The sequence below is a fragment of the Amborella trichopoda genome, chromosome 10, assembly GCF_054954075.1.
Source record: "Amborella trichopoda isolate Santa Cruz 75 chromosome 10, AtrichopodaSantaCruz75HAP2 v2.0, whole genome shotgun sequence".
Lineage (NCBI taxonomy): Eukaryota > Viridiplantae > Streptophyta > Magnoliopsida > Amborellales > Amborellaceae > Amborella > Amborella trichopoda.
Window position 1 is genome coordinate 1,643,432 of NC_142345.1, and position 144,179 is coordinate 1,787,610.

Sequence of the window (144,179 nt, forward strand, 5' to 3'; positions counted from 1 at the left end):
GATCCAGAAATATTCATGTAAAAATGGATTTGGTTTGCATAAGGTTTCAACCTTAAAAAATCAAGCTAAGGTGTGCCTCCAAATTTTATCATAAATGTAATTTTAGTGTAAAAAATTCTTAGGATGGCTTGAGAATCTATTTTTATGTCTAATTATAAAATTTCAAACTTCAAATATAGTTCAAATCAAGTCGATCTATGAACGCATAAAATTCTTGAAAATGGATGGTTCAGATAATATGTCACAAGACATACTATTTTTGGGACTTGATATCGGTTTTTCTTTTTATATTCATACATCTCGATGTTGAGATGACCAATTAGAAGGTTTTTCAACATCAAAACAATATGATAGATTTTTAAAGAACACCTTAATTCTACATTTTAAGATTGCAACCTTATATATTTCCTATAAAAATATACTCATAGCAATGTGTGGCCAGCTATTGGAAATTCTCCTAAGTGGAAATATTCGAAAATTCACCTCTACATATTCACTCACTAACAACATTAACAACCAATGGGGATCGTTTAATAAAGGGAAAAACTCACTATTTGATATTATACCCATATGTTTTGATTCAATTTTACCCATCAAAATACATGGGATCTTGGGATGGAGTAGTATAAGAGATAAAATGTTAAGGGAAATTTACGTATGTATAATTATTTTTTACCATTATTACGGTCTGGTCCCAAAGTATGCAGTATTTATGCAAAGGTCCTCGCTCCCCCATTTTTTTATTTTTTATTTTTTGATATTCATAAGTCAGTTTGATGTTAAAACGGTCGAACCATGACCGCCCTACACGTTTTAGTCGGTTCGATGTTAGTACACGGTTGAATTGCGACCGCTCTATACTTTTTAGTCAATTTGATGTTTGAAACATCAGACCATTATTCACCTTAAAATTCCATGACCAGGTACAAAAAAGATTTGCAACCCATCATATGACTTTCTGTTGCCGAAAGTGTACATTTTAGCTCTGTTTTAAGGTACGGCTTTACCAAATGCCGCAACATTGCGGTCATACCAAAACCACACTCGTAAAGAATAAGTTGAAATTGAAACATATGCACTTCTGGTTTAAAACAAAAGATGTATAGAATAGGCTTCAAATAAAAATGGCTTAATGCAACAAAATTACTATGGAAAAAGTTCAAATAAGGTTGCAATCTTAAATTGTAGAATTAAGGTGCACCTAAAAAATCTATTGAAAAAGATTGTTTTTGGTGTTGAAAAACCATCTAATTGATCATCTCGATATCAAGATGTACAAAAAATATAAAATTCAAGTCCCAAAAGTAGTGGATCTTGTAAAATATTATCTAGACTGTCTATTTTCAAGATTTTCATGTGTTTATAGATCTACTTGTTTTGAATCATTTTTGAAGTTTAAACTTTTATGATTAAGGATGAAAATAGATTCTCAATCTATCCTAAGAATTTTTTACACTAAAATTTCATCTTACGATAAAATTTTGATGTACGCCTTATAATTGTTTAAAATTACAACCTTATACAAACCACACCCAAAAATTGGAATCCATGTGGCCAAGGTTCCTTCACATATTTTCATAGGGCGCCAGCAAGTTAGAATTAGGGATGGGCATCTACCAAAGCATTAATTCATCCAATAGAGCACATTGCAAGTGGTTGCAACTAATGACTATATAAGTCCTTGCGTGCTTTATGGAGCTCTTTTGCATAATATGAGTAACTCCTTATAAAACCTAATTGTCATCATCCAATACTTTTCTCAATTTTTTGGGGTCGATTGCTTGAGGTTAAAAATGTTTATGTATTTATATTTATTTTTGTAAGTCTCATACTCACCAAAATATCCTTGTAGTGTAGTAAGAGTATTATGATTAGGACCCGATTTCTATGCGGCCAAACCCGCATATGTAGAAATGCAGGCCTCTTAAGAAATCTATTTTTAAGATGGATCTTGAGACTTAATTTTTAAGGATATGTAATCTCTGACATAGAGATCATGAATACGAATAAATAAATAAATGTATAAATAATAATTGTAGTAAGAAAATATTTGGACAGTTAGTTTCCAATGTTTTTAGATAGAACACCTAACTTTAAGATGGATGCTTTACACTTTTTAGACCGCATATGTAGAAATACGGTCCAGCCCGCACAATTTTCCTTATGATTATTATATTCTGAATTTTTTTTTTTATAATAGATGCATTGAGATGAGTCACACAATACCTTCAAAATTTCAGCCCAAACTGATTAATAAAAAAAAAAAGTTAGAAGTTCTTGACTAACATGCAGTCTCGATAGTCGGATGAAGATATGGTTGGGAAGTAGAGCCAAAATATTATAGAACATAACTCCATACTATTTTGGCAGTTTTCCCCTACACACACATAAAGGGCATAACATCATCATTATCATTATCATTATCATCATCATAGTATTTTCTCAATTATTTGGGGTTGGCTAGGCTTATAGATATAAAAGGTATATAAGTTATGAAAAGTTTTTGGCGTCTGATTTATACATCCATCTTGTTTTCCAAGGTTATAGAATGCAAAATATCTTAGTAATCACTATAAATCTATTCCTGCTTCATGTTCATGATTTGGAGCTCGAAAAATGTGTAAATGTGCCGATCTTTGAAGTATTAAAATCATCATCATCATCATAGTTTTTTTCCAACTACTTGGGTCGGCTCTTTGAAGTATTCAAATGAATATCCAAAAAACAAAAGAAAAATGAATATAAGAAACAATTTGAAACATTCAAAGTTTATGCTTTTTGGACTTATGACCATAGTGGCCGAGATGATAGACCCTTGGAAGTTTTGGATAAGGATAAAAACAATCTCCAAGAAGGATTTTGGAAGGTAGCCGCATTGTTGCAGGAGGAACCGGGGTGTACCAAAACCATGTAAGTTATGGTCAGGTATGTTGGATATGGTGATTATCCAAAATCATTTACTTAAGGAAATCTCATATTATGTGGGATTGAGATTGATATTGATAAGTTTCCTAAAGGAAATAGAAATATAAAAAGATTAGATTTTAGGATATATTTCTTGGTTCTTGAGATCTATGTAACACCTATAAGAAGTTTTCTATTTGGTATGGACTCCTAACCTTATATATATGGGATGAAAGTGTAGAGAGTTTGTATGAGTCACCATATGGGTGACTTCCTCTAGAGAGAGAGAGAAGCATGGCCTCATTTGCATTGGTAAAGCCTCCCCTTAGAGAGAAGAGAGCTGCATGCGGAGAGAAACACCATAGATATGCCTATTGTGATTGAGATGAGGGTTTTTTGTAGAAAAACGGTTCTTATAGAGATTTTGGGTGATTTTTTTTTTTAGAGAAAAAAAGTCTTGGTTGCTCTCAAGGTTCTCTTCCTAGACAGTAGCTTAGTTGTGCAATGGAAATGGTCTCTTTCTGGATAATGGTTTAGCTGTGGAACAGAGATGAGAGGTCGACAATCGTGTCGATTGGGTGACTGGATCTAAAATGGTTTACTCGATTGGGTTTTGTCGAGGGTTAGAGAGATAACAATTATCTCAAAATCTGTGATGTAACTTTCATTGATATAGTGTATTTCAGTTTGTTGTGCCCGTAGATGTAGTCCTCTTAGGGTGAACCATGTAAATCTTTGTGTTCTTGTGGTGTGTGTTTCATGCTTTATTTCTCATATTATAGGTCGTGCTCTCTCTTATTTTATTTCGAGCTGGATAAATACATGATGTTGGTGTGATTCTATTAGATTTAGAGAAGATGAAAAGCTGAGGAACATTCTAGAGAGAGAAACAATCTCGATCAATTTTCATTAACAAGGAATGAAATCCTAAAAATGTTTATATACAAATACATATTTTGTGTAGACCACAAATTATTCCTACATAAATATACAATGACAATAAAAGACTACTAAAAATTATACATTTATTTTTTTATACACATTATTACCCCCTTCAAGCTAATGCGGACATGAGGAAAGTATTAGCTTGTCCACTAGAAAATCATGACGGCTTCGAGTAACAGATTTGATAAAAATATCAGCTGTTTACGCAGTAGAAGAAACATAAGGGAGAGATAATGTACCATCAAGATAGCGATCACAAAGATAATGACAATCTACATTAATATGCTTTGTTCCCTCATGAAAAACTGGATTAGCTGCAATCTTAATCGCACTTTGGTTATCTGCAAATAAAGGTGTGGGATTTGCAATAGAGATACCAAACTCATTAAGAAGAGCACGAACTCAAACAATCTTATTAGCAACAGAGGACATAGCACGATACTCAGGTTCAGTGCTTGACTTGGAAATATTGTTATGTTTCTTGTTCTTCCATGATATTAATGATGACCCAAGAAATACACAATATCCCGCAGTAGAACGACAAGTATTTGAATCACCTGCTCAATCTGCATATGCATTGAGATCTAAAGATGATGTGGAGTCAAAGAATAATCCACGAATGGAAGTACCTCGAACATAACGTAAAGTTCGATGGACTGTTGATAAATATGGTCGTCGAGGATCTGAAATAAATTGACTCACAATATGAACAACATATACAATATCTATGCAAGTCATAGTAAGATAGATGAGAGAGCCGACGAGTTTGTGATACATCGTAGGCTTAAGAAGAGGATCTCCAACATATGCAGAAAGTTTAACATTGAGTTCCATAGGTGTATCAACAACCTTCGCATCATTCAAACGGGCACTAGAAACAAGATCAAGTGCATACTTCTGTTGATGGATGTAAATACCATGTTTAGAGTGAGAGATCTCAAGGCCACGAAAATAAGATATTTCCCCAAGATCTTTCATTTGAAATTCTTCTTACAATTGTAGCTTTACATCCTTGATGGAAGTGAAATCATTGTCAGACATAAGAATATCATCAACATATAATAAAATAATATAAATTTCATGCTTTGTGGTACGAATAAATATGGAGTGGTCATGTTTGCTTTGAGTGAAGCCAGTTGCAAGAATGACCGCTCGAAAATGCTCAAACTACGCACGGGGAGCTTGTTTGAGACCATAAATTGCTTGACGAAGTAGACAGACCAATGACTTATCTTGAGAAACAGACCCAGGTGGTTGACGTATGTAAACTTCCTCTTGAAGTTCGTCATTAAAGAATGCATTTTTGACATCCATCTGTCATATGGGCCACTCACGAATAGATGCGAGTGCAATAAAAGTATGAATAGTTGTCATCTTTGCAACTGGAGCAAAAGTTTCATCATAATCGATGATATACTCTTGGGCATAACCTTGAGCAACTAATTGGGTCTTGTGCCGATCAAGAGTGCCATCAGCTTGTAAGTTGACTTTATAAACCCATTTACTACCAATGACATGCTTTTCTGAGGGCAATGTAACCAAATCCCAAGTGTGATTTGCCTCTAAAGTTACAATTTCCTCATTCATAGCTATACGTCAACATTGGAGGTTAGATGCATGAGAATAAGAAGATGACTCATGAAACAAGGGATTAGTAATGGTTGTAGGAGAACAAGTATAGTATAGGCTAACCATTAATAAGTTAAGACGATCAGGTGAAATGGGCTTTTAAAGTGACCACCGAAGGTGAGCAGGATCGGTAGAAGGATCAATGACTGGAGGTGATGCATGATCAACACTTAACAAAGACGACTCATCAGAGTTAGTTACTGACTGTGGTAATCCCTAATTTTCATGATAATGAGGAGGAGGAATATTAAAACTAGGAAAAAAATGAAATTTAGGTCCATGTGTGTTTGAATTAGGGTATGGGCAGTGTTGGTGGAAGGGTATGTGCTCGAAAAATATATTTGACAGAAGGATCAAAACAACGATATCCTTTTTGATTTGTTGGATAACCTACAAACATGTATTTGACAGACTTAGGTGAGAGTTTATCACGGGTAGAAGATGGTAAAAGCACAAAGCATCCCGAACACATGTAAATGTGAGTAATCAGGGGTTTTTTAAAAAGCTTTTGAAATAGTGACATATTTTGCAAAATCGGTGTAGGAAGAAGATAAACAAGATAGACAGCAGTAGACATCGCTTCAGCTCAAATGTTCTTTGGGGAATGAAAGGTAATAAGAAGAGAATGAATGGTTTCAAGAATATGAAGATATTTTTTTTCAGCAACTCCATTCTGTTTTGGGGTATGAGGACATGAACGTTGATGAATAATGTCATTTGTACAAAGATATGCTTGAAATTCATTAGATAGATACTCCCCCTCAGAATCAGACTTAAAAACTTTAATGTTTTTTTCAAATTGATTTTTTATCATATTATGAAAGTCTTTAAAAATACTAAACACACTTAACTTGTGTTTGAAAAAATAAATCCAAGTATATTTAAAAAATCATCAATAAATATCACATAATAAGAAAATCCATTAATTGAATGAACATAAGCAGGACCCCATACATCAGAGTTCACTTAAGAGAAATGATGGATACTTTTATTATTGTTATGAAGAAAATGTTGAGCCAAGTGTTTTGCCAACTTGCATTTCTTACAAACAACAGGTAAAACCTAGAGTTTAAAAGAGAACATTTTTTGAGAATGTGGGTGTCCTAACCTACAATCCCAAACATACCAAAGAGAATTTGATTGACTTATTTCATGAGAAAAAGGAGAAAGATGACAAATTGGAAGAGCTTGTGAAAGATGGAAATGAGCTTCACTAAAACTAACTATGAAAAACCGACCTGCCTAATGTCTCTCCTCATCACTTTCCCTGTTGCTAGATCTTGCACCACACAACTTTTATTAGAAAAAGAAACAAGGCACTTATTATCAACTAACTGGCCAACCGATATTAAATTCAAATGAAAGTTGGGAATATGATAAACATCTTTCAATGCTAAAAAATTACCAGATGGACCAAGGACACTGGTATTACCAGAATGGATAACATGAAGTCTATGATTCTAATAATTGCATAACCTTTATTAGATAAAGTTGCTCTATAGAAAAATTAGCAAAGGACAAGCGATCAATTGGAGGAAGCAATGGGAATTAATTTGAGATACTACAAGAAAAAAAAAAAAATTTAACAAGATCTTTTCTAGAGAGAGAAATTGATAGTAAGAAACGAGACGAGAGAGAGAGAGAGAGAGAGAGAGATATTTTTTTTTGTAAGAGTAGGTACCAGTGTCCAATAGATCTTGGTGCGTGCTGCGGAAGATCAGAAGGTTAATGCAAAGGATGGGTTATTAATGCTTGGAAGTAACAGAAGTTTGCATTATCTCAAGTCAATGTTTGCATTATCTCAAGTCAATGTAAGGGAAACAACAGAAGGTTGCATTGCTTGCAAGAGACGACGGGATATTGATGCAATAGAAGTTTGCAAAAGAGGTTCGACGGTGCAACAAAAAATTTGAAAGGAAGGAAAACAACGATCATGATGCAAGTTATCAAAAATTTGCAACAAAACTTTGCAGATGCAACGAAAGTTACAAATTTGCAAGGAAAAATTTATAATGAAAATTTAAGAGATCGATGAATGCTCCAATCGTGGATGAAAATAAAATTTATCTTATTACTGACCTTCACAAGAAAGTGATATATAAGTAGCAAAAAAGAAGAGATCAAATCTTTGTAGCTCTGATACCATATTAGACTTAGAGAAGATGAAAAACTGACAAACGGTCTAGAGAGAGAAACAATTTCGATCAATTCTCATTAACAAGGAATGAAACCTTAAAAAGGTTTATATATAAATATATATTTTATATAGACCACAAATTATCCCTACACAAATATATAAAGATAATAAAAAGACTACTGAAAATTATACATTTATTTTTTTATACACATTATTAAATCCAAGTTATTAAATCCTAACAAGATCTATAGTAGGTCTTGCAGTCGAAACTTGACGTTAGGGCCAATTTGCTCACTCCAAAAGTCTCCAATCAACTTTATATATTCGTTTATAAGGTCACTGTAAAAAAATATCTAATATCACTTGAGAAAAAAAAAGAAAACGGATTTAGACCTCAAATAATTTGGTCGAATCATTATCCTCTCCCAATACTAATTTTGGGCTCACCTTGATGGACTATCGTATCTATATTTCAAGTGCTCAAATGTTTGTTTTTTTTTTTTTTTTTAATGATCACAATAGTGTTTTAAAATCTAGATGGGCCCGGTCATCCCAGAGACAGGTCTGGATTGCCAAATTGCCAATTCGGATTGGCGATCCAACCTATTCTCTAGGTTGAAAATCGGCCCATTAAAAAAACAATTAGAAAAATGGTAGACACATTTTTTAAAATCTGGCAAAATCTATTATTTTTTTAACTTTAGACAACCCTTAAGACCATACTATTTCATAAAATCCCTTAACCATATAACACTGTAGTCTATGTTCCCCATTTTAGTCTGTAAAAACACATTTTCATGCTTCTTTTAGGGTTATACCATCTTGAGCTAAGAGAGAGCTGGAAACCCTAAACCTGTAGAAACCTGAGCCTTAGAGAGACCAGAGAGAAAATCGTGAAAGATCTTAGATCTAGACAAGTTCTAGCCAAACCTTAGCCATTAAACCTGCAACCTTAAGCTTAGACCATATCCAAGATAACCATTCAACCAAGCCAAGGCTTGGTCAACATTGAAGAGAGACAAAGAGGATCCTCGGTATAAACATAGTTGTCGCGGTCCTGATACGAGCGAGGTCTCGAAGCCTTGGATTTATTGGGCCAATTGGCCCGGCTATATATTTTTCTCATCATCTTTTCTTTTATTTTTCAGTTATTTTGTTAGATCTATGATTTTATTCTTATTTCATACAACATTTCGTGCTTTTGGATTTCTCATCCTCTTTTCTTTTATTTTTCAGTTATTTTGTTAGATCTAGGATTTTATTATTATTTCATTCAATATTTCGTGCTTTTGGATTTCTCATCATCTTTTTCTTTATTTTTTCAGTTATTTTGTTAGATTTAGGATTTATTCGTATTTCATTCAATATTTCGTTTTTTTTTTTTTATATACGTTGACTTTGTCATTGATCTGAGAGCAAATCTACTCATTTTTAGTAGATCTGGCTTCAGATCAGAAATCAAAGTTTCCCAATAAAAAAATCAGTTTGTGGTACAAAATTTTCCCACTTTTTGATTTGTATCGTAAACAAAGACAAATAAAGAATAAAGAATAAAAAAACTATAAAGTGTGGGAATGGGGAGATCTAGGCAGTCTGGATCATCCGGTTGATTGATAGGATCATTGATTCTCTAACAAGAACCAGCGATCCAACATAGACTCGGACCTGTTCTTGATACTTGCTGGAACCGGTTCATCTTGATTCCCAATCTGGATAGGTGGGTTTTCAAACCTAGATCACAAGGGCAATCAAAGAGAGATTTATAAAATGGGAAGAAAGTGCCTGCCAGATCAGATATACAATTTGGTCCCCTATGTCCCACTTTTACTAGCGTGCCAATTACGGTATGAAGGTCACAATTTTCCATCAATCTATTGCATCCCATGTGCTAAAAAAATTGACATTTAGAGCCGGCTTAGGACCACACAAGTGCTTAGTGAGTCATTCATTACAGCCCTATTCTAATGCATATAGCATAAATGCATATCTCCTTAGAGTGAGAAATATGTATGTCTTTTTTTTTAAAAAAACAGTAACTTGAATATTTTCCATTATCTCTTTTGAAGATGTACATGAATACAAACAAAGCAACGACCAGTGGAAGAGTCACAGTCAAAAAAAAAAAGATGCCTCCCAATCATTTTATATGTGGAACCACTAACCTTTTCTTCACAAGATAAAATTAGGAAGTAAACAATTTAACTATCATAATTGTTCAGGCATGTGCCTCCCTCGGTGTTTTTTCTTGGGTAGTTCAGTGGTAGGAATTGAACTTGAGATGTAACGTTGTTAGACATCAATTACTAATCATTCAAGCTCAAACCCAATTCTTAAAGTATGGGCTTTTCCATTAGCTTCTCTATAGTAGTGAGTGAGCAAATATTGTCTCGGACTACAATGTCCTTGATTTCCGTAATTAGAAGAGGTCAATCGGCATGGTGCCTACTATCTTATTGCACCATCTAATTACATTCTCGGAATCCCTATGAACTAACTTAATTCGAAAGATTGCATCAGCTTGAGGCCTTGTAGGAAACTTTGGCCTCAGCTTCGCGGCAGCCATTCCATAAAAGCCCTGGAAATAAGCATAGGGTTTCACTTATATAACTTTTATTCACTCCACTAGTATCAATTAATCTATGATTTTCTAAAGAGCTACCATCAAAGTTCAGTTTAAAACATTCTTGTGGGGGTACAACCCATTTTGCCCCCTTCTGCACACGAGAGGTCGCAATTTTACTATAGTTATAAATCATGCTTTGCTGCAACACAATCCGTAGATGTAAATTCAGCTGCTATGACAAGAATAGCCTATTATATTTTCCTGTAATCTTACCCTCAAAGGCTCTTCTACATATTGGCTAAAGCTTACATGGTGACATGGATGTGTTGGTAGATGGGGCAGGTAATTGGGTCAGGTCAACCTATCCTGATTGTTGTATGGACCTTTAGAGTGGATCCAGTGGGTCAAGTCTAGGTCTAATAGATCTGAACACAATTAGGTTCAGGTTTACCTTAGATTTATCTAGATCGGGGTTGATCCGACCTTGATGTATATAAATATATATTAGCCTTCCCCTAAGTTCGCCACCCTTACTACCACCCCACGTTTTTTAATTTGGGGGCAATGCCAAAAATACTAGATAAACAACGTCATCATCAAAAATGTTTTTCTAACTATTTAGGGTCGGCTATCCAAAAGTACTAAATACATAAACTCAAAAAAGTAAAAAAAAGACAAAAATAAGTTAATCTTGAATGCATCTTACCGTAGATCTACTGATTCCCTATACGCAACTAACGGTGCCCTATTGTCTCTCTCCTCAAAAAACCATCCTTTAGACTTTTTTTTTCTCTTTTCAATTTTCTTTTCGTGGCGACATCTGCTAAGGCCAAGAGAATGTGTACACAAAAACCCTAAAATATAGACCTAGTATAGAAAAAAAAAAAGGGATTGCACAAAATGAGACCATTTTACCTTTGATACATGGATGTCACAATTGTTTATAACCATCTGATGTGAAAATATGATAGCTTGGTTGTGCCACAAAGTTCGAGAAAATTGGTTTGAAACTTTGAGTTTGGTCAATGAAATAAATATAGCCACTAAATTTTACATCCAATGGTCGAGATCAATTGTGACCACCTTGTACCAAAGATAAATTGTCTCACTATATGCTTTCTCAAAAAGAAAATGGGGACGACAAAGCTCTATGTTTTTTTTTCCAATCAATCAACATATGTGTGTGTGCGCGCAAGCACAAGGCACCGGGTCAGGGTCGGACTAAACCAGACCTTTGCAAATGAATCTAGTAAAGAGGAGGGTTCCTTATTCCCCTCCATCTTTCCCTTCTTGATACCCCCATTGTGGGAACTTTCATATAAAGAAGGCATCCAAAGATGTAAGTGGGCCCCCTCTTTTGTGCATGGGAGAAGAATCAGGGCTTATTTTGGACTACTTCCTTTTTAGGAAACCATATAAATGGAGTCTTTCACTTAAATAGTATTTCCTAAATGAATTGTCTTAGCATATCCATGATGCCAAGAACCATGGTCATAAATTTCAGTGAATTTGGGCAAAACATATAATCAATTTTCATTGGATTTATGTATCATATTTCATCATTGGGAAAAAGAAAAAGTAAAAATCAACTGAAATATGTAAAAAATTATTTAGGCTAAAATTATTTAGGGCCATAATATTTGACCACATTTGGATGACATTTCAAAGGTAACTTAAAGTATAATGTGAAAATATTTGTATTCCATAGACAAAGTTTATGTATCTAAAGCAGTGATTTAAAAAACGGATTGGTGACTTGGATCAGGTACCTCAAAAATCGGTCCAAATTAGTGAATCGGCAGTCTGAATTACAGTTTTACTGTGTGGAAAAAATGATGAATTGGTGAAAAACATGGGAAAAACAATCAACTCGCCAAAAACCAGTTTGGACCGGTGAATCGACGATCCAAATCATTGTTTTACTATAGAGAATTGCCATTTTACTGTGCGAAACCACCAGTTCCCTTCTAAACTCAACTGTTTTTATATATTTACACAGAACAACAGTTGGGTAACCGATTCCTTAGTCGGACCGGGAGGTTTTGTGCAAACCGAGTTTTTTAAAATCACTGATCTAGAGGCTAACAACTATTTGATCTTGAACAAACGACTAAGAGTAAACTGAGAATAATGTCACAGGTCGAAGCTTGTTATGTTTATTATGCTACAATTAATTTGTGACATTGTTGTCAACTCACTTCTAACCATTCAAAGTCAAACAATAAGACACCTCTAAAAAAAGTAAAAACAGGGTATACATTTGATTCAATTTTCTTATTGAACAACATATGACTCACTAGAAAGGAAAATGAAAAGAGTAAGCTTGAAGCATGTTTGATTGAATGCTTTGTGCATGATCCAACATAGTGATAGATCGATTGAACCAACGGTTTGAATTCATTTTAGGGTGAAATAACCATTTTTATTTGGAGAAATCTGAGCCCTCCATTTGATATTTGGGCAGCTAGAGTGAGAGAGAGAGTTGAAGAGGGAGATGGTAGGAAAGAAATCCTTTAAGCAACAATGATGCTGCAAGGGTTTGTAGTTCTTTCAAGTCAAGACACATGATTCAGGGTCTCATTGTCCTTGTGTGAGGACTTTTCTGGTTTTCTTTAGACCTTTCCCAATGTTACCTAAATAACCGTACCTTTTTATCATTTCCAAAATATAAGTCATTTCCGAACCTTTTTCGTCTCCCCCCTCTCTTTCTCACCTCAAATTTTAAAGGAATATGGTTTGATAGGGCGGCAGCCCTATAAAAAAACGAGTAAATCCTTACCTCAAAATTTATAAAAAATTGCATCTCAAGTATTACAAAACTTTTACATCGATCGTCTCGACTTCGACATGACGGTTGTAAAAATCAATTAGAATTTCAAGCTCTAAAATTAGTTTATATTGCATCAAGTTATTTAGACTGTTTATTTTACCTTAAAAAAATGAGTGTCCACATGTTCACAATTTTTGTACCACTTTTTGAGTTTCAAATTTTATTGTTGGTATTGGAAATTGATTTTAGAGCCATTATAGAGATATCAATCGTCAAAAATAGTCTTGTTGAGGATTTGAGGTAAGACTTTATTTTATTTTCATAAAGCCTAGACCTTATATAAAACTCATCCTTTTAATAATTTGCAACCCTCTTTCTCTGTTGTAAAATTTAAAAAACCTTGCCATCTATCTTCACATATACGTGCATGCACACACACATTTTGTCTCTGATTGACTTGTTGGGGTTTTTTTCTGTCTAATATGAAGAAAAAGGCCCAACTTGGGTCATGTTTTATCTTCACAGGGCCCAACTTGGGTCATGTTTTATTTTTTATTTTTTTATGTTTTATGTTGTTTTTTCTATATTTGATTTTGACCCAGTAATGAAGATATCTAAGTTAAAAATGTCCTGATTCTTGTTTGCGGTGAAGGTACCAGTTCCAACAAAGGAAGTGCTAACTCTTCATAGAATTATTTTTATTTTATTTTATGTTTTGTATGGAGGAAGTGTGATTATTCGGAGGGAAATTAAATTTATCAAAGCACACCTAAGATAGCCAATTCCAATTAGTTGGAAAAAGCTTTGACGATGACGATGACGATGATGAAAGTGCACCTAAGAGATGAAATACTTAACAGTTTACCTACAGCTTTTAATTTAATTTTAAAAATCCCATCAAAATATACATAATCATGATTGGAATAGTTAAAAATAGGTAAAGTGTTAAAATAGATGATAGTTGTATTTTGTTAAATTCCCTTACCATAATTTTACAAACTAATGTCAATAGTGAAAGAACAAAGAATATGAAGGCCTCATGGACCCAACATTTCTCATGGCGACAACACTGATACAAGAAGAAGAAGACGACGGCAATGATAATGGGTATGCAGGCATGGTGCAACATAGAAACAAAACCATTCACAGAGGAGGAGAAGAATACGAAAAATAAGATGATGTTGACGACAACAATAATGATGATGGATGGATGGATAAACATGTTGAAAAAAAAAAGCGATGACGAAGACAAATTGGCATATTAACATTCAGAAAAAAGAAAAAGAAAAAATAACCATTTTAACATGGCATAACAAGGGTTACCTTAAAAGAAAAAGAACAACAAAAGAGGAAGATTTTTTTGGGTAAATACAAAAGAGGAAGATGATGTTAGATATTGTGAATTCGTGGTTACCAAACATGGTATTTCGTTAAAATCGGTTTTGAAAAACTCAGGGAGTCTGATTCGGAACCAAATTATGGGAGCCAGCCGAGTTTGGCTGGTTCCTGGTATTTTATTATTATTATGTTTTAGTTTGGAACTTTGGACTAGGCTGAGTCTCTAACAGACTCAATCTGTCTGAGACAAGTCGGGCCCGGGGCATTAGCAGAGTCCTACACAGGTTAAAATCCAAAAATGTATAAAAATTTGGGCACCCAATTTGGTGATTAGTGTGATAAATTAGGGGAGAAGCTAAGAGTTTGTATGCTTGCATTTAAAGCAAAGCACAGTGAGCTCAAGCAACGGAAGTTAAAGAAGCAAAAACAAAAGAGAAAAGTGAGTGTTCACATAAGAGAGATGGGCTGTCATGTTATAAAAGGTGCTTTGGTTGGTACATGAACAGCACATCTTGGGGATATCACATGCTCCCATGTATATAAAAATACATTCCACCATGATCCTTGTTTGCTCTATACACAACCCAATTATTGCAATCCAATCCAAAACTCTCTGCTTTGTTACTGCAACTGCAACCTCTACAAAAGCCAAATGCTTCTATCACATAAAAAATTCACCCCAAAACCAAAATACTGACTATAGGTCACCTTTGTTCAATTAAAAAGTATATAAAAACAACAGAAGAGTTCATAAAAGAAGACAAAGCTGAGCCTCCTATGCCTTTAGGGAACAACTGAAATAGCTTTTGCTCATTGAAATGATCAAGGAGCTCCTGGTTTTTCACCACTTTGGATGTTTGAAGATATTGTAGCCATTAAGTTTCCCATTATTTTTTGTAGCAAGATATTTCGGTCAAGATAATTTTCTTTTCTAATCAATGGAAAATATTTTCAGATCATGACTGTGATGAATTATGCCTTGAAAAACATTATCAAATATTAAAAATAAAAGAATAAGGTCAGTAAATGTAAATTATATTTTCCATAGTTTCCCCAAAATAAGAATATTGAGCTTTTTCTTTCCAATTAATTAAAATGGCTACATCTTCGTAGGACAACAGAGTAACTCCTGGTAATTGAGGGTTGAAACCAGAGTGGCAAAACTCAAGTTCATTTAAACTCAAAAGTAAATTATCTATACATAAGTTAATACATACAAATATTAAAAAATAACACTAATTTTACCAAAAAAATTATCTTCCCCAAAAGAAATCATTCTAAAAAAAGAAAATTAACTCGATAACCAGTGTCAATAATCGGGCTCGAACTCCCTATAACTACAGCCATCAGTGGGGTCATGGTTGACTTGCCATAATATTAAATCTTGAACATGCAAATATGGTCCCACTACAGCTCATTTCATGTGAAAGCTACCATTCCTAAACACAATTAAAGGACCGGATTCAACTGCTTTAGGCTTCTAAGATGACAATATCCATATGTGGCTCAAGACTGGCCCTAAGTAAAAACTTCTGCTCTTAAAAAAATGGTTTGTTAAGGATTGAATAAGGATATATTTTACCATGCACAAGCCTAGTATATGACTAAATTCAACTGTTTCAATCTTATCCAGAGAAACTAAGCAAAAGGGCCATCCGATTTCTGGGAGTTTAGAAAGAAACAGAAGTCTTCAACATCAACCCTCTCTCTCTCTCTCTTTTGTGTGGGTAAGCTGCAGTTAGGCAGGACCTTATTGGCATATCAATTTGTCCAAAAGAGAACAGGGCAAGTAGGTAGAACGAACAACCATCCCACACCAAAAAACCAATCTATTGCGAAAGAATTATACACCTCATCAATGATAAGAGGTAAAAGGAAAAGAAAGATACGACTTAAAAAGAATAAGCCTAGTTAAAATTCACTGTAAAAATTCCACCATTAGGTGGGTCAAAGGTTTACTACGAAGAAGAATAGTAGTCACAAGTGAAAATGGAAACATGTGTTGCTTCAATTACAGCTCATGAGCTTCATTAACAGTTCATGAAACAGAGCTTGTCAATGTGGTCATCGAGGAAATTTATTCTCAGAAAGAAAAAGCAAAAAAAAGGAAAAAATAAAAGAAAAAACCAAAGAGAAAAACCGATAGAGTTGCTATGACAAGCTTAAGCAACAGAGAGAAACAAACACAGTTACCTGGTAGCCAGCCTGAATCCACAAAAGAATGAATGAAAAATAATCCATCAACTTCCTGTACACTCTTTTTCGCTTCCTTTCTGATGTAAACCCAAGTCCCAAACCAGCATCACGAAGCCACACCTCACGAAGCTCGTGCACAACATAATTTTTGCCCCTTTTTTTTAACTTTTTTAGTTTGAATCTTATTTCATAGCTGACCTAATAGTATCACCGCTTGCTTAAATGGCCCAAATCAAAGAAACCCAATCAATGGAAAACATTCAAAACCCCAAGAGCCTTACCATAAATGGTAATGAATCAGAAACCTTTGGAGCTCAAGTAATGGTGTCCTTGCTTTATTGGCCCAAATCAAAGAAACCCGTCGAATGAAATCGATACAGACCCACCCCAAAAAATCTTTCCATACTTGGCAAGGAAACACAAACCTTTGGAGCTCTAGACTTGCAGGCATGGCCTAGGAGGCCTGCTAAGGCTATGAAACTTAGCATGCTTAGCACTTACAACATTGCTCTGATCAGTTAGTATTTGAGCCTCACGCGGTTCTTCAATCTTATTATTGCCATTAGTCCACCAAGACTTGGACCCAACGTGGACATTGGTATTACTATTAGTATCTTCCTCCATTGGAGCAGGCAAGTTGAGATCGAGAAGCTCCGAAACCACAGGCATTTGCTGTTGAATAATTGCTGCCTTACTAGCTTCAGAGGCCATGTGAGACCTCTTGTGGCCCCCTAAAGCTTGGCCCGATGTGAAAACCCTGAAACAAATTGGGCATTCATGAATCTTACTTTTACTAGGCCCACAATTAGTCTCACCACTCCCTTCTCCTTCCATTAGGTTCACAAGTCTGTAAGGCTTGAGCTTCTCATCAGGCATTGATGGTCTCTGATCAGGAGAGACCTCAGTCTCCGTGCTATTATCACTGCCATCAATTCTAGCGAAGCACCCCTTGACCTTCTTATGGCTTGCTCTATGGCCGCCTAGAGCCTGATAAGAGTGGAAACTCTTGTTACAAGTCGTACACTCATATTTCCCCTTCTTGTGAGTCTGATGAACTTTCACTGAACTCGAATCTTCTTGTCGATTGTACATGTTTCTCTCACTAGATTCCTGAACTAAATCATCGACAAACTGATCATCCCTGTTTCTCTCACTAGAAGCCTTCCCGAGCTCTGTTTCAAACTGATGGCATCCATTTCTTTCACTAGAATTCTTGCCCAACTCTATACCGGATCGACCATGCCTGTTTCTCTTACTAGAACCCACCCCCAACTCAGTGTCGATTCGACTGTGCCTTCTCCTTTCCCTAGAATGCTTTCCCAGCTCCCCGTTTAGTTCACCATATCGGTTTTTCTCTCTAGAATCCTTCTCAATTAACCTCGAAACTCCATTCCTTGTTCTCGTACTAGAATCAGCCCCCAATTCAGTGTCACCTTTCACAAACAGAGTTTCTGATTCATCTGATTTTTGCTTCTCCGCCTCAATTTTCAAGAACCTATTATTGAAACCATTGAATTCAGTCTTCTTCTTCCACTCTTCTTTGACAAACCCACTATCAGTGCTAGAGAATTCAGGCTTCTTACTCTCTGAACCATCAAATTCAGCTTTTTTCGATGCATGATCAGAGCCCAAACCACCATTAACGAGCTTCTGGTCAGTGATAGATTCGATACCAGGCCTAATTCCCCTTATGTTCTTGTTCTCTAACCCTGATCTAGCACTTCTAGAGAGAGAATTCACCTCAGAGAAGTCTAAAACTCCATCTCTAGCTGAACCCACATCCCTAGAGAGCATCATGAGACACATGGCTATGGCTTCTTGCTCATGCTCAGTTTCAGATGCACAGGAAGAAGCATTCAGAGTAGAGAGGGGTGCATAAGAAGAAGAAGAAGAGTACCTGGTTCTTCTCGATCGCCGCTTCTTCGGAGCTCCTTCGTTGTCGGATTGGCTATCAAGAACTTGTTGGTTCTCTCTCTCTAGAGGAACCAAGCTCCATGAATTGTTCTCAATGGACTCTGACCATTTCTCTCTGTGACACCTCATGTGACCAAAGAGAGCTTTCCATGAATGAAAACCCTTTCCGCAGTTCTTGCAAAACCTCGTGTCTCCGCATAAGAACTCATCGGAATCAGAGATTCGCCATGTCTTCTTTGGGTTCTCTCTCAAGCCATAACCAGGGTGGTCAAGGGCCATGCACTCAGATGAAGAGTTCGCGGTCTTCTTCTTTTGTGGAGAGAGAGTCTTTTGTAGAGAGAGAGTGGGCTTTTCCTCTGTTTCAGAGGAAGCAGCCACGGCCATATGGGACCTCATGTGACCACCGAGAGCCCTTCCACAGGAGAATTTCTTCTTGCAAAACTTGCAGGAATGCCTGTATTCTTGCTCTTCCTCCATGGCCCAAGAATCAGAAAGTCCTTTTCTCTCTATAGAAGCAAGATTTTCTCTCTCTGCAAGGAAGAGGAGGAGGACCCAAGATGCGAATAGGAGGATTTGAAGTGAAGTAAGAAGCTTTGGAGCTCTCTCTGAGAGCAAGCAATCCGAGCTAAAGCAACAGATGCTCTTGCCTTGCTTCTCTCTCTCCCTCTACAACCTCTCCACCTTTCTCTCTATACAAAACAATGGCGGAATTGAGGATTTCGAGAGGTTCAGAGAAGTACCCAAATCCGATACCGGGCTTCTGAACAAACAGATCTGGTTTTCTTCTTCTGTGGTGGGACGCAAATTAAGAATGGGTGATTTTCGGGTGGTTGATGATGATGATGAGAGAGAATAAGTAAATGGGTAGAGAGAGAAAGTAAGAGAGAGAAGATTAAGAGAGAGTAGGAAGAAGAGGAGAATGGGCAACTCACCAATTTGGGTTGTTGTTGATATGATGACAGAGAAGAAGAGAAGCAAAGCAAAGAGAGAGAAGAGAGAGGAGAGATAAAGATTAAGAGAGAGGAGAGAGAAAGATTAAGAGAGAGGAAGATTAAGAGAGAGGAGAGAGGGAGTGATTCGTTAATTCGGGTTGTTGCCGATCCTGGGAAGAGAGAGAGAGAGGAGAAGATACGCGAAAGAATAGGAGTTAAGAGAGAGAAAGAGGAGAGAGAAAGAGTAATTTAAAAATAGATCAAGACAATGATGATATCGAAGAAGCAATTCGCAAGCGAGGGAAGCCAAGAGAGAAAATGTTTATATTTGGTTTATGACGATGATGTGAGAGAGGGGCTAGAGAGAGAAAATAGAGTCTAGAGAGAGAAAGAGACTATTGGGAAGAGAGAAAAAGAGGACTTGGGGTAAGTTGGTTCGATGATGATCATGGAGAATTTAATTGGCAAATATAGAGAGAAGAGCAAATTAAGAAAGATGAGAGAGAGAGAGCGAGAGTTCTAGAGAGAGAAAGGATAGAGAAATCCATGCATGGAAGCAAAGGTAAAAGGGGAAAGCAAACAGCGAAGCACGTGTAAGGAAGTGAGACTTGGTAGGGCCCCAAGATCGGACGGTGGAGAATAGTTTCATCAGAGGGTTCGGACATCACGAGGTCGTGCTCTAGAGAGAGAAAATGGCTAAAACCAAACCATCTCTCTCTTTCTCTCTCTAACTAAGTCTTCTTCTAACTATTCTTTGCTTTGTCCCATCTCTCTCTAACTAAGTCTTCTTCTAACTATTCCTTGCTTTGTCCTGCTTTCCATTACAGGTTCAGGGTTTGAATCTTTTACCGTTATTCTTTTGGAGGTTTTTGAGAGAACCATATCACTCATATTTTTTAATATTTTAATTTTATCTCTCTTTCTCTTTCTATCCCCTCTATTTCTCTCTCTAGCCCTTCTCAAGATTGATCTTTGATTTCTAATTACTCATTGCTATTTCCTACTAAAAATTTTATTTTTCTTGCTTCTCACTCTTTTTGATGTGTCTCTCTATCATGTAAAATTTCTCTCTCATCACCTTATTGATGTTTTTATTGATTTCACTCTCTCTAGTGTTATTGATGTATAATTTCTCTCTAATCATTATTCTTCAATGGAAAAAATTTATATGCGTTTGAGGCTCTAAATAATCAAACTACGACGCACCTCAAAAATTCACTAGAAAAAGAAGTTTCGATGCCAAAATCCCTCAAATCCAATCATCTTGACATTGAGCTACATAGACAGAAAAAAAAAAAAAAAAATGGACTTTGAATCTTGAAGATAGTGTATCTTGTACTGTATTATCGAGACCGCCAATGTTTATGATTTTCAAGAGTTCATAGATCTATTTGATGTACACTATTTTTGAAGCTTTAAATTTTATAATTAGATATGAAAATAAATTTTCAGGCTATCATAACAAATTTTGGCACTGAAATGACATCTTTTGATACTATTTATAGTCGCCCCTTACTTTGATTGTTTAAGGCCTCAACCCTATAAAAACCTCACCCCTAATTATGTTTTCTATTTGTATCTTTTGGTTCTCACAATATGTGATGTCTATTTCTCTCTTGTTATTTGATGTTTAAATCACCTTTTTTGTGTTAGTTGATCCCTCACTCTCTCTTGCATTCTCTCTCTTGTTCTTTGACGTCTAAGCTCTCTTTCATCACTCTTTTTTGACATTTTTTTTGTTTCCATGTTTATCTAATGGTGTGGTTTGTATAGTGTTGAAGCCCTAAACAGTCAAAGTAAAATGCACCTTCAAATAGTATTGAAATATGTAGGTTTTGCATCAGACATAAGCCGCACCTTCAAATAGTATTGAAATATGTAGGTTTTGCATCAGACATAAGCCGCACCTTCAAATAGCATTGAAATATGTAGGTTCAGTATCACACATCTTTGTGATGACTTGAAAACTTATTTTCATATCTAATTATAAAATTTAAAAATTTAAAAATATTGTAAATCAAACAGATCCATGACCACTTGAAAATCTTAGACTTGATAGTCTGGATAAAACATTACAAGATCCAATGTTTTCAATATTTGAAATCTATTTTTATCATATTCATGCATCTTGAGGTCAAGATGATCGAATTAAAGTTTTTCAACATCAAAACATCTTTTTTTATTAGATTTTTGAGGTGCGTCTTAATTTGATTGTTTAAGGCCCCACCGTTATGTAAACGTTTCCCTCTATCTAATTTCTCTTTTGTTATTTATTTGATTTCAAGTTTCTCTCTCATCACCCATTCATGCTTTTAGTTGATCTTACACTCTCTTGTTATTTGATGTCTAATCTCTCTCATCATTATTTCATAGTTACATTTTTATTTGCTTCCTTCTTTCTCACTCTTATATGCTGTCTGATCTATCTCCCTCTCCTTGCAATTTGATGTCCATTTTCTCTCTCCTCAACATTTATTTTTTAGTTGATTTCTCTCGCTTGTTTTGCACTGCCTAATCTCTGTCTCTTTTCTTTTTTTTGTTATTCAATACGATTTGTACTCTCTCTCTCTATCTATTATGTAGATCTATTTCTCTCTCCTCTCTCTAAAAATGTTACCTCTATCTCTCTCTTAAAATAATTAATAAATTAGGGTGGCGTTCTAAGTACAGGCGACCTAATGCTGGTTGAGCTAAGCATGTTAGCATGTTGGAGTAGTGTGCCTTCTTTATTTATTTAAATCACGCAATGACAAGAATAGGCCTCAACATTTATTAAATTGCCAAAAACATCATTTGCAATCCATTACTGCATGACTCACGTTTACTTAGGGTCTTATTAATCTTCCATAATTCGTAATAATAAAATGCATTTGATTCTTTCCAAGAATCTTAGGCTTTGACATTACATAAAAATTAATGCAATGCTCCATTGACAACCCAAATCATTCATCTCAGTTTTACTCCTTTTATCCTACTCTCTCTCTCTCTTCTCTCTCTCTCTCTCTCTCTCTCTCACAGACTTTAAGCATGATCTTTCACACACACAAATACTTTAAATAGTCTCTCTCTCTCTCTCTCAGACTTTAAGCATGATCTTTCACACACACAAATACTTTAAATAGTCTCTCTCTCATACATACACTCTTTAGCATTGTCTCTCTCTCTTGTACACCATCTCTCTTTAGCACACACTCTTTGGTATTTGGGTTTAGCACTTGGGTTCAGCATAGTCACACCTTTATCTCACCGTGTTTAAAAAAGTGGCGGCTCGACTCAAGATTGCCCTTGTCGAATTGGTACTAATCGGTACTGGATTCGATGGTCCCTTCAAATCAAGTCTTAGCCTAATACACCCATTAATAATACTGAAAGAAGTTTTTACTATGAAATTGTTGTTTAGAGGATGATTTCGAAGTTTTCTAAACATTTTGAACTTTTAAGTTTTGTTTATATTGGATCAAGATTCATGACATAGATGCGGAAAAAGTGTTGGAAATTGTTTCATGTGTGCTGGACCGTATTTCTACAATATGCGGTCCCAAGGTATAAAGCATCCATCTTAAAGATGGATGCAAATAGGCGTTCCATCTAAAAAACATTTGAAACTAATGGTCCAAATGTTTTATTCATAAAATCATTATTTTTATTTTTAAAAGTTTATTTATTTATTTAATATTCATGATCTCCATATTAGAGATTACGTTGACTTAAAAATTGGGTCTGACAATCCATCTCAAAAATAGATTTTTTAAGAGTCGGCTCATTTCTACATGGACTCATATAAATTGTGTCCTAAAGTGTTATATACTAGCTGCCAACCTAACATGCCGTTGCTCATTTCTCCAGAATGGGGACCAATAAAACAAGATTCATATAACCGATCCCAAATAATTGGGATAAGAATTGGATAGTGGTAACGATGATTCGTGTACCCTCTCTCTATAAAAGAAGATAGGTCTTGACCTGGAAGGGTCCTCTCAGCATCTGGCATGACTTTTCATTTAGGTTTTGGCATCCCAACTTGTGAGTTCTACTCTCATTTGACCATTTCAGCATTATCCATCATATTCCATTCTTCTTTCATGAAAAAATATGGAATTTTTCCACACGTTTTAGTCTCTAATAATTAGGAGAGAGATGTTGTGAAAGACCAAGCATGACTATTTGAAAAATGAGAGAGTAGGACGAATAGGATCAATACAAGCAGAACAAATCGAAACGAAGATCAGAAAAGAAATCAAGATTAAGTGCTTCACCAATGATGTGATGGATCAATGATTTTAATATTACTCAAAAAATTGAGAACAAATGTTTAGTGTTTGCAACCTCACCGGTTCACCGGTCCAACTTGGGAACCAGCAGGTCAAACCAGAACCGAGCACTGGCCGATCTTGTTTTGGCTGGCTTGGTGGTTCAGCTAGATATTTTAAAAAAAATATGTATAAAATCCCAAAAAATAAGGGATTTGTTTGTAATGTTTTTTTATCATTGTAGCCAACATTGAGAAGTATTTTGGCCAAGAATACTTAATCATACATTTTTTCATTTTTTTTTTTATAGAATTTTAGAAATATCTCTGGGGACAAATTGTTTTTTTAAAATCCATTTTTTTCACTATTTTTCAACTTCATTTGGATGTGCTTTGTTTAATCATTTGCTTTGTATTTTTAATTTTTTAACACTTTTTGAACCGACCAAGACCTAACTGGTTAGGCCAGTTCATCGATTACTCAGACCCAGGCCCTAGCCGATTTTTGAGGACAGTTCAATTTTTCGAACACTGATTAGGTTACATGATAAAATTCAGACATAGGTGGGCATAGAGCCAAAAGAGAGAGAGAGAGTCAGGATGCATAGAGAGGGTTAGATGAGGTGTTAGCATGCATTGGAAATGACATGGGCAGTTTTATCTCTCCAAAAATACTGTGAACAATTCAAATTCCAATATGGTTTCCATGTTATTTTAAGCTTCAAGTGACCAATAACACTTGAGCAATGTTTTCCAAAATGGGGGCACTTTAGCTGTGATGCCCAAAAATAAGAATATAGTTTGTCCTAATCTTCAAATGTTTTAGCTGGTATCCCAATAGAGCCATCAATTTGTCCTCCCAGTGTTTAACATCTACCCTAAATACCTGCCAAAGAATCCTTATCCCTAAGGGCTTTATCTCTACTTTTGTTTGCATAACATCACAGGAATAAGGAAAAAGTTTATATAAGGTTGGAACCTTACAATATAGAATTCGAGATGCACCTCAAAAATCTATTAGAAAGAGAAAGAGGTTGTTTTAATGTTTAAAAACCCTAGAATTGATCATCTCAATATTAATATTGAGATGTATGAATATGAAAAAAAAAAAAATATTTTGAGTCCTAGAAATAGTGAATCTCGCAACACATTATCTAGACCGTCTATTTTCAAGATTTTCATTTGTTTATAAATCTACTTGATTTAAACTATTTTTTGAGTTAAAATTTTATAATTAAATATGAAAATAGATTTTCAGATAATCCTAAGAATTTTTTACACCAAAATTACATGTTATGATAAAATTTGGATGGAGGAGCACCTTAATTGGATTGTTTAAGGTTGCAATCTTATAGAAACCACACTCTTAAAAGAATAATGACAATACAAGTACTAAGTACATATACTAGGGGAGAGAGAAACTGGTTTCGACTCGAGTAGGAGGTCCAAGTAAGGGATCTTAAAAAATTTCTAAAAAAATATAAAAATTTTCAAAAAAAATAAGAAATATGTTTGTAACATGTTCATTTATGTTTTCTATCACCATAGCAAAGATTGAAAAGTGTTTTATCTGTGAATACTTCTTTTTAAATTTCCCCATCTTCTTTTTAAATTTTAAAAAATACCCCCGATCACAAACTTATTATTTAAAGGGTGCGGTTTGTATAGAGCCTAGGCTCTAAACAATCAAATTAGATATTACCTTTAAATAGTGTCGAGAAATGTGATTTCAATACTGAAAATCATCATGATAGCCTTAAAATATATTTTTACCTTTATTTATAAAGCTTAAAGTTTAAAAAAAAGTGTAGATCGACAAATCTATGAAAACTTAAAAATCTTAAAAATTGACGGTCCCAAATTCATTACAAAATTCACTATTTCCAAAACTTGAAATCTATTTTTTTTTCATATCCATGCATCTTGATGTCGAGATGATCAATTGAGGATATTTGGGCATCAAAACAACCTTTTCTAGTGAAATTTTTTAGATAAGTTCTAATTTGATTGTTTAGAGCCTCAACTCTATATAAACATTTCCCTTATTTAAAATCTATTTTTTCCCTATTTTTTTAATCACAATTCATTATGTCTTGTTAAATTTTACTTTGAATATACTTTTTTTATTTTTAAATATTTTTATATTTTAAATTTTTTTTAATAATTTCCAGCTGCTACAATACTCGGGCGCCAAATTACTCAGGCTCAAGCGATTACTAAGCTGGGGCGAGTAGTAGGCCCGAGTCAACTTTTTGAACATTGCTTGTAACTAATATTTATCTTTTGTAAAATAATGTTATGGAAAGTGACACTTGAATGGGCCTGTTGTAATGACCACTTTGTATAGTTTTAGAGAGAGAGAGAGAGAACTACTTTGTATATATGTTAAGGGAGGGAGACTACTTTCTATTTGTTTTGTGTGTGTTAGAGAGAGAGAGAGAGAGAGAGAGAGTAAAAGTTGAAAGCGGCAATGGCCGGCCTTCCTCGAGCCAAACGGCCAACTCAAGGGCGTTAGCTTTTATTCCCAAATGTTGAGAGAGATGTAGAGAGAGAGAAATGTAGAGAGAGAGAGAGAAAAGTAGAGAGAGAGAAATGTAGAGAGAGAGGTATAGAGAGAGAGAAATGTAGAGAGAGATGTAGAGAGAGAGAAATGTAGAGAGAGAGAAAAGTATAGAGAGAGAAATGTAGAGAGAGAGATGGAGAGAGAGAGAGAAATGTAGAGAGAGAGTGATGTTACATACAAAGGCACTACCAAGAATAGTTCCTCCAAAAGAAATCATAATAACTTCCACTAATTTTACAAGCCAAAAGATTTAATGTTCCCGCAGGTGCATATTGTAGGATAACTCTTTCAGATACTGCCCTTGGGAGTATTTTTAGAACCCAAAATTGGAGATGTAATATTCTCAGCCTAGCAAACCAATCCTTAAAAACCATAAAAAAACAAAAAATAAAAGAGGAGAAAATATAATTGTTGTTATCATAACTTCTTATAAATTCATTAAAGGGGTTACAACATTTCAATTAACATTATACGTTTTAAATTTTTATTTTTATTTCACTTAGATTCATCCTACCCGAAATATGTCTTTGAAAATGCTTAAATTACTCGATTGGGAACCCAGAAAAAAACACAGCTATGTTTAGTTATTTGGCCTAACTCAGACACCCGAACCAAATGACTGAGTTACTAATTTATCAAGGATTCCTTGTTGGCTTGGGTTGGTTAATTTATAGAAAAATTCTCAACCTTAAATAAAGCCAATTTGGAAATTATTAATTTATTTTATTTGAGAAAGTAAATGTTTAAACAAAAATTTAAAAGTAGACTCTTCAATGTCAACTGAGATCTTTTATTTCTTGAAAAATTAAAGCTAAAATGCGTTGAACTTTAAGAAAAAATTGTGCTAATATTCTCCAAATTAGCATGGGGAATAATTTTGTGGTGTTATGTATGTGCTCTTTTTTTTTTCTTTTTTTAATTACGAAAATGCAGCCACTTCTAATCTTTAAGATTTAAAATAAGAGCCATTTTAAGCCCTCAGATTTTGAAGAACTGAAGTTGACGCCCTACATATAAAGTAAAATGTGACTCAGGATCTTCATATTTTGAATATTTGAAGTCAAGTCCTTATATATAAAGTCAAATATGATTTTGAATCTTCAAAACCCAAAGTTAAATATGAGTTTAGGTTGTAAAGATCTAAAGCAGATTTGACTTTGTACATGGGGAACTCACTTATTGATACATTTTTCTATTGAAAGCGCTTATTATTGAGTGGTTCCAAAAATCTCAAATCAAGAAATCTCATCAAAATAGTTATTTAATAAATGTATACAGAGTGTATGTGTAATTACATGAGAGAATAGAAACCAAGTAGAGAGAAAAGACTACTATATACATATAAAGAGAGAGATAAAGGGTGTATAATTACATTAGAGTAAATAGAAATTAAATAGAGAGAAAAAATAGAAACTATATATCCCTTTTCTTACAAATTTAAGTTCCGGGTCATATGCTAAATTTAAGGGCTGTCCATTAAATTCTAGACAAATAAAAAGCTCTCTCTCTCTATCAAAAAAAAAAAGCACTTTCTTTTTCTCTTGATCTATCATGCTCTCTAAGATCTCACCAAATTCCCCCTCAACCTATATTAGAAACAAATCTCTAAGATCTCACCAAATTCCCCCTCAACCTATATTAGAAACAAATCTCTCTGACATACACACTAAGATGATAACTGGTGAGAGGCTAGGGCGAGGTCATTCCAATGATTTCTGGATTAGGACAAGTCTTACAAACTCGGGTAACGGGTTGGGTCGGGTCTGGGTCGACCAAAAATTCAAATATATATTTATTTAAATATATTTAACTATTTTCATAAATTAGAACCTGAAAATACATGTGGAAAAAGGCTAAAATGATGATAATGAAGACCTGAAAATATATGTAGGACTTGGATCCAGATCTGGACCCGGACCCAAACAGACCCAACCAAATCCATACCCGACCAGACCCGATTGGACCTGGACCCGATCCATTGGGTCCAATTTTTGGACGCATACCTGGACTTGGGTTGGGTCTACCCTACGGCTTCCGGTCGGGTTTGGGTCCATTACCACCCCTACTCTCAGTTCTTTAATGAATTTACAATTAATGTTATAAGAAAAAAAAAAAAAGTGAGGCCCGAGTTCAGTCTACATCAACGAAATTTTCCTCAGAGAATTTTTCTAGGAAGTGAACACAAGACAAACCTTTATCAACCTCAACCACCAGGAATGAAATCAGGCAATTGTGGTGTATAATTGACACTTAGCCTCATTGTGAAATCGGGCAGCTAAGTTTTACCATTGACTGCAGTAAAAATCCAAAAAAAACGATTCATAAAACTTTGGATGGGAAATAAGGCACCCCAACTGTCTTATTTTATATACCGTTCAAAAAAAGCTCTGATGGCTTGGGTTGTTTATGACTTCTATGCATAAAACGTACTATTTTACAGTATAAGATACCAATCCTAAACTTTAGATAGGAGTGGCAATGGACCTAGACCCGACGGCTAGACCCGACCTAGGTCTGGGTTTGGGTCCAAAAATTGGACCCGACGGATCGGGTTCGGCCCAAATCTTTGACCCTAACACTATTTGGGTCTAGGTCTGGGTCTCACATTTCTCAATTTTATATAAATATATTTAAGTACATAGATATTTTACTTTTTTGGTCAAGTCCAGGAACCACATTATATTTTCGAATCTGAGTCGGGGTTTGGGTCCGGTGACTTCGGGTCCGAGTCCCATAATATATTTTTTTGGTCCGGGCCAAACTCGACCCATTGCCAGCCCTAGCTTTAGATGGTTCCAATCCAAGGTCTCTCTACCTATAGTGCATTACCAACCCTAGTCACATGCTGGATCCAAGCCAATCGCCAACCCTAGTTACATGCTAACTTGCTAAAACCGCAGGTGTGGTTATTTTATCTCAAAAACTACCCATAAGTGTATGGATTTTGAGTTATGCCAAAATATTATATACTAAAGTAGGGCCACAATTCACTTCCTTTTTCTTTCTTTTTTTGAGTGTTAGCATAAAACATTTTGTAAAGACAACGCTTTACAGGTGACCCACCTACGTATAAAGTATGTGCGATCCTTGCTCTCAGCTGTTAGATCTGAGTTGATGGATGTGATGGCTTGAGTCGCAATGTCACAAAACTCTCAAGTGTCACCGCTTGATCCTATTAACTATGGGTATTTTATTTCTAATACGTATTCTATTACACCATTTTGTAACAAAATTTAAGTTTGGTCATTTATTTATGTACAATATATATTTGTATAATGGAAGCTACTACAAAACGTCTATAGGCGAAAATGAACAGTGATTTTGTCTATTTTTGTCACCGTCCAAAGTTCAACTCACGGTCATGAATGTCCAGTAGTTTTCATTTTTAAGTTTTTTTTAAAAAATCGAAATGACCTGAAATTTAAAACGTATGTTCATAAAAAATAGGCGAATCTACTAAAAATATCAAAAAAATATTTTACATGAAAAATATTAACCAAAATACCTCTAAAATGTTTTGGGGTATTTTGGTCAATTTTTTATAAAAATTGTTTTGTTTTTTTATTTTTATTAAATGCGACTCACTAATATGTACACACGCTCCAAATTTCAGGTTATTTCGATTTGTAAAAAAAAATGAAAAATAAAATACTACCTGACAATCGTAACGGTACGATGAACTTTGGACGGTGATGAAGGTAGAAAAAATCACTGTTTATTTTCACCGCGTCGGGAAAACTTTTTCTATATATATATATATATATTATGTTTTTTCTTTGCCCCAACAAGCAGATGAGACGCCCCAAATGCCCACTCAAAAATATTTTTTTAAAAAAGATAAAAATAAAACACCATTTGACGTGACATGAACAATCCTAACCATCCATTCAAATCGGCTTGAAAAAAAGTGACACCGACCGCTGATAGTTTTTTCCTAGTTTCAATTTAATGACTTCTCTAAAACAGTAACTGATGTCATTCCTAGGAATTCCTCTGCATTCTTTTGAGATACTAGTCCACTTAACAAGAAAAGCCATTATCTTGGACTCAATCCCCAAGATTACCCCCATTAAAATTCATATATTCTTCTCTCCAAAGATGTCTTCAAAGCAGCGTTTTAAAAAACGTCGAGTCGAACCGGACTCGCCCGGTTCGACTCGGAAATAGTGAAAAAGGAACCGGATCGCTCAAAAATCGGAAATCGTCCGGTTTTAAAGAGAACCGGACGATTTTGTACAGTGAATCGCCGATTCACTGTACGGAATCGGCGAGTCCGAACAGTGAATCGGCGTTTCCGTACGGAATTTTTTTTTTTTTTTTTTTTTTTTTTTTTTTTTTTTTTTTTTTTTTTTTTTTTGGTAATCCATGATAGATTTTTTTTGTAATCCATGATCGAATTTTTTGGTTTTTTGTAACCCATAATAGAATTTTTTGTAATCCATGATCGAAATGTTTGTTTTCTTTTCTTGTAATCCATGATCGATTTTTTTGTTTTTTTTTTTTTTTTTGTAACCCATGATAGAATTTTTTGTAATCCATGATCGAATGTTTTGTAATATATGATCGAAATGTTTGTTTTTTTTTTGTAATCCATGATTGAAATGTTTGTTTGTTTTTTTTTAATCCATGATTGAATTTTTTGTTTTTTGCTTTTTTTGTAACCCATGATAGGGTTTTTTGTAATCCATGATTGAATTTTTTGTAATCCATGATCGAACTATTTTTTTCTTTTTTTGTAATCCACGATTGAATTTTTTGTTTTTTTTGTTTGTTTTTTTTTGTAATCCATGATCGAATTTTATGTAATCCATGATCGAATTTTATGTAATCCATGATTGAATTTTTTGAAAATTTGTGATTTTTTTTGTTTAATCCATGATCGAATTTTTTTTTGTAATCCATGATAGAATTTTTTGAAAATTTGTGATTTTTTTTTTAATCCATGATAGATTTTTTTGAAAATTTGTTTTTTTTTTTTTTTAATCCATATTATTCAAAGAGAAAACGAGAGAGATGATGATTCTGAGGCCACCCTATCCCAGCCATATTATTCACATATCGAGTCCCAACAGCAACAGTGTAGGGATGAGCACGAAATACTGTAAATTAAATGCTGAATAGCGGTTCATGCAGGGAAAGAACATATCAATATTCGCATATTCATTCAAAAACATGAAAATTCTTAATGGAGTACCCTCATTTTTTATTGAATTCCTAAAAACCAATATTTATAATGAATTTTAATAATTTTTTCGGATTTTTTTGAAGCTTTATTCTGACCGATTCACCCGATTCCGATCCGGATCGCCGATTCGCCGATCCAGATCGCCGATTCGCCGATCCGGATCGGTTTTTGAAAAGCCCGATCCGGGTCACCGATCCGGTTTTTAAACCATTGCTTCAAAGTAATAAACAACATGCGCCAAAGGACTGTATCTATCTTAGACAATGGCAAGGACCTTCACTACTCAAAAGTAATTCCATATGTACAAATAATTAAATAAGTGATCAATGTTACAAATTGACACACATTAGTAAGAACATACCTCTCCTTCTCAGCCTATCTACCATTAGCATCTTTCTCAGTCCCAAAACCTATACAAAAATGCTTGGATTTGATGTAGTAAGGCCAGGTCCCATGCCTTTGATACACCCATTTAACTTGTCTTATTTTGTCTTCCAAGTATCAAAACATACACAAACTTTACTGTAGAGGCATTGTCAAAAGTAATCTTCCAGATAGTTTCATCTTTCTTTTGTAGATTGTAATAATATAACTGGTGCAATCTTTCTTGTATATCTATAATCTTCTTTTTTAATATTAATTACATTATGAATACATCATTCATTCTTTTTTCTGAAAGAAGTTTATATAAGGTGCAACCTTACATGTAGAATTAAGCTACACCGGTGCAACCTTACATGTAGAATTAAGCTACACCTAAGAAATCTATCGTAAAATGTGTTCTGAAGTTGGAGAACCCTCTAGTTAATCATCTTGATGTCGAGATGTATGAGTATGAAAAAAACAAAAAGAAAAGTTTCAATTCTCAAAAATAGTGCATATTGCAACACATTATTTGGGCCGTCCATTTTCAAGATTTTCATGTGTTAATAGATCTACTCAATTCGAACCATTTTTTAAATCCAAAAATTTATAATTAAAGATAAAAATAGATTTTGAAGTCATCCTAAAATCTTTTGAAACTAAAATTTCATCTTTTAATAAAATTTGGTGGTATACCTTATTTTGATTATTTTAGATTGTGTAACTAATACAAACCACATCCCCTTTTTTTTGCTTCCTCTTTTTTTTTTTTACTAATGCATCATTCATCCTTTCATAGGGGTCGCAGCAGGTCGGGTTGAAATATTAAATATATTTATATATTATTTAAATATTATAATTAAAATATATACTTTTATTTATTTAATATCAATTAAATAATATTTAAATATTAAATATTATTTCAATAATAACACTATTCGAATTGGATCCAATCCAGATCCATCCACATAGACCCAAACCTGGACCCAAATAGTGCTCGAGTCCAATATTTGGACCCAGACCCAACCTTCCAAGTCCAAATTTTGAACCTATACTCAAATTTTGGACTCATATTGGGTCTGGGTCCGGGTTCGGGTCCATTGTTGTCATGACTCCACCCCTTGAACCCATGTCATAGTCCCGCAATATGCTGCCCTCCAACATATACGGTATAGAGTCAAGGGACGGGATCGTGTCAATTGCAACCCCTAATCCTTTGATTCCTAGAAAGAATATACTACATGGTATCTATTCAATTCTCTAGCATTCTCATACACTATCTTATAAAGATATCAGGGAAGTCCAAATCTAAATGAGGTGTTATTGCCCTTCCCTAACACAGTTCCCTATAAAGATATCCAAATCCAAATGAGATGCTATTGCCCTTCCCTAACACAGTTCCCATGTATCTTTGGACCGTACACTTGCAGTAGACAATCCCTCTCTGAGTTAGGGACATATTCAATTCCCCCTATTTCTTCTGGCCTTACTTTTGAGTCCATTACTGATTTCCTTCTTGGGAATATCTCCACCAGGAAAGCAAAGCCATGCTCATTAGCTTTTTTTTAAATGATTTTTTTTTTATAAGCTTGAGGCCTAAAAGGTTGTTTTCACTCAAATTAAATATCTCGACTTCAAGATATATGGACATGATAAAAAACAAATTTCAAGTTTTGCAAATAGTACATCTTGTAATACATTTTTAGACATCAATTTTCAAGATTATCAAGTTTTCATTGATTTGTTCGATCTACACTATTTTTTAGCTTTAAATTTTATAATTAGAAATGAAAATATATCTTACAACTATCACATGGATTTCAAGTATTAAAACCACAATTCTCGACACTATTTGAAGGTGCACTTTACTTTATTATTTAGAGCCTCGGCACCCCTTTGTAAATCCATGACAATGTAGGTAGGTAGAAACGCTGAAGTTGCAAGTTTTCAATGCCAGAAGTGCTTTTTCTGGGCAGATATAAAATAGAAGTATACAAGTACAGCTTTGTACAGTAACAAGTTACATAGAGAATGGGTTAGGGGAGAGAGGGGCAATGCAGCATTACATTGAATTGATAAAAAATAAATGCACAGAAGATGAGTATGAGGGAGCACACATTCATCTCTCTCAAACAAACAAACAAAACCCACTTCATCAATCTATGACTCCCTAGTTTACATGAGCACAAGTCTGCATCTTCCCCAGCATGCATGCATGTACAATAATATTTCGAAAGCATGTAAATAACTCCTAACAAAAAGAATATTGCCGCCTCATACCTGGCCCTCACTACCCTCCAATCAGAGCCTCCATTAAGTTCAGAGAGAGAGAGAGAGAGAAATGGTAATTGCGAGGAAGACCGACAAGAGATCGACCCGATATTTTTCTCACACAGGACCTAGCTGATGCTAGAACCGTCTCTCTCCGAACCATCGTTATCCCAACCTTCATCTCCAAAAACCTCTCTGATCATATTATTTGTCGACAAGAAATCAATAGTCTTCTTTGGCCCATTCAAAAAGCCAGCGACCCACAACTTCTCATCACAAGGCTCCATCATGCCCCCGAAATTCCCCATTTCTACATTCGTATCTCTCACTTCTACAACCTGTTGAGACGCATTTGCCATGGGCTCGCCATGCTGATGGCCCCCCTCATATGACATGCACGAGTCATCCTGTACATCAGCATCATCCATGCCATCCGCCATGCCCTTACCTTCACCACCATATGGATGCTCGCCATCATCAGTTAAAGACTTCTTCTCCAGCCTCACCATCATGTTCACATGCTTTGCACCCACATCATCATCTCCCACACCATCCTCTACATCCACCCCCGCATGATCATGACCATCGTCATCATCATCGTCATCGCCATCCTCATCATCTTCATCCTCGCCAACATGGCCACCATCAACATCATCATCAACATGGCCATCACCATCATAATCCACATCATCATGGTCCTCAACATCACCATCATCATCCACAACTGAATCATCATCGTCCTCGGCCCCAAACACCTCCTCATCACCGTCCCTCCATTCGTCATCATCGCTATCTGCAATGCATGGATCCCACCGGTTTTGGGCGGCCCTCCTCCTAAGAACAAAAACATTGAAATAGTAGCTAACCAGCTCTTTCTTACTCCTCATCTTGAGAGCTAGAGAGAGGTAATCCCAAAAGTTCCTATTCAATGAAGCGGGGTTCGAGTAAACCACCTCACTGAAAACCCTCTCTTCTTCTTCACTCCACTTCTCCGCCACGTCCTCTCCCATGTCCTCAAACCCTAACTCGATGAACATGGATTTCCCCAATTCATTCATCAGTTTCTCTCTCCTCAACGCTATGTGCAGCTTCACACATCTGACTGAGCCACGGTCAGGGCAGCAACAATCGCTCCTGCCGCGCCCTAAAATCACACCATCCAAGCTGAAGTGTGGCATCGACTGCACACAAGTACCCATCAGCTTATGCTCTCTCTCCCTTTCTCTTTCTAGATCGGCAACATGAGTTGGCGTCAAACATAGTGTAGCATCCATTGGCCTCCTCTCTCCATCTCCCTGTCTCTCTGGATCAACAGCATCTGTAAGCATAGGATATGCACAAGAAACTGGGAGCCTTTGTTCTCTGTCTCCTATCCCTAGATCAAGAGTCCTCGAAGAAGCACACGAGCTCCATTCTGGGACATCCACCTGATGATCAGGACCCACTGGAATGAGCCTTTGAGGAGGGTAATCAAGATAAGACCGGACTGGTTCCTTCAAATGAGTTACAGGTATTGTTGGCTCTTCACTTTCATATGGATAAGGGGAACCCACAGTGTGAGAAGGCGAGTGTGAGTCGACATATTCTTCAGGGTCCATGCTTTTCTGCCATGCAAGGCTGCATATTTTTGAAGGAGATCTCATATTATCAGAGATAAGCCTGGCGTCCATGATATTAGGCATGGATAGAGGTTCTCTGATGGCGTGGAGTGCTTCTTCTGCTTGGGATTTTGCCAACCTCTCATCAGCTTCTTCAGCTGCCCGAACCAGAGGCCAGTTAGTAAAAGATAGCCAAAATAAATAAATCTTTCCCGCAACTACATGATTCAAACCTTTGATTTAAAACTGTTTCCAGACCTTCTAGATTTGTAAAAGATATCAACAAACCTACCTCCTTCTCCCTCCCTCCCTCAACACACGGAGAACTACATCTCTCTCCGGTGTCCATCCCCAAAATCAGTGATAGGGAGAGCACAAGAGCACGGTTTGTATGGTATTTTGCGCCTTCCATAATCAATGGTGTTCTTCTAGAATGGGAAGAATTTTTGGTAATTTTTCAAAACTGAAAGGGAAATGTATGCTTTTGAAGAAACAAATTACTTGAAGTTGGAATTGACCAGTCCCCACCAGATACCAGATCTGATTTCCAAAAGGTAAGGGAAAAGGAACCATTTTTAGTTTCAAAATTCAAAGGAAAAAACATATAGCAATTGGTCGATTTCCAGCAATGGTTGCAGTGAGAATACTTAAAACAGGTGTCAGCCAACAACATCGGCTTCATTTTGACTTTCAGCAATAGGTCAAGTTCACCAAAATCTTAATCAACAATACGAACACGTTTTTTATAAGAACAACTTCGAACTTCTTTTCTCTTTACATTACCTGATATGCAAAACTTGTGAGGTACCTTGCTGAAAGGAACAATCTCTACATAAGCAGACAGCTGATTACTGTGGTCAAACTGAATGGCATGTTTCTTAAAAGAAAGCTGGCAAGACTCATCATCACCGAAGGGACGCTTGTTTTGCTTAAAAACCATATTTTCACCTGCAAGACCATCCATTGCTCATGAACAAGCTAAGGTGGCAAAAGTACATTGATAGGCAGGTCTTGCTTTGTACATGCCAGCAGAAAACAAATTTGCAAAAAAGCACTTGCATTGAGAAAGCATGCTATAATTCATTGGACTGAACAAAACTATAGGCTATTGTGATCAACAACGTCTGATGAAATTATGAATGGTGAAGGAGAAAGAATGTGGCCCACAAAAAAGACACGACCCCAATGGTAAGCCCATCATTTGGTTGGATGGTAATGATCCCAATGTACAATGATCAATCATAGTATGTTGTAAAATTTATAATTGGCCTATCTAGAATAGAAAAGGAAAAGAAGAGTTCCAGATTGGAAACTATAATTACAGAAAGGTAGAATAATGACTCATCAAACAATCAGAGAGGGAAAAAAAATTCTGAAAATGCATGGAATCTCCTACAGAAATTATGCTTTACAAAATTATCTCATGAAGCATAAATTCCAGTGCTGGGTATGTACAAGGCTAAACATCTACCAAATAAGTATAACCAGCAGCATTTGCAGCAATTCACTGGGAATCAGCAATATAGAGCAAATCTCCATGGGATTTATGAATAAGCACCATAATAACATAAATCCTTGAAAACCCACAAGAGTGCCTTTCTTTTGCATGGAAAACACCCTTGGCATCCTCTTTTTGGCTAATTCACACCCTTATGGCATTCTCTAAATACAAAGTACCTCACCCTAAAATCATTAGGAGATTTTTCTTTATTGACAGTTGACTGCAATTCATTAAATACAGAAAAACCTTCAAGAGATTTACATCCGTTGTAAGAAATTTGGCTGCATAGACTATGAACCAATAAAATGGGTTTTACTCACAGTTGATTTTTTAACGCAATACAACTATTCAATAGAGACAAATCTTAACTCTTAAGGTTCATGGTTATGGTGATTTTGAACTGTAGTTTGTGGGTACAACATTAGAAAGGGGTCCCTCTATGTCTAGGCTCATGAGAGGGAATAGAACAGGTTTTAAGGAAGATCTCAGGTGGGATAAGATTACTACCAGATTTATCAAGGTCATAGTGGTGGATTTGTTTTTTGTTTTTTGTGATAGAATGTGATGAACATGGCACTTGCTCCGGAAGGAGGAATAGCAAGGAAGAGGGCCAAGACACTTCATGGCTATACTTTAGTTGCAAAGTGGTGGTTTTTTCTTTACATAGACTAGTTTTGATAGTCTGATACATGTAGTTGGATATGAGAATTGTTATCGTAGTATCCAACTGGTCAGGTTCAGTCTCTACAACTGTCTGATTTTGGGAAGTAAATCGCCATGAGATATTCAAGGGAAATCATCTACAACACCTACATCTAAATTTGGAATTTATCTTTTTTATATAGGCAAGAGAAGGATTCTGATTAAGTATATGTTAGTTCACTGTGATTCTGTTAGCAAGATCCAAAAACATCTTCTAAGTTCCTGGTATCCAAGCTAGTCTTGCCTCATTAAGGATTTTTTTACTGGATAAATAAAACCAGTCTTATAATAAATAGGGTGTTTTATAAGAGTACTTTGAAATGTGTCCCATTGTTGTGTTTGTGTGATGGAGATGAGGCAGACATGATCGACACGTAATGTTGATGAGAAGATGGCTAAAGAACTTAAAAGAGGAATCCAGACGGGTTGGAGCCAACAACCTCTTAAAGACTTCCTACTAGAAAATATGCAGGTTTTTATTCTCTCCAAAACAAAACTTCTTCAATACTTAACATGAATATTCCATCCATTCATTGTCCAACTTGATGCTCCATTCAGACAGAGAGAAATGTGATTAAGATAGAGTTGCAAACTAGTCTTCTAGCAATGAGAATCCACTTCGTGAATAGCAGCACTGTATTTTTAAGAAAGAGTGCTTTGCAAATGGCTATACTTTAGTTGAAGTCATAATGCTTTGTCTAAACTCTAAAGCAATGCAAAATAGGTTGACTTGCTTGAATGTAAGGTAGTATTGAGCAGACTTTCTTTATGTAGTCAACTTCTTCAAAAATTTGAAATCTTAGTCCAGCCATTATATCAGAAAGACAAAACCCATTGAGACACTTTGATGCCAGGAGCACTATCAATGGTCCCATTAACCAACCCCAACAAAAAGAGAGAAAAAAAAAACATTGATTGGCGATAAAAAACACACTGTAAAGAGGCATTAAAAAATTGAACACTTTAACTTCAGTGGACTTTGACACCCCTTACTCAGCCTTTCAGATATCACAAAACATTTGTCCCCAAAACTAGAACTTGTGGAAGCTACTGTAGTAAATTGCCAGCCACCATTTTTATATTGTAACCCAACAAACATACACAATACTGATATTACACTTCAGGAATATTCAAACAACACACAATACTGATATTACAGTTTAGTAATATTCAAACCACTACAACTTGCACAATCTCCCCCCTCCCCCCCCCCCCCCCCCCCCCCCCCCCCCCCCCCCCCCCCCCCCGACCCAAAAAACAAAAAAACACAAACACTTATTGACCAAGCTCAAACCTCAAAAGAAATTTTTTCGAACTTTGTGATTTCAGATTTCACATCGGATGGTTGCCGGTAATTGTGACCAACTTGTATCAAAAGTAAATGGTCTGTGTACACTCCCTATAATGTAAGGCTTAAGGATAATCTCTTATGTAAATACTTAAGGTGCACAAAAGACCAAATTGCCCCTGGTCCAACACACAACAAAGATGACGAGGTTAATACAAACCGCTACAACTTATAACCGTAAATGAAAAAATATTTAAATATCCCCAAAACCTATACTTAGGTTAAAGCATATTCATACACCCATCCTTACGCATATACTTGAGATGCAGAAAAGACCAAATTGCCCCTGCAGCAACACTCCCAAATATCAAAGATGACAAGATTAATACAAACCCTTGAGACACCACCAATTAACATCTGCCTTTTTTTCTCTTCCTGAACTTGCATACTAAAATTTAGCAACAATGAATATGGAAATATTAAGCAACCAAATTTACGAGAATGATTAAAAAAAAAAAAAATTCACATATTTAAAAAAATTGGGATCAATCAAATATCGAAGTCATGCAAATAGAGATTAAGATCTATGTAAGCATTTTACAGAATATAATTTATACTCAGAACATTTCATACCTTCAAATTGTGGATAAGGGTGAAATTTTTTGAAGACCTGGATCGAACAGGCAGAATTCAGAAAGGCTTATTTATCAGAGCAGGGGAATTCCCAAAACGCAACCCTAGATCCTAAATTTTGGTCTACCAAGGCAAAATTACAATGAATTGAATTAGCAGAATAATTTTTACATGAAAAATATATATTTTCCACAGAGAAACCCTAAGATCGAAGAGAAACAGAGCAATTTCACAAAAATGCTAACCCTTGATCTAAGGATTCATGAAATTCAACAAATGAATGAGGGGAATCAGTTGGGACATTTTTTTCGCAAGGAAACCCTAAAATCGATAGGAGACCCTGCGATTTTCGAGAGAACTAAGCCCGAGATCCAAAATTCTGGTCAAAAGGGCAAAATTAACAACAATTAATACGGTTATTCGTTGGAAAGGCCAAAGGGATAAATTTTCAGAACGATACCTAGATCAGTTAAGGATCCCCAAAAATTTCAGGAACCCTAAATCGAAAGGACAACTTTTTGTCAAAACAAGAGAAGCTAACACAAATAAATTTAGGGTTAACACTCCTGCACACAGGCCGTTATGATTTCAGGTATCAAAACCGGTCACAAACCCTAAATCAAGGGAAAATCAGAAACCCTAGATCTAAACCCCAAAAAAAAAGAAAAATAAGAGATATTACAGTCAATTAACAGAGGGGAATGATCAGTATTTGTATAACAAACACGAATCACTCATAGATCTGATGATCAAGAGGAGATCCAGACTAACTCGAAACCCTAACCCTATAAATCGGAAGACATACAAAGAAAGGGGAAAATTACTATTAATCGAGAGAGGAGAACGAGATCTGATAGATGAGAACAGTGTATTGGAGATGCGATCAAAGGGATCGAAGAAAAACCAGAAATAATTTGCAGAGAATTGACGGCGAAATAGACGGGAAAGCTAGGGTTCGTTTTTTTTAGGGTTTTTTAATTTTTGTATCCGGCGACGTACATCCGGTTAATTCAATTCAACAACCGGTGATTCTTTTCACATAGAGACGTAATCCCTATGAACAATTACAATAATAGCCTCAATCAATTAATGGAATGACAACAATGGGTAGCTGACCTAAACTGCCTTTTCTTTAGAAAATTAATTTGGTTTGGTATCTCTTTCATAAGCCAGAGGTGGCTACGGGTCGGTCAGACCGGGCCCGACCAAAAAATATTTCGATATATTTTAAATATTATGTTAAACATATACGTGTATTATTTAAATATTACAACAAAAAAATTGCTATACTCATTTAAATATTATTTAAATGATAACGTATTCGGGTCCGCTCCACATGGACCCAAACCCGTACCTAAATAGTGTTCGGCTCCAATATTTGGACCTGAACCTGGACTTGGACGTCATCCATTGCCACCCCAACTCTCTCTCTCTCCCCCTCTTTTTGTATTAATACATTACCTATAAAATGGTTGTATGTTTTTTTCTCTTACATCCTCTCTTTTTTAAATTAATAAATGTTTTAGTTCTTTTTAATGTAGGTTGTTTGATCTCCCCCAACAAAGTTATGAATGATTTTCTTCTCTCATTGAACTTCACGAAAACGAAAAAGTTTATATAAGGTTGACATCTTAAAATGTAGAATTAAGGTGCACCAAGTGGTTTTGATGTGGAAAAAACATCTAATTGATCATCTTGATATTGAGATGTATAAATATGGAGAAAAAAGAGATTTCAAGTCTTAAAAATAGTACATCCCCCATCACATTATCTAAACCATCTATTTTCAAGATTTCATATATTTATGTATCTCCTTTATTTGGACTATTTCATAGTTTAAAATTTTATAATTAGAGATAAAAATAGATTCTTGCACCATTTTAAAAAAAATTTACACCAAAATTACAACTCATAACAATATTTAGAGGCGCAAAAAAAATTTACGCCAAAATTACATCTCATGATAAATTTTGAGATGCATTTTAATTTGATTTTTTACAGTTGCAACCTCATATAAACCACACGTTTACAAAAATTAAGATTAGTCTTCTCTCTCTATTTTTGTATTCACTCTCCAGCCTGTCTTTACAAAATAATTAAATAAGTTTTGCTTTCTCTCTCTCTCTAAGCCCATTGGAAAATTTGTATCGTCTTTCTCTCACCATCTCTCTTGCACTCATCTTTTCAAAATTATTCATTTCTTGATTAAATATCACTCTCTCAAACCTGGTTCGTTAATTAAATTCTCTCTCTCTCAACTCCATAAAATCAAATTCTTTTAGGGGTGCAGTTGGCATACGGATGCATCCGCAGGTGTAGAGGTAACGTGCACCTTCAAATTTTATCATGGTATGTAATTTTGATGTAAAATGTTATTAGGATTATCACAAAATCTATTTTTATATCTAATAATAAAATTTTAAATTTTAAAAATAGTTAAAATTAAGTTGATCTATAAATATATGAAATGGACGGTGTAGATAATATGTTGTAAAATGCATTATTTTTAAGACTTAGAATCTTTTTATTTTTCGTAGTAATACATCTCGATGTCGATATGATCAATGAAAGGGTTTTTCAACATTAAAACTAACTTTTCTGATGGATTTTTGAGGGGCATCCGTAGTTCTACATTATAAAGTAGCATCTTTATTGATTCTCTCTCGGCCATCTTTACAAAATGGGAAAAGTTTATATAAGGGTGAGGCCCTAAACAATCAATTTAGATGTACCTCAAAAATTCTCCAAAAGGGGTTGTTTCGATGATGAAAAACCTTCAGTTCGATCATTTGGACCTCAAGATGTATAGACACAAGAAAAAATAGATTTCAAATATTATATACAATGTATCTTGTAATGTATTCTCTAGACCGACAATTTTCAACAATTTACACTATTTTTAATATATTAAAATTTATAATAAAAGATGAAAGTAAATTTTTAGGCCATCATAAAATTTATGATACTGAAACAACATATTTTTTACACTATTTGAAGTTGCGCCTTACTTTGATTGTTTAGGGCCTCAGCCTTATACAAACCACACCCTTACAAAATTACTAATGTTTTCATACTCTCTCTCATCACCCCATGAGTTCCTTAATAAACTGTAGAGCAATGATCCAATGCAGCAGTTGTATCGTAGTATAATGCAACGACACTTCTAGAAAACCATATTTGTGGTATTTGTATGACTCCAAATTTTGCACACACACTCTATTTATCTCAATAATCAATCCCAAAAAAAAAAAAAAGTTCAATTTGAACTCTAGATATAGTCAAAATGAGTCCCTTCCAAAAACGAATCTAGACTATTCATTTTGTGAATTTCAATACCTTAACCTTTACAAACTCAAAATCATTTTTTCCTTTTTTAACATTGTTCATCTAATAATAATAAAGCCATCCAAAAAAATTGGAAATGAAAAAATCATTCTAAAGCCTAGATTTAAGCATCTCACCAAAACGAACGGCCTATGTTAATTGAGCTAAAAAAATACTTTCTAGGTTGTGTTTTTATTTTTTTCTTTTTTTTTGTGATTGTTCATTAGTATGAAAAGAGTGTATATTTCAAATTTTGGATCAAACAAATGACCATAAGATGGTTTTTTAAAGTTATTGCATCATATTACTATACAATGGTTGCATGATATCATTGCTCTAAATTGTATCTTTTAAGTCGTCTCATCGCCAATTTCAAATGGAAAGAAGATAAATAAGCAATATTGTACATTTGGATTTTACGACTAAACCGAAGCGAAACAAAGTATGATATTGTCGCTTCAGTCAGATTCTAGTCGTTTCAGTCAGATTCAAGTCTTCTTCAACTTGATTCGACTGAAGCTTCGGCCTAAACAAAGAAATATTTCTATAAACAGATTTTTTTATTTTTAAATTTTTATTATATTATTATTTCTATATATAAATATATAATTTATCTATATTAAAAAAAAAAAAATCCAAAGTCTTCTCACGAATCAACCAAAAGCACCAAATAACTTTATTTTTCTCACCAAATCGAATAAGAATCCAAAACAAATATAAAAACATTGGAAAATAAGAAAAACACTAATACGATCAAGGGCGATCAAATGAAATTATTTGCGACAATATCTCTATGATCCCGCCGCCATTCTACAACGAAGTGACTATAATACTCCTGAACCTGCTCACAACTAAATGACCTAAATGCCCTTAAGCAAATGGTAAATGACGAAATTACCTTCAAATAATTCAACTTCAACCCTAGTGATTATTGTTTCAAGTACCACAATTGGGCTCCAATTGCCTGGGTCCGATACAGATCGGCCCATTCTAACTCAGTCGATTATGACTATATTTAACTAAAAATAAAAAAGATAAAAAATCTCCAATAAGCTGATTTTTTTGGTTTATAGAGAATGGGGCTTTTGAATAGGAATTGTGTATTCTCAAAAGTTTAGCAGTTTTTTTGTGTTTGAAAACCTGGTGATGGTTGATCTGGACGGGAATTAGTTGAGACTGAATCGGTACTAGGATGGTATAGGTCCCAACTCAATTCCTCTTTTAAACCCTCTTATTTATTTATTTTAAGTTTGTTTAGTATTTTTTAGTCCCCTCTAAATCTCTACCCTATAAAATTCTATTTTATTTTGTATTTTATTTTATTTATGTTTCAATTTTTTTTTTTTTTATCACTAATTCGAACAAATCTAGACTCAATATGAATCACCGATCCTGTGAATCAACACCAATCTATGGATAAGCGATCTACCATACTAAACCAGGTTTTGAAACACTCGGTTTTTATGATATTGACTACTGACATTATGCACGTGGCCCAAAATCTTAGTTTCAACTTAAAATGGTCTAGCGTATTTTTTTTTTTGTCTAATAAGGTGAGGATTTAAAATTTTCTCATAACCCATCCCAAGCTCGAATAAAGGAAGTGAGTTGTGTTAGGTAGGCAACCAACATAAAATTTTACTAAAATTTTCATGAATCCAACTAAAAGATGGACTAGGATTCGTATAAACTCTAATTAGTTGATAAAAGGATCTGACGATGATAATGTTCTAGTGTTTTTAAAATAGATACATTGGGTCTCAAATTTATTCATGTTTACTAAAAAGAATGAATCTAAGAGGAAAAGGAAGAGTAGGTTTACTTGTCAAGGTGAAAAATAAAAGAAAAAATAAAAAATGCACTTAAATGGCAGTCTTCCAAACCTTTATCCCTTAACCATCAATATATATATATATATATATATATATATATATATATATATATATATATATATATATATATATATATATATATATATATATATATATATATATATATATATATCACATCTATGAGATAACTTTTCTAGAGATCCATGCCAACTTTAATGGTGATCCTTTGAGGTCCTACACATATGCATGGGGAAGAGTCCTATAGAATCATATATATATATATATATATATATATATATATATATATATATATATATATATATATATATATATATATATATATATATATATATATATATATATATGAAACCCCACTTCTGAAAAATCATGCTTTTGGCATTTATTTGACCCCAAATTTTGCATACACAATCTCTTCATCTTAATAATCAATCTCAAGAAAAATAAATTTCAATTTACACCCTAAATATGGTCAAAATAAATTCCCTCAAACAATAAATCTAGACCATCCATATGATGAATTTCAAAATCTAGACATTTACAAATTCAAAATTCATTTTTTTTCTTTTTTATTATTGTTAATCTAATTATAAGAAAACTATCTAAAACATGTAGAAAGGAAAATAATCTTTCTAAGACCTAGATCTAATATTCCCATTAAAATAAACGGCTTATATTAATTAGGGTAAAAAGACACTTTCTAAGGTATGCTTCCAAATTTTGCTTTATTGTAATGGACCCGATTTCTATACGCCAAGCCCATATATGTAGAAATACGGGCCCATTAGTAAATCTATTTTTTTTGATGGATTTTTTGATTTAATTTTTAAAGACATGTAATTTCTAACATGAAGATCATGAATATAAAATAATAAGTAAATTTTAAAAATTAGAAATAATAATTCTAGTAAGAAAACATTTGGACCGTTAGTTTCCATTGTATTTAGATGGAACACCTACTTGCATCCATCTTAAAGATGGATGCTTTACACTTTTTGACGTGTATATGTAGTCATGCAGTTCAACCCGCATAAGACAATTTTCCTTATGTTATTATTCATTAGAACTAAAAGCATGCACATGCTATGAAGATGTTGAGATGTATAAGTGGCAAAACAAGAATGGATAGAATTAAAAATGAATACATTTGATAGTATTTAGATGTGGCACTAACAGGCAATAAGATGAGAAAAAGTAGACTTCAGTGGGATGGCCACATACCATGCAAACCGAGTACAACACCTGTTAGAAAATGCGCGTTAGTTCAAATGGAAGGCTAAAAAAAAAGCAAAAAAAATGCCCAAAAAGACATAGTTGGAAGTGGTGAAAAAATGTGGACTTATAACCTCAATGAAAATATGACCCTTGATAAAGCAAAATGACAAACCAAGATTTGTGTAACCAACCTCAAATAGTTTGAAAAAGATTACGATGATGATGAATAAAGAACAATTTCTGACGTGAGAATTTCCACCCCAAATTTTGGATCCAAACAACATAAATGGGTGCAATCTCCCTAGAAAACTATTTGACCGTAATCTTTTTTCAAGGATCCAAGTGACACTATTCTCCAAAAGAATGAACATTATGACAACACTTGGTTCTCAAACAGTATGCTAACTATTGATATCATTCCCGCCTTGGATTCCGCCCCCCTTGGCACACATCTCAAACGTCTATTTGTGACCCGCTAACGCAACGTTTGAAACTCAAAATACTTCATACTACAGAAAATGCCCATCGAATGCAAAGATCACTGTTCTTGCAAATTCCAAGGTAAAATGTATCAGACTTTGAGTGCGGATGACGGTACCCCAAAATGATTTCACATAGTTGTGACCTTTATGTATAAAAGGTAAATGGCTTCATTGTATTTTTTTTTTCGAGAAATAATAAAAAAAAAAAGTTAAGAACAGAACAAATGTGCTCCGCCAAGTGCTACTCACAAAGACAATGATGCCCATGTCATATATGTATACCAATGATGAAATGAGTTAGAACAACTAGAATTGAAATAGTTGTTATTGCAAACCCTGAATTCATCAATTGCTTCAAAATTTAGGGAACAATTCAATAAATGTCATAAGCAATCATGAGTAGATGCATGATTTCACCTGTAATACAGAATATAAATCTCTGTACTAAGTATTTTATGTTGGCAAGTGAGTTTTTGTACGCACGTGCTGTTCAACTTTATTCCATTTCCATGCGTTCGCCAATTATTCCACAAGAATTTGAGAGAGAGACTGTATCTAGACGCACCGACCAAACCTGCTTCAGTATACTCCAGCCTGCTACATACATGGTCCAAAATTGGCTATCCTTGTCTCTTTAACAAAGCTTGTGTCAGGAAACCATAAGCCAATTGTAAAGATTCAATTTCTTAACAAGAATAAAGAGCAAAGTATTGACACAAACACAAGTACATGTATGCGTGTGTGTGCATGCATGTGTGTGTGTGAGAGAGAGAGAGAGAGTTAGATTTACCATATACTATACGAAGAATAGTACTATCGCAAGTCAAGCCCTTCATCGAGGCCAGCAGAATTGATCATCACATTCGCGTCGATCTGCTTGTCGAATTTCTTCTTTCTTCTCGATTCAAACTCTTGAAACCCTTCCATCTGCAAGAATACAAGGAATTTCAATGCCAAGCCATAAAAACCATCTATAGATATAGGTAAACAACATGGAGGGAAAAACAAAATGCACAAATTACCCAAGAAAAATCAAGGAAATTTAAGAACTAGTTTGCATATTCAAAAAGCAAATGGATCTTACTTGCTGGAATTGGTTCATGGAAATAGGATTATCATGAAGAGAAATACTCTGAAGGGACTTGCAGTCCTTCAATAAAGCTGGAGGAATCTGGTGAAACCAATAAGCCAAATAGGTTTGGAGGCATGAAGCATCTCACTCGTAAGAATACTAATCAAGGTAGTCAACAAGAAATATTTATCAAGGACTTGCTACCTTTCGATTACTACATGGTAATCATTTTCTTCTTTTTTTCTGATCATTTACTACATGGTAATCATTAATACCTATCAAAATATGAAAGCTACAGCTCCTACCAATAAGCAGTGACTACTGAGGGCCAAGAATGAAAAAAATTGACAAAAATACCAAGAATAATAATAGCATAAAATATTTCAATAATGCAGATCTCATGATAAAAAACCAAAACGGGAAGTTCATAATTATGACAGATGACAATAACAGGAGTAGAAATCGTCTCCAACCTATGGTACATCGTCAACAAAAGCAACCCATGGTAGACCACTACACGGTGTTCTAGACTCTTTCAACTGCTCCGTCAAGAAGAGTGCGCCAAATTTTATGTCCCTCATGTCAGCAAAAATACATTTAAAAAATAAAAAATTATCAGTCAATATTCGTGCATAAGCATATAAATTCGCCGTTAGAGGGCAGTCAAAAATCAAATTGACACTAACAGTTCCATCTCTAGACATCTTTTTTGCCCCTCCCAATTTTTAGAACACTTCAAGTTCTTCAATGTTTTACATATTTCTAAAAATTTGCTGGGAAAGAAGATGGAACATTGTAACTGTTTAGTGGGCTTTATTTTGAACCACATTATAAACCATTTTTTGGGTGTTCTTTAAGTACTAGAATCAGATGTGATGTTTGCAAATGTGGCAGATTGCTGGTCTTCTATGGGTCCTTATGAAATTCCTGTTCAACAACAAGTAAATTGTGAGATTAGTTTCGCCCACTAGAGGTAACCATGAGATGGACAGGTCCAAGTCCACATGGCTAGTGTGCATCATTATCAACTTCTTTTTCACCAGAAGATAAGCAGGACCCTGTCAGTTTCAGAAAACCTTAAGGTTCCTCCCATGGGAGAATCCTTACAATCCATTGTGTTATTTGTGTATCATATTATCATTACAATAAAGTAGTTTCGCACCTATTTATAGCTATGATACTTTTTAACTTATATTATGAGGCACATCATATGGACATATGGCCCCTAGTACTAGAAACTGTTGTCTTGAGTTATTGAAAAATAAAATACTCCAAAGTGTATGAGATTCATTTGAAGAAGACTTACTGACTTGACTAGGCTGCAGACCAATTCAAGTTTTTAATCACGTTCTGAGCCCTAGAGACTGAAGTTTTTGGTTTATAGTGTGTTTTCTCAATAAGTCCCACAGTCCCTAATGGGTAAGGGTGACTTTTTGAATGTCACCTAATGACTTCAGATCAGTGTTCGCAAAATCAAACCGGAACGGTTAACCGAACAAGGGCCTGGAAGCGGTTTAACCGACCTAACCGATAAACCGACCGATTCAACCGCTCTTACCGGGCAAGTCCCCGGCAGTCAAAAAAGTGTTGAAAAAAAATACAAAAAAAAAATCTACTAAACTATGAAAAGCTTATAAAGAATGATTAAAACAAAATACATTCAAATGAAGTTGAAAATTAATGAAAAAAAATGGATTTTAACCCATTTTATATTTTCTAATGGCTATTTTTAAATTTTTTTGAAAAAGATGGGAAAATATAAAAGTGAGTATTAATGACCAAAACAATTTTTAATATTTACCATAGTGTAAAGAATATTTAAAAATGCATTACGAATCAAATTCCTTATTTTTGAGAATTTATATGCATTTTTTTTTTTTTTTTTTTTTAAAATACCGGTTGATCACCCTAATCGCCCAACACCGGAACTGGCAGGCGATTTTGCAAACAATGCTCCAGATACAATGATACCATGAAGGAGATTTGTTATATGATGAATTCTGAATGTTTTGAGCAGCACCAACAAAGTTTCCAATTCCTCGAAAGGGAGGGGGTTCGCAAAAGTGAGCATCTCATGACTCCCTGCTTACATGAGACATACCTTGCTCAAATCTCTCGTACAACAACTAGCCAAATAAAGATCTCTTGTACACCACCATAAATTACGTGATCTATGTTTTATTTTTAAGCTAATTATGAAAATAAATATAAGGAACCGTGCATACATAAATGTAAGCAACCTTTCAAATCTGATGGACCTAACCAGATTGAATAGACGCCTTCACCAGCCCAGCCTCCAGCTTGGTTTTTGAAAAATAGCATGAATGGAAACTTATCATATCACACCACAATTCGCATGCTGCCATTCTTGAGCCACAGACAGAAGATGCAAAGCAGGAAGATTCAAAGCAGCAGGACTACTCTAGACTTCTAGCTTTTCTAATGCAGTAACCTTATTACTCAATGAATTTTTCACTCGTCAAAATAAATAAATAAATTACATGGTCAGAAAGTCCCCAAGACCAACTAGTACATGTGACTGGGAAGATATAACATGCCAATGACATTATCCAACTGAAGCCGTGAAAACATGGACCTAAATAAACAATTAGAAAGCAGTTCACTAAATGACCTTGGGGATGTTTTCACAATTACCAAGCCCATTCAGCAGTTTGTAGAGTGCCAATATCCTAGTTCGCCTATCAATATCAGGGTTGAACGTATAGCGATGAAAGGTAGTTTTCTTAAAGTGATATCTAAGCAAGGGATGCAAAATCCTTTTCCTTCTTCGCTACACCAAGGGATAAAAATAAAACATAAAAAATAAAAAAGAGCAAAAAACATGTAATTTATGGAATAATAAAATGACAGCAAAAATATAACAAATGCTCAATGATGGCCAGAAAATTTGACTCTTTTTTTTCGTGAAACATTTTAAGAGCTCAAGAATGTGAATCATCTGTATGCATTAAAGGACCATTTCTTAAGGAAAATTTAATAAATGTATATGCATTCATTAGAAAATCTCAAAAGTTTATACCTGGTTCACATTGTTATGGTTCAAGGAAAGAGACTTTAAGTGAATGAGGCTGCAGATTGATAGAGGGAGAGCATCAATGGAGTTACCTGGTACCATCATACAGGTCAAAAATGAGGAAGATAGGACAAAGAAAATACACAAACCATTATAAAAAATGAGTCATTGGATAGTTTTATAACATCAATTTGGTAGATTTATGCTCATTTGCCAATGGTCTTAAAGCCACTCTTACCTTATCAGTGTAGAACCTGATCGTAAAAAGTACAATGGGAAAGATATATCTCAGGTCCTCTTTTGTTTCATATGGTAAAAGTTTCTTTAGAAGTAGCATTTTCACAACCCACTCAACTGCAAAAAGGAGCTCGCAAGGTAGGGCATTGGCGACCAACACAATCTTAACGAACTGGTAAAAATATTTCGTATTAAGCTCATTACTAAAAGCAATCTTATTTTTAAATATGGCTTACTTACATACTTCCATCAAACAAAAGAAAAAGTTTATCCTGGCTACCCCTACTACACAACTACCATATATTCTACAAATTCATACTGCAAACAAACGGATGCTAGTTTTTCTTTTAATCAGAGTCCGCCGACTCTGCCCGAGTCACTCGGACTAGGCTGGCTGCTGACTTCGGAATACCTCCTTTTGCAAAAAACACACCTACTTGAGCCCAAGTTTTGTTAACAGACTCATTTATGTAAAAACCTAATCACTACATACATCAGATTTGAGAAAAACCATCGAATTTGACAAATTTGAGAGATCGAAAAATTAACCTCGTTTTTGCCTGATTTAAAAAAGTTGTGATTTTTTTCGCAAGTTGGACGATCTTCGATGAAATATGTCCTCCAACCCTATTGTTGGGTGCTTCATCCAATCGTAGGCTTGTTTTCACAAGAAAACACACACACACACTCACACAAAAAAAAAAAAGGATTTGGGAGATTTTAGTTTCAGATTTACAATTTATCCGAAATTTTCAAAAGCCCGGATCAACTAGATCCAAACTCAAAAGCCAAGTTTGGTTTGGGGTTGTCAGAGGAAGATTTGACAAGGATGGCAGGCATCAATCCATACCAAGCATGAAGTTGTTGGATGGCCTCAAAATTTTGGGTAAATTTCACTTTTTTAAATTTAAATTCATATAATTGATCTTTCTTGGGTAAATTTTTCATTTTCTCACTGTAAATTCATATAATCCATCTTGTATGCGGTTTTTATGCTTTTCTATTTATTTTTTTTTCTGATTTTTCCTATATATCACTCTTTCCCCTCTCTCCCTGAGTGATAGGTGGGATTTGGCGATGCACCTGCATAGATGACCTTGCGCATGGGCAGGGGTAAAAATGTGATTTTCCCCCAGAAAGCAGCAGAAACCCCCCAAAAAACCCTTCGCACCATATTCCCATGGTTCTAAGGGGATTAAAACTCACAAACAAAGAAATCAATTTTTTTTGTGTGTTTCAAAATTTTCCAAAAAAATGTTGGGGGTTCTTTCTCAAATCTTTGGCCAATGATATCGATGATGACAACTCTTCAGCCTCAGCTTTGGATATCGGAGATAGACGTGGTGGATCATCACCTGACTTATCTGATTAAGAGTCGAGAATTGAGAGTTGAGACATTGACTCATTGGGCCTGAGTGTATTTTATTACTTTTTCATTATACATCTTATGAACTTTTGGTCTTTGGAGTTTGAAAGCTATGTATGCAGAAACCTTGCGCTTGGGCAAGGGCAAAATGTGATTCCCTCGCCCCCAAAATAAGCAGCGGAAAGGGTATGAGTGTGTGTGTATAACCCCCCCAAAAACCCTTAGCACCATTCTCCCATGGTTCTAAGACAATCACTCGGAAAAAAAAAAAAATATATATATATATATATATATATATATATATATATATATATATATATATATATATATATATATCAATTTTTTGTGTGTTTCCAAATTTTTCAAAAAACAAAAAAGAAAAATTGGGGTTCTTTCTCGAATATTTGGACCATGATATTGATCAAGACAACTCTTCAGCCTCAGGTTCTAGATAGAAGAGATGGATGTTATGGATCATCACCTGACTTATCTGATTAAGACTCGAGAATTTAGAGTTGAGACATTAACTCATTGAGCTTGAGTGCATTTTATTATCTTTTTCATTAATATATGTTATGAACTTTTGGACTTTGGAATTTGAAAGTGATATAATATACTTATGTACCTGTGGCTGTGAGGCTGTTGTTGTGACTGTGAAGTGCTTTTTGATCTATAGATGTTATGTCAATTGTCGTGACTATTTGGCCTTTTCGGTTTTAGTTATTTAATAATGAATTGACATGGACTTGCATGAAAACCTTGTTTCACCCAGGGCCAAGTTCCAAGGCAGTGTCACATTTTCTTACACTGCTTCTAATAATATAATAATTTTGAAACAATCTAATCTACAGCAGTTATAAGCAGTAAGCCAATAATATACTAGAGCTTGTCATATAATTCAAACCAATGGATCAGATAAATTGAGAAAGTTGTCCTAACCATCGGCTTGCAGCTCTTCCAAGGAGAAGCAACTTCCAATTGACTCTGGTAAGAACTTTAATTTATTATTTGACACATTCAACAGCTGAAGCTGCATTACAGAAAAGCAAGTAATAAGCCAACAAAATTTGATTGGTATACGAGAATTTACATCATTTAAACACACACACACACACATTGTTCATATTCTTTCTTGAGTAATACACAATGTTAGCATAGCCTCATACAAATATATTGTAGAGAGACAAGGAGACCCCAGAGGAAATAGCAAATCATAAAAGTAGAAGAGGGAAGGAAACTACGCATTCTCTATTTATTCATATATCGTAAATGGAATTATTTTCCCCATAAAGGAAACATCAACTTCAAAAGACAACGATATTAGGAATTGAGAGTGAAGTTATGCATTCATACACTCCGCAAGCTGCCAATAGTTTCTGGCAAGCATGACAGCAAATTTCCAGAAATTGACAAGCGCTCAAGCCGGATTAGTAGGCCCACTGCAAACAAAAGCAATTTGAATTGTCAATACAGACAGGTAAATTTATAGACAGCTCAAGGAGGTTAATGCCAAAAACTGAAGCTAAAAATATATTAAATATTAAAAACCACAGTAATATTTATTCTTCCCATTTTCCTTGTTCTTATCAAAACAAAATAGGAAAAGAACACAACAAATTCCTAGAACGCTTGCATGGGTCATGCAAGTGTTACTGAAACTTGGAACATCAAAGCAGCGGCTACTCTAGTTAACTTTTTCAAAACACCTTGTCCATTTAACACATTTTAAAAAACTTTTATCTAATTTTTAGTAACAGATCAGAAGCAAAACATCATCATCTGAACCTTATCCCACCACCATCATCATCATCATCATCTAAACCTTATCCCACCACCATCATCATCATCAGAAGCGAAATCTAGATTTCAAAAAAAAAAATCTGACAGAAAGTATAGAAAAAAAAACTGAAAAGATCGTTTTTTTTGCAAAAACTGAAAGTAAAAAAAGGTCCAAGCACTATTTTGAAATTCAGAAATAAAAAATGGAATGCAAAACAAGAACATCGTATAAGGAAAAAATAAATAAAGCTAGAATGTGAAATTCAAGAATATTCTCTTATAACAATAAGACCTACACTCATCAGGCATGGCTGTAATCCGATTGCCATCAAGTACTAGGATCTTTAAAGACTGAAGTCTTCCCAAATTCAAAGGGAGATTCTGAATAAGATTGTCAGCCAGAATCTGAGAAGAATAAACCTATTGATTAGTCCAGCGCAATATAAGTGACTACAAATTCACCATAGAATGAGAAGGTTTTCACTGTAATATCTGCTGCATGCTTACCCTAAGATACCTATACACTCAAGGATGAGAAGAGAAGGGGAAAAGATAATGCAGGTGGTCCAGAAAAACTTGAAATACCATGACAGCACCTGAGCCTGTCAATTTCTTTTTTAGTTGATTAGTTTGTCTGATTTGGTGTTAAAAAGGGATGATAAAGGGGTAAAATGACTGAGATAAAAATAGTCTCGATGAAAAGAAAATAGCCACTTAAAAGAATTTCACTCGCCCTGTATTTTACCGATATTTCAAACAATTGCATGATCCTTACTGGTCTTCTAATTTCTAAGTGAAGTACTGACATTACTCAGAGAAAAGGATGCTGGAGATATAAACGAAGCAAGAAACTTTAAAAAATTGGAGGTAAGAAGTGGAAATGCTAAAAAAGGTGACCCTCACCAGTCGCTGCACGTTGACTAATTTACTGATCTCCAGAGGAATGTCAACTGCAAAAGCAATATATCATTTCATCAAAAGGTATATAAGATATCAGATACGGAAGATTATCTCCAGTGAAAATAAGTCCTTGAAAATTATCAAGTCCCTCCTAGACAAACTTTTGATTACTACATTAGCATGAAAGCAGTTGCTTTGGAATTGCATGAAAGATGAACTTCTAAGTTCTAAGAATCCAAAATGGAAGAACAAGAAAGAAAATAACTATAGTTCACAAAACCAAGTAAAATAACCAAACAGCAGCCGACAAAAAAAGAAAGTGAAAGAAGCATGCCCATCTAGCCCATGTAACAAGTGAAAGAAGCATGCCCATCTAGCCCATGTAACAAGTGAAAGAAGCATGCCCATCTAGCCCATGTAACATCAAAGATAAATCTAAGGTTGCTCCAATCTGATGCATCTAAATATTAAAAACAGCAATTCCAAATTATTAATGAATCAAACTGAAAAAGAAATTCCACATAACCACATCCTGGATCAAATCCCTGAGCTAATCCATCCAAAAAAGAAAAGGAAAAGAAAGAAAAAATCCAGGTGTGCCCCTAGTTTTGAACATCATAACAGTGCTCAGAAGATGAAAAAACAAGGAAGCATACCTATTTTATTATGCGTTAGGTCTAGTGTGCGCACAGCTCTTTCAAGATCAAGGACATCATTTGGTATTGTCTGTCAAACATTCACAATCAGAGTGACAAAGCTTAGTTGCTAATAATCGATCAGAAAAAAAACATTTACTTGCTAACTTAATGGTTGCAGGACTTGAAATAGAATCTACGATTCACATGTCAAAAAACAAATAAATAAATGTCGATATTTTTAGCAAAACAAATATTAATAATAAAATGTTTTATGTTAATGTTGCAAAGGAAACTGCTAACACTGAGCAAGTATGAGAACAAGGTCATGGAACACAGCAAAAACACTTTATTTCTACTAGAGTCAAGACTGTATACTAAATGCTCTTCACTTTTCTATATCCAATTAACTAACTCCAAAGACCCTCAAGCAATTATCATCCTCTGCAACATCTCCTTCTCAAATTCTTTAGGTTAAAAGCACTGAGAGCAGACAATAGAACACATGGGCACCCCTGAGCAGTAACCTCAATGGTGTGAAGCATATGCTCTATGCCTAATTAGACAACAAGCAAACACGAAATCAAAGTGACAAGTTCAGGCTTATCTCCTGTATTTGAGGTGTAAATCTCAAATGAACAATTGGCTATTTTCTGTGTTTTGGAGTTCAACACTGTAGGCTCTGAACTCCTTTGACTAGTGTCATTTGAGATCATAGAAGAAATACTAGTAAAATGATTTTTTGTTTGCACAGTCATGATACAAGGAGGCCCATGACTTCTATGGAAACTCTCTTAGATATCATTTCATGTTCCCAAGATCCCAAGTTCCCAACACAAGACATTATCCAAAGACATGAACCAAGTAACAGACAAATAAATAACACGTGAAGAAATCACAGTTATTTTAATACAGATATATAATTAATCCCCATTATTGTCAGAATAAAGTAGAAAGAATAAAAACTGATAGTACCCCACCAAGAGAACATACGAAAAAGAACCTATAATCCCCATTAAGTAAGCATACAAAAAGAAACCCAAAATATCCATTAAATCAACTATTGTCCGGAATAATTTACATAGCAACCTATGCTTGGTAATATCATGGGAAATAAAATCCACAAAAGATGCAGGCCAAAGTCCCCTGCTTTTGAATTCCACAATTCCTTTTTCAAGAAAAATGGCATGATCATCAACTCCATTGCAATGCATCAACCCTATAAGCAAATCTATCACGAACTGACAGAAACCCTAACCTTCAATTTTGAATCCCTTAGACCAACAATACCAGTAGAGCGCCATCTTGAAGTCCTGCTAGCTGCCCCATTAACTTCCTTGCTACTGCAACACCCCATTCTCAGAAACTCCCCTGCTTTCTTACCAAACCATTCAAACCTGACTTGGGCTCGAAAACCTAAAGCCCCAAATGTGGGTTTATCACCTCTCTATAAGAGAATTCTAAGTTTTCTCTATCGCAAGGAACCAAAATCAGAGGAACTCAATGGTGCCACTTCCAAGCTATCGTGACATTACCCGGAAATGGAAATTTCTAGGTTTTCTGAGGTCTATAAAAATTGGGAGAACAACCATAGAGGAAAACGAAATTCATGAAAAAAAAAGAAAAAACCCTAAGTTCGAAAGATTGTAGCAAAATTTGCATGGATGTGAGGTTATTGCAGATGAAGCAAATGGTCAGCTCAATATAACGTAATAGTTACGTGCGGGTGTGTATATAGTTACTGTGTATATTCTCTTTTTAGTTATATTGACCAAAATGCCCTCTACCTAATTCTTTTTAAATAAAAAAATATCGAGGCATTTTTTGTTTAAAGTAATATGATAAGAAAAGCCTTAGTTTACTATTTATTTTTATTATAAAGAGGTCCCCACCACTTTTAACCACTAAATGTCAAATTGGATGGTCGAGGTGCGTTACAAAGATCGAGAAATTTTGCTTTGCACTTTGAGTCAATCTAATGATATTATTACAATCATTTAATTTAAAATCTGACAAACAATAATAATTATAACCTCAATATATTAAAAGTAAATAGTATGTATACCATGTACTAGTGGTGTATGCTATACCTTCATATTACTAGTTATTCTTTATAATGTTAGGAATTGAAATTTACCTAAAAAGCTCGAAGTCTCCCAATTTTTCTACTATTATTTCATCATTACCATCATCATCTTTTTCTACTATTATTTAATTGATAATTATTTTTGGAAGGTGATTTTATTGCAGGCTTAATGCCATCCCTTTGATAAGATCTCAACATTCTAGCCACATGCTATATTCATTTGTTTTGCCTTTGATCTCTGATCTAAAACTTTATTCTTGCAAATACAGATTGTCAGAAGCAAGCAGAAATACAATTACTTTTGCATAAATTCCTACAACCCTCATCTGGCTAGGGGTTTTTTTTAAACTACCATCAAAGTTTAATTTAAGCACCCTGAGTAGAGGTGTCAATCATCTTGTGGACCCTGCCCTTGCCGAAAAAGCGCCTATGGTCAATCTCCGAGAAGTTCGACTGAAAATTTGCTACATTAAAACACATAGAACTCCTTCCAGGCTCTTCCAAAAACAGGCGATTCTTATTCTTGACTCTTATTCTCAGATTTCAATCACTACATGGGAAATAAATTCACATATAACTCATCATTCCTCATGACTTACTTAAAATGGGGATTAAGGATTTAACTGACTAGTAACATTAGCTAGTTCAAGGCTATTTCCGACTTATGGCTTCAATAGACCATGAAACCTGCATGGTGTGCAACATTACCACATACCATTGGTGTATGATATGATTTCTCATCGTTATTTATTTGGTTATTATTTTCTAAAGTGTTTTAGTTATAGGCTTGATTTGAGCTGCTCGATAAGATCGTGATATTTGAGCAATGGGGTTTCTAACATAGTGGTCAAGATGGCAGAGTCACAACATGACTTCAAGAATTCTAATTTTATATTTGACTGTAGTCTTGCACATCGTAGACCTTTAATCGCTATTCCCTAGAGTCTAGACAATGAATCCCATGAATTTGAATTGTTATGTATAATGGAAATTTACTATAGGAATTGCTTGCAAAGAGACCATTTATTTTTATTACAAGGAGGTCACAATTGTTCTCACTTGTTAGATATCAAATTGGATGGTTTAGGATGAGTCGCGAAGTTTGAGAATTGTTTTTTAGAGTTTTGTGTCTATTCAATAATTCTTACAATCACCTATTTTGAAATTTAACGAACAAGCATGATTGTGATCTCTTTGTACAAAAGATAAGTTGTTTCCCTTTACTATATAACTCCTTAAAATAAATATAAAAAATCAGTGCAAGACAAATGGCCGTATTGGATAATGATTACACACACATTCTAAGAAATTAAGTATTAGTTTAAATTAATGACTATACTCCAAATCTATCACCAACTGATAATGATAACCATGTGGTGTACACTGTACCATTCACCACTATACTCTCTCGACCCTATTTATTTGATTATTTTTAGGGAGGAAAATTTACTCGATATGTGTATGGACTATGGAGCATGGTACTATGACTCAATCCATTATCCACGTTTATTCAAAGCAATGGTGGGTCAGTTGTTTCCACTTTTATTGCCACTTAGTTTCTTCCGCGAGAACAATTATTCAACACCATTATTTATGAAAGCATGGCGATAGATGTTGGTGAAAAGTATCTAAATACTAAGAAAAAGTTTATATAGAGGCTCTAAACAATCAAATTAGACTCCATCTCAAAAATTTTACTAGAAGATGTTGTTTTAATGCCTAAATATCCTAAAATTGATGATCTCAACATCAAGATGCATGGACATGAGAAAAAAAATGGATTTTATGTTTTGAAAATTGTGCACCTTGTAACACATTTTTGGACTGTCAATTTTCAAAATGTTCAAGTTTTCATGGATTTGCGATCTACACTATTTTTGAAGCTTTAAATTTTATAAGTAAAGATGAAAATATAATTTAAGACTATCACAAAGACTTCGAATATTGAAACAGTATTTTTCGACACTATTTGAAGGTGCATTTTATTTTGATTGTTTAGAACCTTGGTTCTATATAAACCATTGAACCACGGCCCATATAAGTGCTGACAATTTAAACCCCAATAAAGTGAGTTCATTAGAGTTTGAATGTTTTCTTGAGCTCAATGCTTGGTACTTCTTCTAGGAATCATATTTGATGTGACCATTTACTTTTGATACAAAAAATGTTAAAAATATCCTAAGCTACCAAATGTTGAATCTCTCGTATATATAATTTGACAAGCTCCTGGGAGAAACTTTTCTCATACTAAGGGAAATTTAATAAGGTATATAAGGGCAAGGCCCTAAATAATCCAATTAAGGTGCATGTCAAAAATTTACTAGAAGAGGTTCATTCAATGCTTAAATATCCTCAAATACATCATCTCGACTTCAGTACTTATGGACATGAGAAAAAATAGATATCAAATATTGAAAATAGTACATTTTGTAATGCACTTTCTAGACTGTCAATTTTCAATATTTTAAAGTGCTCATAGATATACTTGAGCAACATTATTTTTAAAGCTTTGAATTTTATAATTAAAGTTGAAAACAAATTTTTAAGCCATCACAAAGTTTTTTAGTACTAAAGAATACTTTTCGACACCATTTGAAGGTGTGCCTTATATTGTTTGTTTAGGGCCTCGGCCTTATACAAACCACACCCATTTAATAACGATATGACTTGGGGTGCTTTTGACCTTTTGACAATCTGTTTAACTGCAAATCTTTTTCTCTTTTATTTTATTGTAACTCAAGGTCTCATCTAACACACTTAATGAGGAAACACTTTATTTAATGTTTTTAGTGTCATGAGCTTCTTTTGGGCAAAAGTTTTCACCTTTGACTTGGTGTTCTTAGAAGTAATCATCCAATGAAAATGCATGGCTTCCATAAGGAGAGCAAGGTAATGATCACAGATGGTGCTTAAGGCAATAAATAATTCATGATATTTGTTTTTCTTAATTGTTATGACTAATTCATGGCCTTTCTAAACCCTCTAAACACATGTTGCTTGCATCTCACCTGTTCGACTTGACATACTATAAAAACCCTAAATTCGGGAGGTCCACTTATTGAAAACCCCCCTAAAGTAATTTTTTAAAAAGGAAATATATATTAAAGGGAAAAGCTTATACAAGGTATCGATATTATATTGTGGAAGCAAGGTGCATCTAAAAAATTTTACGCTAAAATATTGTTTCGATGTTGAAAAACCTATCATCTTGAATTAAGAAATATATATATATATATATATATATATATATATATATATATATATATATATATATATATATATATATATATATATATAAAGTCTTAAAAATAGTGCCCCGACTGTCTATTTTCAAATATTTAAGTGTTTATAGATCTCCTCGATCTACACCATTTTTAGATCTTTAAAACTTTATAATTAGAGGTAAAATTAGATTTTTAGGTCATCATAAGGGTTTTCGACACCAAAATTACACCTTTTAATAATATTGAGAGGTGTGTCTTACTTTGATTGTTTAAGGTTGACAACTTATATAGACCGTATCATCACCTAAATCAACTCAAAACATCAATGACATAGTTAAATCAACAAACTCACCAATAAATTGGTTACTATCTAAAAAAGTATTTCATTTAGGTATTTCCTTGATAATTTTATTCGAAATGCTCAAATTACTCTTATTCTTAATATATAACCCTAAACAAGTTAGGGCAATTTGGTATTTTGGCCCACGTAGATCACATGACTCAAATAACATAGACACCCTCCAGGCTACAAGCCAAGAACATGTTCTTCATTAAAAGATCTACTAGAGTTTAGAAGCCAGAACTTACACGGGTATTCGGCAAATTTTGCCCCACATATCGTTGGAACAAAAAGACATAAATACCCCTGTTTGTTCAAGTTGAAAACCTAGGACTAGATTTTGTAATGAAAGCTTATTTTTCAAGTTTAGAACTCGAAGCAAGTATAAGTATTTGTGTTATTTGAATCGAGTAAATTTAGTTACTAAATTACCAAACTGCCCTCTCTTGTTTAGGGTTCCAAAATAACCAATAATGTTTGAAATAATTTCATAATATAACATTTTTATTGGTAAATTGATTGATTGAGTCACTTCACTTATATCTAAATTAGATTGACCATTTTATTGATATTTCCCTAAATAAAATAGTAGTTGAATTTTAAGTAGTTCTTAACTTAAGGGTGATTGATCAATGTTTGGAATCTAATTCTATATTTCAATTACTATTTTGTCCATTTAGTATGAAACTTTAGGCCATCGACTTCCCCCTTGTAATATAATATCAAAAATAAAAATAAAAACTTTAATTTTTAAATATATGCACCAAAATAAACTATGGATGTACAGTAGGCACAAGCCACTTTGAGTTCAAACCCCATCCTTGTGATTTAGAGATTTCTCTAATATCTTTATGACTAAAAGTGTCAACACACCAAGTAAGAATGAAGTGTTTGAAAACATGGATTGGTGGCGTGGATTGTCCATCCCATATATTCATGTCATGTCAGATTGCAAGATGACCGATCCGCACTGGTTTAGATCTGCCTGCATGGCAATTCATAAAAATATTAAAATATATATAAAAATTAAGAGAGGGATTTATGAGTGGACCTAAAAAAACATCAGATAGGTTAGATAATGCAAAAAAAATGAAAATGGGGATCCTAGGGACAGGGTAGCTTTGTACCTGTTCCATTGTAGGACTAGTTCAATCCTGGCTAGTTCATAGTCCAAATTGACGATTCTTGATCCAGATTGTTGGGTTTTTAAATATTGATTTATACATATTCTCAGGTGTCCGACACGTGAAAGATGGATAAACTATCTAGAACTTGATTGGGTGATACAGGTACACCTCGAGGGTACAATCGAGAATAAAGGGTGGAGGATGTCTACAATTGGTAGATCAAATTCCATAGACCACATTATGTTTGGTACAGTTTTCCCCTTCAATCAAGGCACTTTATGATCTCCAAAAGCTTTTTTAAACTAGAGTGTTGTTGACGTCTAAAGCCCAATAACCCCTTGACTTGAAGAGTGGAAAAGGCAGAGTAATATATCCTAACTTCTAGTGATTTAATTAAGGGATGCGGTTTGTATAAGGCCACGGCTCTAAACAATCAAAGTAAAATGCACCTTCAAATAGTATTAAAAAATGTGGTTTCATTATTGAAAATCTATGTGACAGCCGTAAAATATATTTTCATCTCTAATTATAAAATTTGAAGCTTCAAAAATAGTGTAAATTGAGCAGATATATGAAAACTTGAAAATCTTGAAACTTGATGGTCCAAAAATGCATTACAAGATGCACTATTTTTAAAACTTGAAATCCATTGTTTTCTATGTACATACATCTTGAAGTTGAGATAATCAATTTAAGGATATTTGGGTGTCAAAACAACCTCTGCTAATAAAATTTTTGAGATGCGCATTTGATTGTTTAGAGCCTCGCATTTATATAAACTTTTTCCTTGATTAAGTGACACAAACATATATTTTGGAATCCCTCAATGCATAATAACTCAAAAACTGTTGAACAAATAGTGTTCTTTCTTATGTAACCATATATATTTTAAGCTAATATTTTGTCTTCCAATGCATATAACTCAAAACTGTTGAACCAATGGTGTTCTTCCTTATGTAACCATGAATATTTTAAGGTAATATTTTTGTCTTTGATAGCTTACAATCAACTACCCCATTTGAGACCAAAAACCAGATAATTTGGTGTGGACCATTTCCTGTCAATTGTGGCATGTAAAACAAACACCTGCCCTCAACAAAAGATATGACAATACCAACCACATGCCTTTGTCTATTGTGCTTCCATTGTTCCCTTCAATCTTGCATCAGTTGCAACCTCTCTCTCTCTCTCTCTCTCTCTCTCTCGTTAATGGCTTCCATGTTGTGCCAACCCCCACCTTAGGGATCCAGTTTGGGATCCACCAGTCGGAGTTTGGGAACAAACAGGTCCAGTTTGGGATCCACCAGTGGGAGCCAGATAGGTGGATTCGGATCCAATTGACCTGGAAAGTACCTAATTGGTTCGGGTCAAATCGAGTTCTAGTCAATCCGATCAGCTCCTCTATACGTATATTTGTTTTACAAAACTGTTTAATGCTGCAGGGACCGCATTTCTACATTTGCGATCCCCGAGGTATAAAGCATCTATCTTAAAGATGGATGCAAATAGGTCGTCCATCTAAAAAACAATTGAAACTAAGGTTCAAATGTTTTCTTAATATAATTGTTATTTCTAATTTTAAAAATATATTTATTTTTTTATATTCATGATCTCCATGTTAGAGAATTTACGACTAAGTTCCCTGTCTTCCATGTCATTATGGGGGCACGTTACCTTCTGTCTATGACATACAATATGGTTTTTGAAACCCCTAAATTTCGAAAGTCGAATCATAATCTTTTAGCAGGAAAATATTTTGTAAACCTTTTTTTTCACCATGGTTATCAACGCTTTTAAAAGACATTCTGTAATGAATTACATATGTTTGGTATTTAAATCAATTTTGTATGGACATATATACATGCATTTAAGAATTATAACTAAAAATATATAGTTAAATTTATTTCTATACTACTTAAATATTATATATTAAGTATTATTGCAATAAGAAAAAAGTTTATATAAGGATGCTACCATATAATGCAGAACTATGGATGCCCCTCGAAAATTCATCCGAAAAGGTAGTTTTAATGTTGAAAAACTTTGTGATTGATCATCTCAACATCGAGATATATGACTATGAAAAATGAAAAGATTTTAAGTCTAAAAAATAGTGCATTTTACAACATATTATCTACACCGTCCGTTTTCAAGATTTTCATATGTTTATAGATCTACTTGATTTAAACCATTTTTTAAATTTAAAATTTTATAATTAGATATAAAAATAGATTTTGAGATGATCCTAAAAACATTTTACATCAAAATTATATACCATGATAAAATTTGAAGATGCACCTTACCTCTATACCTACGGATGCATCCGTATACAAACTACACTATTGAAATAATATTTTTTATTAAATATAAAAGATTAAATAGTATATATTATATATAAGACAAATATATATTAATAGTATAAATATAAATATATAATATATACAACATAACATAATACATATAATATAATATAATTAATGTATTAATGTGATACATATAATATAAAATAATTAATATAATATAAATATATAAATTTACAAATTTATAATATATAATATAATGTGATATATCTATATCCATAAATCACATAAAGCGTGAGCTACCTTCGGAGCTTTGTGGCTTCGTTATCTTGTCAAGGTTCAAACTGTCTTATCGGTAGTCCTAAAATTTAAAGTATTACGGTGAACTTATGGATATTATGTGAATATTTTATTATAAAATTCAATTACACAGCTAAATTCGTAAAATATGATAGAAATAAATCATAGTTTTTTTCATATGGAGATTTTTTTCATATGGATTGATCATGGGAGGGACTAAATGCACAGTAAATGCCCAAATGTTTAGCAAATTTTTGCAGCCTCTCCGGGCTTCAAAGATGGGTTGAATTTCGTTGCCCCACCAAACCACTAAAATTTCGGTGAGAGTTTTATAATATGAGTAATGATCCTATGAGATCCTCCTACGTTCATGTGTGTATAGGACATCAAAGGAGCACCATTAAATTTGACATAGATATCTAAAAAAATCAAGTCTCACACTCATGTGATAACTTCTCTACAGATCTGTGCTAACTTTAATGGGAGGGTCTCATAGAATCATTACTTTTATAATATTTAATATATAATATTACTTTTATAATATATGATATATAATATTACTTTTATAATATATAATATATAATATGAGTAATGATCCTACAGGACCCTCTCCCATCTGTAGGACATCAAAAGATCATCATTAAATTTAACACAGATATCTAGAAAAGTTATCACATGAAAAGTTATCACATGAGTGTGAAATTTGATTTTTTTTAAAGATCCATACCAAGTGGAAGAACGTCCTAATTTCTCATATAATTATATCATTTTATAATATGATAATCTATATTATTTAATAATATATTATATTATATTATAACACATATTACATTATATATTAAAGATGGGAAATAGGCCCACGTGAAGCTCACATTATCTCCCCACGTGAAGCTCACATTAAGACCTTATATATTATATTTTATTATATTATATCTTAAAAATAATATATATTATATATTATTTAATAGAGTAATGATATTATGAGACCTTTCTATATCCATGTGAATAGGATCTCAAAAAATTATCATTAAATTTTGACACAGATCTCTAAAAAAACCCATTCACCCAAGTCTCACATCCATGTCATAACTTTTGCAGAGATATGTGTCAAATTTAATGGTGATCTTTTAAAATCCTACTCATATATTGTATTATATTATAATACATATTACATATTAAAGATGGAAAATAGGCCCATGTGAAGCTCACGTGAAGGCTTTTTATATATTATATTTTATTATATTATGTCTTAAATTAATTTGTTTTGTATTATATATTATATACGAGAAAGTTTATATAAGGTTGCAACTTTAAAATGTAGAATTATATATGCACATCAAAAATCCATTATTGTTTTAATGTTGAAAAACTTCTAATTGACCATCCCTACATCAAGATATATGGAGGTTAAAAAAAAAAATTTGTCTCATCAAAAAATCAATTTAAAGAATTTATTTTATAATGCTTTATACTATATAAATCATTTTTTAAGTTATATTGTAAAAATAATATAATGGGGAAAGATATCGCACCGCCGTGTCATTGTAAAATAATCAAACTGTACTTCTAAAAAATCACGTTTATGGCATTTATTTCATTCCAAAGTTTGTGCACGCTCTCTCTCCATCTTAATATTCAATCTCAACAAAATTAACTCAATTTACACCTTAAATATGGTCAAAATGAGCTCCTTCCAACAATGAATCTAACGTATCTATTTGATAATTTCAAGATCTAGGCTTTTATAAATTCAAAATTATTTTTTTTAATATGATTAATCTAATGATACAAAAACAATCTAAAAAATTTGAAAATAAAAAGAATCCTTCTAACGCCAAGATATAATCATCTTATTAAAACGGATGGCTTATGTTAATTGAACTAAAAAAACCACTTTATAGGGTAAGTTTTTAAATTTTGTTTTTTTTTATTGTTCATTAGAATTAAAAAAAGTCTAGATTTACAAATTGAAGTCGAACAAATAGCTCAAATATTATTTTTAAAGATCGTTTCATTATATGAACATAATAGAAATCTGTTTAATGTATAATATATTCTATTACATATGTATAATATAATCTTACATTATTTTACATTAAATAAGACAATAACAATAATAAATCATGACTAATTTACCGCAATAAAAAGAAAAATTGCAATGTTCTCATCATCGCTCACCTAATATTAAACTAAGACATTTTTAAGACTCATAATTTTAGGGATATAAAATGATTCTAGAATTGTGCGAGGCTCTAAACAATTAAATTAAAGTGCACCTCAGAAATTTCACTAGAAGAAGTTGTTTTGATGCCCAAAAATCCTCAAAGTTATCATCTCGACCTCAAGATGTATAGGCATAAGAAAAATGGATTTCAAGTTTTGAAAATGATGCATCTTGTAATGCATTTTTGAACCATTAATTTTCAAGGTTTTCACATTTTCATAGACTACTCGATCTACACTATTTTTTAAACTTCTAAATTTTATAATTAGAGTTCAAAATATATTTTAAGGCTATCACAAATATTTCCAATATAGAAACCACATTTCTCGACACTATTTAAAAATGCACTTTACTTCGATTGTTTAGAGCCTCGGCTCTATACAAACTGCACCCATTGAGCGATGATCTTATAGAACCCTCCCACACCTACAAGCATCGAACCCCAACTCACACTTGTTCTTTTCAAGTCGCAATATTTATTCACCAGAAATTCAAGTGTGGAAGCATATGTTTTTCTGCCACCCAAAGGAAATTCTCTTATGCCTTTTCTAAATCAGCTGCCTTAGAAAGCACAGAACTGAAGTGCTTGCAATCCACTTGCACTCATGGCCTTCAAGATTTTATATGCCTCACTTAATTTACCAGTACTAGCTAATGCTTGAAGAACCATCAACAATAGATTTAGAGACAAAATGGCCCGAATCCACAAATATGCCTTAATAGCTCTAGGAAACAAATCCCAACCTAGTTCAATATTCAATGCTAGGGTCTTCAAGGCTATCACAAATATTTTCAATATTGAAACCACATTTCTCGACACTATTTAAAGGTGCACTTTACTTTGTTTAGAGCCTCTACTCTCTATCCCATACCTACAAGCATGGGCCTCAACTCATCACCATCGATTTCGATCCAAATCTCAAGGTGAGATTTGAATTCCTTCCCTCTCTCTATTATCAGGACCGGAAGTTTTTTTTTTTCATTTCTATGAATCTTGAGGTAGATAGATTTTCCATCGTAAGAACAACCCAAGATGATCTCAAGGTGAGATTTGAATTCCTTCCCTCTCTCTATTATCAGGACCGGAAGTTTTTTTTTTTCTTTTCTATGAATCTTGAGGTAGATAGATTTTCCATCGTAAGAACAACCCAAGAAGCTCATCTTCCATGAGATAGCCAATTGCGTGTAGCGCAACCACGGAGGATGGTATCACCAATTGGACCCCAAAGTAGCCACCATTTGGATCCGACCTGCAAAAGCCACCAAGCAAGTGGATCAATGATACTCCACAGCTCCACATATTCCTCCTAATCCTTGGTCATGACTACATGTTTGGTAGATACAAGGATTCTTGGGTGAATCCCGAACAATTTAAAGGATCAAATAGAAGCAACATACATTCCGTTATATACGATTACTCTTTGTGGTTGGTATAATCCTTCTATTCCTTTTATAGCACGGCTCCTCTAATTTAACAGTTTTCATGCCCGCAACCTTAGGTTGTCTTCTAATTACTAGAACTGAAAGTACGATATACACAATACAAATCTCCAAGCCCTTTAGTAGAGATAGCTTAAGGGTTCTCACAAAGGATGTAGAAAACACCTAATTTTCTAGCGAAAAATTTAAGTTGGGAACTAAGTTTTCTGAGCGCAGCTCCTCCAGTTCGAGAACTTAATGCCAATAACCTCAGGCCGGCTTTTGGTTACTAGAATTGAAAAGTACAATATACGCACAGCTCCTATCTCGTAGCCTTTGCTGAATATGGCTCGAGAGCTCTTATAAAGGACGTAAAGAATACCTAGAATTCTAGAGAGGGACTTGTGCTGGGAAGGAGAGAAAATAAAGAAGTTGGGAAAGAGTGGGGAGAGAGACGTGTGATCATTTATAGAAACAAGTTGTTCTCTGTTCTTTCTTTCTACAACTTTTGATTACTAGAACAGAAAGTACAATATACACACTCAAATCGCTGAGCCCTTCGCTAAATATGGCTCGAGAGTTCTCACAAAGGATGCAAAGAATACTTAGTTTTCCAAAGAGACTTTAGTTGGGAAGGAGAGAAAACAAAAAAAGTTCAGAAAAAGGGGAGAGAGAGAGAAAGGCAATGATTCTTTTTAGAAATAAGTTGTTCTCTATTGTCTCTCTCTTTCTGCAAACCCTTTTTATATATATGGGCCCTTTCTAAGATTTCTTATCTTAGAAGGATTTCTATCTTGTCCCTGTGTAGATTCAAATCCTTTAACTTAGATGTATCCCTCCAGGGATATTTTCAAAATAACTACCCTAATCCCATTAAGACTCTCATCTTATCTCAATACTAAAGACAAAATCCTTTATCTCTTAAAAGTCCTTCCACACATAAGGGGCGATCCTTCCAAAAAAAAAAAAAAAAGCAACATCTCCCACTCATCCTTTGCACAAGCAAGTGCCACAATGTTATCTCAAAACACGCTCATAGCCCCTCCAACATTCTATACGATCCCTAAGATTTGCAAGATCCTGTTAAGCCACATATGCCATATAATGTTCCACATCCATTCATATATTCTAATTCCACGCTGGACATGCCACTTATGTCTCTTTCCTTTTGTACCAAGAAATCACTCTCCCTTCTGGAGTGAAGAGGTTTCTTGATGTTAACAATCCATAATCCAAATTACCCATCCAAGCAGACTTACTCTATCCTCGTTACTGGAGATCACTCCCCCAGAAAGATCGACGAATTGTTCGCATTTCTCTTGAGATATTAGAGTATCATGTTCATGACCTACCAATGTTCCAAACCTGGGCGACTCTAGTAGCAACTTGACAAGTTTACTGCACATCCCATCATGCTCACAATGTGGAATACATATGACTACCTATCGTACTCGTGTACGATATACAGATTACTTTTTCAATTATCAACCTCCATTAACGGTAGAGATTCAGAATACACATGACCCTTCTTGACAGCAGCAATGAGCCCACCATCATGCATTATAATATCATTATGAGATTTACCTAACGTAAGTCACTTAAAACAAGCATAAGGAGCTTGGAATGATTATGCTTGATCGCAACAACGAGCACATGAAGCACTTCACCTATGTCCACGTCAAAAACTGGAGGACGGCGATTTCTTGTCGTTTCTTGCCGTTAGATTCTCATCAATTCATACTAACAAGATCCTGGGATTCCCATTGTTTTGTATAAAATATTATTATCTAAGAATGTCATCTAAACAGCCATACAGTCAATTTCTAAAGCCTCACTACAATGACAAACGTGAGGCAATTTAATATCACTCTCACTATTCGAGAGAATGTCTTATCGTAATCCACACGCACGATTGAGTGAACCCTTTTGCTGCTTACCGGGTCTTGTGCTTATCAATAGCCCCATTGGGCTCTCATAATTTTCAGGACCCACTTGTTACTAATGGCCTCAGTTCTTTGAGGAAGATTTACAATCACCTGCTAATGGCATCTCATCAATGGAGATGTCAGTCAAACGTTCCGCTTCATATTCGAAATGCCTATAGGGAACTCTACCATGTGCACTCCTATGTGGTTCAGGAATAAATGGTGATTTACTCCTACTGTTCTCAATGACCATGGAAATACTCCCACAATCACCTGCTAATGATGGAATTTCCTTACCTTCTTGGTATCAGTAATCAATCGTCCTACATAGATTTAGAGTCATCCAAGACCTCCTTAAGGTGACGAACTTCAACTCAATGAAGTCCACATCCCATGATTCAACTTTTTCTTAGGTCACCCTCTTTATACTCACAACCTAGGTAAAGCCATTAGAATTCTTAAAACATATAGTGAGGATCTACACTATGGACCTCTAATTTAGCTCATTATCAGGAAAGATGACAAAAACAACCGACACCCAAAGACTCAAAAGAAATAGGTGGCGTTTCTTACTAGTTCATAACTCTAAAAGGGGTTTTAGACACAAATCTTGAAGGCACCCTATCCAAGATGTGCACAGCGGTCAACAAAGAATCTCTCAAGAGCTCACATAGAGACTTGCTTATATGCTACCATGGACATCACCGTACCCTATAGGGTAATCCTTCTCTCGACAACACTATATTGCTGCAGAGTATGGGGCATTATTTCATGTTGATGAATCCCATGATCCTGAGAGAATTGTCCCAGACAATTATATTGTTTACTTGCACCCCCTATTAGTCATGAGAGTATAATCCTTTGCCCTAACTAGTTCTCAACCCTTAACTTAAAAGGGTGTGGTTTCCATGAGGTTGCAACCTTAAACAATCTATTTAAGGTGCACCTTCAAATTTTATCTTTACACATAATTTTGATGTAAAATATTCTTAAGATTATCTCAAAATCTATTTTCATATATAATTATAAAATTTTAAACTCTAAAAGTGATTAAAATCAAGTAGATCTATAAATATCTGAAAATCTTGAAAATAGAGAGTCTAGATAATGTATTGTAAGATGCACCATTTTTGGGACTCAAGATCCTTTTTTTTTTCATAGTCATTCATCTTGATGTCGAGATGATCAATTAGAGGGTTTTCATTATTAAAACAACCTTTTCCGATGGTTTTTTGAGGTGCATCTATAGTTCTACATTTTAAGGTTGCAACCTTATATAAACTTTTCCCTAACTTAAATCTATTAAAGCAACAAGTTACCTCTGATTCCAGTGAGATTCAGTATATTCATTGATGGCACGAGTATTCATATTATTATTTGTGGCAGGGCCTTAACATCATAGGGACTACATATGCCCAGGTAAAGATATCTAATAGCTCTTTCATCTATGTTCCTTACAGATAGCTTTTCGAGCGGCTATGTCCAGTGAACAAAGGTTCTGACATTGGCAAATTCACTCTGGTTAATGATTCATCTACAAAGGAACCCACATAAACAAGTAATTGTACACAAGGTTTTACCTAAACCCTTCCCCTTAAGAAACAAATTGAATGTCCCATTGAAGAGGGTTCCGGATAGTTAAGAGTGGACTTCTCCTAGTGTCAGAAGCATAGAGCATTTAATAGACCAACATGGACAAACCGAAACAAAGCAATGATCCAAAAGACCTTATATCCACCATATCCTCAGTGGTGTGGATTCCCATCAAGTGCTTACACCTCCCATTGGTATAAGAGAAGCTGAATGAACCCGTCTTGATGCTCAAGAATCCATAATCCAACTAATGGAAAGTGAATGAGCATCCAGCACCAAATGCATGCATCACGGAGACAGTGGAGTAGACAGTTCATGCCACCTTTTGCTTAGTGCATTCACGAGTGAAGTGCCCAATTTATGTTGCAATCGCAGTAGGTCAAGGCTAACGTTTTCCATTTGGAGTGATACACTTACCTCACCTCATTTTGCTATTGACACCCTCCACCTCCATATCCTTTTTCCTCTTAGGAATGTCACCACTAGTTTTGCCTTTGGGTTTGTTGCTACCCTTGGGCCTACCCTCCTTGGCAAGCATGACAGCACTACTATCACTCACAGAGCGATGCCTTCCTCTAACTCCACACGTCGGGATTAGTGGCACCCTAAACATACAGCATCAGTATATCCATTTGGTTCCTAAAAAAGAGGCAGTGATCAAAGCACAAAAATAGACACTTAAAATGATGGCAATAACCCTCATGTCACACGTCTCTGCAATGTCTCCACAAATGCTCTGTCATGGAGACATTGCAGCCTTTAGTACACATTAAATGCCAACAAGAATACGCACAATATAGTAGCTTAGGTGACAGGCTGCCAGCAAACAGGAAATATAAGGTTTGCCTTATTCCCCTGGTAATTGGAAAGCTTTAAAACTGACATATTTAGTCATGGCACATGCTACTCAGCATAGAGAAGTGTGCACAATGATCATTATTGATCCATGTCTAATAAGTCTCCATCCCATGACTAGCATAGGTCGGGTACCCTTCATCAAGAGGGTCCATGTTGACAATTAGGTTCTCTAATACTGCTTGCATATCAAGAGGGTGCTAGAATACATATATCAAGTTTCTTACCATTTAACATTTCCCCTCTAAGGATGTTGGCAATCAAATCCTCTTGATGCCTTATCTGTGAACGTAAAAAGAAAATCACAACAAATTACATGGATATATAGTTTGTCCACACATTCATTCACACACGTATCATCATTTCTAACACTCTTTTGAATCTTCAAGAATAAAAAAGTTCTACTTCAAAAGCGCCCGAAATGAAAATCTTGTGCAGCCAGAGAGGACCACGGCAAGTAATCAACATCAAATCAAATTTGGGAGAAAGGCTTTCTGATAGTCATCATCAATTGAGTATTGTGTCCCAGATGCAAAATCCCACCATTTGGTGCAAACTAAACAGTAGCAAAAAGGCATAATACAATTTTAAGGCCAAAAAGGGTAGAAAAACGAGTAACAATGTCAATTTTCTGGAAAGACTGTCACTTGTTCAAAATAATTAGACTCTTTCCAAAGGTAGGAGCCTGTAATCCCTACTAATCTACCCAAGAAAAAAAAGGGGGGGCCGTCCCTTGTGGGTGGATGGACTTCTAGAGAATAAGGGATTTTATCTGTGGCATTGGAACGAGATGGAAATCCTAATAGGATTAGGATTTATATTTTGGAAATATCTTAGGAGATATATATCTGAGACAAAAGATTCAAATGGACATATAGATTAGATAGGAGTCCTTCCAAGATAAGAAATCTTAGAAGAAGGCCCATCTTTATAAAGAGGGTTTGTAGAGAGAGAGAGAGAATAGAGAACAATTTCTTCCCAAAAAGATTCATATGCCTCTCACTCCTCTCTTTCCCACCTTTTTAATTCACTCCTTTCCAACTCTCTAGAAAACTACGTGCTCCCTACCTCCTTTGTGATATAACTCTTGGGTTATCTCCATCAAAAAGATCGGAGATTTGAGCTATGTATATCGTACTTTTGCTTCTAGTAATCTAAAGTTGACATGAAGTTGCGGCCATCGATCTCTCGAATTTGATGTTTTCTCTCCTTCCCAACCCAAGTTTATATCTCTAGAATACTAAGTATTCCATACATCCTTTGTGAGAACCTGAAAGCCATCTCCACCAAAGGGCTCAAGGATTTGAGCTATGTATATTATACTTTCGATTCTATTAATCAAAAGTCAGCCTAAGATTGCGAGCATCAAACTCTTGAATCAGATGAACTGCACTTACAAAGGAACAGGATGGTCGCACCAACCTCAAAAGAGTAATCGGATCCAAAAAAACTATATAACCTCTATTAGATCTTTTAATTTTGTACTTTTTCCACATTCGGGATTCACTGAAGAATCCTACAATTATCCTCAAAATTATAGATGTTAAGGATCTTCTCTAAATCTTCTCCATCAAACTTTGTTCTTTGCTTTTCAACTTTATTAACAAATGAAAGAAATGAAGAAAGAGCTATAAATAAAAGATAGTACCAACTTTATAGAGGTTTCGTATTATAATTATAATAATATTTTTCCAAGGTATCAAATGACATTCCATTAATTAACAAATGTCCCAACCTACATCCACTCCCCCACCCAGCCACACACACAAAATAAATAAATAAACTCCCTCAATATGCATAGGCGATTGGGCAGCCACCTCCGCTTTTTTGAACATTGGTTTCACACCCATAGTTACCAAGATCTTCCCACTTGGTGGCGATCTCGGTGACCCCACACTCTAGAAGCTTGACCATGGGTGGATCTCGCTCCTATATAAGGGGAACACGATCCCAATCCCCTAGGGATTGCTTGATATAAATCGCACTCATGTTAAAGTGATCTCTTATAAGGAAACAAGTCTTAAACGCATATCCATTAAACAAAGAAAGTAATTGTGTTGCAAGATCATGCTCTATATGTTTCTTAAAGAGAAAATAGATGCATTTACTAGATGGATCTTGGACATTTAAAATTTATCATGAGATCCCAAAAAGTTGGGATCCAGCTCCCCAACATGTTGGGGTCTAGGTCTCTAAAATTCAAGGTGCAGAGACAATGATCCCAACCATACAGAGCTTTTAGCCTATCACAATCCTACACTCCAAATCCCATTCCCAATCTCAACAACTATCTTCAATTGCAAGGAAGGAGGCACAACGACTAGGGTCCCTTGACACTTGCATATCAGAAATCAGCCAGTATGAAAACCGGATCAGGCACCTAGTTTAGATCTGATTACTTATAGTAAACTAACACTGTCATACTTTTAAGTGAGGAACCTAACTCCAATTCGAAGATGATTGACAATGAACTTATAAGGGGCCTCAGAGACTACTTTTTCTGAAGAGGACTTCCCACTAATGCCCTGGAATAGGGAAACTATTGTGTATGACTCAAGCCCATGGTTGCAAGGAAGACCTCTTTGAAATTCTCACCCTCACGGACTGCCGCAACGGTCACAACGATTGGGTTATCCTGTCTTCTATAGAGGAACAATTGACTGAATTATGAGCCCTTATGGCAACCACACACAAGCTTTGTTGGCTCAAACGGACACTGATATAGCCAAAGCAACTCCTCTAGTCCCCATATCACTTTTTTTTTTCTTTTACCATATCGATTCCTCATATTTTCTTCTCCTTTTTTTCTTTTTCTTTTTTTGGATTTTTTTTTTTTTTTTGTGAGTTGGGGTTTGAAAAAATCATACAAACACTAAGCATGCCAACCATCCAGAAGCCTTGAACTAGCAGGTGAACAATGACCCCCACCCAAAACAAGCCAACGAGGGACGATCAAGCCGACCCACTAATAATAAGATAACAAACAGAATCTCCCTTTTTCATAAACATAAAGCTTCAACATATTGGCTACATAATATATTGAAACAAGTATACATATCATTATTAAACAATTTGTTACATAACATCATCCATCATCTTGGACATCAAGTATGTATCTCTTTGGTTGTGTCACATAAAAAGTTTCATTCTATTTCTCCATTTACGAAATCATCTTTAATATCTATTTAGGAAATTATCCATTAAGAAAGCTATTCAAACATTCATCAAAAGGATTCTCAACATCATAATAGACAACAGCTGCCACAATGATCACAATTATCGCTACTTAACCATAGACATATTGGTCATAGCCACCATCTAGCTTATATTTTCTGTGCATCCATAAAGTACAACTGACACTCACACTTTTTCATTTCAATTGAATCAACCTCCTTGAGAGTTATGAAATTGAATCAACCTCATCATCCATCGCATGCAGTCATTCCAGGATTTATCTGAACTACACAATTACAAGTTTCATTTATTTCATACTCCCTCATATGGACTCATAAAACCCATATCTCAAGAATACTTAGGGAGAATAAGTAAGACTATAGGAGTGTAACTTTTGAATTCCTCTCACAAAACCTCACACTAAGGGAACAATGAGTGAACCTAGAATACTTAGATTGTCCTTCTCCTCACATTGGATTCTCAACATTTATCACCAACCACATTTAATTTCTAGATTCTCTTTCTCAAAAGTGTAGGGAAAGTAAGATTCCCATCACAAATATTTCCTAAAATTTCAAACCTCTTATTTAATTTGACATTCATTACTTTTAAAACAAAGAATATTCAATTAAAATCTTTAAAAAATTATTATAAATAGAAATTACGAAAGGATTTTTTTAAGAATCGTTGGAATACTTAACTTCTTTATCATGGTAAACACACGTGTCAGTAGCCAGTTTCTCAGACAATGTGCTCAATGCGCATGGTTATCATACACAAACACATTTCCAAGTAGAATCTTTGGAGCATTACTGATTCCTCGGGCAACGAGATAGTGGATTGATTCCTACACCTATGGGCTCAGGTTCCTTCCTCCTCTAGAGCTATCTTGATTTGGACTAGACGGATGTCTTGAGCCCAATTCTCAAGACTTTTTCGCTCATACAGTCGCATGGTTCCGAAATGACGCGCTATTCCGTCTCATCCTTTCCCCCAGGAAGAAGAAAAAGGAGGGGGCCGAGGAAAAAAGACTTGGACCCGCTTGTTTGAATCACTGACAGTTCGGGAAGATTGCGAAAGCAAGATGGAGAGAATCATGCAACATGCACCGTATCACCACAAAATACCAATAGGTGATTATCCTCAGACATAAGCTTGGCATTGTATTCGTAAGGGAAAACGAAAACATCTGGTCTCCCTCCCGCCACAGTATCACCATAAACTACCAATAGGTGATATGATAGAAAATTTATATTGTATTTGTCACAAACACACACACATAGGAGAGTGACATTTAAACTTCTCGCAACTATTATTTTAACCTCTATATTTCCTAAAATCTCACCTCTTTAAACTCCTATGCCCAAAATGTATTTAGTTAATCTCTTTGATTTGCTATTAAATCCAATTACTAAGTTGTCAGAAATATCATATCCATCTAAACTTGAAAATCGTATGTTTTATCCAGATCTTAATTAAAAAAATATTATAAAAAGAAATAGGAGTGAAAAAAAAACTAAATAAATAATTCACAAAGGGCATTAATATTCAAAACATAACTATCAAAAATTGGAATCAGTAAAATAGGAATTTCTATAATCATGTTTGGCTTGTCAATAAAAAATAAAAATAAAAAGAAAAGGTTAAATAAATTTAGACAAGCTATAAAAACTATTTTGAAAAAATTAAAATGATAAAAATAAATAATAAAATTTTATTCAATATTTATTAAAAATTATTTCATCTGACCTCTCAATAGGAGGACAACATAACACATACCATTAACTAATTTTCTCTTGAAGATAAACGTAGTTACCGTTTTAAAAAAACGGATAGATTGTACTACAAACGTGTTATCAAGGGTAAACCCAATAAAGCTTTGCGACAAATGTAAACAATGCATTTCTTGAATAGTTTTGATCATGCCAACTGCTACCTTTTTTCTTGGAAAAAAGAAAACCAAATATGTTGTGGAAGACTTTATTAGAGGCAATGTGTATCGCACTTTTGTTGTCGCAGTACATGTCCATAGCTTATGTTTTTGAGAATCCCAACTAAGATAGGTCCAAACAAGTTCACTGGCAGTTAAAGCCATGGTTCTACATGTTGAGGATTGATGTCTTGTACTCTGAGGAAATAGATCTGCCAAGATGGAGTCAAAATGACAACTCCAAAGGGCTGCCAAGTAGACTTAGTTCACTTGGCCCTTGCGGGGGTTTGGGGGCAGCAACCTCCAAGGAAAATTTTGAATATCCGTACATGGGATTCGATATATATCTGAACATAGGGTATTTCAGTAATTTGTACCATCTATCTGGGATGGTTTTTTAGGTTTAAAGGAAAAGCGAATATCTCTTTGTAATCAAAGAGAACAGAGAGGCGTGAGGAAGAGAGCTATTGTAACCCTATTCTTCATTGCCAGTAAAGAAGCTCTCATCTCCCGTGGAAGTAGGCACGTTGCCGAACCACGTCTATCTTTGCGTTGCGGTTGGTTGTCTCTTTCTTTTGTGTTTGTTTCTTCTTTCTTGTTTTCGTACATTGCTTTTCGTTTCTACACTATATTCATGGTTGGCAAGCGTCTCAATGCCAGGAAGCGAAAAAGTCTTCCATTTCTGGCACAAATGCATAGTTATTCCATACATACAAACAAATAGAAGGTGGCAGCACTAGCACAAATAGCGCTAGCGAAGGCAAAGTTCAAACCCAATAGTGGCAATCTTCGGTTTCCGATCCTCTCTTTCATGCCTTCTTTTCAAGAAACAATTTCATGTTATGAGACGACAATAAGAGCTCATCCTTGTACCAACTACACGTCACACTATAAACAAGGAATAAATTGATAGGCCACCTCTAGTTAAAGATCATCATTGGTTGAGGCTTTGTGGGATGAAATATCAGACATCAATGTGGATAATCTACCATTGACATCTAAGGGATTTGGAAAATGAAACGATACAAGGATAATTACTCTCAGTAATCATTTCAAAAACATTGAATATGTCTTAAAATCTCAGTGACTCAAATTCCAAGGATGTATACTCAATTTTTATGGAGCTTCTAAGTGAACCATGGTCTATATGGGATGAGAAACATACTCTCAATAATAATTTGAAAATGACATATAACTGTCTTAAAATCTCAGGGACCTAATAACATCCTACCAAATTACCAGCATACTACCAATGTCAAGAGATGTGAAACCAATTCTTATAAAGATTCTAGGTGAGACATGGCCTATTTGGGATGAAAAGCTCAGTTATAAGGTGCAAACAATCCAAGCCCAAGCAAAGCTCAAGCACGTTCAAGCATGGCTTTGCATTAAGAGCTGTACAAGCTTGAGCTTGGTTTGACCTTGACTCAAGCGTGAGTCACCCAGCTTGAGTTTGAGTTGGCTTGATTTGTTTTACTTACAAAAGCCCATAAAAAGCCCAAAACCAAGCTGAGTCAAGCCATAAACAACCAAGAACAAGTCTGTAAAGAAGGCAATGTATAATACCTTATTTAATAACACTTATATTAGACAATACAATATCTTAAGTTCGGTTTCCTATTTGAGGCGAGGTCCATGTAATATAGTATACACGTTACATCTTTTAATTATACATATATGAATAATTATATCAAAACCAACTTGAGATGAGAACAAGCGGAGCTTTTTTCAGCTTGAACTTGGTTTGTGAAGTAAACGAACTAGTGGGCTCAGTATGGCTTGGCTTCTTGAGCTGAAAATACTCTCCAAGCATGCTCATCATGACAAAAGGCAAGCCAACTTGAAAGCTGGCTTGGCCTGTTGACAACCACCTAATCATTTAGGGAGACCTTGGGCATCCACTAACCTTTGTGGGGTGCAGAGGTGTTTACAACGTTGACACCCCTGCTCATCTAGAGAGAGCTTTGGCATCCTCTTAACCTTTGTGGGGCAGGCAGGTGTTTGTATTGAAGAAGCTCAGCTATCAAGCCAAGATCTTCCTTCCATTTATGGAAATTTGTACAAGCCCCTCAATTAAGGGGATTCCTTTCACATTACTATGTGGGCTCAGAAACATGGGTTATCCTCTTGTGCAGATCATCTCCTGATGAAGAACTACATTCCTTCATAAGCTTTCTACCTAAATTTTATTTCCTCTTCACTATGGATTCTTTCTTATCAGCTTAAACTTTTCTTTCTTTGTTGCTTATACCTTTTTTCCTCAATTTTTTTTTAATCTTTGACAGGTTATTATGATTGGTTTCAGCATTCATGCACCACCCTCCTACTCATCTGTTATTTCTCATAGAACAAATGAAAATCACTGCACATTTTTTTGTTCAAAAGCACTGAACTGTCAAGTTTTTAACAACCAATAAAGTACACATCATTAGCAGGCAACCACCAATATGGTGGCAATATCAGCTGATTGCATGAGTGGATATTGGACAACAATTTTCCAATTGAATTCCAAACTACAAGAGACCTTTTAAGGTACATAGAACCCAATATTAGGTGAGGACGTAAAGTGGTAGATGCGAACACACTGCATTGTTATAACATGTGCTAAAATATTCAAAGCCATACCGCTCACCCACAAAGAGAAATAGGTAAGAAGATAAGGAGGATGTCTCCAAAGCTTTTAAAACAACTCATAGGATTGAAACTTCATTGGTAACAACTCATAGAATTGAAACTTCATTAGTAAGGAATTTGATTTTCTAGCGAATTTGTAAAGAATGGAGTACCTTGTGAGCCAAAAACCCCATCAGAAAGAAACTACGTTTGACACATCCAAAGGGTACTACTATAAGGATTCAAATTATTAAAACTATTATTAAAACTTAAAAGAGAGAACTTCAAGAAAATAAAATTCTCATTGTTATCTGAGAAAACCTTAGAAATAATGAATAAAGCCAGATTCCACATTAGATAAACTCAAAAGGGATGAATCCATTCACAACCCAAAATCCTGTAACCCCAACACATAATCTACAGTAGTTTATCCCAAGGAGATAATGAAGAAACAAACTGTACCACATTTTAATAAAATAAAGTACAACTCTTCCTCTACTTACTTCATTGGTAAACAATGATTCAAATCTTATGCTGCAACCTCAAGAACCTGAAAACCCAACATATATTTCACACATAATCATCCTATAGAGAATGACATGTGCAAATCAACCCAATTTCAATAAAAGTACCTCCCATCTAAATATTCAGAATTTCCATTACCTGGAAAGAAGGAAACTCAGACTTGGGTTTTGAATAGCTTCCTCCTAGCAATGAATCTTGAGATCGGTGGTGTCAGGGCTAGGGTTATGGGAACACGAACAGGAAACAACGCCTTGTTGCAAAGAATTGCAAGAGCCAAGGCTCCACCACTCGAGGCCGCAAGCTCTGCTGTCCTGTTACGTGAGCCATTGCTGGGCTCACTGGAGCCATTGATGGTCTCTTTTGAGCCATTGATGTGCTCATTAAAGCCATCAATGAACTCATTAGAGCTATGTATAGGCTCGTTTGAGCTCTTTGATTGCTCATTCGAGCCACTGGAGAGCCCTATCTTTCCAAGCATGGACTCGACATCGACATTATTCTTAATGGCGACGTACAGACCCGAAACAGAAGCTGCAGAAACTGACAAATGAACACCCAGAGCGACTTTCCCATACTTCTTCATCAACTCCTTCATTCTCCCAGTAAATGCCATTGAAGAGCTCTGGTTTCTACTCAAAGTTGCAAACACAAGCTTAAAAACGCTATGACTGAAAATAGTGTTTCTCTGGTTTCTGGCTGTGCGATTTCCTAATGCTTTAATGGGTTTCCTCTGGTTTTCGTGAGGGCTTTAACGTTCAAAATGAAAATATGTGGCTTTTCTATACAATCAGCTTTTCTCCTCTATTCAGTCAAATGTGGAGCTCTTACGCCATTGCTCTGTTCCTCTTTGTTCTGTGGGCGAGCAATTTTTTAGGGTTCCACTGATTCTAGGGGTTTTTTAATTACAGTGGTGCTCTTTTTTAGGGTTTAGGGTCTGGGGGCTCCAAGGTTTAAAAGAAAAGCAAGGAAAAAGTTTATATAGGTTGCGTCCTTGAAATGTAGAAATACGGAGGCACCTACAAAATTGATCAGAAACGACATAGTCATGTATGAATATAACAAAAAAAAAAAAAAAAAAAAATTTGAGTCATGTAAATAGTGCATTTTATAATACATTATCTATACCATCCATTTCAAGATTTCATATGTTTGTAGATCTACTTATTTTAATTATTTTTGGAGCTTATAATTTTATAATGGGTGTGGTTTGTATAGAGCCTAGGCTCTAAACAATCAAATTAGAGCTTACATTCAAGTAGTGTAGAGAAATATTGTTTCAATACTCAAAATCTTTTTGATAGCCTTAAAATATATTTTTATTTTTATTTATAAAGTTTAAAGCTTAAAAAATAATGTAGATCGAGAGATCTATGAAAACTTGAAAATCTTGAAATTTGACGGTCCAAAGTACGTTACAAAATATACTATTTCCAAAACTTGAAATCCATTTTTTTTATCATGTCCGCACATCTTGATTTCGAGATGATGAATTTGAGGATATTTGGACATCAAAACAATATCTTCTAGTGAAATATTTGAGGTAGGCTCGGATTTGATTGTTCAGAGCCTCGGCTCTATATAAACTTTTCCCTTCTATAATTAGATTTGAAAATAAATTTTCAGATAATTCTTATAATTTCTTACACCAAAATCACATATTATGATAAAAGTTGGAGGTGCACCATAATTGGATTGTTTAAGGTGGCAACCTTCTAGAAACTACACCCTTAAAAGAATAATTTCTGAAAATAAAAATAAAACGAAGTTTCTTGACATGATGAAGTTTAGGGTGGCCTAGGCTTTATGAAAATTGAAAACAAAATAAAACATCATCTCAAATCCTCATCCAGAAAGCACTTTCGGCAACAAAAATCTCCATGGATCTAAAATCAATTTCCAACACTAAATTAATTTTGAAACTCAAAAAATAGCACAAGTCTTGTAGATCTATAAGCACTAATTTAGAAGTTGAAATGAACCGTCTATATAATTTATTACAATATACTAATGTTTTAGAGCTTAAAATCCTAAATGTTTTTCACAACCGTAATGTTCAAGCCAAGATAATAGATATAAATGTTTTCCAATCCTTGAATTATATATTCTGACCAAATATGGGGTTATGCTTTACTTTTTTTGATAGCGTGGCAGTCCTATAAAACCACTTTCCGTTCTCTATATGGTCTCTTAATATACATGAGAATAAAATACTATAGTCCACATGGTTACCAAGATAATCGTGCTCTATGGTATTATCACCGTCCAATTAAATGATTCAATGTGAAAAGAAAGAGGATTGTACAGTTCAATATTTGTGGAACTCGAAATCTCCAGCACCATCCAACCTATTGATTCGACAGTGATGAGCACCATATGGTAAAGTTATTGCGTACTTATCTCGTTTGCTTTTATAAAACATAGAGAGGGAATGTATACCATGATATATGTATCATATTAGAGCAGTATGATACATATATCTTGAGCTCCGCTATGTTATTCGCATTGATCAGCTCCATCTTTGCCATCCACTAGGAAAAACAAAGGTTGAATGTGTAGTATATTAAATGTATGCATGTTATATTCTACACATAGCCATTGTTTCAAGGAAAAGTGTTTCATGTGAGCTAGATCGCATTTCTACAATATGCAGTCTAGAGATATAAAGCATCCATCTTAAAAATAGATGCAAATAGGTAGTCCATTTAAAAATAATTGTAACTAACGTTCCAAATGTTTTTTTAATATAATTATTATTTCTAGTTTTCAATTTTTTTTTTTTTCATATTCATGATCTTCATGCTAAAGATTATATATTCTTTAAAAATTAGAAGTAACTTATATTTAAAAATATATTTAGTACCAAGCCCACATTTCTACGATATACGGTCTGGCTGCATAGAAAATGTGTCCTTGCTTCAACTAAAAAAGTTTGGATCTAATCTAATGATATGACTTGTAAGTTATTCTGATCGTAGCATAGTGTACATTTGCTCCCTCGAGAAAAAAGTGAATATATACTTTGCTACTCTTCTAAAAAATCAAGCCTCAAGATTAAACACATGCTATCACGACCAATCCAATTTTTGTATGGTAAAACCAATGAGTTTAAAGTGGATCTCAAACATAGTCCTCGTAAATATGTATTTTTCCTGGGGAAAAAGCATATAATTTTTTTTATTTTGTTTTTTTGGGTAATTCAACAGGAAAGACTGGCCCTACCTATTTTTTCAAATAGTTTAAGTATCAATTTTTTTTAAGATATTAACCACAATGTGATGATTAGAGTGTGGAAGTAGTACAACCATGATCCAATCCATTTCCCAAAATGTACAATTTACTCATATGAGAACATTATATGTATAAATATATAAGAAAGAAGGTGCAAACATTTATTAATTGGAAATGAAGTTAAAATATTGTATGCTCTCACCGGCGCTTAAGCTACAATCCGGCTATGAGAATTTCTTGGATTCGATTTTTTGGGGATGTAATCTACGTACCCTAGTGACGAGCGAAGAGGAAATATCCAATGACTTACCCCAGCATAGCAAGAAAAAAACACTCATAAATTGAACACAAATTTAGGGCTGGCAATAGGTTGGTCGGGTCCGGGTATTGTTGACTCCAGACCCGGATCCGACTCAATAATTAAAATATCTATATATTTAACTATATTTAAATATATTTCATATATTGGGGGCCTAAAAGATATTGTTGAACCCGAATAGTGTTCAGGTCAAACATTTGGACCAGGACCTGACCCGTCAAGTCTTTTTTGACCCATATCCAAACCAGATTGGATCTACCCCTCGGGTCCCATATCAGATCCGGGTCCATTGCCACCCCTACACAAATTGTCCATTTTTAGCCGTTTAGGAACTCAAAATCAATAACCTTTAAACAATTTAACAGTCTAGCCTTTTTCTACTATTCAAAACCACGGTTCTATGTATTTTAATGGGTATTTTGAAATAAAAAAGAAATGAACAAATAGTTGATCTTTTTGTGTGTAATTCATCATGATTCACGGTGGTTGTTGCACCCGAGAGAGCAGCATACCCCTCCCATAAATAAAAGAAAGATGGGAGAGAAAAAAAGGATGAAAACATGTGCAATTCCAAGGCGTTCATCCTAGACGGATTGGTGGAGTTTTCGTCCACCCATCGGAAAAAGATTTGAGAAAAGGTGCTGAGAGAGAAGAAACCTATAAGAGGGGAACTATGGAGTTAGTAAATAGGATGAAAGAGAAATAGAAAATGTAGAGACACTAGAAATTAGCAAATTAGTAAGGAAAATTGTTTCATGCTGTCAGGATTGCATTTCTACATTTGCGACCCCGAGGTAAAAAAATAGATGCAAATAGGTGGTCTATCCTAAAATAATTGAAATTAATGGTCTAAATATTTTTTTAATAACACTATTTTAAAAATTTTAAAAATTTATTTATTTTTTCATATTCATGATCTCTATATTAGATATTACATGTCCTTAAAAATTAGGTCCACAATTCTATTTCAAAAGTAGATTTTTAAAAGGTGACTCATTTCTACATGGACTTATATAAATATAGCACAAAAAAAAAACATGCAGTTAGTGAGATAGAGACCCGGTCAACCCCTTTGCTTTTGCCCAGCAACTTTCAAGGATGATGAGCATCAAATTAGGGAGGATACATGAAGCCAGTATATAGCGAGAAAAAGTTCATAGAAAGGAAAGAAAAGAGTCAAAAGAATTCCTACTCCTATGTGAGTATATTATCCATTTACTCCATTGGGAATACTTTTTAAATCTCAAAATTTTCCATTTACTCCATTGGGAATACTTTTTAGATCTCAAATTTTGGGGATGTATATATACAACCCATAAACTAATCTCAGTAAAAAAATTGGAAAAACTTTCTATACTTCCTTACTCCCCCAATCCACCCGTCCAATTTAGATCAAGTGTGTCTCTGACCGTTTGATCTAGATCTGATGCTTCAGCATATTTTATTTGTCATCGTTTTGTTTTTACAAATTATATGAACATGACATTTAGTATGTTCCATCGTCTCAATGAGATGCACCTAAAAAAAGTTTTAAAAAGTTATTTTATAAATAAAATAACCAAAATACCCTTAAAATTTTCAAGTGTATTTTGGTTATTTCATTTAATCAATAATATATTTTGATTTTTATTGAATGTGCAACTTTAATAGAGGCCCGGACTCCCAAAATGTAGTGTCAAAAGGTTTTGTAGAAAAAAGATTAAAAAATAAAACAATATTGAGGTTCGACATTGTCATCGGGTCCATCTCAACTGTCCATTAAGATCTGATATACAGATAAGTATATAACTTCTATACCTCAAGAGAAGTACATAAAGCTCTCCTAAATTTTTTTTCAAAATTAACTCTCTATATGCCATGCCTCAAGATTGAATGGAGTCTGTAGAATTTTTGAAGGGCTAGATCTAAGTGTCACAAAACTCAAAATTCAAATTCTCTTTATTTTGAAAATAATCATCTAGGACTTCTTACTTGGTTCCCAAAAATATTATGACTAAAATAATCATCCTAAATAGATATTTTGCGTAAGGAAGCATACACAGTATGCTCCTGTGAGAGCATAGTATACATGCTCAATGAAAAAACTAGAAGGAGAGAGAGTCAAAACCTCACCTTTGGGCTTGGAACACACTTCAAAAGGGACCACAACCTCAACGATTCCCATGGCCTTAGACCCGAGAGCCACATGTGGTGGACCAAAGTTTCTCTCTCTATCTCTCTCTCTCTACAAAAACACATCCTTTACAGCTTCTCTCTCTCTTTCTACCAGAACCCATCTCTCAGCCTTCCCTTCTCTGTTCAATGGCACTTCTCTCTCTCTAGAATAATACCTGTTACAAATTTCTCTCACTTTCTAGTGCAATCTTTGTACTCAGTAGAAAAGCATCTCTTAACCTCCCTTCCTCTCTCTAAATAACACATTCTCTCCCTACATTATCACTTTCTCTCTCTAGAAAATAGATGCAATGGCGAACCAGCAGACGGTCAATGTATCAAACGCAACAGATACAGGGCTTGTGTGTTACTCTCCAACATGGATCACAACCAATGGTATATGGCAAGGAGATAATCCCCTCCACTACTCTTTCCCTCTCTTCACCATCCAACTGACACTAGTGGTGGTCGCCACCCGCGTCTTGACGTTCCTCCTCCGGCCCCTGAGACAGCCTCGGGTTATCGCAGAGATCATCGTGAGTCCCCCTCTCTCTCACTCCAGGATTATGGCCAGCCCTCTCTCTCTCTCTCTCTCTCCAACACATGCTTTCTCTCTCTGAATCTTTTCTCTCAAACAAATATTCTCTCTCTAAGTTTTTTTTCTCTCAAACAAATATTCTCTCTCTAAGTTTTTTTCTCTCAAACAACTATTCTCCCTAAGTTTTTTCTCTCAAACAAATATTCTCTCTCTATCATACTCAATATTACAGTGAGCCACTTCTTTCTCTCTCTAGGACACATGCTCTGTCAAACATTCTCTCTGTCATCTTCTCTACATATAAACCTGCGAGACTACATATTTCTTCGTTATAAAAGATGCCCCTCTTGTGTCATTGACAAAAGGCAAAAGTTTATATAAGGGTGAGGCCCTGAACCATCAAATTAAAGTGCACCTTAAAAAATTTTTACTCAAAGAGGTTGTTTTAATGTTTAAAAATTCTCAAACCGATCATCTCGACCTCAAGATGTACGAATATGAGAAAAAAATGGATTTGAAGTAATGAAAATAGTGATATCTTGTAATACACTTTTCCGGACCGTCAATTTTCAAGATTATCAAGTATTTTTTTTTTTTTATAGTTAACGGTAATTTCATTGAAAGAATGATTGTCAAGTGTTCATAGATTTGTTCGATCTATAATATTTTTAAAGTTTTAAATTATTTAATTAGACATAAAACTTAATTTTTAGGCCATCACAAAGATTTACGGTACTAAAATAAAGAGGTGTCTTAGTTTGATTGTTTAGAGCGTCAGCCTTATACAAACCACACCTTTGACAAAAACCCATCCATCGTCTTCTATTTTAAACTTGTTTTTAGCTCCTTTCTAAACTCCTTTTTCTAGAAATAATATATGGTCATTAATTTCACTTATTCTCACTGCCAAAATGCACTAAAAAGAACCTCAAAAGATTTGACCGAAAAGCACCTAAAAACACATTAAGACTTTCTATTTGGTGAAAACAAACCACAGCCACATAAACCAAGCTCTCAGGCAGAAAAGGGGTTGGGGTCGTGGTGGTAGTATCATACACCTTAGTCACTACATTGTGATTTTTATTTCCACCATTAACACCACTTCATTAATATATTAAAAAAATTAACTCCTTATCTACTTGAAGAGACAAGTATGGGTATGTCTTCTCCATTGACCTACTTCTCTATCTTTAAGATATATATATATATATATATATATATATATATATATATATGAAAAATACTACAAAATGCCTATAGGAAAAGATGAATAATAATTTTAATTACAAATGTGCACACATATTACAAATTATAAATATACATACATATTACAAATCCACTATTTACCACTTTACTCATGTATTTTGATTTTATTTGGAAATATTCATAAACTACACATGAGTTGGAATAGTTGAAAAAAGGTAAACAGTTAAATAATTGAAAAATTAGATGTATTTTGATAAATAGACTCCCTTTTCTTTCTTTTTTTCTTTTTTTTTTTTTAAATAAATTTTAGTCACTTTAATTCTTTATTATTTTCTATAATTTTCATAGTTTTAGATCCATTATTTATTCAAAAAAATATTTTTTTATTTTGTCATGTTATATGAAATCCTATGACAATACCATATGCATCTACCGGCAAGGTCTAGTGACTTCCCATAAAAAAAAATTGGGTGAATAGTGGCTGCTATGGGCTTATTTCCTATACTTTTTGTCTATTGGCCATTTATATTTACTTATTTTCCTATAGTACAGGGATTCAATTTAAATTTGTTATGCATAGTAATGCTCATAAATATATTTAAAGGTATGTTGGTTTACATTTTTGTTTTATTTCTTAAATTATCAAGAGCTTTGATTAGTTTTTAAATTATTTTAAAATTTTTGACACGTTTTTCTTCATTTTAGTAACAAATTTTTAAACAATTTTTTACAATTATATATTGTCCTGTACACAAAAATAGATTCTAGTTTCACGAAAATTTCATTTTTTTAGTTACCAAAAACTTATGATTTAAAAAAATAATAATTTTAAAAATTGTTAAAATTTTAGTTTTAAATGTCTTACTCATGCATCTATTACTCTCTGTTTGTATTATTAGTTTTATTTTTAATATCTTCATATTTTAAAATTTATGTATCTGTTTTCTCAATCATAGAAAATCAGACTCTATTAGTAGTTAGTACATGATGCAAGATTTAATTTTTTGTTTTTTTTTTTCTTTTTCATTTTAAGAACTTCTATTCATGGATAAGTTTATCTATTTTTAACGAAGCCATAAATATTTTCTTAAATTATAACAACTTGTTAAGAGTTCTTATAATTAATGTCTTATTTATGCAGAAAATAGTACATAATAATTATTAAAAAAAAATTTTAAAATTTAATGAAATTAAAAGAAAATAGTTGTAAAACAATATTACATAATTTTAAATCAATGATATATGAATCGCGAAAACTACGTATATTGGGTATAATGAGCAACAATATGAATAAAAATCCCAATTATAAATGTGTAGAAAAAACAAAAAAAAACATAAAAATAGTAAATTCAAAAGTATAACTTAATGAAAATGATGTGCTTATATATTTGCATGTGCTTTTGTAAGGCTACTCTCAATTTCTTATTTACATGGTTACCTATTTCGATCCTACTTGCAATGTACGTAAAAATAAAATAAGCGATCACGTAAATAATTGCGTAATATGCATTGGAGCACATGCTTTTTCTACTTCGGACCCATCTCTAGCCTCTAAATCTTTTATCTCTCTATATCTCGTTCAACAAAAGGGCAAACATGAAAAACAAAAAAAATAATGAAATACTTTTATTTAAATGAAATACTCATTTCATTCCTTATTTATTTTGGATCAAGGTTTAAAAAAACGAATCGGAGACCCGGATTGTCCTCACCCATATTGTGTAAGATCGGTGGATCGACGTGTTGGATCTGATAATCTGCTGAATCAACAAGTTTTGTCTCAAAACATTTTCAAAAAATCACTATAAATCTCTAAAAATAGTGTTCTTTCAGTTTCTAAAAGAAATTAAGAGTGATGCATCATGTACCTTCTTTACTTTAATACTTTGTAAAAATAGGTGAATACTAAGACGTTGTTTTTCTGTATAGATGTCTGTATAATTATTAATTATAATATAATATTATAATATTGCATCAAAATAATTTAAAAATATTAGAAAACACTTCCATATTATAAGATAAAAATAAATAAATACCCATATAAACTATATATGACCATCATATTTGAAAAATTATATTGTCTTAATCCAAAATTAAATTCCCGCACTTGAGCTCTCTTTCTCTCCACCCTCATCATCTGAAATCTATCCATTCCTATATTTGTTTCTATATTATATACTCAATTTCAAATTTTTGAAATTTATCCTTTTTTAAAAAGATAAACGGCCATATTCCAGTACTGTTCCTCCTACGCAGGGTCTCGGGAGAGGTGAGATGGACGGTCCTAACTTTTGGTTTTTTACGCACAAAGCGACCCCTCTCAGGACTCAAACCCGCGCTCTTGTGCTGGCTAAAGTCACACTCACAGACTTTATATCTTTCTTAAAAGATATAATTTCTAAAATTTAGGATTTATCTCTCCCTTTCTCTCTCTACCCTCATCTCCTAAAATCTCTCAAGTCCCATGTATTTTTATATGTAACATGTTTAATTTCTAAAATTTAAGATTTATTTTTTTTAAACCAAGCGTTGGATTAGAATAATCAAATCCATCCAAATCTCCTCCAAAAAAATATATATCTCTCTCTCTTTCTACTCATCTCTTAAAATCTCTCAATTTCCATGTATTTTTATATGTAACATATTTAATTTCTAAAATATAAGATGTATATTTTCTAAACCAGACATTGGATTAGAATAAGCAAATCCATCTGAATCTCCTAAAATGGTATAGATAGTTTCTAAAATTATCACCCACATCGTATTAGTAAAAAATATCTATCTCTTTCTTCCCACATTCTACTTATCTCTTTTTCCAAAGTTTGGTATGGTCGTATGCTCTCTCTCATATTAGGAAATGTATATCTGCTGATATCAACACTACCTTTTGAGTTATTTGAGAGCATTGACAACAAAACAAATAATAAATTTAAAATCTTCTTCCTTTCGCTTTGTTTGAGATCATTGATAACAAAACAAAAAATAAATAGAAAATGTATCAGATTGAGAATGGGTCTCCAATCTCTATGAACCACAATATTTGGTGAAACATCCGGCAATCAACTGAAAAAAATTAAACAGATAAATCCAAAGGCTAAACGTGCTGAAAATTATCAATTTAAATATGATGGAGAAAAATAAAAGAAAATAAATTTTTATAGAAGTCACAATAGAAATACAAAAAATATGAGCAAGGGAAAAACACCTTTAATAAATCCAAAGGCTTCATGATATATCTCAAACTATCCAATTGGACATCTAGTGGCTAGGAATAATTGTGACCTTCTTGAACTAAAGATAAATGGTCTCACATACATACCCTCGAGTACCATGCACATGCGATTGTAGGTGCTATTAATACGTTATGCATAAAGCAGTAATAAATATCTAAAAGAAATTATGAAATCTAATTGTCAATGCACAAACCATACTAAAGTGCTAGTGTTAAATAATGGTGAACAACATATAGGAAAAATATAACTAAACAATCTTTGTAGGCCCTTAGATCTCATTAAGTTATATGGCTTGTATGAAAAATAAAAAAAATTAACAAAAAAAAAGAAACAAAAGTGTACATACTTAGATTCTAGAGAAAATAATCTAAAGATAGAAAAGTAGAGACATTGGCTTTAAGAAATACAGTCTTAAGCCTTAGAAAAATCTAGATAACCGAAAAAAAAGAAGGACGTACTTAATTCCATCTCCAAATAATAGAATGTTAGGTTTTATGTAGGTTTTGGATTATATAACCCAATATAAATCTCTAAAATATAGGACAACATGTTTTAGGTATCATAAGACAACATGTTTTAGGTATCATGATAGTGGTGCTTTTGAAGCCATAAAAATAGGAGAGGAAAAGAGATTCATGGCTCAAGATATAGATGACAAAAATCAGCAGTGAGATTAAACTATATTGGATTTGTTTTTTTTGTGAATTAATTTTCAAGATTTATTTATGATTTTTAAATACCATTTTTAATGATTTCTTATGCTTTAAAAAAAATCTATATCCAATGCTCGTATTTTTATTATCTTTAATATTATTTCTAATTTTTAAATCCTTAAATAAATTAGTTAGTGAAATTTTTCAGAATCTTTTATATTGAATGTTATGTTTTATTTTTCTGAATTACAATTTGATTTTTGAAGGTACTATTTTTAATCATTAATTTTATAATAATTAAATATCTATTACTCTTTATCATGGGTTTCATATCTAAATGTTATCCTTTGTCCTAATTTTTAGGCAAACATATGAATAATTAGAGGAGGAGGTGGTGGTTGTACATATGAGCACGTATGAAAAGGTCCACAGGAACAATTAGACAAAACTAAGAATGCAATGAGACAGATACATACCTATTCCCAAAAATTATTATATGAGAATATTGCAGCCTGAAAAGCAATTAAAGGAATACGCTAGAACACATGAACAATTGAAAATATTGAAAATCAAATAAACACTTTCAAGAGAGAGCAAATAAACGATTAGAGAGAGAGGTCCGATATATTACCATTTGAAAGAGAAAAAAAAAAATCTATCAAATTGACATCTATCAGCTATAGATATTTATCATTTAACTAAAAAAAAGTCAACAATTAAGAACAAATAAACAATTAAAGATAGAAAGAGAGAGATTTAGAAGATTTCATTGAGAGAGACATAGAGAGACATTTTGGAAAGTAAAAACCTCTCACACTATGCAAAATCGTTTTTTTAAAAAATAAAATATATACTATAAAGATTTTCTACAATTTAAATAAAGATAGTAGATTTGAAGGAAAATAATAGGATAACACACACACACACATATATATATATATATATATATATATCAATTCTCTCAAATCTCCTTGTCTAGTCTATCTATAATTTTTTTTCTATATCCATGAAATTCTTTTCCAAAAATCTCTCTCACATCTCTCTCCTAAAGATGGGGAGGAAAATAATAGATTCATATCCCTTTCTCTCAAATCTCGTTACCTTGTCTATCTATAAAATATCTTTCTATATCCATAAAATTTTGTTCCAAAAATCTCCCACATATGTATCTCTCTTATCTATTAGTTTATCCCATGTATCTCTCCTTATTTCTATTGAAGAGCTTCATATTATTTTCGCGACATGTATCTACTCTTTAATAATGTAATATAGATATGTGTGTGCATGTGTGGATGTGAACACCTTTCTGCTTTCTAATCAGGGTGGCATAATCCTCGGCCCCTCGGTCCTAGGCCGCAACAAGAACTTTGCCAGCAGCATTTTCCCCTTGCACAGTGTGACAGTCCTGGAGACCATCGCCAACATCGGCCTCGTCTATTTTCTCTTCATCGTCGGCCTCGAGATGGACATTAATGTCATCCGCCGTACCCGAGCCAAGGCTTTACTCATTGCCGGCGCTGGCATGGTCATTCCCTTTGTGATTGGCATCAGCTCCTCCTTCCTGCTCAAGGAGTCTGTCTCTGAGAATGTCTCTCAGGTTTGTCTCTCTCTCATACACACATATTTAGTGCTTTTTCCTTTTTTTCTACTGTAGCAATGAATTTCTATCACCAATACGAATACATGTATCTTCTCTTTCTCACTAACAAGAGCAAGCCTCCAGTTTTGAGGAAAAAGAATAGATGCATCTCTCTCTACAGTACTTCATTTACAAACGGAGACGGTTTCTATGTGGCTAGCTCGCATATTGTAGAAATGCGGGCTTGATAATAAATATATATTTTTAAATATAACTTGATTTTAATTTTTAGAGAATATATAATCTTTACTATGAAGATCATGAATATAAAAATAATAATTGAAAACTACAAATAATATATATATTAAGAAAACATTTGGCCGGTCAGTTACGACAGTTGTTTTTAGATAGACCACCTATTTGCATCCATCTTAAAAATGGATGCTTTATACCTCTGAACCCCATATTGTAGAAATGGGGTCCAGCCCACATGAAACAATTTTCTTTTACAATATTCCACTTTCTCCATGGAACTCTATATTAATTTTGAAGACATTAATTCTTTTTTTTTCAGGTCACTTTCCTCCTCTTCCTCAGCGTCGGCCTCTCGATCACTGCCTTCCCCGTTTTGGCTCGCATCCTTGCCGAGCTAAAGCTCCTCAATACAGAACTCGGTAGACTTGCGATGTCGGCTGCGATTATCAATGACGTATGCGCCTGGGTACTCCTTGCGCTGGCCATAGCAGTAAATGATCGCGATAAAAATGCACTGGCATCAGTATGGGTCGTCCTGTCCGGTGTGGTCTTCGTGCTATTCAGCCTACTGGTCTTGCGCCCCGCTGTCACTTGGGTCACCCGAAAGACGACGGAGGGCGAGGCCGTAAGTGAGATCTACATATGCGCTATCATGCTTGGAGTGATGGTTTGCGCCTTCACAACTGACATTATAGGGATTCATCCCGTTTTCGGGGCCTTCATGTTTGGTCTCGTCATTCCAAACGGTTCCTTGGGGGGAGCTCTCATAGAGAAGTTAGAGGACTTCACCTCTGGGCTTCTACTCCCACTGTTCTTTGCCATTAGTGGCCTGCGGACCAACGTCATGACGATCACAAATGAGGATACATGGGCGATCCTGATGCTAGTGATCGTGCTAGCATGTGCTGGGAAGGTGGTCGGTACACTGGTGGTCGCATTGTTCATGAAGATGACGCCACGCGAGGGGATTGCACTTGGGCTGCTGATGAACACCAAGGGCCTCATTGAGATGATCGTGCTCAATATTGGAATGGATAAAAAAGTGAGTATACCTCAAGTTGTTTGCTCTAGTGTTTTAAAAATCGTTCGTCATCATCATTATCATAGTTTTTTTTTTAATTAATTGGAGTACCTTCAAAAATCATACGGTTTGATTAATTAATCACCCGAGTCAGTCCCCACCAGAAGGGGGGGGGGGGGTTGGAGTGATTATGGTTGAAAACTCTTAAATGGCGTAAAATCCTGGTCCATTGGCTTGGTGTTAAACATAATTGAGTCCGACTCAAAAACTACGAGCCAAAGAGGAGGAATCGTAATTGTACCCCTGATGAATCGGATCCCAATTCCAATTTTCAAATCAATTCTTTGGTTGTTCTTCACTCTCCTGATTTCTAAAACCAGGTTAACATTGTTACCTTGATGTTATGTGAAGGCAACAGGTCGTGGGGGTTAAAAAGGGAAATTTACACTGATATCCCCCGAGATATCCATTATTCAATAAATTTCTATTAAAAATTTGTTATTCTGTTTATATTTAGTTTTTTATTCTTTTAAAATCCACCTTTCATACATTTTTTATGTTGAAGGTCTGAAGATGAGTCTGAAACGACTTCAAGATGAGGTTTCAGACAACTTCAGCCCTTCTTTAAACCTTAATATATCACTTGATTGGTTTATCTCATTACGTATTTCAAACCTTGAAGGCTTGAAGTTGACAACTTCGGACCTTGAAGGTCCAATTTAGTTGTTCGAAACCTTCAACTTAACTTCAAATGTTCAAACTCTAAAGTAAATGCAATTTAGGGGGGAAAATGGGTATGAACATAATGGCACACTTCTGTAAGGATTTTTTTTAATATTAGTAATTTTGGGGAATATTAATATAAATTTCTTTTTGAAAAAAATGTCCATGAAGCATGGCCATTATTTTTATTTACGTGTGTCACCCTCCCCCCCAAAAAAAAAAAAAAAAAAAATTTTTGTTAGCTAAGTTGAAGAAACTTGGACATTGAAGGTTCTAAGTTTCTCCGGGGTTCATAATTTCTCTAACTTAGAGGTGCATAATTATCCCTTGAAGTTCAAAAGTAGGGACAATTTGGCGATTAAAAAGGTGGGCATGAATGTAATAGTAGAAATCTAAAAAGGTATGCATGAATGTAATAGTAGAAATCCGTGGGAGAGATTTTTTAACTAATGAAAATTCACAGGGATATGTGAATCACTTTCTCTTTTATTTATGATGACATGTACATACAAAACTTGGGCACATGTAGCGTTTTTTTTTTTTTTAATAATAAAATAAAGTAAAACATATGGAAAAGTATATAAAGAGACTTTTTTTTTTTTTATAGAAGGAGGTTACAATCACTATTGTCCCTTGGATTTCAAATTGGGTGGTTGTAAGAGTGTCATTGAAAATACTCAAAGTTCACAAAAGAAAATTCTAAGATTTCGTGACTAGCCCAAACCATCCAATTTGATATCTAATGAATAAGAATAATTATGGCCTTCTTGTAATAAAGATAAATGGTCTCATTAAATACAATCCCAAAACATATGGACATCACCCACTAATGACCATTGTTAAGAAAAATACACCTTTTTTATTTTAATATAAATAAAACATATTTATTACTAGATATTTCTACGTTATTTTCTTTATTTGGGAAAATATCACCTAAATGGTTAAACGACCTTTCAAAATCATTAAGTTGATTAAATTATCTCAATTCACATTAAAGCGATTACTTTTTTAAGTTTAATTTCATTCAGATAGCTCTTCAAGAAATATGCTGAAAGATGACCAAATTGTATTATTTAATATTATGAATCCTTAACAATTAGGGTGATTTTGGTAATTTGGTTCCACTTAAGCCGCTCATGCTAAATGATAATAATACTCCTCAAAATTCGAGGTTAGCTATAAAAATTGTGAAACTCATTTATACCCTTGATTGTTCAGGGTCGACGACACATAACTCACTTTTTTTTTATTTTCAATCCTTGTTCAGCCTGCCTAACCTTGAACAATCTAGTGTGTTCTTGTCATTTGGCTCGGCCCACTTATGTGGGCCAAATTTCCAAACTGCCCCTGTTTATTTGGATTTCCAATCATAAATATGGGTAATTTGGTCATTTTTAATATATTTTTAGGGAGAAACTTAAGTGAAATGAAAATGGGATGGTTCGACAATGTGAACATTTAATTGATATTTTCTCTTGGTTTTTCCATTGCCTTTTATTTTTCTTTATATTTAACCTTTCATCTCTTTTTTTTTTTTTTTTTCTTCTTTTTTGAGACTTAATTTGTTTTTTTTTATCTTATTATTGAGCAGGTTTTGGACGAGTCATCCTTTGCCATCATGGTCATAGCTGCTGTGATCATGACCGGCATGATCACCCCAGTGGTCACAACAATTTATAAACCGGCACGCCGCTTCCTCCCTTATAAGCGTCGTACAGTTGAAAAAGGAAAACCAGAGTCCCTATTGCGAATGCTTGTTTGTGTACATACATCTAGAAATGTCCCTACCATTATCAACCTTTTAGAGGCCTCTCATGCCACTAAGAAATCCCCAATTTCTGTCCATGCCCTCCACCTTGTCGAGCTCACCGGCCGGTCGTCGGCGATGATCATTGTTCATAGTTCCCGTAAGAGTGGCCGGCACATGAACCGGACGGAAGCTGAGTCAGAACATATAGTGAATGCGTTTGAGAACTATGTCGGTGTGAGCGGTGTGGCAGTACAACTTGTGACCGCAATGTCGCCATTCGCAACGATGCACGAGGATATATGCAATTTGGCAGAGGAGAAGCGTGCAGCGTTGATCATATTGCCATTTCACAAACATCAGACGGTGGACGGGGGTTTGGAGACCACGAATCCGGCCTTTAGGACGATTAACCAAAATGTCCTGGTGAATGCCCCTTGCTCTGTTGGGATACTTATCGATCGGGGACTTGGGGGCACCACTGGGATCTCTGCCAGCCATGTATGTCACCATCTGGCAGTCTTGTTCTTTGGGGGCCCCGACGATCGCGAGGCTCTAGCATACGCATCTCGCATGGCAGAGCACCCAGGCGTCAGCCTCACTGTGGTGCGATTCTTACCTGGTGATGAGGCTGTAGAGCCCGAATTCCCAGTGGCCGACACTCTCTATCAAGACGATTCCAAGAACCTTCGGATACTCACCGTCCTAACAGACAACGATAGGGAACACCATCTAGACGACGGTTACATTGCTGAATTCAGGCTTCGAACAGTGGGCGACGAGTCTATCATGTACACAGAGAAGGTGGTAAACAATGTTGAAGAATCGATTGCAGCCATTCGATCTATGGATAGCATACATGACCTTTTCGTGGTGGGTCGAGCCCAACGGGTCTCCTCCCTTACCACTGGGCTCACAGATTGGAGCGAATGCCCAGAGCTCGGACCCATTGGAGACCTACTTGCTTCCTCAGACTTTGCTGCCACCGTTTCGGTGCTCATCATGCAACAATATGTCGGGGTTCTACCTCAAGAGGTGGTCGGCACACCAAATAGCCCACAAAGGGAGCCATACCTTCACAATGTTAGCCACCGGAATTCAGCAGTAGTCCAGGACATGCCACAAATCGGGGGCGGGTTCACCGCGAATTGGACCACCGCTAATGCCACCTCCCATGGCCAAGGATCCCCATTTTGATTTGGGTTTTGTAGGCCTAGTAGTTCTTGTTCATGCTCATCTTCCATGGCTTCAAAGTTCACAACTTGATTGAATCTGTTGTTATGATGCTAGGTTTACTGGTGTTTCTATGAAGGAGGTCAAGAGTTTGATGAACTTTGGGATTTCTCCCTCACATAACCTAAGATTAACCTCCCATAGCAAAGAGAGGAAATGAAGAACTAAGTCATCACCTCAATTCATAAACCACATGGTCTTGTGGCTTTGCCGATTGGTGATGAGTAATGGTTTAAGTTTTGAAACTCGCAGTTTAGAGAACTGTACTACTGTACATTTTTTTCCCTTGCACCTCATTGCATGTGAAGCACGGCATGCTTATATACAAAAGGGATGACATCTACTGTAGATTATATTGGATGAGGGATATAATGGACACTTTCTTACGTTATTTTGGTAGGTTAGCTGGAGGTTGTACCTCTGCTTTCTTTCTTTTCTTTTTTTTCTTTTTTTAAGCATTAATTCTATATGCTTTAGGCATATTGGAGTAGCAGTAGCCATTCATTGCTCATTAGGGTGGCAGCCGGACCCGGATCCAACCAGACCTGACCCATAAATTAAAATATTTATATATTAAATTATATTTAACTATATTTCATATATTAAAAATATTATCGAACATGAACCTGACTGAAAGACTAATGTGATCTTGCCGAGGTATATATATATTTTTATTTTTCTTCTCTTTCACCCATTTTTTTTGTTTTTTCTTTTCTTGTGGCAAAAATCACTTACAAGTAGTCTTATTACAATAAATTCTTGCTTCAAAGAAAATAAAACTAGCAAAACTAAGATCTTAGAATTCTTGATGCCACTAAACCAATTTTCTTTAAATAAATAAAATAACCACAAGTCTTATGCTTAGTAATATAAAGACAATACAATTAAATATGACAAGAAACAAAAAAAGAGTACTGGAAATTACTTCAACCAGACATATTACACCCTACACCGTTTCATAACCATCCAATGACGCGGGATTAATGACCAACCTTCAATCTTAACAAGGAAAACAAGTTTTGGTCAAACCCTCCAATAGAACTATGAACTCCTTTTGATCACAAATCTTAAACTTAAATATAACCCATAAAATCTAGTTTAAAAGAGAAAGCATATATTTATTTCTACCCAACTCTTAGGATCAAGATATCATAACATAAGAGAGATACCATCTAAGTGGGGTGTGCCCCTTAGGCCAACCTAGAGAGAGAAAGATGGTTTAAGCATTGGGGTATGCCCCTTACTAAATTCTAGAGAGAGAAAAAACTCCTAGGGTTGGGGCGTGCTCCCTATTCTTACCAATAAGAGAGAGAAAAATTTAAAGAGAGAAGAGAGATTTTAGTGTAGAGATTATGGGCATGGGATTCTCAATTTATAGTACAAAAATAGGATCAGGGTTTCTTAGGGTTTCTTATGACTTGTCCTTTTTTGTGAGATTGAATATGTACCATTGATCTTGGGTGATTTGTGGGGTGAGAGATTTAAACCCTTCATTCCATAGATGGGCGATCAACATCATATGGAAGGTGCTAGAACCTTTATCCCACATTTCCTGAACTATTTTCACATCAATAAAAATTCAATAAATTAATTTCAATCATAATATCGTGCTTACCAAAATTATGCACAAGCCTTCTCATGCTTTCTGAAAATCTATTCAAAACTTCCTCAATGCAAAGGCTTTCTAAAACATTACATAACTTTATCTTCAATCCAAAGCTTGATCTTCACAAAAATGGAAAGCTCCTTAGAGTGGGGTGTGCCACCCTAGGTGGCACTCATTGGCCCCACCCACATTGCAATGGTAGGCCCATATAGCTTATTGAGCCTCCCATGCAATAACCAAATTAATTAAAATATTATATGATTTTTAGAAATTTAAAAAACTCAACCACATAATTGCAATTTTTTCTTTTCCTTTAGTGTTTTTAGTTCTTAGCTATAAGACGTGAGCATGAAGGCCTAATCTATACCTTAGGCTTCATTTGAGATCGGTATTGACTTTTGGGTATATTGGAGTAGCAGTAGTGATTGATTGCTCATTAGGGGTGGCAGGCAGACCAGACCACAAACTAAAATATTTATGTATTGAACTATATTTAAATATATTTCATATATTGGGATTCGAAAAATATTATCGGACATGGACCTGATTGAAAGAAAACCTAATGTGAGCTTGCCGGTATATATATATATATATATATATATATTTTTCACCCCTTTTCTTTTCTTTTGACAAAGATTACTTCCAATAGTCATATTGCAAAAAACTCTTGCTTCAAAGAAACTAAAACTAGCAAACCGAATATCTTAAAAGCCTTGATGTCACTAAACTAATTTTTATTAAACAAAGAAAATAATCACAATTCTTATGCTTGCGAATATAAAGATATTATAATTAAATATGGTAAGAAACAAAAAAAAACTATTGGAAATTACCTCAACCGGACTTATTACACCCCACATCGAGTCACCACCGTCCGATAATGCAAAATCAATAACCAACTTTCAATCTCAACCAGGAAAGCAAGTTTAGGTCAAACCCTCCAATGGAACTATGAACTCCTCTTAATCACAAATCTCAAACTTAGGTATAACCCATAATACCTAATTTAAGAGGGAAAGCATTTATTTATTTTTACCCAACCCTTAGATCAAGATATCATAACATAAGAGAGATCATACCATCTAGGTGGGGCGTGCCCCTTAGGCCAACCTAGAGAGAGAGAGAGATGGTCTAACCAGTGGGGCATGCCCCTTACTAAATTCTAGAGAGAGAGAGAGAACTCGTAGGGTTGGGGCATGCCCCGTATTCTCACCAATAAGAGAGAGAGAGAGAGAGAGAGAGAGAGAGAGAGAGAGAGAAATATTTAGAGAGAGAAGAGAGATTTTGGTGTAGATAGTTATGGCTATAGGGTCATGTATTTATAGTATAAAAATAGGATCATTCTTAGTATTTTCTATGGCTTGCCTCTTTTTTTTAGATTGAATATACACCATTGATCTTGGGTAACTTGTGGGGTGAGAGATTTGAGCCATCTATTTTATAAATGGGCCATCAATATCATATGAAAGGTGCTAGAACTTTTATCCCATATTTCCTAAACTATTTTCCCATCAATAGAAATTAAATAAATTAATTTCAATCATAATTGCACAAGCCTTCTCATGCTTTCCGAAAATCCATTAAAAAATTCCTCAAGGCAAAGGCTTTCTAAAACATTACATAGCTTTATCTTCAAGCCAAAGCTTGATCTTCACAAAAAATGGAAAGCTCCTTGGAGTGGGGCGTGCCACCCTAGGTGGAACTCATGGGGCCCACCCACATTGCAATGGTGGGCCCATATAGCTTATTCGACCTCTCATGCAATAATCAAATTAATTAAAATATTATATGATTTTTAGAAATTCATAAAACTCAATTTAAATAATTAAATCAATCTAAAATCAACATCTCTGTTTTTATAAATCCAAATTTGATAAATGAAATATCCAAAGATCTAAAAAAATTCAAATAACAATTCTAAAAATCATATATCATTAAAACAAACATAATTAAATTCATTAGATGGCAAAATGATCCATATGACCTATGAATTAAATAAATAAATACTTGGGTACACCACCTTCAACTGTGGACTACGATTCACACTTTCTTTCTCAAACTGACCGCATTGCCCATGACCCACAGTCCATGTAGGGGTTCATTAGTGGGTCACAAAAGTCTAGCCAATGGGCAAGGGGTCGTAATCCTTGTTTGTAGATTTTGGGCTCTCCCTTAGAGATCTACCAAGGTCAGGTAGATCTGATGCGACCACAACTCATATGGCGCATAGGGGTATATCTTGTACATACATAAGCTTCACCCTGAAAGGTAGTTCGTTTTCCCGAAACGACTATCATATATGCATGCCATGTGATGGTACACGAATGAGGCTTTGGCCTACGTCTCTGAAGGCTATCATCACACACAAAAACCACACAGTCCCTCAGTTCACTCATTCGGACATACTCCGACCTCATCAAGGGATGACCTATTAAAACCATTATCAGATAGTTTTCTATGCCCAGGCAACACAGGTTTTTTTTCAACCGACTGGCCTAGTTCGTAAAGCTCAGTTTGATATCAGCAAATGTTATTTGCTGAGTATAATACACAAAGGACCACACTCCCACTAAGTTCATGTTCCATTATATCAAAATATTTATTTCAAGCACTCATAAGGCCTTTAATGGCCACACGCACTCAACACTAACCCTCTGGGTCCAATTTTTTGACCCATATCCGCACCTAGATCAAGTCTACCCCTCAGGTGCTGGGTTGGGTCCGGGTCCATTGTCACCCTTATTATTCATAATACAGTTGAAAAGAGAAGTCGTGCTCACCTTTTTTTTACTATACTATATGAGAAAATACATACAAGAAAAAAGGCAGTTCTCGCCCTTTTTAATATAACGTAAAGGATGTGGTTTGCATAACGTGTTAACTTTAAAGTGTAAAAATAAATCTGCTCCTCTAGAACTTGTTGAAAGATGTGATTTGATGCCAAAAATGCCTATGATGGCATGAATATTTATTTTCACCTCTAATTATAAGTTTAAATTCTTGGAAATAGACTATACACATAATATGCTACAATAAAGGAATCGACCTTGGGTCTAGACGGTAGCAGCTGGGTTTTAGTAGCATTATGTCTCAAGTTTCAATCCTATGGGTAAGGGCCAGATCCCACCGAACCAATAATAATAATAATAATAATAGTAATAATAATAACAACGATAATAATGAGTTATAATATGTACTATTTTAAGGCTTGACGTACTTTCTTTTTTTAATATTCATAGAGCTCAAGGTCAAGATGATAAATTAAAGAGTTTTCCAGCATCAAAACAACCATTTTTTATGGGGTTTTTGTGGCATGCCTTATTTCTATAATATAAAGTTGACAGCTTATGTAAACTTTTTCCTAATGTAAAATGACAAAAATAAAGGGTGCTATAAATCCCGAGCACAAAATTGGACCATCTATTGTTGACTGCTGACATTATCTTATCTTATGCATTATGTTGCAAAATCTATTTCCAAACACCACCCATTCACAAATTTTTTCATCTATTCAAAAGCTGAGGATTACTATGAAAGAATAACTCGTGCGATTTAGCCGGAGTATATATATCAAAGTGCATGAGAGGGGCGTACCCCTTAGTGCTTGAATTATTTTAGGGTTTTCCATGGCTTGTCTCTTCATATGAGATTGAATATACACCATTGATCCTGGGTGACTTGTGGGGTGTGAGATATGAGCCGTCTATTCTATAGATAGGCCATCAATATCATATGGAAGGTGCTATAACCATTATCCCGTACTTCCTAAACTATTTTTTATCAATTAATTCAAATAAAAGATTAATATATGATAATATTATCTTTTCTTAATTTATGCATAAGCATTTTCATACATACCAAAATTTATTTCAAAATTTCCTCAAGGCTTAAGCTTTCTAAAACATCATTTTCTTTTCCCTTAAGCTTTGGAGCTTGAGCACCACAAAATGGAAACTCCTTAGGGCGGGGTGTGCCACCCTAAGTGGCACATAATGGGCCCCACCCAAATTGTTATGGTGCAAAAAGCCTATTGGGCATCTCATGCAATATTTTAATTAATATTATTTTTAAAATTCATAAAATTATATTTTAATATTTAAATCAATATAAAATTAATATCTAAGTTTTTTATAAATCCAAATTTGATAAATAAAATATCTAAAAATTTAAAAAAATTCAAATAATAATTCTAAAAAGGTGTGGTCCGAGGCTCTAAACAATCAAACTCGAGCCTACTTTCAAATAGTGTCGAGAAATGTGGTTTCAATATCGAAAGTCTTTGTGATATCCTTCAAATATATTTTCATCTTTAATTATAAAATTCAAAGCTTAAAAAATAGTACAGATTGAGCAGATTTATGAAAACTAGAAAAACTTAAAAATTGATGGTCCAAAAATGTGTTACAAGATGCACTATTTTCATAACTTGAAATCGATTTTTTTCTCATGTCCACGCATCTTGATGTCGAGATGATCAATTTGAAGATATTTGGGCATCAAAACAACATCTTGTAGTGAAATTTTTTAGGTGGGCTCTAATTTGATTGTTTAGAGCCTCGGTTCTATATAAACTTTTCTCTTCTAAAAATTATATATTATTAAAATAAACATAATTAAATACCTTAATGGGAAAATAATTCATATGATCTAGGAATAAATATACATTGGGGCACTCCATCTTTTACTGTGGACCACGGCCCACACTTGTTTTATCAAACCGACCTAGTGTTGCCCATGACCCACAGTCTATGCAGGGGATCAATAGTGGGCCACCAAAGTTTTAACTAATGGGCAAAGAGTCGTAGTCCCAATCTATGGATTTCATATTATCCCCTAAAGACAAAACCAAAGTCACACAAACCTGATGCAATCCATTGCTCGATGGTGTATATGGGTTATATCTCGCACATGCACACCCTTCACCCTGAACGGTGGTTTGCTTTCCTGATAACGGCTATTATTGTGCATGAGGTGTGATGGTATGTGGATGAGGCTTTGGTTCCGTCTCTGAAGGCTTCCATCATACACAATGGTTACACCGTCCCTCGCCTCACTCTTCTTGACATACTCCGACCTCATCACCATCATAACCCTTATCGGTTTGTTTTTTATGCCCAGGTAGCATATGTTTTTCCCAACCAGGCTGGCAAAGCTTGTAAAGCTCAATTTGGAATCAGCAAACATAGTTTGCTTAATATGGTTCACATGGGACCACACTCCTACTGAGTTCGTGTTCTACTATATAAATTCGTTTACAAGCACTTACAACGCCTTTAATGGCACACACACACAACATCTTTCACTTGACTTTTGAAGACCTTATATTCTCTCTTCCAGACTTTCACTCATCCCCATCTCTCTTACATATCTCAAAAAAACATTAGGGACAACCCCCTTTATAAAAGGGTTCGCTATCATTACCTCTGTAGCTATATAGCTAATTTCATTCTCTCTGAATTACAATCTCTCTCAAGCATTTTTACAATCTCTCTCAAGCATTTTTTTCACCTATTATCTCTCAATACATTAATCATGACTTTCGTCATCAATCCTTTCACAAAAGGATTTATGGAAGCAGCACCTATTTCTCTTTGCTGCACGGATCTCATCTCGAACATGGGTCAAGTCCATCTTTCATATTACATCACGAATCATAGACATTTTGTGGCAAAAGATTATCACGTACCCTCATCGCATGGAGTGTATCGTCATGGGCTCAAAAGGAGTTCTTCAATTAAGTTGCTCGCTTTTATAACTATACAACCAGCACCACACATCTGGGTTCCATGGGTAAACAACATTATAATATGTTGTTTCAGCTGACATGTCAAACACTCGCAGGTGCTCCCACTGGAATATTTGGTTTATCTAGATCTTTCATGATAGAGTACCTGCATATCTAAATATCCAAGTAGCTAAAACACCTTGGGACTATAGTAGCTCCCACTCAATTATTGCATATATGATATATATATTCTCAACATTTTTATGCCTATATCATAAGGTAGTATAACAAATCTTATACAATAATTAATTCAATGCCTATTGGTCTCACAATATGCAAAACTTTTCTGAACCACAAATGTTCAACCACACTAGCCTTCTCGGTAGTAAATCCATACAAACCAAGTTATCTAATCAACACAACATGTATCAAAGAAGCCTAACAAGACGACCTTCATGCAACATTCCCTATGGTTCAAGGTCTTAGATAACCGAGGATTCTAAATAACTAAAAACATGGGTCAAGACATATGGGTATTTAAAAAACAGTGCATGAATAAATAACAGTTTTCTCTCAAGTTTATAAATACCTTCAAGTCATAAATTTTTTTCTTTAATAAAAAAACTATGGTCTTGATATATATATATATATATATATATATATACAGTCACATGCAATAGTTAGATAATAGTATAGCAGTTTAGAATGATTTTGCATAAAGACTTAGTGGACCTAGCAAGACTATAGGATTTTCTCAAAACCATATTCATAGGCTTAGGTTTTTCTCAAATGATCCAATTTAATACATGCATACTCTTCATAAATCATTTTACCGTACTCACCTTTAATTTCCTACCAAGTCAAGTTCATGGTCACAAAAACAAATCATAAATACCATCTTATAATTTTATCCAAAATAAAATATGACTAAACAATGGGTTATCAAAATCTGACAAAATACTTCGTTTGGTAAATATGGAGACTTTATCAAGAGATCATCATCACATGCAATACATCATATTACTGGACATTATTGGGAGGATGGTCACTAAGACCGAGTTCCATCAGAACACTCTCTTTGTACTTGTATATTTGAATGAGCCGAACTCATCTCTCATGTTTCATATTTAAGATCATAGTCCTTGATCAAATCACATCTACGTGTATATTAGTACCTTAAGTAGTTCATACTCGAGCACAAAAAAGTTAAAAAATACAGGATATTCATAAACATGTTTTTTCAAATTTGTTAGCTCCTATCACCTAATGTCCATACACTCCATACATATTCATAAAATAAATAGCCAAAATGTAACCAAAGAAATATATGAAACATAAAATAAAATGTTACTTAATCTTATTTCCCTATATGACCTTACCATGTAATGTATAATAGAGTTTATACTTCAATACTATGTAGTGTGGTACCTGGGCTTTCTTAATTCTTTGCTTTTTACTTGTTGATAAGCTTTTGTGATATTGGAAGAGTACGCAAGTGATGAAAAATTTATTGGTCATCGGTTTCACATGTCACGAAGTGTCTATCTCTTCACCATTTGGATTTTCCTTTGCTCACACCGTGAAGAAATACTCTTCTTCATTCCATCATTCCAAATATCTTAAATTCGATTTTCCCACTGATCTTTTGCATTTCCATGATGTCACCAAGTCTCTCTATATATCCCTTTATTTCAAATAAAGCAATATATTTTTATAGGTATTGTGTTTCTTCTTCTTTCTGTTATTCCTAGATCGAACACTCTTTACATAGAGTGTCATATCTTACCAACTTTATATTACATATCTATGAAGTTTTACTATTATAAACCATACTTGTGGTACACTGTTAAACTTTAAAATGAGCCAAAAAAATGTATTTATTATGAAGAATCCAAATGTGTGCCTTAATATGCCACATCTTTTAATTTACTATAGAATAAAACATGAGCATCCCATGATAAAAATATGATATCTCTCAACTCATAAAGAAATCATCTCTGAATCCTTTTAAGTATTGAAATAGACTCAAAAATAAAAAATGATGCTCAGTTCCATCCTTAAATCAAATCATTTAGTGGATCTACGATATAGTGACATTCACACCACAATACAATTTTCTCAGTAGAAAATCAGGTTGTGCACCTCTCAATAAAAAAATATTCTATCTCATTTCACAAAGGATTTCTTCTTGAAATTTTTTTTGTTGAAAACTATACTCATAACCAAATCATAGTGTAAATCCCAAATAATATTTTTCTTCAAAGAAATAAATAAGTGATATTCACATTACAAAATAAATCATACTGCAAAATTTTAAGATGAACACTATCTAGTAAAATTCTCTTTTCTCTCTACCCACAAAGAGTTTCATTTTCAAACCTATTTTGTTTGAAAGTACATACAAATTGATAACAAATATATTTCTACATGCCTCATATCACTCTGTTAAGTAGGCTTGATAAATATCGTTATTCACATCTCAATGAAAACATACAAAACTGTAGAAAATTCAGGATGACCTCTCTTCAATCCAAAATTTTTATTTATTATTAGAAACTCGACTCAGAATAGAAGTCTAAAAACTTAGTGTGACCCATAAAACATTGTGTTAAGCATAGAAATAAAATCATGACTTTCAAGTCATTGAAATAGTTTTCGTTATAGAAAACAACTCTATCATGACTTTCAAGTCATTGAAATAGTTTTGTTGTAGAAAACAACTCTTAAATAAAATGATAACATCTATCAAACCATAAGGATTTTCTTCATGAAATTATTTTTGTTTGAAAGTAAACTCAATTTGATAAATTATAATCAGAGTTCAACTAAAAATAAAATTATATGATTGGTGGAAAAATTATTGAAACTCAATGGAGAGTTCTTGGATTTTGCAGGATGAGAACTGACACCCTTCATTGATGAGTCTATAACTCTTAAACTGAAAATTTACAGGTAGATCCTACTCTAAAAAACACATAATACCATTGTAGTATTTAATAGAAAAATAGATTATTATCTTCTTCATATCACTACTTCAAAATAGTAAAGAATACCCATTTTGTAGAGTGCCTTTTCCCTATTTGAATATTCCAATAATTCTTTCGGAGGTGTATCACTTGACCACAAAGGTCATTAGCTTTCTTATGTCTCATTCCTAACTCACCAAAATCGTAAAATAATAGAAATAAAGCATCAATTTAATCTCATTCTGATATCAATGAAAGAGGACTCATGTGTTCTAGTCGGATTATACATTCTTTTGTTTTTTTTTTTTTTCAATTCTTTTTCTTTTCTTCTCGGCTTAGATCATTTACAAGTAGTCCTTTTACAGTAAAACAACTTCGAATAATAATTATATATATAAAAAATACAACGTAGGATCTCAAAGCCACTTAAAACATTTCTTTCAATAACAAATAAAAGACACAACCTATGCTACGAAATAAGATACACAATAAATAAATATGGGATAAACAAAAGAGGGTACCGGATATTACCTCAACCGAATTTCTTAGACCTCACACCGAGTCACCACCTTACAGGATCAATGGTCAACCTTCAATCTAAATCGATAAAGTAATTTTAGGACAAGTTAAACCAATGAAATATGAACCCCTTTCAATCAAAACTCAAAAGCTAGGAGAACCACCTTTGATAACCTAGTTTGAGAGAAATGGAATATCTTTTACTATACACCTTTGGTTTGCATGAGGGAGAGAGAAAGCAACTTTCCAAGAGAGAGAGAGCTTTCTATGAGTGGGGTGTGCCCCCTATGAGAGATATTTGAGAGAGATAGAAAGTTTGTGTATAGAGATTTTGGATAGGATACTCCCCCTTTTATAGTGCTTAAATAGTTTTACAGTCTCTTAGGGTTTTCCATGGCTTGCTTTTTCAAGTGAGATTGAATATGCACCATTGATCTTGTGAGGCTTGTGGGGTGAGAGATATGAACCCTCCATTTCATAGATCATTATCATATTGAAAGTGCTAGAACCATTATCCCCCATTTCCTAAATCATTTTCTCATCAATCAATCTAAATAAAAAATTAATATATGATAATGTTGTCCTTTCTTATCTTATACTTAGCCCTTCTCATTCATACAAAAATTAATTTCAAAATTTCCTCAAAGCTTAAGCTTTCTAAAACATCACTTTCTTTTTCCAAAAGTTTTAGAGCTTGAGCGCCACAAAATAGAAACTCTTTAGGGTGGGACGTGCCACCCTAAGTGGCACATAATGGGCCCCACCCAAATTGTCGGTGGGCCCATACAGCCTATGGGGCATCCCAGGCAATATTTAAAATAATATCTTTTTTAGAAAATCATAAAATCATATTTGAATATTTAAATCAATATAAAATCTGTATCTTTGTTTTTTATAAATCCAAATTTGACAAAATTAGGAGACTTTAATAAAAATATGAAAAAATAAATTGATCAAAATACCCTTGAAAAGTTTCGGGGTTATTTTGGTCAATTTATTTTTATGAATTATTTTTTAAATATTTTTATTAGGTGTGACTTGATGAGAAGAATTGACGCCTAAAATATCAAGTTATTTTGATTTGTATAAAAAAAAAATTAAAATTCAAACACCAAATGAGATCGTGACCGTAAGATCGGCCCAAATTGTTGGGCTCCTATGTTCCTATGAGCTAGTGGAATATACATATATATATATATATATAATGCAACTGTAAGCCGGTGGGCTTACAAATAAAAATACGCCCAACGGTCCAGATTGAATCTGGGCTGATCTGACGGCTACGACTTCATTTCGTGTTTGAATTTCAATTTTAATTTTAATTTTAATTTTTTTTACAAATCCAATTAACTTGAAATTTTAGACGTGTGTTATTCTCATCAATGTGTACTTCATAAAAATATCAAAAACATAATTCATGAAAAACAAAATTAACCAAAATACCTCCAAAACTTTTTAGGGGTATTTTGGTTAATTTATTTCTTGTAAATTATTTTTTATATTTTTATTATATTTTCCTATTTTGTAAGAACACACATAATTTCAAGTTATTTGGATTTGTAGCAAAAAAAAATTAAAATTCGAACACGAAATGATGTCGTGACCGTCAGATTGGCCCAAATTCAATTTGGGTCGTTGGGCGTACTAGTACTTGTAAGCCCACCGGCTTACAAAATCATTTCCCTATATATATATATATATATATATATATATATATATATATATATATATATATATATATATATATATATATATATATATATATATATATGAGTAATGATACTATGAGACCCTCCCACACCCATGTTAGTAGGACCCCAATGGATTACCATTAAATTTTAATATAGATCTCTAAAAAAGTTATCAATAAACCCATTCACCTAAGTTCCACACCCATGTGATAACTTTTCTAGAGATCTGTGTCAAAATCTAGTGGTGATCCTTTGGGGTCCTACTCACAACGGTGTGGGAGGGTCTCATAATGTACATATATATAGAAAAGATCATGTCAGCCCATGGGCTAATAGCTACAGTGTCAGCTAATGGCTTAGATTGAATATAGGTCAATCTGACAGTCATGATCTCATTTCGTATTTGAATTTTCATTTTTTTTTTACAAATCCAAATCACTTGAAATTTGGAGCGTCTATTCTTCAAAACTAGAAAAATATAAAAATAATAATTTGTAAAATATAAATTCATCAAAATCCCCCTTATTGTAACAGTCAAATCAACCATATTGAATCTGGGCCATTGGATGACACTGTAGCAGTCAGCCCCTGGCCTGACAGAATCCACTCCTTACATATACATAAATAAATAAACATATATATATATATATATATATATATATATATATATATATATATATGGGTCATATCTGGGTCACATTTATTTTGCTTTTGCTTTAGGTCACATCAGCTCTGATTTAGGTCACATCAGCTTTGCTTTAGGTCACATCAGCTTTGCTTTAGGTCACATCAGATTTGCTTTGGGTCACATCAGCTTTGCTTTGGGTCACATCAGCTTTGCTTTGGGTCACATCTTTGCTTTATGTCATATCATAAATATTATTGTACATGGTTAGAATTATGGTAGATCTTGGTTAGAATTGGTATCAGAGCCACACCATAGTCTTCTTTAAATAGTATCCAAAAAATATTACTACTAAGAGTAATACTTTAGGAGACAGAAACCTAACTAAATTCCTTCATTAGAGAACGTTGGTCCTAGAGTTGAGGTTAGATAGCATCCAGTCAAAAGACCGTTAAGGCCAGGAGAGCCGCTGAGGTAAAAAAGACGTAAGAGATAACTAGGAACACTCATCCGCAACCTAATAATGGATAATTTCATTAGGAATTTATCAAATAAAGCATTACCCCAAACTAGTAATATTCTAAGGATAAAAAATAAAGAAGAGATAGTAATAGATAGTATCGAAAAACAAATACAGAACTGGAATATATCTAAAGTCCCTATAAGTGATATATATAAGAAAGGATCTTTTAACTTCAAAGTAGGTTATGCTATAAAAACCGTAGAACAAACTTTATCAGTAACAAGTACCCAGGAAGATTTTCAGTTACTAAGTAATAAAATAATACAATCTCATAATGATAAAAGTTATAATTACCTTCATATAGGTTTAATACAAGTAGCTATTAAACCATTAACCAGGTTAGGACTTAATAATTCAATATTAGTATGTCTAAGAGATACTATACATAATGAGTTTAATGATTCCTTATTAGGCATGGTAGAATCTGGTTTATGTAATGGTCCAGTATACTTTAATTGCTTCCCAAATTATTCTATATCATTAAAAGATCCAAATATCCTTAAAGTATTAACCCTAAACCTGAAAAACTAAGGGTTCGATATGATCCCAGGATCTCAGAATTTAGCCATAGTATATAGAATATATTACAAAGTTATGACCACATTATGCCCTAATGTTTTACAACATGATACAAGAGGAAAAACAATACTTTTCCAAACCAATATTGAAAAATCTAATACTATTATACCAAAAACCATAGAATGGTCAGAAATTACTCTACCAGAATCATGGTCAATCTACAATGAAAATCATCAGTACCAAGCCCCAAGAATAAATAATATTCCAGAAAGAATATTAGAAAATCCTAATAGTAAAATAGAAATCCAATTTACCAACAATAGAAGAAATAACAGTAAAGATGATTCTGAAATAAAATCATCTACAAAACCTATAATAGAATTATCAAGAAGTTCTACCTCTTCTATAAATCCAAACTTAGAAAGTCTATATAGAACAAGAGAAAATATTATCATCCCACAATATAGGTCCATACAAAAATCTGAACCGGAAATCACTGACTCAGAAATGGATTTTCAAGTCTTAACTCTTACAAAAGAAAAAAGACTTAGCAAACAATTTATAGAACATGATTACTTATCTGAAGAAAACAATGAGATAAGAACTTGGTATAAAAAACATTTTCAACCTAGATTAGTAGAATTATTTCATATAAAGTACAATAAGGCACGAAAAAGCGAACGATATAACAAAGGATTTTTTGTCTGGTTAAAAGAAATATGTATATATATATATATATATATATATATATATATATATATATATATATATATATATATATAGAGAGAGAGAAATATGTTATGGTATGCCGATTCGTGTACTGCTACAGTAAATGCTGAACGACCTAGATTGAATATGGGCCGATCTGATGATCATGGATGTCTGGTAGTGTTTAAATTTCAATGTTCTTTCTACCTATCCAAATCACTTGAAAATTTAGGTGTGTGTTTTTCAAAAATAGTCGAATCTACGAAAAAATATCAAAAAAAAATTTATACGTGAAAAGCATTGAACAAAATACCCTTGAAACGTTTCAGAGGCATTTTGGTCCATTTTTTTGCAAATTATTTTTTGTATATTTTTATTAGGTACGCCTTGATGAGAAGAACATACACCGAAAATTTCAAGTATTTTTGGATTTGTAGAGAAAAATAAAATTCAAACACTATCGAAAAACCATGACCATCAGATCGGCTCAGATTCGATCTGGGCCATTGGGCGTTTATTGTAGCGGTACGCACATAGGTGTACAAGAACTTTTTCCATATATATATATATATATATATATATATATATATATATATATATATATATATATATATATATATATATATATATATATATATATATATATATATATATATATATATATATATATATAGGTGAATCTACTAAAAATATCAAAAAAATATTGTACATGAAAAACAAGTTTCAGGGGTATTTTGGTTAATTTTTTTTTCTCAAATTATTTTTTTAATATTTTTTACTAGGTGTATCTCACTAAGATTTACACACACTTCAAATTTCAGGTCATTCTAATTTTTTTTAAAAAAAATTAAAAATAAAACACTACCGAACAATCGTGACCGTGCGAAGAACTTTGAACGATGATGAGGGTAGGCAAAATCACTGTTCCATTTTCGCCTAGAGGCGTTTTGTAGTATCTTCCATATATATATATATATATATATATAAAGTATTGCTAATGCCTATAGGAGAAAATGAATAGTGATTTCGTCTGCCCTCATCACCGTCCAAGTTTAAACCCACGGTCACGATTGTATGGTAGTGTTTTATTTTATTTTAGTTTTCTATAAATCTGAATGACTGAAAGTTTGGAGGATATGTACATCTTACTGAGGTGCATTTAATAAAAATATAAAAAAATTATCCGTAAAATATAATTGATCAAAATACCCCCAAAATATTTTGAGGATATTTTAGGCAATATTTTCATGTACAATATTTTTTATATATTTTTATAAGATTCCCCTATTTTTTATGAATACATGCTCCAAATTTCAAGTCATTCCGATTTGTAAAAAAAAAATGAAAAATAAAACACTATAGGACAATCTTGACCATGCGATAAAATTTGGACGGTGATGGGGGTAGGCGAAATCACTGTTTATTTTGGCCTATAGGCGTTACGTAGTGTTTTCTATATATATATATATATATATATAAAGAAGAATATGACTTTCAATCATTAGCACTGATAGACTCAGGAGCAAATTTAAATTGTATAAATGAAGGCTTAGTACCTACTAAATATTTTTACAAAACAACACAAATATTAAATTAATTTATTCCAAACCAAAATTAGATTCCTAGGACATAATATCTATCAAGGAACAATAATACCAATAGAAAGGTCAATACAATTTGCTGATGAATTTCCAAACATCATATTTGACAAAAAAGAATTACAAAGATTCTTAGGATGTTTAAACTATATAGTAGATTTTTATGAAAATTTAGCTATAAATGCAAAACCATTATATAATAGATTAAAAAAGAACCCTCCAAAGTGGACAGCTATACATACTCAAGCAGTTAAAAAACTAAAATTAAAAGCAAAAGAATTACCATGTCTATCACTCCCAGATCCTACTGCATTTAAAATAATAGAATGCGATGCATCTGAATTAGGATTAGGAGGTATCCTTAAACAAAAAATCTATAATAATACTGGACAATTAGTCAGATATACGTCTAAGGCATGAAACTCTACACAAAAGAATTATTCTACAGTGAAAAAAGAAATATTAGCTATAGTCCATTGCGTTACTAAATTTCAAAGTGATGTTTTAAATACTATATTTCTTATACGCACTGATTGTAAAGCCGCTAAAGATATACTTCTTAAAGATGTGCAAAATCTTGTCTCGAAACAAATCTTTGCTCGTTGGCAAGCAATTTTATCTTCTTTCGATTTTACTATTGAACATTTAAGAGGCTCTGCTAATCATCTTCCTGACTTTCTCACTCGAGAATTTTTGCAGGGGAGCAACACTGATCATTTTGATCCGGAAGAATTATCTTTAGCCCTAATATTATTTAATAGAAATAAGAACATGAATACTAATACACCAACTTCTTCCCAAAATGGCAAAGCCCCTATGGAAACATCTTTAGATATAATACCAGCCAATATTTCTCAGTCACCATTAAGAAGTATGGCACCCTACTCTCCTAATACTCCAAACAGCCCAATCCCAAATATTCCTGAATATTTAAGTCAACAGCCACCACAAACCCAATCTCCAATATTTATGCAATCCCCTATTCTTAGAAGAACCACTTCTACTGGCAAAACCCAGTATGAAGAAACAACCTTGGTTGTTGACTCTATCATTGAAGATATTCATGCCAATAGTAACCCAAATATGGTTGTTAAATATTACTTGTGCAATAAAATTAGCCCATCAAATGGACAAAAAGCCAGAGAGTGGTACGAAATGATTTTATTAGAGACAGGATCTATGTCAATTGTTCATTACTATCAAAAGAATAGTAAAATAGTATCATATTCAAAGCTTCAAATACAAAAAGTATTGCAATTCTCTGAATGGGGATCTAATCCTAATAGAGCCAAAAAATTACAATCCCCAGAATTCCCAAATTAATATTATCGATACTCTGAATACACAGATGCTTGACACAAAGTTTTAGCCATCCAAAATATCTATAATTCCCATACCTGGTTTTTACAATTCAAAATGCTAATATCTGACCCCTTTCCAAACTGGTTTCGTAACTGGTTCGTAGTTTGGGGATCAGGATCCCAAATACTACCTGAATCCTTTCTCAAGCCAAATTCATAGAATATAATGGGAGAAATCCCAATATTGATTATCATCTAAACTTCATGGCCATGTACAAGATTCCGTGGATTCTTAAATGGCAATTTGCAATAACAGAAAATAGTTCTAATAATTATGAATATATTCCTGCTATTGGAAAACAAATTTTTATAAAATGGTGGGATATATTTGTTTATAATAATCTGGAGCCTGACAATATCAAAATGAAACAAATTCCAACTGCCTTTGGATCTTACTCATACACCAACCCAAATAGCCTTGCTGAATATATATCTCTCATGAAAAAACAAAACCCTAAAGCCACCAAGGAGAAACTTGAAAGACAATTATTAAAAATGTTCGAGGAAGAAGCTGAAACTGCACAGATCCATCATGAAGAAAATAAATCAGAAGACGAAGTTCCAGAAGACCAATCGGCTCATGGGTTTTCGCAAAAGCAGACATTGTACTAAGACTCAGCCCGGCCGGGTTGCAAAGATATGAAAAGAGGATATAAAACAGCAATAGTCACAACAGTCCAGCAATAGTCACATCAATTCAGCAATAGTCACATCAGTCAATTACAATCATCCATAGTAAAGATTCGCTACAGTTCTATGAATATTTGTCACTACCTGTTACGTGTACTTCCATTAGTACAAAACGACAAAGCACCGACATAAAAAGCAGATTCCTTCGTCATAAAGCAATATTCCCTTATCTTTAATTGTACCCTTGCCGGCTACTTTAAATATTCCTTCAACCAGAACCATCCAGCTGTATCCCACTTTGTTGCCAACACATGAAGACCCTTTGATAACCATCCATCTGGCAAGTATCCCTGCAACCTGAAAAAGCAACAAATGAAGAAAGATAAGAAGTTCACGTACGCCCTCTATAAATAGAGGACTCAGTAGAACTCAAGGGGCATCCTTCGAAAATCCTTCAAGCATCCTTCAGACATCCCTGATCCCTATCCTGTCACCAATCTTTTCTCTCTCTTTCTCTCTCCTCTTTGTAAATTATATGTGTGACTGTAACTACGGCAGTCTACCTAATTACTGCCCATCAGAGTGGAAAGCCTTCTGTAGTTATTGCGTGTGCAGATTGTAAGTAACTTTCTTTCTTTGTTTACAGTTTTTATTTGTTTGTAATCTATACAGTTGGTTTGCATACAGTTAGTTATGCATACATTTAGCTAGAAGTTTGTAAAATAAAATAGTTGGTTTGTATCAGGGTCTATAATATCCTTTTGATTTCATATTAATAGATGGTTTGGTTTATTGTATTCTGATAATGCAATTTAGAGTAGTTTTTAGTATTAAAATGTATCAAACCTCTTATGCTACCTGGCTGTTAATCGATATATCTCCATTTTCATTATTTGTTATTATCATCTTACTAGTATATCTAGGATATCTTAGATTGTTATCATAAAATAAGCATAAAATAACTTAGAGTAGATCTTGGCGTAAAATGGTATCAGAGCTATAACCCTTAGATAAAGTATCTAATATTTAGAAAGTTTATCCAAAAGAATATTATTATTCTGAGATAATCTTTATAAGGTAGAAACCTAATTAAATTTCCCATTAGAGAAAGTTGGTCCGAGAGTTGAGGCTAAGGACACCCAGTCTAAGAGACCGTTAAGGCTAAGAGAGCCGCTGAGGTCAAGAAAGACGTAAGAGGTTAGTCAGAAAGCACTCATCCGCAACTTAATAATGGAAAATTTTATTAGGAATCTATCAAATAAAGCATTACCCCAGTCTAGTAATACTCTTAGGATAAAAAATAAAGAAGAAATTCTAATTGATAATATAGAAAAACAAATCCAAAACTGGAATATACCCAAGGTACCTATACATGATATATATAGGACAGGAACATTTAATCTTAAGGTAGGATATGCAATCAAAACAATAGAACAAACTTTATCAGTAACAAGTGACCAAGAAAATTTTCAATTATTATCACATAAAGTACTACAAGAACATAAAAATAAAAGTTATAATTATCTACATATAAGATTAATACAAGTAGCAATAAAACCCCTAACTAGATTAGGACTTAATAATTCTATTCTAATATGGTTAAGAGACACAAGACATAATAAATTATCAGATTCATTATTAGGAATGGTAGAATCAAGCCTTTGTAGTGGACCTATATATTTTAATAGTTTTTCCAATTACTCAATCTTACTTAAAGATCCTAATATTCTTAAAGTATTAATATTAAATCTGAAAACCCAAGGATTTGATATGATCCCAGGATCTCAAAATATTGTCATAGTATATAGGATATATTATAAGGTCATGAATACGTTATGCCCAAATGTCTTACAAACAGATACTAGAGGAAAAACTATATTCTTTCAAACTAATATTGAAAAGTCTAATACTATAATACCTAAGCCAATCGAATGGTCAAAAATAATTTTACCAGAATCATGGTCTATTTACAATGAAAACCAACAATTCCAAAAACTTCTTTCTAAAAATATTCCTGACAGAATAATTGAACATACAGATGGAAACATAGAAATTCAGTTTAAAACTCAAAGAAAATGTCAAACTAGTAAAGATGATTCTGAAATAAAAACAAATAAAAAACAGATAGAACCATCCAGAAGCTTTACTTCTTCTATCAACCCAAAAATAGAAAGTTTATTAAGAACCAAAGAAAACATTGTAATACCTCAATATAAACCAACCCATAGTAATTATCAAACAGACCCAGATTTGTCTGACAATGAAACAGATTTTCAAATATTAACTCTGCAAGAAGAAAAACGAATTGATAAAGAATATATTAAACAAGATTATTTATCAGAGGAAAACAAAGAAATTAGGACCTGGTATCTTAAAACATTTGAACCTAGGCTAATAGAATTATTTCGTAAAAATATAATAAGTTTCTTAAAACAGAAAAACAGAATCAAGGATTTTTTATTTTGTTAACAGAAATATTGCATGAAAAGAAAGTTGCAATGCCTAAATTTGAAATCAATACATTAGAAAATCAATATACGACTTATAATACAATAGAAGGAAATAAGGTCACTAGTATTCATCCTCCAGAAAGAAGCCTTGTAATAAAAGGAAAAAAATCAGATAATGCACCAACTCTAGAAACAAAAGCCACTCCATATAAAATGACTAATGGAGAAATAGTCCATAGATCATAATTAATTCCCCATATAATAGAATAAAATAATTATACCAATCTATGTATGCAATCTATAGGAAGACAAACGCTCAGAATTGAAAATATGTTAAGACCTAGTCCTATACAAGAAACCCCGAAATCTTTACTATTCAAACCAACTCCTACAATAAATAAAGAAAGATTTCATATAGGAGAAGATAATAAAACTCTTATGGATCAATTAATATCAAAATTAGCCAAATTAAATATAAAAGAAAAATAAACTAAATTATAAAAAGATGTAAAAAGTAAAAGTAAATTAATTCAAGAATCAAAAACTTTAACCCTTCAAGAAGAAGAACCAATAATCAATGATACAATAGAAATATGGAAATAGCTTTTGCTGAAACCAATTATGATCAAAATATTCTGAGAATATATTATGGAAAAAATTGGAAACCTGCTACTTCCAGACCATATCATCCTAGACCAACCCCTGTGGATATTCAATTCGAAGAAGATCTAATATCTCATACAACCTCCTATTCATGAAGGACAATTGTAAATTATAATATAGATGGTATTTTTGAACACCAAATTCTTGATACAATGAAATACATGACCATGTATGCCTCTGCATGTAAGTTGGTAGGAAACCATGACCAGGAAGTCACAAAAGCCATAATTTGTGGATTCACAGGATGGCTTCGTGGTTGGTGGGATTTCCATCTACTTGAAAATACAAAAAATCAAATCTTAGATACAACCAGACAATGGACGATTAAAAACGAACAGGATCAGGATGTTTTATATTCTGAAAGTGATGTTGTTAATATTTTTATTTATACTATCACCCTTCATTTTGTGGGGAGTACAACCCTACTTGAAGTTAGATCTGAAGATTTATTATCTAATTTAATATGTCCTACATTATCACACTATAAATGGTATAAATATGTATTTTTCTCAAGACTGTTAACTAGAGAAGATAGCCAGTTAGATCATTGGAAAGAAAAATTCATAGCAGGATTACCATACTTATTTGCTGAAAAAGTAAAAAATAAACTTAAAAAAAAGAATGGGGGAATAATACCATATTCTTCTTATACCCTAGGAGAATTATCTAATGAAATTTGTGCAGAAGGATTAGCCTTATGTACAGACATGAAATTAAAGAAACAATTAGATAAACAACGAATGACTGGTAAAAAAGAACTTGGTGATTTTTGTGAACAATTTGGATACAATATTGAAAAATCCAAAGATAAAATTCATAAAAAGAGAAAATATAAGCTAGAAAAGAAAGAAAGAAAATCATATAGGAAAAATAAGAAAGAAAAATTTATAAAAAGATTTCACCAAAATATAAATATAAAAAAGGAAAGAAAAAAATTACATGTCTGTTATAATTGTGGAAAGGTTGGACATTACAAAAGTAACTGTAAGGTTAAAAAGAAAATAGATATAATAATTTTAGATGAAAATATCATAAACAAAATATATGATATTATACAGATTTATGATGAAGATAGTTCTACAGAAACTTCTAGTAATACTTCATTTATTGGAAATATTGAAGATGAAGATTTTATATGGACTAGTACGACAGAAGAATCTAATGATGATGAAATACAAGATTGTTCTTGTAACATGATATTCAAAGAAGATAATTTAATATTAGATGTAATAGAAAAAATTACAGATCCAGATGAAAAACGAGAAATAATAACTTAATTCACTAATATTACAAAAGCAAAAAATAAGCCTACTTCTTTAATATTTGCTGAAATAATAAAAAGGATCAATAGAAAAGATGCACTTCGAAAAGAACCAACCATTGCAGAATTAAAAAAAGAAGTAAATGAAGTAAAGTTGGAAGTTCAGCAATTAAAAAATAGGATTAAAATATTAGAACTACAAAATGAAGGTTCAGGAAATATAACCGATACTGATGAAATAGAATTTGCTCAGTTAGTAGATAATCATAATAATTCTGTAACAGAAGAGCCTGAATCATCAGGAACGAATATAGCAGAAATAGATAATAATGTATCTGTAAATATAATAAATAAAATAATTACACAAAAATGGTTTGTATAGAAGAATATGACTTTCAATCATTAGCACTGATAGACTCAGGAGCAGATTTAAGTTGTATAAATGAAGGCTTAGTACCTACTAAATATTTTGACAAAACAACACAAATATTAAATACTGATGATGAAAGTAGATTGTTTATTAATTACAAACTATCTTATGCTATTGTACGTAATAATGGATATTGTTTTCATACTCCTTTTATAATGGTAAAAGGACTGAGCCAAGCAGTAATACTTGGTGTACCAGTTCTTACTCTACTGTATCCTATAACCATAAATAATACTGGATTAGAGACTACTAGAGATGGTAATATAATAAAATTTGAATTTATAGATAAACCAAAAATTAAAGAAATACATAGAGTCAAGGATAGCATAAAACATAAAGAAAATTTTTTTTGTTCATTAAAAACAGAAATAAAATATAAAACTATAGAAGAAGAATTACAAACCTCTGAAATTATAGAGAAAATTACATATAGAAAATAAGATTTGTAGTGAATTGCCCAATGCATTTTGGGAAAGGAAAAAACATATAATAGGACTACCATATGAACCAGGATTTAATGAAAATAAAATCCCTACGAAAGCTCGACCAGTACAAATGAATTCTGCATTATTAGAACTTTGTAAAAAAGAGATAGATTAATTAAACAATAAAAAATTGATAAGACCAAGCTCATCTCCCTGGAGTTGTGCTGCATTTTATGTTAATAAAAATGCAGCAAAAAAAAGAGGAGTTCCCAGGCTCGTAATAAACTATAAACCATTAAATAAAGTCCTTCAATGGATAAGATATCCTATTCCAAATAAAAAATATTGTTCCTTGATAGATATTATGCCCTAGGAATCTAATTTTGGTTTGGAATAAATTAATCTTTTTAGCAGATACAACAAGTCCTGCATGTTGTACTGCGTTAATATCCACAGGGGTTGGTTTAGGATGATATGGTCTGGCAATAGCAGGCTTCCAATTTTTTCCATAATATATTCTCTGAATATTTTGATCAGAATTGGTTTCAGTAAAAGCTATTTCCATATTTTCTATTGTATCATTGATTATTGGTTCTTCTTCTTGAAGGGTTAAAGTTTATGATTCTTGAATTAATTTACCTTTACCTTTTGCATATTTTTCTAATTTAGTTTCTTTTTCTTTAATATCTAATTTGGCTAATTTTGATATTAATTGATCCATAAGAGTTTTATTACCTTCTCTTATATGAAATCTTTCTTTATTTATTGTAGGAGGTGGTTTGAATAGTAAAGATTTTTGGCTTTGTTGTATAGGAATAGGTCTTAACATATTTTCAATTCTAAGTGTTTGTCTTCTTATAGATTGCATATATAGATTGGTATAATTATTTTAATCTATTATATGGTTAATTAATTTTGATCTATGGACTATTTCTCCAGTAGTCATTTTATATGGAGTGGCTTTTGTTTCTAGAGTTGGTGCATTATCTGATTCTTTTCCTTTTATTACAAGGCTTCTTTCTGGAGGATGAATACTAGTGACCTTATTTCCTTCTATTGTATTATAAGTTGTATATTGATTTTCTAATGTATTGATTTCCAATTTAGGCATTGCAACTTTCTTTTCATGCAATATTTCTGTTAACCAAATAAAGAATCCTTTATTCTGTTTTTCTGTTTTAAGAAACTTATTATATTTTTTATGAAATAATTCTATTAGCCTAGGTTTAAATGTTTTAAAATACCAGGTCCTAATTTATTTGTTTTCCTCTGATAAATAATCTAGCTTAATATGTTCTTTATCAATTCGTTTTTCTTCTTGCAGAGTTAATATTTGAAAATCTATTTCATTGTCAGAGAAATCTAGGTCTGTTTGATAATTACTATGGGTTGGTTTATATTGAGGTATTACAATGTTTTCTTTGGTTCTTAATAAACTTTCTATTTTTGGGTTGATAGAAGAAGTAGAGCTTCTGGATGGTTCTATCGGTTTTTTATTTGTTTTTATTTCAGAATCATCTTTACTGGTTTGACCTTTTCTTTGAGTTTTAAACTGAATTTTTATGTTTCCATCTGTATGTTCAATTATTCTGTAAGAAATATTTGTTATTATAATCTTACAAGTATATCTAGGATATCTTAGATTGTTATCATAAAATAAGCATAAAATAACTTAGGGTAGATCTTGGCGTAAAATGGTATCAGAGCCATAACCCTTAGATAAAGTATCTAATCTTTAAAAAGTTTATCCAAAAGAATATTTTTATTTTGAGATAATCTTTATAAGGCCAACACTGATCATTTTGATCCGGAAGAATTATGTTTAGCCCTAATATTATTTAATAGAAATAAGAACATGAATACTAATACACCGACTTCTTTTTAGAAGGAAGTTTTTGGAATTGTTGGTTTTCATTGTAAATAGACCATGATTCTGGTAAAATTATTTCTGACCATTCGATTGACTTAGGTATTATGGTATTAGACTTTTCAATATTAGTTTGAAAGAATATAGTTTTTCCTCTAGTATCTGTTTGTAAAACATTTGGGCATAACGTATTCAGGACCTTATAATATATCCTATATACTATGGCAATATTTTGAGATCCTGGGATCATAATCCTTGTGTTTTCAGGTTTAATATATATATATATATATATATATATATATATATATATATATATATATATATATATATATATATATATATATATATATATATATATATATATATATATATATATATATATATATATATTGTGGTTTGTATAGAGCCTAGGCTCTAAACAATCAAATTAGAGCCTACCTTCAAATAGTGTCGAGAAATATAATTTCAATACCGGAAATCTTTTTGATAGCCTTAAAGTATATTTCAATCTTTGTTTACAAAGTTTAAAGCTTCAAAAATAGTGTAAATCAAAATATCTATGAAAATCTTGAAAATTGATGGTCAAAAAATGCGTTACAAAATACACTATTTTCAAAAACTTGAAATTTATCTTTTTCTTATGTCAATGCATCTTGATGTCGAGATGATCAATTTGAATATATTTGGGCATCAACACACCCTGTCTTCGTGAAATTTTTGAGGTAAGCTCGAATTTGATTGGTTAGAACCTCGGCTCTATATAAACTTTTCCCATATATATATATATATATATATATATATATATATATATATATATATATATATATATATATATATATATGGAATCTGTATAGAGGAATATGAATTGGTATATGATACTAATTCTTAACATTATTATAGATATTGTATAGAGGAATATGATACCAATTCTTGTAATATCATATACCAATTGGTATATGATATTGATATATCATATATCAATTGGTATATGATATTGGTATATGATATACCAATTGGTATATATCGTATAATATATGATATATCAATTGGTATATAATATGATATATACCAATTGCTATATGATACCTAAATGATATCATATACCAATATGATATTGGTATATCATATACCAATATCATACTAATTGGTTTATCATATCATATACCAATTGGTATATGATATCATATATTAATTGGTATATAATCATATACTAATTGGTATATTATATGATATCATATTATATAATATATAACGATTGGTATTTGATATATCATAAACCAATTGGTATATCATATATCAATTGGTATATATCATATGACATATACCAATTGGTATATAATATTACAGGTATATACCAATTGGTATATCATATACCTGTAATATTATATGATATCATATTATAGGTATATATCATATAATATTACAGGTATATGATATTATATGATATATCATATACCTGTAATATATCATATATGATATGTAATATATACCATATAATATATCATATATGATATACCATATATGATATACCATATATGATATACCAATTGGTATAATATCATATATGATATATAATATGCAATATATCATATATGATATACCATATAATATATTATATCGTATATCATGTAATATATTATATGGTATTATAAATGATTTATTATATGGTAAATCATATATGATATATTATCAGACGATTCTTCCTTTATAGAGGAATCAGTTATAGTATATGAAAGGTAATATCAATTCCAGACGATTCTTCCAATTAATATCAGACGATTCTTCCAATTAATACCTTTGATATACCAATTCCAGACGATTCCGATTAATTGGTATATGAAAGTTAATACAGGTAATACAAAGGAATTATCAGATGATTTTTGGTAATACCTATAATAATGTTAAGAATTGGTAATATAGGTATTATTTATAATAATATTCTTCTATTGATAATATCATATACCAATTCATATTCCTCTATACATATTGGTATATAATAATTGTTATAGACGAATATGAATTGGTATATGATACCAATTCTGTATAGAGGAATATGAATTGGTATATGATATTACATATAATACCAATTCTATATACGAATTGGTATATCATATTCCTCTATACCAATTGGTATATGATATCATATACCAATTGATATATGATATATACCAATTGGTATATGATATTGGTATATGATATCATATATCAATTGATGTATGATATATACCAATTGGTATGTAATATGATATCATATACCAATATCATATCAATTGGTATATAATATGATATACTAATTGGTAGATAATATGATATAATATACCAATATCATATCAATATGATATACCAATTGGTATGTCATATGATATTGGTATTGTTATACCAATTGGTATATAATATGATATCATATTATATACCAATTGGTATATAATATGATATACCAATTGGTATATGATATATCAGAAAAACCCTTAACATCCTCTCCTATAACCCCAAATCAATTGGGCAAAAGGCAAGCCCAAGAAATAGTATTCTCTCCTGAACCAATATCAATAGCAAATACATCAGGAGGAGAAAAATCTAGATTTTCAGAAACTACTTTTATAGCTGAAATAATAATAGACAATATTCATATAGATAAAGAGCCAGATGAAATAGCGTATATATATTTGAATAGTCATTTACATCCCTCTAATAATAATAAGACCCGAGAATGATATGAAACTATCATACTAGAAACCGGATTAATAGCATTGGTCCATTTTTGTAAGAAAAATACAAATATAATTGCATACTCCAAGTTCCATATTAGAAAAATAATATCATATAAAGATTAGGGCATGGATCCAGTGAAAATAAGGAAACTACAGACAGAAGGATTCAATAACAAATATTTTCGATATTAAGAATACGTTGATGCACGGTATAATGTTTTTGCCTTCCAAAATAGCAATAACTCCCATACTTGGTTCCTTCAAATAAAGATACCAATAATAGAAGAATTCCCCAATTGGTTTAAAAATTAGTTCCAGATATGGGGATCAGGAACCGAGATTCTTCCACAAAAAACACAAGCCTCTTAGAGGAAGTTTGCTGAATACAACAATAGTAATACCAAAATAGACCTTCATATGCATTTCATGGCATTATACCAAATGCCATGGATTATGAAATGGTCCTATAATATATCAGATAATTATACAAATGATTGGCAGTACATTCCCAAATTGGAAATACAAGTACACATAAAATGGTGGGATATGTACGAAATAAAGCCCTTGAACTAGATAATATAAAAATGAAGAAGATCCCAATCTCACCATAAGAAACTGCTTTTCGTCAACTAAAGACACTGTTCATCATTTACTGTACTGCTTTTTGTCACCTCAAGTCACTGTGCACTGCTTTTCGTCACCTCAAGCTACTATTTACCTTTTGAGCTGACGCTTAGGATTATGAAGCAAAGTTGATAAGTTTTGGATTCCGCAGCCTATAAAAGGAGGAAGATGGGTAGAAGCAAACATCCGACCCAGTAACGGTCTGCTTTCTCTCCTCTCTCAGAGCCCTCTGCTCTTCGAAGGACTGCTCTCTCTTTGATTCCCGAAGCTCTGCTCTCTCTATGATTCTCGAAGCTCAGCTCTCTCTCTGATTCCCGAAGCTCTGCTCTCTCTCTGATTCCCGAAGCTCTGCTCTCTCTCTCTCTGATTCTCGAAGCTCTGCTCTCAATCACTATCGGTGCTCTCAGCCACTCTCTGTGCACTCAGTCACTCTCTGTGCTCAGCTATGCTTTTTCCTCTCTCACTCTTTCTCTTTTCACTATTACTGTATTATTATCTTTTCTTTCTTTCTTCTTACTGTATATCAGGTGGTGTATCTAGCCACACCGAATCTGAAACTGTGAGTAAAATATATGTGTGATTGTAATTTGGACACTCTGGAAAGCTACTGCCCAGAGGAGTGGAAAATATTTTCCAGTTATTGCAAGTGTGTTATGTAAGTATATTCTACATAATCTTATACAAGTTAAAGTCATACTTTGCCTAAAATTTAGGACTGTTACATATGTTAATTGGTTTATCATTGATGTATGTCCCTTATTTCTTAATTGCCTAGTTATTTATGTGCTCCTAAAATTTGTATACTGATTACTGATAGTTAGATATTTAGATTGATAGTTGTGCGTCCTCAGAATAGGTCAAAATCAATGGCAAAATCTTTATAAAAATCGACAATATAGTTAAGACATCCTAAAAATATTTGAAGTTCAGTTTTGTCTAAAATAATATCTTGGAATTTATCAACAAACTCAATCGCCTTATCAATTGGAACTATACTGCCTTGGAAAATATTATGCCCTAGAAATCTTATTAGGACATCATCTATATAAACAATCATGAATTTCATATAAGGATTAAAAATATCATTCATAATATTTTGAAATTCAAAAGGAGCATTTTTTAGTCCAAAAGGCAGGACGTTCCATTCATATTGTCCAAAAGGAACGATGAAGGCAGTTTTATATTTATCTTGTTCAGAAATCTGAATCTGCCAGTATCCCGATTTTAGATCGAATTTGAAAAAAATACAAGCATTAACCAATCTATCAAGCAAATCCTTTTTATTAGGGATAAGATACCTTATCCATTTAGGAACCTTATTGAGAGGTTTATAATTTATTAGATAAAATAACATATCCAGAAGCAAAGAAAGAAGCCTTAATCCAATATATTCAAATAGCTAAAACAAATAAAAAATGCCCTCCTCTTATTAGAACCCAAGAGGATTATAGTTTTGCAAGAATTCTTAAAAGAATTGATAATAAAAATAATGATCAAAAGGAACCATCAATCACCGAAATAAGTCATGAAATAAATGAGGTACTAAATGCATTGATAACTCTAAAAAATAGAATACATGTTTTAGAATTAGCATCTAACCTGCAAAATACTCATGAAAATACAGATGATGAATTAAAATTTGATAATATTATAAATAATTATAAAAAGCCTCTATCCCATATAAGTGAGGAACCAGAATCCTCTAGTACTATACAATCTAATAACTATGTAAATCTACTCGATAAAATAATCACACAAAAATGGTTTACAATAATAAAAATAATAGTTCATAAAGAATACAGTTTCCAAACCTTAGCATTAATATACACTAGGAGAACTGTCTGCTGAAATATGTACAGAAGAATTAGCTCTATGCACAAACCTAAAATTAAAAAGACAGCTAGATAAACAAAAAATAACAGGCAAGAAAGAATTGGGTGACTTTTGCGAACAGTTTGGATATAACACCCCGCCTATGTCCCAAAAAATTGATAAGAAAAGGTATAAAAATAAAAAATACAAATCTGGCCATACAAGGAGTACTAAAGAAAAGTTTGCTAGAAAATTTGCTCCTAAAAGTAATTTTAAAAAATATAAGGGAAAAAGGAAGATACTTATTTGTTATAACTGTGGTAAGGTAGGCCATTATAAAAATAAGTGCAGAATAAAAAAGAAAGTTAATGCCTTCTAGATTGAAGAAAATATAAGAAGCCAGCTATATCAAATATTACATATAGAAGAAGAATCTGATGAAAGTTCTTCCAGTTCTAATACTAAACCACTTGTTGGTGAAATAGAGGATAGTATCTTTGTTTTAATCTCTTCAATAAATCTTCTATTTTCAGGTGTAGAAAGTTTTTCTTCAACTGTTTTGTATTTTAATTCTTCTTTTAAATAACATAGAAATTTTTCTTTATTAGATATGGTTTGTTTAATGCCATTAACTTCTCGAATTCTTGGTTTATCAACAAATTCAAATTTTACATTGTGACCTTCTATATTAGCCTCAATTCTTGAACTATCTATTTTTAGTGGGTATAACAGTCAAGAATGGAATTCCAAGAATCACTGCTTGGTTTAATCCTTTGACCATTATAAAAGGCATTTCGAAACAACTTTCATTGTTACATACTGCAGTATTAGATAGTTTATAGCTTATAATTTGTTTACTTCCATCTGTTGTATTTAATATTTGGGTTGTTTTACTAACATATTTTGTAGGGACTAATCCCTCATTTATGCAGTTTAGGTCTGCACCTGAATCTATTAATGATCATCAAATACTAGATACAATGAAACATATGACTATGTATGCGACAACGTGCAAATTAAGTGAGAATCTTGATCAGGAAATAGCTAAAGCCATTGTATGTGGTTTTACAAGATGGTTAAGAGGATGGTGGGACTTTCATATAGATGAAAACACCAAAAGAGAAAAACTCGCCGCCACGAGACAGTGGACAATAAAAAATGAGTTTGGACAAGACGTACCAAATAGTGAAAGTGATGCAGTAAATACCCTAATATATACAATAACTCTCCATTTTGTGGGAAGTACTGCCTTGCTTGATGCTAGGTCATAAGATCTTTTGTCAAATATAAGGTGCCCTACAACTTTTTCTGATAAGTTGTTTCTGTAATAAATTATCATTTCTTTTTTGCATATTTCTAAAAGTCGAGGATTCATCTGTATTGGTCTTGCTTTTGTAGGTATTTTATCTTCATGAAAATCTGCTTCATATGGTAAACTTACAATATGTTTTTTCCTGTTCCAGAAAGCATTTGGTAATTTTGCACATGAGAGATCACTTAGGAATTTGGTAACACAGTGGACAATTGTTAAAACTTCCTTTTTTACAGTAGAATAATTTTGTTGTGTTTGGTTCCACTCTCTTGAGGTGAAACAAACTAGTTGTTTAAAAATTCCTTCTAATCCTATTTCAGAGGCATCACATTCAATTATTTTAAATGCATTAGTATTAGAGAGTGTAAGGCAAGGCAATTCCTTAGCTTTTTTTTTTATTTTCTTAACTGCGAGGGTATGTTCATTCGTCCACTTTGCAAGAGTACTTTGCAGGTTAGATGCTAATTCTAAAACCTGTATTCTATTTTTTAGAGTTATCAATTCATTTCGTACCTCATTTATTTCATGTCTTATTTCGGTGATTGCTGGTTCCTTTTGATCATTATTTTTATTACCAATTCTTTTAAGAATTCTTGCAAAACTATAATCCTCTTGGGTTCTAATAAGAGGAGGGGGTTTTTTATTTGTTTTAGCTATTTGAATATATTAGATTAAGGCTTCTTTCTTTGCTTCTGGATCTGTTATTTTATCTATTATTTCTATGATAAAATTTTTTTCTTTGGAAAGTGTATTGGAAAAGCAATTACTATTTTCTTCTTCATAGTCAGAACTACTGAATATTAGATTTTCGTCCACTATTTCACCAACAAGTGGTTCAATATTAGACCTGGAAGAACTTTCATCAGATTCTTCTTCTATATGTAATATTTGATATAGCTGGCTTCTTATATTTTCTTCAATCTGTAAGGCATTAACTTTCTTTTTTATTCTGCACTTATTTTTATAATGGCCTACCTTACCACAGTTATAACAAACAGGTATCTTCCTTTTTCCCTTATAATTTTTAAAATTATTTTTAGGAGCAAATTTTCTAGCAAACTTTTCTTTAGTACTCTTTGTATGGCCAGATTTGTATTTTTTATTTTTATACCTTTTCTTATCAATTTTTTGGGACATAGGCGGGGTGTTATATCTAAAATGTTCGCAAAAGTCACCCAATTCTTTCTTGCCTATCAGTTTTTGTTTATCCAGCTGTCTTTTTAATTTTAGGTCTGTGCACAGAGCTATTCCTTTTGCAGATATTTCAGTAGACAGTTCTTCTAGTGTATAAAGAGAGTATGGAAGTGTTCCTCCATTTTTATATTTCAATCTTGTTTTAACTTTCTCAGCAAAGAGATGGGGCAATCCAGCAATAAATTTTTATTTCCAATGATCGGATTTACTATTTTATTTGGAACTGAGCCGAGAAAAGAATACATCTTTATACCATTTATAGTGGGATAATGTAAGGCACCTTAGGTTAGACAAAAAATCTTCTGACCTAGCATCAAGCAAGGCAGTACTTCTCACAAAATGGAGAGTTATTGTATATATTAGGGTATTTACTACATCACTTTCACTATTTGGTACGTCTTGTCCAAACTCATTTTTTATTGTCCACTGCCTTGTGGCGGCGAGTATTTCTCTTTTGGTGGTTTCATCTATATGAAAGTCTCACTATCCTCTTAACCATCCGATAAAACCACATACAATGGCTTTAGCTATTTCCTGATCATGATTCCCACTTATTTTGCACGTTGTAGCATACATAGTTATATGTTTCATTGTATCTAGTATTTGGTGATCAGACATTCCATCTATATTCCAATTTACTATTGTTCTTCTTGAGTAGGATACAGTACTTGAAATTTAGTCATCTTCAAACTGGATATCCACAGGGGTAGGCCTTGGGTGATACATCCTAGTCTGAGAAGTTGGTCTAAATTTTCTTCCATAATCTATTCTATTAATTTCAAGATTTTCTTCTTTAAAGGCATTCTCCATTTCTTGAATTTCATTATTGGTTATTTCTTCTTCTTGTAGAACCATGGCTTCTTGTTCGATGACAACTCCCTTTCCTTTTATACTTAGCTTGGCTAGCTTTTTTATTAACTCATCTATTAGATCTTTATTTTCTTCTTTTCTTTTCATTCCGTCCAAGCTAAATTGTTCCTTGTTGAGTTCCGGAAGAGGTTTAAATAAGACAGGCTTCTTTTTATCTGTATCAATCGCTTTATCTTTAGGTATATTTTGGGATTTTTTTACTATATTTTCAATCCTAGTAGTCTGTTTTCCAATAGTCTGTAGGCAGAGATTGGTGTAATTGTTTCGTTCAATTATGTATGGTATAACATCTATTTTATGAGTATGATGCTCATTTTCTTTTGGGATTATTTTATAAGGAGAGGCTTTGGTTTCAAGTTTTTCTTTTATTGCCCCCTTCAGCTGCAGACTTATCTCAGGAGGGTGGATACTATATATTTCTTCTCCCTCAGTAGTATGAAAGGCCTGATATTGATTTTTCTATGATATTAAGACCGAAATCAGGAACTGGAATATCTTTTTCCTTTAAAATAGGTTTTAGCAAGTCAAAAAATCCTATATTTTGTTTTTTTTTATTTATAAATTTATTATATCTTTTGTGAAGAGCATCTAGCAATTCTTGAGGGAATTCTGCTAAATACCATTCACGAATTTCTTTATTTTCATCATATAGATAATCATTCTTAAGTGCTTCTATATCCATTTTAAATCTCTCCTCCTTCTGAAGGGTTAAAATATTAAAATCCAAATTTGAAGGTGTTGGTTCATTATCAGATGAACCTGGTTCATATATTTTATAGACTGGTCAATGAATATTATTATTTGTTCTAGTCAATCCATCTAGTTTGGGTCTTTGAGGTATAGATGAAATAGAATGTTTAGAAGGTATAGAGGTCCTAGATGGGTTTCATATAGAGTCTTCTGACAGATTTATTCTGGTCCGCCTATTCAAAGTAAATTGTATTTCTATGTCTCCGTCAGGATATTCAATAATTTGATCTGGTTCTCTATTGATTGGAGTTCTCGCTTGTTGGTTTTCACTATATAAAGACCAATTTTCAGGAAGAATTATTTGGGACCAACTTATGGATTTGGGTATAACTGTATTAGATTTTCCCATATTAGTTTGGAAAAATATTGTCTGTCCCTTAGTATCTATTTGCAGGGCATTTGGACATAATGTATTCATGACATTATAGCATATTCCATATACTAATGCTATGTTTTGTGATCCAGGGTTCATATCAAACCCTTGGGTTTTTATGTTTAAAGTAAGAACCTTTAACAGATTAGGGTATGTTAAAGAAACAGAGAAATTTGGGAAACAGTTAAAGTATATGGGTCCATTACAAAGGCTGGATTCGATTATTCCTAGTAGAGAATCTGAGAATTTATTATGGCGACTGTCTCTTAGGCATAACAAAACAGAATTATTTAAACCTAGTAGGGTTAATGGTTTTATTGCTATCTGTATGAGTCTTATATGCAAGTATTTATATTCTTTAGATTTATGGTTCTGAATCATTCGTTCAGATAAAAGTTGGAAACTTTCTTGTTCATTAGTAATAGATATATTTTGTTCTACCGTTTTAATAGCATAACTGGACTTAAACTCGAATGTACCCTTCTATAGATATCACTTATAGAAACTTTTGAGATATTCCAATTTTGGATTTGTCTTTCAATATTATCTATGATTATCTCTTCTTTATTTTTTACTCGTAATGTACTATTTGATGAAAATGTTTTATTGGATAGAGTCCTAACGAAATGTGTCATGTAAAGATAACGGTTGAATACTTGAGTCACTCGAAAACAGTCCCTGTGCCTTTTCGACGGCTCTTCTCGGCCTTTTTTCGGCAGTATGGGTCACGACGACTTTTAGTTTCAAATCTCGAACTTATCTTGAATGATAAATTTTATTAAGCTTTTAGCCTTTAGAACAGTATTTTGAATTACAGTTCACCACTGTAAAAGCTGATGGCTCTGATACCAATGACAACCAGGACCTATTTTGACCTTTTCTGAGGACGCACAACTATCAATCTAAATATCTAACTATCAGTAATCAGTACACAAATTTTACGAGCACATAAATAACTAGGCAAATAAGAAATAAGAAGTGATAAACCAATTAACATATGTAACAGTCCTAAATTTTAGGCAAAGTGTGACTTTAACTTGCATAAGATTATGTAGGATATACTTATATAATACACTTGCAATAACTGGAAAATATTTTCCACTCCTCTGGGCAGTAGCTCGGCAGAGTATCCAAATTACAATCACACATATATTTTACTCACAGTTTCAGATTCGGTGTGGCTAGATACACCACCCGATATAAAGTAAGAAGAAAGAAAGACAATATAATAATACAGTAATAGTGAAAAGAGAAAGAGTGTGAGAGGAAAAAGTATAGCTGAGCACAGAGAGTGATTGAGTGCACAGAGAGTGGCTGAGAGCACCGATAGTGACTGAGAGCAGAGCTTCGAGAATTAGAGAGAGAGAGCAGAGCTTCGAGAATCACAGAGAGAGCAGAGCTTCGGGAATCAGAGAGAGAGCAGAGCTTCGAGAATCACAGAGAGAGCAGAGCTTCGAGAATCAGAGAGAGAGCAGAGCCTCGGGGAATCAGAGAGAGAGCAGGGCTTCGAAGAGTAGAGGGCTCTGAGAGAGAAGAGAGAAAGCAATAGCTACTGGGGGAGAGCACTCGGATGCCTTTACTTCTACCCATCTTCCTCCTTTTATAGGCCGCGGAATCCAAAACTTATCGACTTTGCTTCATAATCCTAAGCGCCAGCTCTAAAGGTAAATAGTAGCTTGAGGTGACAAAAAGCGGTGCACAGTGACTTGAGGTGACGAAAAGCAGTACAGTAAAGGATGAACAGTGTCTTGAGTTGACGAAAAGCAATACAGTAAAGGATGAACAACGCCTTGAGTTGACGAAAAGCTGCCGGTGGACAACGAGATATTGGTATTTGTCGGTGACGTGTCGGCAGCATTATTGGTATTTGTCGGTGGCCTGTTGGCAGCATTATTGGTACCAATTGTCGGTAGTAGTATTATTGACTTGGTTGAGGTTGGATGAGTCAACAATCTTCATTCTCTTGGGCATAGTCTTCATCATTTTGTGTAGATGTGGACATGGCTTCTTCTTCATCATCAAACAATTGTAGCAAACTTTTTCTTTAATTCTTCCTTGGTAGCTGCTGGATTTTGTTGTCTTATTTTATTTATATAATCCGCTATATTATTGTCCCTGTATCTTGTGGTGAGATTGGGATCTTCTTCATTTTTATATTATCTGGTTCAAGGCTTTATTTTCGTACATATCCCACCATTTTATGTGTACTTGTCTTCCCAATTTGGGAATGTATTCCCAATCATTTGTATAATTATCTGATATATTATAGGATCATTTCATAATCTATGGTATTTGGTATAAAGCCATGAAATGCATATAAAGGTCTATTTTGGTATTATTATTGTTGTATTCAGCAAACTTCCTTTGAGAGGCTTGTATTTTTTGTGGAAGAATCTTGGTTCCTGATCCCCATATCTGGAACCAATTTTTAAACCAATTGGGGAATTCTTCTATTATTGGTATCTTTATTTGAAGGAACCACGTATGGGAGTTATTGCTATTTTGGAAGGCAAAAACTTTATGCCATGCATCAACGTATTCTAAATATCGAAAATATTTGTTATTGAATCCTTATGTCTGTAGTTTCCTTGTTTTCACTGGATCCATGCCCCAATCTTTATATGATATTATTTTTTGAATCTGGAACTTGGAGGATGCAATTATATTTGTATTTTTCTTATAAAAATGGACCAATGTTATTGCTCCGATTTCTAATAGGATAGTTTCATACCATTCTCAGGTCTTATTATTATTAGAGGGATGTAAATGACTATTCAAATAGATATACGATATTTCATCTGGCTCTTTATCTATATGAATATTGTCTATTATTATTTCAGCTATAAAAGTAGTTTCTGAAAATCTAGATTTTTCTCCTCCTGATGTATTTGCTATTGATATTGGTTCAGGAGAGAATACTATTTTTTGGGCTTGCCTTTTGCCCAATTGATTTGGGGTTATAGGAGAGGATGTTAAGGGTTTTTCTAATATATCATATACCAATTGGTATATCATATTATATACCAATTGGTATATAATATGATATCATATTATATACCAATTGGTATAACAATACCAATATCATATGACATACCAATTGGTATATCATATTGATATGATATTGGTATATGATATCATATTATCTACCAATTAGTATATCATATTATATACCAATTGATATGATATTGGTATATGATATCATATTACATACCAATTGGTATATATCATATATCAATTGATATGTGATATCATATACCAATATCATATACCAATTGGTATATATCATATATCAATTGGTATATGATATCATATACCAATTGGTATAGAGGAATATGATATACCAATTCGTATATAGAATTGGTATTATATGTAATATCATATACCAATTCATATTCCTCTATACAGAATTGGTATCATATACCAATTCATATTCGTCTATAATAATTATTATATACCAATATGTATAGAGGAATATGAATTGGTATATGATATTATCAATAGAAGAATATTATTATAAATAATACCTATATTACCAATTCTTAACATTATTATAGGTATTACCAAAAATCATCTGATAATTCCTTTGTATTACCTGTATTAACTTTCATATACCAATTAATCGGAATCGTCTGGAATTGGTATATCAAAGGTATTAATTGGAAGAATCGTCTGATATTAATTGGAAGAATCGTCTGGAATTGGTATTACCTTTCATTTACTATAACTGATTCCTCTATAAAGGAAGAATCGTCTGATAATTGGAATCTTAACCTGCCGTTATTTGTAATATATTACAAATAACCTTCCTTTATTTGTAATATATGAAATAACTGATTCCTTTATACAGATTCCAAATATATTGTGCTATAATGGAATTTGTATAGAGGAAGGACAATCAAGCCTGTAACTATTTCCATCTTTCCCTTTCCCTTGTTTGGTAGTATTATTCTCCTTTCCCCTTGCAAAAATTCACGAGTTAAAAAATTAGGAAGATAATTAGTATTACTTTTAATATGTTCAATTTTAAATTCAAATGAAGAGAGTATACCTTGCTAGCGAGCAAAAATTTGCTTGGAAACTAGGTTTTTGACATCCTTGTGGAGAATATCCTTAGCTGCTTTGCAATCAGTTCGGACAAGGAATTTTTTATTGAGCAGATCACTTTAGAATTTATATATATATATATATATATATATATATATGAAAAAGATGGAATTAGCCCATTAGCTCATATGAACATATGAGCCCAATGGCCCAGATTAGATTTGGGCCGAGCTGACGGTCACATATGTCTTTCAATGTTTGAATTTTAATTTGTTTTCTACAAATCCAAATCATTTGAAATTTTAGGCGTGTGTTCATAAAAAATAGGTAAATATTAGAAAAAATATATAAAAAAAATATTTTACATGAAATAAATTGATTAAAATACCCCCAAAAAGTTATAGGGGATTTTGGTCATTTTATTTTTTACAAATACTTTTTTTTATATTTTTATTAGGTGCGGCTTGATGAGAAAAATATGCACCTAAAATTTCAAGTAATTTGGATTTATAAAAAAAATTAAAATTCAAATACTGACTGACATCCATGACCTTCAGATCGGCCCAAATTCAATCTGGGCCGTTGGGCTCATATGTTCATGTGAGCTAGTAGGCTAATGCCAACTTTTTCTACATATATATATAAACCCTACAAAATGCCTATAGGCAAAATACTACAATGGTTTGCCTCCGTCACAGACTTGCTATGCTTGTGGTGGTTTATTGAATGGACCCACACCGGACGTCGCGGTTCCGGTTCCGCCTGAATTTTTAGACCGCCACGAACCTAATATGTCTGTGACTGTTGCCATCAGATCTTTCGGATGGTGATTAGCCTATGGTCAAAATCACTATAGCATTTAACCCATAAGTGTTGCTTAGATGCTTATATATATATATATATATATATAGGAGAAAGAGATTATGTACGCCCATAAGAGTACTGCTATAGAAAAATCCCACAGCCCAGACTGAATCTGGGCCAATCTGATTTTGTAAATGTTACTACAAGACAAATCGTACTGTTGTCACTCCATAAGGGGTAAAGTTGAAATTTTAACTGAAGAACAAGGTCACTCTATAAATAAAGTTCCAGGATACTAACTTCCAAAATACCATTGTACTTTTGTGAAAGTTTTAAATTTGCCCTTGCTTGATGGTAAAGTTACCTATTTAATTTTTTTTTAAATAAAAGTAATTAATGTTTTGATAAATACACTTATCACAACCCTTTCTAACTTGAACCTTTGTATTTTGATGGGTTGTTAACTTTAGACACGACCCATATATATATATATATATATATATATATATATATATATATATATATATATATATATATATATATATATATATATATATATATATATATATATATATATATATATATATATATATATATATATATTCCCAACTCCAATAGGTAAAAATAAACAGTGATTTCATCTACCCTCATCACCATCCAAAGTTCATCGCACGGTCACGATTGTCCAATAGTATTTTATTTTTCATTTTTTTTTACTAATTAGAATGACTTGAAATTTGGAGCGTGTGTACATCTTAGTGAAGCTCATCTAATAAAAATATAAAAAAAATAATTCACGAAAAATAAATTCACTAAAATACCATCGAAACGTTTTTGGGGTATTTTGGTCAATGTTTTTCATTTAAAATATTTTTTTGATATTTTTCTTAGATTCACCTATTTTTTATGAATACACGTTCCAAATTTCAAATCATTCCAATTTGTAAAAAATAATAAAAAATAAAATAGTATAGGACAATTGCGACCGTGTGATGAACTATAAACGGTGATAAGGGTAGGCAAAGTCACTGTTCATTTTTCCCAATAGGTGTTTTGTAGTATCTTCCATATATGGAAGATGCTATAGTATGCCGATTCATGTGCCGCTACAGTAAATGCCAAACGGGCCATATCGGATCTAGGCTGATATGACGATCACATATGTCTAGTAGTGTTTTATTTTTCAGTTTTTTTCTGGAAATCAAAATAGTCTAAAATATGGAGCGTGTATTCATAAAAAATAGGTGAATCTATGAAAAATATCAAAATAATATTTTACCTAAAATAAATTGACCAAAATACCCTTGAAATGTTTCAGGGGTATTTTGATCATATTTTTTATGAATTATTTTTTTTATATTTCTATTAGGTGCGCCTCACTAAGATGTACACATGTTCCAAATTTCAGATCATTTCGATTTGTAGAAAAAAGAATTAAAATTCAAACACTCTCGGACAACCGTGACCGTCAGATCGCCCGAGATTCGATCTGGGCCGTTGGAAATTTACTGTAGCGGTACACAAATGGGCATACATGAACTTTTTCCATATATATATATATATATATATATATATATATATATATATATATATATATATATATATATGAGTAATGATCCTATGAGACCCTCCCACACCAATTTGTGTAGGACCCCATAGGATCACCATTAAATTTGGCACAGATCTCTAAAAAAGACAGTCCCACTCCCATGTGATAAATTTTCTAGAGATCTGTGCCAAATTCAATGGTGATCCTTTAGGGTCCTACACATGGGTGTGGGAGGGTCTCATAAGATCATTACCCATATATATAGGTAAAAGTGGGGATTAGCCCACTAGCTCATATGAACATATGAGCCCAACTGCCCAGATTGAATCTGGGCCAACCTGATGATCACATATCTCTAGTATTGTTTGAATTTTAATTGTTTTTCTACAAATCCAAATCACTTGAAATTTTAGGAGTATGGTTATCAAATACAGTTGAATCTTTGAAAAATATCAAAAAAATATATTACATGAAAGAAATTGATCAAAATACCCCCAAAACGTTTTAGTGATATTTTGGTCATTTTTGTTTTGTGAATATTTTTTTTTTATATTTTAATTAGATGCTCTTTGATGAGAATAACATATGCCTAAAATTTAAGTGATTTGGATTTGTAAAAAAAAAATTAAAATTCAAACATGAAATAAGGTCGTGACCGTCTAATCGGCCCAGATTCAATTTGGACTGTTGGGCTCATATGTTCATATGAGCTAGTGGGCATATATTTATATATATATATATATATATATATATATATATATATATATATATGATAAAAATTTGATAGATCTTCCGATGAAGATCTCTCAAATTTTAGCACTTCAAACTAATTAAAAAGATGTAAATAAAGTGGTAGAGAAAATGGGACATATTGAATTCAGATTTGAGGTCAGATTTGTCCGAAAATGAATATATCTGCTATCAGATCTATGGCAGAGCCAGCATGATCCAAAACATTAAAATACGATTTTTAAGACAAGTTAACAGATCAAAATTAAATAAAAGAATCAAAACACTAAAAAGAAGAAGAAAGAGAGAGGAAGAAATACTACCAAACCGAACTGGATCGTCCGAGATTTCTGAGCCTTCGAGGGCTCGCCCGTATCAGAACCGGTCCTCTTTGACTCTCTGATTTGGATGTTGACTAATAGATCTCTGATGTAAAAGGTTAGATATATGGTTATTGTGCCCTAATTCTAGTTTTGATCTAGGGTTTTTGTGTCCTAGGTCTAGGTTTTCTCAGTCTTGGGGGTTAGAACTTCAGGAGACTAGAGTTTCTATCTTCTCTAGGGTTTTCAATCTAGAGATTTTTCTAAAGCTGTCGGTCTTTCTGAGGTCTGGAAGAGAATTTTTTTGGTTTTCTAAGGGTTTTGTCATCTCGAGAGGTTGAATATGAATTCTGATATTTTCTTTACTTTTTTGGGATTTTTGGAGATTTTTCCAAAAATTTTAGGAATTTTTTAAGGGTTTTTCCTATGTTTGGTATTTTGGGTCATTTTCCTAAATTAGGGAATTTCTAAAAAAAAATTTATTTCTTTTTCTCTCTCCTTTTGGGTTAGGTAGAGAAGGTTTTTATAAGATTCAATTGGTGATTTTTCCTAAATTTTTTGAAGTTTTTTTTCATAATTTTTTGGATTTATCTTGAAGTTTTAGCCTTATCTAATTAAAATAAAACGTGTTTACTACATCATCAGATGCGTTGACTGCATCATCAGCCTGCGTATGGGTCTGTTGGGGCTGTTACAGCCCAACCCGCCCACGGCCCAACAATTGGGTCTCACAGGGACTAAATTGTTATTTATTATATTTGTTTATCCGGAGGTCCGAATCAGGCGATTCTTGGACTGTTGGAAAGCTCTTGGGCTCTACTTCAAATTGGGATAGGATTTGGGTTGTTTTGGGGTAGTTAAATTGGGTCTACTAGGATAATGTGGTCCTAGGAGTTCAGAAAACTATAAAATTTGCCAGATTTAAAATGGGGTGTCTACAGTTGTTTTTCTTTGGCACTCCCTGTCTTTCGAGGGACAAGTGAGTGACAAAAAAGTAGACACTTTGGCATTCCCTGTCCTTTGAGGGGCAAGTGAACATTAGAGATAAAGCATATATTTTAAATTTATTCCTGAGGTCACGTGGTCATGGGGCACAACATCCCTCCAAGTCATTGCGCTCACGGAGCTCACCCACCTAGGGCAGTTTTCCTCCTTAGGTTTTCGGCGTGAGATGTCGGTGAGTTACACAAACTTGAAACTCGAGTTGGATTTTCTAGCCATGCCACTTAACTTCAGGGGTTTTTGTAGTTTGAATTTTTAACCCTGGCATTTTCTATGATCTCCTTAGGGTTTCCTAAGGTTTTCTATAGGAAAAGACTTTCTATAGAAAGAGACTTGTCTGGCCAAATCCGAAGTGAGAGATGAGGCAGTAACGAGGCAATCGCGGCAACACAATAATCATCAAATAAAAGTGTCCACGCTCCTTCATATTTTTAAAACTTTTTTAAAAAAAAATTTGAAAGTAAGGGGAGATTTAAAATAAAACCGGGAGCAAGGACAGGTTACGATTTCAAAATAGAACCCGAAGTAAGGACAAGTTCGAAAAACAAGGTTGGTTACCAGTTTTAACTCCTGCAACCATATAGCCCTATAAGGAGTTTAGCGTTATGCAATAATGGACCATACACCCAACCCTATTACATCAATACGGGGATAAACGGAATCCATCGAACAGGGTGGTTGTGGATACACCCAACCTTTTTGCGTCATACGCTAGACGATACCTACCTCGGCTCTTTTACGTTGAGCGAGTTTGACGTTTTCTATCGAATAGGGTGGTTGTGACCTGAATACACCCGACCTTTCACGTCATACGGGGATAGACGATACCTGTATCAGCTCTTTTACGTCACATGAGTTTGGCGTTTTTCCATTGAAACAAGGTCGTTGTACCCTGAATTCACCCGACCTTTCACGTCATACGGAGGTAGACGATATCTGCCTTGGCTCTTTTACGTTGCACGAGTTTGACGTTTTTCCATTGAAATAGGGTGGTTGTACTCTGAATACACCTAACCTTTCAAGTCATATGGGGGTAGACGATATCTGCCTCAGCTCTTTTACGTCGCACGAGTTTGACGTCATTCCTGTCTCGGCTCTTTAACATCGCACGAGTTTGACATTTTTTCTATCTTGGCTCTTTAACGTCGCATGAGTTTGACGTTTTCCCTATCTCAGCTCTTTAACATCGCACGAGTTTGACGCTTTTTTTCTGTCTTGACTCTTTTAACGTCGCACGAGTTTGATGTTTTTTTTTTTCCTGTATCATCTCTTTAACGTCGCACGAGTTTGACGCTTATCCTGACTCGGTTCTTTTATGTCGTACAAGTTTGACTTTTATTCTATCTTGGCTCTTTTACGTCACACGAGTTTGACGTTTTTTCTGAATTGGACTTTGGGACATCATACGCACACACGGGA

The 144,179-nt window shown here is 33.5% G+C and overlaps 5 protein-coding genes across 25 annotated transcripts; 1 reads left to right on the plus strand and 4 right to left on the minus strand.

Annotated features, from left to right (window-relative positions):
- Window positions 1-14,732: 14,732 nt before the first annotated feature.
- On the minus strand, window positions 14,733-19,748 carry LOC18427965 (uncharacterized). The gene is made up of 2 exons (XM_020663459.2): window positions 16,480-19,748; window positions 14,733-14,925 (listed from the first exon to the last, which is right to left on the minus strand). Exon 1 carries the CDS (start codon window positions 18,871-18,873, stop codon window positions 16,918-16,920), a length of 1,956 nt encoding a protein of 651 aa, XP_020519118.1. The 5' UTR covers window positions 18,874-19,748; the 3' UTR covers window positions 14,733-14,925; window positions 16,480-16,917.
- A 13,877-nt stretch (window positions 19,749-33,625) lies between these two features.
- On the minus strand, window positions 33,626-40,693 carry LOC18427963 (uncharacterized). 2 transcript variants are annotated; one of them, XM_088850363.1, is made up of 3 exons: window positions 39,682-40,693; window positions 36,366-36,505; window positions 33,626-35,715 (listed from the first exon to the last, which is right to left on the minus strand). In XM_088850363.1, exon 3 carries the CDS (start codon window positions 35,639-35,641, stop codon window positions 34,088-34,090), a length of 1,554 nt encoding a protein of 517 aa, XP_088706489.1. In that variant the 5' UTR covers window positions 35,642-35,715; window positions 36,366-36,505; window positions 39,682-40,693; the 3' UTR covers window positions 33,626-34,087. The 2 variants fall into 2 exon arrangements, with proteins under 2 accessions (XP_088706489.1, XP_011621089.2); XM_011622787.3 differs by having other exon boundaries at window positions 36,341-36,505.
- Window positions 40,694-45,961: 5,268 nt separating this feature from the next.
- LOC18427962 (Leucine-rich repeat (LRR) family protein) lies at window positions 45,962-57,276 on the minus strand. 16 transcript variants are annotated; one of them, XR_016043318.1, is made up of 11 exons: window positions 56,834-57,276; window positions 55,597-55,666; window positions 54,944-54,990; window positions 54,337-54,445; window positions 53,615-53,700; window positions 53,201-53,291; window positions 50,665-50,750; window positions 47,637-47,723; window positions 47,343-47,479; window positions 46,970-47,146; window positions 45,962-46,097 (listed from the first exon to the last, which is right to left on the minus strand). XR_016043318.1 is itself a non-coding variant. In XM_011622786.3 (10 exons), the coding sequence occupies exons 1-9, from the start codon at window positions 56,930-56,932 to the stop codon at window positions 47,366-47,368; spliced, it is 789 nt and encodes a 262-aa protein (XP_011621088.1). In that variant the 5' UTR covers window positions 56,933-57,276; the 3' UTR covers window positions 46,877-47,146; window positions 47,343-47,365. The 16 variants fall into 16 exon arrangements, 11 of the variants coding, with proteins under 11 accessions (XP_011621088.1, XP_088706490.1, XP_011621087.1 ...); XR_016043320.1 differs by having other exon boundaries at window positions 46,970-47,149; XR_016043319.1 differs by having other exon boundaries at window positions 46,970-47,184.
- A 10,228-nt stretch (window positions 57,277-67,504) lies between these two features.
- On the minus strand, window positions 67,505-81,925 carry LOC18427960 (transmembrane protein, putative (DUF1279)). 5 transcript variants are annotated; one of them, XR_016043322.1, is made up of 3 exons: window positions 81,349-81,925; window positions 73,196-73,250; window positions 72,020-72,718 (listed from the first exon to the last, which is right to left on the minus strand). XR_016043322.1 is itself a non-coding variant. In XM_020663531.2 (2 exons), the coding sequence occupies exon 1, from the start codon at window positions 81,821-81,823 to the stop codon at window positions 81,365-81,367; it is 459 nt and encodes a 152-aa protein (XP_020519190.2). In that variant the 5' UTR covers window positions 81,824-81,925; the 3' UTR covers window positions 67,505-68,426; window positions 81,349-81,364. The 5 variants fall into 5 exon arrangements, 3 of the variants coding, with proteins under 3 accessions (XP_020519190.2, XP_020519191.2, XP_006837064.2); XR_016043323.1 differs by having other exon boundaries at window positions 72,020-72,752; XM_020663531.2 differs by lacking the exons at window positions 72,020-72,718; window positions 73,196-73,250 and adding an exon at window positions 67,505-68,426.
- Window positions 81,926-86,919: 4,994 nt separating this feature from the next.
- On the plus strand, window positions 86,920-99,490 carry CHX15 (cation/hydrogen exchanger 15). Its single transcript, XM_006837000.4, has 4 exons — window positions 86,920-87,447; window positions 93,863-94,138; window positions 94,695-95,417; window positions 97,711-99,490. Exons 1-4 carry the CDS (start codon window positions 87,223-87,225, stop codon window positions 99,061-99,063), a joined length of 2,577 nt encoding a protein of 858 aa, XP_006837063.1. The 5' UTR covers window positions 86,920-87,222; the 3' UTR covers window positions 99,064-99,490.
- The last annotated feature ends 44,689 nt before the right edge of the window (window positions 99,491-144,179 follow it).

Coding starts and splice junctions, on each gene's coding strand:
- LOC18427965 (XM_020663459.2), bottom strand. CDS start 18,873: ATGGAGGAAGAGCAAGAATACAGGCATTCCTGCAAGTTTTGCAAGAAG.
- LOC18427963 (XM_011622787.3), bottom strand. CDS start 36,497: ATGGTTTTTAAGCAAAACAAGCGTCCCTTCGGTGATGATGAGTCTTGC. Junction 35,716..36,340: donor TCACAAGTTTTGCATATCAG/GTAATGTAAAGA, acceptor TGGTTCGGGCAG/CTGAAGAAGCTGATGAGAGG.
- LOC18427962 (XM_011622786.3), bottom strand. CDS start 56,932: ATGGGGTGTTGCAGTAGCAAGGAAGTTAATGGGGCAGCTAGCAGGACT. Junction 50,751..53,200: donor GGAAGAGCTGCAAGCCGATG/GTTAGGACAACT, acceptor TGATGGTACCAG/GTAACTCCATTGATGCTCTC. Junction 47,724..50,664: donor ACCATAACAATGTGAACCAG/GTATAAACTTTT, acceptor TGGTTTCACCAG/ATTCCTCCAGCTTTATTGAA.
- LOC18427960 (XM_020663531.2), bottom strand. CDS start 81,823: ATGGCATTTACTGGGAGAATGAAGGAGTTGATGAAGAAGTATGGGAAA.
- CHX15 (XM_006837000.4), top strand. CDS start 87,223: ATGGCGAACCAGCAGACGGTCAATGTATCAAACGCAACAGATACAGGG. Junction 94,139..94,694: donor TCTCTGAGAATGTCTCTCAG/GTTTGTCTCTCT, acceptor TTTTTTTTTCAG/GTCACTTTCCTCCTCTTCCT. Junction 95,418..97,710: donor ATATTGGAATGGATAAAAAA/GTGAGTATACCT, acceptor ATTATTGAGCAG/GTTTTGGACGAGTCATCCTT.